The 144,179-nt window shown below is 36.2% G+C and overlaps 1 protein-coding gene across 1 annotated transcript; it reads left to right on the forward strand.

Moving 5' to 3' along the window:
* The first annotated feature begins 1,831 nt into the window (after positions 1–1,831).
* Positions 1,832–68,141, forward strand: MMRN1 (multimerin 1). The gene is made up of 8 exons (XM_090267944.1): positions 1,832–2,479; positions 22,012–22,131; positions 25,198–25,304; positions 34,754–34,864; positions 36,132–36,305; positions 43,003–44,985; positions 65,613–65,759; positions 66,889–68,141. The coding sequence occupies exons 1-8, from the start codon at positions 1,899–1,901 to the stop codon at positions 67,308–67,310; spliced, it is 3,645 nt and encodes a 1,214-aa protein (XP_090124070.1). The 5' UTR covers positions 1,832–1,898; the 3' UTR covers positions 67,311–68,141.
* Positions 68,142–144,179: the final 76,038 nt, after the last annotated feature.

Here is a 144,179-nt window from a genome sequence, read left to right on the forward strand (position 1 = left end):
TATTCATCTACTTTTACTAAACCTAAGGAAATGGTTATTTCCTAAGAAAAATTTGACTTGGGTTTCTCCAAATTGCTATTCTGCCCTAAGCTAAAGGTAGTTGCCTATGTCTTTTCCGGATAAAGAAGCTGTAATGTCTTTTTCTCAGTATTAAAAACCATATTTGTGTGTTGAAAGTTGGGCAGTTTCTTTGCTCTTTTTTGTAACTAATTGCTGCTTCGATTGTCTTTGATGGATGTTTTTGCTCTTTTACTAATGTGAGGTTTGTGGCATAGTTCTGTGGGATATCCGAGAAGTAGATGCTTTGTACTCCATATCAAATTTGATTGGAGTTGCTGATGATTAATGTGCCTTAGTTTTAATAACCCTATATAATATACTCTCTAATATGTTAACAACGTATTCATAGAAATGAATGATGTGGATTAAGAAGAAAAAAAGGACTAAGACCAAGAAGTTAGTAATTCATAGAAAAATAAGTTCTTGTTGCAAATCCTATTGTCCTGTATCCAGGATAAGGAACAAAAGTACAATACATGTCTGCAATAATACATAACCAAACAGGTTCTAGGTTTTCACATTTTCTAATTTTCAAAACAAATGTTACATGACTGAATATTTAGCAAGTGCCTAACACCTGGAGCAGAGTTTGACAGGAAGATTAATTAAATATGGGTTTAGTTTGTAGATAACATATAATAGAACATAAGCAAATTGAAAGCCAAGACTATTCTTGCTTGTTTTCCTTTATAATCTTAGTACCTAAGAGAGGACCTTAATGAAGCCAACTTAAGTTTTGGAATTTTTTATGGAATAGTGAGTTTAACTGAAGTCTGAGAATCAGAAATTTGCTAGAATAGTGAAATCATAAATCCCATAAAACATATCTATTAGAAAAACAGTCATAGAAAAGCATGTGATCTGTTTAGTTCTTCATTACCTATAGTTAGTATACTTTTGTACTGCAGTGAAAGTACAGAAGCACTATATAAAACCCCATTTTAATGTATTTTCATGTGACTTCACATTTTCTTCATACATTCCTTAGTGGTAAAAATATTAATTACCCCCCCAACCACCAGAAGATAAGAATTAGAAAACAGAGGAAGTAAAGTTCTGATTATTCATTCCATTAATTAGTTCTGATAAAATTTCTGAGAGTAAATTTAAAGTGAATTCCCTGTATACCCATATAATTCAATTATTTATTCTTTTCCTTTCTATTACTTATGATCAAGATTAACTTCAAGTAACACTATAACTGAAGTGTATTTATACAAATAGGGTTTAATTTTTTTCCCTGTAATTCAGCCTGTGACGTGTGCAGGAATGGAGGCACTGCAAATGAGTTTTTGCTTAGGTGTGTATACGGGTATAAACACTTGAATAAAATGTGGCTCTTTGGATGAGTCACAGTGGAAAAGAAGTGTCACTAATTATTTTCTCAATTTCCTTGTGTGGCAGAACAAAATGTTAAGCTCTTTCACTCAGTTCATCAAAAAAAATTCCATACTCCCCATCATCAACATGAAGCTCCTCTTCAAAGTCAGCAGCATATGAAACATGAGTGTACCTAGGGAAGCAAAGTCACTTCATGTTTTTCTCATGGATTTTCCTGATAACAATTGCTTATGTTTTCCCATTCACCCTTAGTCTCATCAGAGACCCTTCAGCGCTTCCACAAATCCATCCTACCAGAGGTCACAGATCACAGCAAACCAAGAGAAACAGGAAATCAGACTTCCTGAGTCCACTGCAAAACACAGAAACCTGTTTCCTCTACACATATATTGGCAGAGCTCTGTCGTAGCAGATCCAGTGTAGGAGCAGCGGTTGAAAAGACTAGAAGGACTTAAATCCCCAATTTCACATGAGCTTTCTTGCTTCAAACTATTGAGATGAAGGGAGCAAGGCTATTTGTTCTGCTTTCTAGCATATGGAGTGGGGGCTTTGGGCTTTATGACACTACACAGACTTGGACTGCATCCGAGGATGAAAATACCCAGAAGAATATGAACTCTGCTTCGGCTCCGTTAAATAAAATACCAAGTCTGCAAATGCTTCCAACCCCTCAGATCATGTCAGCTGAGAGGGCCACTGATGCAAGAACCTCCGAAGAGAGCCTTCTACAATCAGCACCCTTTCCCTCAGAGAAAAGTGCACTTCCAGAGGGTGAGGGAAACCCAGCCCTCACGTCCACAGAGAAGACGGAAAGGGTGCTGAAGTTACAAACCCTTGCCCTCCCGACCAAATCTAGCAACAAGCACAGTCCTGGAGCAGAGTCAGTGGTCCTTTCCAACTCCACGCTGAAATTTCTTCAGAGCTTTGCCAGGAAGTTGAATCAACAAGTGGTTTCAACAAACTCAGTTGGCAGCTTGGGAAATCGATCCCCGCGGGAAACCTATCTCAGCGGAGGTGACACCAGTGAAAGCCAGAGAACCAACTATCAAAAATCAAGCTTTGAAACAACTAGAGGAAAGTAAGAAACATTCTTTTCTTCTTTTTCTCCCTAACTGTAAGATCTGTAAGATTCCAAGCTAATAGTTAAACTACCTTACTCCCAGAAAGTGATTTTTATGTTCAAGGTGAAATTAAACCATATTTCAGTTAAGATAAAGTTACCTTATCTAATGGGGAAAAGTTGAACAAAGAAAATGCAGCAATTCTAATTGTTTTATTTTTTATTATTTTATTGATTATGCTATTACAGGTTGTCCCAATTTTTCCCCCTTTACTCCTCTTCACCCAGGGGCCCCCACCTCAGGCACTCACCACACCATTGTTCATGTTCATGAGTTATATGTATAAGTTCTTTGGCTGCTCCATTTCCTATACTGCACTTTACAGCCCCATGGCTATTCTGTACCTACCTATTTGTATTTCTTAATCCCCTCACCTCTTCATGCATTCCCTACATCCCCCTCTTATCTGGCAACTATCAAAATGCTTTCCATGTTCAAGATTCTGTCTCTCTTCTTCTTGTTTGTTTAGTTTGTTTTTTTAGATTTAATTGTTGACAGGTATATATCTATTGCCATTTTATTGTTCATAGTTTTGATCTTCTTTTCTTAAATAAGTCCCTTTAATGTTTCATATAATAATGATTAGGTGGTGAAGAACTCCCTCAGTTTTTTTCTCATCTGGGAAGCTCTTTATCTTCCTTCGATTCTAAAAGATATCTTTGCTAGGTAGAGCAATCTTAGCTGTAAGTCCCTGCTTTTGATGACTGAAATTTCTTGCCAGTCCCTGCCAAGTTTCTTTTGAGAGATTAGCTGACAGTCTTATCAGAACTCCCCTGTAGGTGAATAACTTCTTTTCTCTTACTGCTTTTAAGATTCGCTCTTTATCTTTATCCTTCGGCATTTTAATTATGATGTGTCTTGGCGTGGTCCTCTTTGCATCCATCTTGTTTGGGACTCTGTGCTTCCTGGATTTGCATGTCTATTTCTTTCAGCAAATTAGGGAAGTTTTCTTTCATTATTTTTTCAAATAGATTTCTGATTTCTTGCTCTTTCTCTTCTCCTTCTGGCACCCCTATGTTGTGACTGTTGGAAGGCTTAAAGTTGTCCCAGTGGCTCCTTACACTAACCTTGTTTTTTTCTTTTTTTTCTTTTGGATTCTCTTTTTTTCTTCTTGTTCTGATTGGTTGTTGTTGCTGTTGTTGTTTGCTTTTTTTTTGTTTGTTTGTTTCCTTATGTTCCAAGTCATTGATTTGATCCTTGGCTTCATGCACTCTATTGTTGTTTCCCCTGTAAACTGTTCTTTATTTCAATTAGTATATCCTTCTTTTCTGAATGAATCTTTTTTATGCTGTTGAGATCCTCACTAAATTCCTTGAGCATCCTATTAATGAGTGTTTTCACACCTCTACATCTAATAGATAGCTTATCTCCATTTTTTTTTTAGTTCTTTTTCTGGTGTTTTGATCTCTTCTTTCATTTGGGCCATGTTTCTTTGTCTCCTCATTTTGGCAGCCTCCCTGTGTTTGTTTCTATGTATTAAGTAGAGCTTCTGTGACTCCCTGTCTTGGTAGCATGAACTAAGGTAGTATGATAGGTGTCCTGTAGGGTCCAGTGACACAGCCTCCCCTATCACCCAAGCTGGGTACTTGAGGTGTGCCCTTCTGTGGACTGAGTACACCCTCCTTTTGTAGTTGAACCTTGCTTGCTGTTGGCAGATCAATGGGAGGGATTTACCCAGGCCATTCAGTTATAAGGATTGGCTGTGACCGCTGCTAACCTCCACTTTCCATGGAGCATCAGCTGTGCAGGAGCTGAGTGGTGATGCTCTGACATGGTCTGTAGTTGTCTACTGGGTGTGCAGGCTCTGGGATTTCTGGGTGGTACAGGCCAAGGTCAGCTCCCATCAGTTTTTTGCCTGTGGCCACCCTGCCTGAGCTATAGAGCAATCTGAGATGGCTGCTATTTGTGCTCAGCTTAGAGATTCCCTGGTGAAGCCAAGCTGTGAATCTAGACTGGCTTCTGCTAGTGCTGTGTCTGGGGGCACATAGCAAGAGATATTGGTGCCGGGGTCTCACTGAGGACAGCTGTTTCTAGTTTGGCAGGATTTAGGAAGTTGTGAAGCATGAGCCAGGCCAGCCTTTCACATGGAAAAGCTACTGTTAACAGCTGTAAGTTGGGTGGGATGGAGCCTTAGGGCATCTCTAGGGCAGGGCAAACAGTGTTCACCAGGTTGATGGTGTCTCAGATATGGCACTTGCCTGCCGGCTCTGTGGCTCTGTCCACCTTTCTGACTGGGAAAAAGCTGTCTCCCAGCTCTCCCTTTGATGCCAGACACTCCCTGTTTGCCACTGGTGCCTTTCAAGCTACTATCTTATGCTGGAGCTCAGAGGGAGTGAGTCTGAGTAGGTGAGTCTGTGTGTGGATTCTTTAAGAGGAACTGCTTGGGACTCCAAAAGTTTCTTCCACCAACTCAATCCCTGCCGGTTTTTGCAGCCAGGATGTTTTGGGGACTTAATTTCCTGACACTTGGTACCCTGGGCTTGGGGCTTGGTGTGGGGCTGGGACTCCTCGCTCCTGAGATATTCCTCCTGAATTTTTATCTAGCACACGTGTATGTGGGACCAGTCTCTTTTGTATCTGTACCCCTCCTATCAGTCTGGGTGGATGTGGTTTTTTAAAAAATTCCATACTTGTCAGACTTCCATTCAATTCGATTTCTGCTGGTTCTGAATGATGGTTATTCTATAATTTAGTTACAATTTTGATGTGGCTATGCAAGGAGGCAAGCTGTGTTTACCTATGCTGCCATCTTGACTGAAAGTCAGCAACTCTATTTTAATTGAAGTTGTCAAAGTCACTTGTAGAGGTGTTTTTAGTTGGAGTAGTTACTAACAAAGAATGTAATAGCACAGCGACTGTTAGTGTAGTTAATTTAACTCAAGGGTATATTGATTTGCTCAGAACTATACCCACAACATGAAAGAAAAAAATGTCAATATAGTTGGAATGTGAACAGATCTAAAAATTGAAACAACTTGGTGTTGTGCAAAGTTTATTATCAAAACAAGCCAAGTAGTCCTGGGTTGGAATCCTGCCTCCAGTAATATCTAGATTCATAGTTTTGAACAAGTCAGTTGATCTTTCTGAACCACAGTTTCTTCATATGGAACATATAGATATGGTATAAGGAGTACAAGTAAAAAATATAACTTTGTAGGCTTATCATGTAAGATTCAAATTAATGAAATATGCTTAGATGAATGCTTCTCACAGAAGAGATGTTCAACAAATCCTGTTTTTCTAACACTGTTATATTGAGTTATGCCATCATCATGAATGTGATGAATAGATAATCCAATTTTTCAAGTTGATTTTGATTTAAAATTAGAGAAAATTCTATTTGAATTATTGAAGTAAGTTTACAAAACAAAGCTTAAAAGAGCATCATCAAAGACTTTCAAAAAGACAAGAAAAAAAACTAAAAAATGCAGCTCAATATTTTACTCTTAATATTCAAAGTTATCTGTATATTTGGAATACTGTAAGTTTAACGTTATGAAACTAAACTTTCAAATACCTTTTACCTATAATAAAATAACTTTAAGATATCAATTAATGCTTTAGGAGTTTGAGTTAAACTTCTTACCAACTATAACATATAATTCAAGCTAATAATAGTAGCTTATATCCGCTATGTGAAAGATATTGTGTTCAAGCTGTTGTTGGTCTAATGATGAAGAGACACTAGGGAAAAGTACAAACCAATCAATTCATATTTATATATTCATTCACTGTATTTCAAAGGTTACAGAAATTTTAAAAATACTTAAGTAAATCTGATTTTAATTAAAAACATATACTTGGTGGAATTTGGAACAATTTCAATTTACTGTAAAACAAATGCTACAAATTACAAAATGTTCAATTTGGGATGAGTAGCTTTTGTGTATAATAGACATTTTAACAGATATAAATTGAACTTTCTCATGCTTAAGGACAACAGAATGTGACCTATTAAATAATAACAAATGTCACTTATTGAGAGCCTTTTCTAAGTCACTTACATAATTATTTTTATTAACCATATTTTGTTAAACTCTGTAATTTTATTGTTTAAACAAATTATATAAAACTCTTAGGCACTCAGGAAATTATTGGAAACTGGCTTATAGACACACAATAAGTGTTTAACAAACTAAATGTAAAATGTATGGATCAATATGTGAATATAAAGAAGAATCCTTCCAAAAGAAATACTTTTATTTCTCTATGATAAAACCTGGTTTATTTGATTTAACTCATTTGAGATAATTTGAGATTTTAAAAAATAACATATTTTTCCCTACTGCCCTTGAAATTATATAGTGATTCTAAATAAATACTTGTGTCTATAGGGGTTTTTTTTTCTTGCATATTTTTGTCTCATCTTGTATTCACTCTCATATTAGTAACTCCTGGCTACACCACAAATGTGGTTTCCTGTCTAGTGGAGTAGGTGTTTGTTGGTGACCAAGCACTTTGAAATAAGCAGAATTAAAAAAAAAAGAAATTAGGATGAATGCATTTATGTATTGAAGAAGTATTTGCTGAGGACCTAATCTATCCCTAGCACTGGGCTTGTGCTAAAGGTAAAACAATTAACAAAACCTCCCACTGTTCTGCCCCCATCAAATCTACAGACCAGTGGGAAGGGCATGAGGAGGTGAAACAGTGCATCACAAGGGTTGATGTTGAATGAAGCTTATGAGAGTATATAAGAAAGTTTACTAGGTAAAGTGAGGTATTGGTACACATCATCTGCTGACCTAACTTCTCCCACCACCCCAACCCCTGTACACATATGCTTGTATTTGAATCTTCACCATCTCAGTGAATGACTAGTTTCATAACTAGAAACCTTGGATATATTCTTGACATTTTTCTTTCCCTTCAGATCATGAAGAATTATTCTTGGTGCTCCCTCCAATATATTCCAGATTCCTCAGCAGTTCTCTACCTTTACTGCACCATTCTATTCCTAGCCACCATTATTTACCACTAGTCTCCTAACTTGTCCACATGTGTCTGTTCTTGCCTTCTGTGATTCATGCTCCACCCAACTAAGAGACCTTTTATTTATTTTATTGAATAGATTTGACATATAACAATGGTTAAATTTAAAGTGTTTAAATATTTAAATCATTTTATCAATGCATTTCATTGATGTAAGACATCTATTTTTTTAATCCTCACCTGAGGATATTTGAGAAAGAGAGAGAGAGGGGGACATCAATGTAAGAAAGAAACATTGATCAGTTGCCTCCAGTACATGCCTGGACTGGGGATAGAACCCATAACCTAGGTATATGCCCTGACTGAGAATTGAACCTGCAAACTTTTGGTGTATAGGAAGAAGCTCCACCCAACTGAGCCACCTGACCAGGTCCAGACTTATCTCTTGTGACATGTTATATTACATACTAATAAGAAAGGAAAATATGACATCATTACCTCTTTGAATTTTTAGATTTACTTGTACTTAAGGATTTTCTTACTATATATATCACTTTTTTGCATATTAAAAATGAAAATGTAAATGAAACTGACCAAAATTGACTGAAAAATACCATTGATTTCAAGATATATTCTTGATTTCAGAGGTGTGTGTCTTAAAATCTGTGGAATTTTTTATTTTGCTCACGTACTCAAAATCACTCAGTAGCTTCTATTAGATTTAGACTTAAAGGTTGAATTGTCACCATGGCCCCGCAGGTCTTGCTTGACCTGAGCCTGCCTGTCTTTGTGATCTCATCCTCCATACCATCCACGCTCACTCTGCTTCACTTTCTCCGGTCACACTAGCCTTCTTTCTGGTTACTAAACAGGTCAAGTTAACAAGCATCTCAAAGAAACGTTCCTTCGCTCTTGCCAGAATGCTCTTCCTTCAGTATTTAGAATAAGGGACTTCATTTCCTCATGAAACTGTGACTTTGTAGTCCCCTCCTCAGAGCCCTCCTCTGACTACTCAATGTAAAGTTGCCACCCTTATCTTATTTTTCTTCATAGCACTATTTGGAATTAGTAGGTCTATTTATGTAAGTAGTTGTGTATTTTATGTCTTTCAACAGCATAGCATACATTTCAAGAAATTAGGAACCTTCTCTTTCCTTATTTGCTATTCTATTCACTGCTTACAACATTGCCAGGCACATAGAAAGAACTCAACAAAATATGGATTGTGGATGGATTAGGAGTTTAGATGAGAGATCAGCTAGATACAAATCTGGTAATTATAGATATATGCATACTACTGAGGAGGTTTTATTTTATTTCTTTCTTTTCCTTTTTAATAAAAGGGAGAAGAGATATAGGGCAAAAAACCAGTGCTAGCCCAGAGAGTTTTCCGATTTTTTATTTTATATACAGAATGGTCATAAATATGGTAAAAAATTAATGAAAAGGGCCAGGAGGAAAATAAAGGTTGAATATGAAACAACATAAATATTTTATTTGCTCAATTTAGTAATTTGGTTTCTTTTAGAATTTCATTTGTTCATTCTTTTTCTATAAGCTACATATTTTGCTGTGTGTACAAATAGGTGGCTTAAGTTAAATGAATTACAACTTCTAATATAATATTTAAAATTATAAGTTCTATAAGTCTTTATTAGACTATATGTAAATAGAAAATTTAAATACCACACTTTTAAAATTAATGTTTGAAAAGTATAAAAATAAATTAATTCCGCTGTCCATCATAATATGCAGTTTTCTGCTTATTTCTGTAAATTATGAGTAGATTTTAGATATAAAAAATCTTATCAATAAAATTTATCTGTTGTCTTAGTCCATTCAGACTGCTATGACAAAATAACACAGATTGGGTGGCTTGTGAACGACAGACATTTATTTCTCACAGCTCTGGAACCTGGAAATCTGAGATCAGGTTGCCAGCATTGATGGGTGAGGGCCTGTTCCAGGTCCCAAGCTTTTCACTGTATCCTCATATGGTGGAAGAGGCAAGGGATTTCTCTAGGACCTCTTTTGTAAGGACATTAATCCCATCAAGAGGGAGTACTCTCATGACTTAATCATGTCCCAAGCCCCCACTTTTTAAAAAGATTTTATTTATTTATTATTAGAGAGAGGGGAAGGAAGGGAGAAAGAGAGGAAAAGAAATATATAGATCCGTTGCTTCTCACATGCCCCCAGCTGGGGACAGGGCCCACAACCCAGGCATGTGCCCTGACTGGGAATCAAACCAGTGACCTTCCAGTTTGCAAGGTCATGCTCAATCCACTGAGCCACCCCAGCGAGGACACCAAGCCCCCACTTTTAAATACTGTCATATTGGGCATTTAAATTTGAACATATGAAATGGGTAGGGGCAGAGATCTATACCAGGTGCAATTTGCAAAGTTATTGTCAGGCCTATTAGCATCCAAAGTAAATTATTCTCACATGTTCTAAAATTCTGAAGAGAACCATACTGTTATATTAAAGAGTATTTTTTAAATCTCCTTGGAAAATAAATGCATCTACTGTATTACTGCCAGTGTAAACTAATACTAAATAGAATATATTATGTATCTTAGTTTTTTCATTGTTTCCTTTTATTTTATTCCTTTGATATTTCTGCTAAATAAATTACTACTGAATATATAAGTATATATTGTATTTTACATGCTAGAATTTAACAAGTTTTTAGTCCATGTGATAAAATGAGAATTTTTTTTTATTTCTACACCTTCTGTTTTTTTTAATATGAAAATGTTATTTAAAATGTATTCTTTAGGGGGAAATGCTGAAAGAGTCAATTTTCAGGAACAACTGGATTATGTACAGAATTAAGCATCACAGCCTTCTGTTAGCCTGCCTTTCCCGAGGTGTTGCGTCTGCACACTGGGAAAGCCTGACACCTGCTGGAGTGAACAGCTCACATTTGTCCCTGAATATGTTGAAGTCACAGTGTGGGGAAAAGAAACAAACAAAAAAAGAAAGAAAGAGAAGAAAAATAGGTAAAATAAAACAAATTTGTGAGAAAGGTTGTATTGAAGTAACTTGTAAAATTTTTACTTATAAAAATATATTTTTATACATATCTAATTTAATGTACTTCTTGAAATGTACTATTATTGGCTTTACTTGGAAAGTAGATTGGATCCAAAAAGCAAACTTCATGTACACCCTGGGATAGGGATACATTCAGCTTATTCTCCTAAAATTTTACACTGAGAATATGGGACATACGCAATCATTTGTGATTCTGAGGCACTGTACAGTCATCTATCATAAAAAACACGATCATATTCATCATACTGTGCCTACTGTGAAATACAAATTAATGATGGCTGACAAAAAACTTTAATTGCAAAAGTTGGTATACAAGAAGAAGTTTCTTCTTAAAACTTTCATTTACCAGCAAATTAAAGTATCAAAATTTTCCATGATCTGAGCTTTGCATATGGCCTTTCAAAATGTTTCAAATATTTATTTACATGATTCCTTTATAAAACTAATTTGTTTAAAATATTTAGCTATGTGTTTTAGTATAAATATGATGCAGAATTTTGAAAAAATATGAACTGTATGAAAGTACTTAACACTAAAATAAAATAAATTACAAACATGACTTTTTTGTTTGAAAATGGTCAATTTTATTAAGGAGATTAGTATCTATGAAACTTATCTTTTAGGCTACTAGCCAAAAATAAATATAAAAAATCTAATACTTTATCAATGTGTGGTCTACATATCAATATATATTTTTACTGAATCTAAATACTTATTTCTGATATTTATTATCTCATATTGTGTATATTTTCTTTGGACTACTTTCTCATTTATGACTGGTGAGTTATATGTAAATTTTAGTCTCTCAAATTTATATTTTGATAAAGGTCTTCCCTTTTTAGTTTAATTGAAATTTTTATAAAATAAAGATTTTATAACATTAGGGAAGTATTTATGTTCATAGTTTCTTAAGACTATAGAGATATTTTGAATACATTTTTCTGAGAGCTAAACTTCATTATATGAATTGAATATAAATGGTTAAGATTATCTTCTCTGATGATTTTCTGGAAATTGTTATTGATCTGATATATATATACACAGTTATAGTTAAGATGAATTTATCAGGTTATGAAGAAGTCAGAGTGAAACCATGTCTCTACATGCCTCTGAGGCAAACAATTGGGGATATAAAAACATCTATTCTCTTCATTAATGATCCTACTGAACTCTCTGAATTTTTAATTATTATCACCCTCCCATGCTTTACCTAACACTGGACCATGCCCCTCTGACTTGAAAAAGTGTAAGATCTTAAGTAACCATTTCTTTACCTCAATACCTAAAGATAACTGCAGATTACAAATCTAACAATCTATAATACATTAATGAATTAATAAATGTCTCAGGGTAAGGACTACATTTCCCATGGAATTTAATTTAAAGAGAAAAATAATTAATCCTTCATGGAATAATTCATTTATGTTGTCACTGATTTATCTTATGAGGAACACTTTTTTCTTAGTTATAAGGCTATAAATACATGGAAATACATCAAACAACAACAAAGTAAACCTACCTGACCATTATTAACAGGAAAATTATGAAATTTCAGTGTAGTACATGATTTTATGCTAAACCCCTGTACACAGCAGTTAAGTTTCCACCAAATTCAATGATGATAAGTGAGAGAAACATACTCTGACTATATCAAAGGTAGTCGTGTTTTTAATACGTTTTTACTACTTTTGTAAATCCAACTTCCAAGAGAAAATTACATACCATTGGCTAGTTTATGGTGGAATTTTGCTTGTTTACCGAGATTTCTAGTGAATATCCCCAGAGCCTGTTACTTTTATGCTGTTGCGTCAAATCAAGCCACAGGTTATCAGTATAAAAGTTTAAATATTCATCCTTTTACTGACAGGATGACAAGCAATTTATTAATCTGAGTTCTAAGGACTAGTATAAATGAACAATTAAATTCGTAGATGATCGTCTTTTATGCCTTAAGGAAAATATTTGTTGTGGCCATTATTTAAATTTTTTGTTTGTTTGTTTCTTTGGTCCACTCTATTCAGGATAAGAATGGATATGATTGAACCATGATCAGGGTACACTGCAAGTGGCAAATGACCAATTTATGAAATTTTCTTTTTAAATTTCATCTTTGTACTACCTCCCTGGAAGATGGGGTTTCTAAAACATGTCAATCAAAGTACAATTATGTATTAATAATGCCTACGTGACTTCAAGTTGTATAAGTCAGATTAAAATCCCTTTTCTACCTTGTTTTGTACGTTCTGCAAGCTCGTGTTTGTAAATATCCAAAGATGTCTGCTTTTCCCGAGAGGAGCAATTTTTAACCAAAGTGCTGTGAGAATTCTTAAACATGCAGTACCTGACTATTTAGTCAGAGGCACTGATCTCTTTTTCCTTTAGACTGTCAATAGGAAAATGACAACAACCAACACAACAATAGCTGTTTGGTGTGAATGAATCAAAATTATTCCTATTATTTTTTGTCAGATAATCAAAAGATATATTTTTTGCTGTGCTGCAGAACTTCGGTTAGTTTATGTGTGCCATGAGATGAAAAAGGTTGAAAATCACTGCCTTGAAAAAACCTTTTACCTATTAACTTGGAAAACCAAAGAATCAATACAAGCTTTTTTCAGTACATGTGGCTGCACAAAAGCAACGGTGTTATTACCAGTACAGAGAATCCCCCATGAGGTCTGCTGTTTGGAGGGTTGCAACCAACCCCATGGGAATCTAACCACTTCAAAGTAAACTGCTCTCCATCCACCATGATCAGATTGGAAAACTACAGAGGATTTCTAGATTAAGCACAGTTCTTGTCTGGATCATTACATTTGTCTTTATACTGTCTGTAATCATTTTACCATGCTTAATTCTCTATTTTTAAACTTATATCTTTGGATAATTTGATTTTAAATTGTATTTACATGTTTAACCTCCCTTAATGAGTTTATTTCACCCCAGCATAAATCTAATTACAAGTCACACCAGGGGCTCTTTGGCTGTGGATAGTTCTTCCACTTTACCCTGGATCAAAGGCTGCTGGGCCACCAGCAATCTGATGATAGGCTTTTTGCCTACTCAACTATTTTAGTCTTGAGATTGTTTTACTACTTAGGATCTTAAAAGATCTCTGCAGATGACCATTATTTATTCTCACAAACAATATCTGTGTGTATGTAATTTATGTATGTATGTATGTATATATCTTTTTTTCAAAACCCAGCATATGTAAGGATAGAGGCCATGTCATTTTCCTGTCTCGTATTTCAACCCCCACAGTCATTCAGCCAATGTTCATGTGAGACAGTGTACATTTTAGCTATGCTTCTGTTGAAGTCAGTCATTCGCTGTAATTAGTATAATCAGTGGATTAGCATGAATAATCTAATTAATTTTAAAAAACATTTATTTAGGTAGTCCTCTTAATTTCAGATCTTTGTTATTTTTATCTCCTGCTTTTGCCAGTTATTTCATTATTTTTGCAAGTACCACCATGCTTTAACAAAATGTGCCAGAGTGTCTTTTCATGTCTTTATGGAGCTGAATTCTTAAACTTTTCATTAAGAAGAACCTTATACAATAACATAATGGTGCTCAATTCATCTTCCTTAGAAGGATGAATGACTGATTCAGCTTTATCTGTAGAAGAACATTGGGTTCTTAGTAGCCTAAATATCCCCAAGCAGATGATTGCTAGCTTTAGTGGCTCTACTCTGGTGTGTTCCCTCTTTGGTGTTTAACATTGAAGTTGATTTTTGCATTATTTTAATTATTATTATTTTTACTTTTAAGCAGAATAGATTTCTGAGGCTATCTTGCCTCCAACACCCCGGATTGGTAGGAAACTCCATGTCCCACAGAGGTTTCATGACCTCTGCAGAACAAACTTATCCAGGACACTGTATTTTTTCTGGAGGGATGGGAGGTGGCTAATCTTTCTAGGCGAGAAGAGCACAGAACTTCCATCTCCCGTGCCTTTTATTAAGGAGGGGATTCCGGAGATGCAAGGTCAAGCCTTATGAATCATCAATTAGCTTTCAGACGCTTGTGTTACAGTTAACATTTACTGATTACAGATATCAATGTAGAGAACACAGTGACCAGTCTGTGTCAGGGTCTATTAAACATCTTGATGCCACACTGGCATTAGGTGCAAGGCTTTATATATTTTTAGCTACACATTGTTTATAGTTGACTAAGTGATAAGAAAAGTGGAGCAAGCTCTAAAGCATAATATGCATTTTAAACCCAATTCTCATGGAAACCCTCTGAGCCCTCTGAGTGACCTTTGGTCCTGTCTGCCTCACAGCCTTTCAGTTTTCCACTGAGACTTAGAGGCCTTCCCAGGGTGAGGGGAGTGGGGGGCCTGCCTCATGGCTTAGGCTACAATTGCTGAAACTACAAGGAGCGGTTCCCCACAGATTTCTTACATTCTACTGATTTAGAGTCACACATCCATACTGATGTGAACTTGTAGTGGTTTGATTTCATAATCATATAACATTTCCTTTAGTACTATGTTTTGCAATTCATCTCTGCTCCCTGAGGTGGGGGGTAAACCAAGTCACAGATGAGAGGAAAAAATATAAATTAAATGTAACAAGTTATATATTCACAATGCAAAAAAATCATAGACCTAGAAAAGGAGGAGAAAAAAACTGAGATATATCCAATCATTCATTCAACCTATAGTTACTGAGGACTTTCTCTAGTTCAGTATAGGATATTTCGTGATAAAATAACTGATACTGTAACCAGGAAAGCCCTGGCTGGTTTAGCTCAGTGGATTGAGCGTCGGCCTGCGAGCTAAGTGTCGCTGGTTCGATCTTCCAGTCAGGGTACATCAGAGAAGGAAAACTCTGACTCCAAAAAACCTCCGCTGCCTTGCGGCATACCTCTTCAGGGGAAAGGCTAAGGGAGTAAACCCTGACAGAAAATCCGGAGCCGGAGTCCCTAAGGCGGTTTGACGTTGTAGTCAACACCGGCAACTCCTGCGGCGCACCTGAACCCAAGCTGTATCGACTCCGTCTTTCCCTTGGACCCTTCAGCTGCGAAGAGAGGGGGGGTCTGCTGCATGGGCAACAGCAGACCCTCCATATCACCCTGCCCAGGCTCTGTAGCTTCAGCGTCATCGCAAGATGTCGATTCAACACGGGAGGAGACAGATACCATGTCACTCCCGAGTCGGACTGCACAGCCATTCTCGGCGGTGCAGATAGACTCTTGAGAAGCTACACCATCGTCTCTCGAGACGGACGGCTGCCGACAACTGTAACCAGGAATGCAGCTGCTTCTTCTTTTCCTAATAATGTCTATATATTCTACTATCTACCTTGAATTAGAGGAGTAATTATGTCACGTATTACAAGCAGAACATAAAAATTTTCCATACTTCTGTAGCCACTAGTTTTCTCTCATTTGTTTTGATAATTTACTATCTTATATGATTTACATTTAATACTTTTTATGCAATTGCAAATAATGTGTCCTGTGTTGGCACTTATTTAAATAATAGTTAACATTTAATTCTCTCTTCATTCCCTGAAACTCTATCTGTAGCATTAATGTATATTTTCAATGTAAACTTTCTTTTTTAAAAAAAAATTTTATTTATTTTTAATTTTTAAAATTATTACTTCACTTTATTTTTTAAAGGTGTTTTTTTTTTAAAGATTTTTATTTATTTACTTTTTTTAGAGAGAGGGGAAGGGAGAGAGAAAGAGAGGGAAAGAAAAATCAATGTGCAAGAGATACATCAAATGGGTGCCTCTTGCACACCCCCAACTGGGGACCTTGCCCACAACCCAGGCATGGTGCCCCGACTGGGAATTGAACCAGCCGCCTCCTGGTTCGCAGGCTGGTGCTCAATCCACTGAGCCACACCAGCCAGGGCTCAACTTAAACTTTCTTAAGAGGAGGAATAGCTGCAAATATCTTTATCATTTTGGATGGTTTCCACCAAAATGTTATGTAAAAATAGGTACTCTAATAAAGGCTATTTTTGTCTGATCATGACACTATTGTGGCAAATGACATTGATGCTGTTAAAAATTCTCAAGTTCTTTGGAATGAAGTCAAATCATATTCCTGTACTATTTTATATGTTGAAGAGAATGAACATACATAAATAAATGTAAACAAACTATTTTGGAAATTGGTTTGAGAAACTTATGGATACAATATGGTTTAATTGATGAAAAATTGGGACCTGAACAGCAAATCATCTGACTTTCTATAAGATAAGGTTTGTTATTCTTAATTATATTTTAAACTATGTTATATTTGATACATATAAAGTAGAAGCATTATTAAATATAATTTTACCACTTACATATATACCACTAGTCAATATATCGTTAACTTTTATTATTTAGCTTTATATAAAAAAGCGTCATATTTTGTTTCTTTTGTGATTTGCTTATGTCATACAAGTTTGTTATAAATTTGGTTTATTGGGTAATATTACAGTTTATTCTTTTATGCTGATGAATAATATCCATTGCATAAGCATTACAGAATATATTTCTCCATTCTATGATAAATGAACAATTGAGTTACTTTCAGTTTTGTTAATGATGATTAATGCTTTCTGCTATAAATATTCCAGTACATGATTCCAGGTACACAAGTGTAAGTATGTATCTAGAAGTGTAACCACTAGTTAGAGAGTATTGGCAAATTTTTTTTTCAAAGATGTTGTACTATTTGATATTGCCACCAATAAATTCCAATTCTCTTTGTCTTCTGACCAAGTAGATTGTCAAATTCTCAATGTTTATTTAGTTGAGGTATAATATATTATTCTATTGGGATCTTAATTTTCATTCCTTTGACACTAACAAAATTGACCTTATCTTTATATGTTTGTATGGCCATTGATATTTACTTGTGTAAGATGCTTGTTCAAATAGCTTGTCCATTTTTCCATTCTATTTTTTATTGTCTTTATCTTAGTTACTGATAGGAATTTGGTATATATTTTCATGTGTGCCAAATATCTTCTCCAGATCTGTGGCCTCTCTTTTCAAATTACTCCTGGTGGCTTCACATAAACAAAAATCCATCAACTTTACATATTCAAGTATTTAATTTACTACCTAAAAAGGCAATTTTTTTTTGTATATTGGCCCTTATATTTTATAACCTTGCTAAATCCTTTATTACCTCCCATAGTTTTCTTTGTAGATTATGATTTTCCTCATAAAGCTATGTTTTCTGCAATTAAATATAATTTTGCATCTTAATTCCAAGTCTGCATGACTTTATTTCTTTTCGTGGATATTTATTTTTTATTGAATTTATTGGGGTGACATTGGTTAATAAAATTATTTCAGTTTCAGGTATACAATTCTACAGGTACATCATCTGTATATCGTATTGTGTGTTCATCGTCTCAAGTCAAGTCTCCTTTTATCACCACTTATCCCCCCTTTACCCTCATTTACCTCCCCTCACACCCCCTTCCCTCTAGCAATCACCATACTGTTGCCATGATTTCTCCTTAGAGCTTTACAGTTTTAGCTCTTATGTGTAAGTCTTTTGTCTATTTTTGAGTTAATTTTTATATCTGGTGTGAGATAGGGGTCCAACTTCATTTGTTTGCATGAGGCTGTTCAGTTGTCATGCCATTACTTGTTGATAAAAATTATTTCTCCATTGAATTACTCGGCATCTTTGTCAAAAGACAATTAACCATAAATGTGAAGGTTTGTTACAGGACCCTAAATTATATTTCATTGATTTGTATTTTTATCTTCATGCAAGTCAAATATAGTCTTAATTACTGTAGCTTTGCAGTAAGATTTGTTATTACACAGTGTAAATATTGAGTCCTCTTTTTTTTCTATACTGCTTTGACTATTTTGAATTCTTTGCATTTCCATATAAATTTTTAGAACAGCATTAAAGTTTTGCAAAGAAAAAAAAAGGCATTTGGGATTTTGATCTGGATAATGATGAAACTGTATATTAGTTTGGGGAGTATTGCCATCTTACAATGTTTTCCTATTGATGAACACTTTCCACTTATTTAGATTGCCTTTAAATTCTTTCAAAGATATTTTATAATTTTTTCACTTCTTGGGGTGAGTGGTGAGGAATGTTTAGGAAGAACTCTCCTCTTGGGCTGGTCAGAATTCTCCACTACTTAGTGATATCTGAGATCTCAGTTCAGCTCATGCAGCTCCCCAAAACTTGTTCTCTGTGAGACAGGCAGGCATGGTTCAAAAGACTTTGACCGCTGTGTGGAGCCTGGCCCTGGATCTCAACCGGCTGATTTTTGTCTTTCTTGCTTGCTATGAATCCCACCCTCTGAGGGGTTTTAAAAATAGAATATAAATGCACAGCGGCTTTTAAGGAAAAGGGAACCTGCTCTGTTTTTCTCTGAATAGCCCCAAAGTCTTGTCAGTAGAATGTGAAAAACAGAACAATTAAGTAAGAGGAAATGTTTTTGAACTTGTGTAAAATACCTGGGTGTTTCAAGCCTCTATTGATCTGCATTTCCCTTTGTTATTACTCCCAATCATTTAGTGAAGGGCTGCATGTTTTTCTTATGCATTTCCCCATGTAGAAAGTAGATAAAAACCCTGACTAATAAAGAAATGGGGGCGATTTTCCTCAGAAAAAAACCTCTCCCTTCCTTCCTCAGATGATGAGTGTCTGAGTAGTTTCTTCATCCATTCCGAGGGACCCAGAGTCTCTCACATTGTTCTCTGCAGGCCTTCCAAAGACTGCTCTTTACCAGGACAGCAGAGTATTCAGGCCAAGATGAAGGGAACCCCAATGTTGACTTTGAAAATGACCTGCCCCCTGTCTCACTTAACTTTTCCCATATTATAACCACCTCAGCAGCCCCAAATTCAGGTCTCTGTTTTCTTCAACCAGTATTCTCTGTCTTTTGGGGTCCACCCGAAGATGCAGTATTGTTCCCTGGCAGAAAATTAGATGGAATTTCTGGAATTTATGGTTTTAGTTTATTCTATACAGAATTATAGAATAAGCTTATTAAATTTGTTATCAGACTAAGGCCGATTAAAAGTGCAATGACTTAGCCTAATAGTCTCTAGTTTCAACCTTAATTACTGTAGCTGTCATAATAGGTAGGAGTTTCTTCTTTTTTTCTGCTGCATAGTATTCCATTGTGTAAATGTACTGCAGTTTTTTAATCCATTCATCTACTGATGGGCACTTGGCTGTTTCTAGCACTTGGCTAGTGTAAGCAGTGCTGCTAAGAACATAGAGGTGCATAGGTTCTTTTGAATTGGTGTTTTGGAGTTTTTAGGGTATTCTCAGTAGTAAAATCACTGGAATGAAAGGCGGTTCCATTTTTTATTTTTTGAGAAAATTCCATTCTGTTTTCCACAGTGGCTGTATCAGTCTGTATTCCCACTAACTACATAGTGTTCCCTTTTTCTCCACATCCTTGCCAGTAGTTGACATTTGTTGATTTATTAATGATAACCTTCTGACAGGTGTGAGGTAGTATCTCATTGTAGTTTTCATTTGCATCTCTCTGATGGCTAGTGATGTTGAGCATTTTTCATATGCCTATGGGCCCTCTGTATGTCCTGCTTGGAGAAGTGTTTGTTCATGTCCTTTGCCCATTTTTTAATTGGATTGTTTGTCTTCCTGGTGTTGAGTCATATGAGTTCTTTATATTAAACTCTCATTCTATATATCACTGACAAATATATTCTGCCATATAGTTGGTTCCCTTTTCATTTTGATGATATTTTCTTTATCCATGAAGAAGCTTTTAAATTTGATGTATTCCCATTTGTTTATTCTTTTCTTTATTTCCCTTGCCCTAGGAGATTTATCGACAAAAATATTGCTACATAGGATATCTGAATTTTTACTGCCTCTATTTTCTGCTAGGACTTTTATGGTATCACAACTTATATTTATGTCTTTTATCCATTCTGATAAAAGTTTATTCTGGGATATGGTTTAAGATGGTCATTCGGTTTCATTTTTTGGTATGTACCAGTTCAATTCTCCCAACATCATTTATGGAAGAGGCTATTTGTACTCAATTTTATGCTCCTGCTCTTTTTGTCAAACAATTGACCATAGAGACCTGGCTTTATTTCTGGGCTCTCTATTCTGTCCCATTAATCTAACTAAGCCAATTGGTAAAAGACAAATATTATATGACCTCACTTATAAGAAGAATCTAATGAATAAAATAAACTAAAGAGTAAAATAGAACCAGAGACATGGAAACATGGAACAGACTGACAGCTGCCAGAGGGGAGGAAAGAATGGTAGAAAGAAGGGGAACGAAGTAGACTAAGAACATGTATAAATGACCCATGGACATGGATAATGGTGGGGATGGACTGTAGGAGCAAAGGGATGGGCTGAGTGGAGGACAGCAAAGGGAGAAAATTGAGACAACTGTAATATAGTAAACAATTATAAAAAACAAAAAAAAATGACATTAAAAATTAAAAATAAAAGTGCATTGAATCTATGGATTTAATTTAGGAGAATTCATATCTTTACATTGAATCTTTCCATGAATGAACGTAAGGCATTAGGGTTTTTTTTCAGGCTTTTCAATAAACCTTAAATTTTTCATCTATTAAATCTTACAATTTTTTTTTGGATTTAGTAAGAATATTGTTATTTTTACTATTGTAAAGAGATTTTTATTTCTTGTTGGTACATGGAATTGTAACTGATCTTAAAGATGTGGCTAAACTTTATTAGTTATAAAAGTTTTTATATTGATCTTACCTATATTGCAGAAGTCTTATTAATTATAATCATTTGTATCTAGACTATTTCATATTTTCTTTATTCATAGTTATATGATCTGCTGCTAAAAAGTTATTTTTTCCTCTTTTTGATCCCTAAACCATTTATTTCTTTACTTCTATCTTACTACATACAACATATTATTATATAAAAGTAATGAACTTAGACCTGAATCATCAATCTCAGTCCTAATGTTGATATTTGTCATAAGAACAATCTTGAATTTTGACTTAGCTTACTACTAAACCACACAGGTTCTGGTTTTATTTCTGAGTTATTCTTTTTTAAAAAAATCCTCATCCAAATATTTTCACAAATTGATTTTAGAGGAGGAAAGGAAAGTGAGAGAGAGACAGACAGACACAGAGAGAGAAACATTGATCAGTTGCCTCCCATACACACACAACCAGGGGTGGAATCCACAACCTAGGTATGTGCCCTGACTGGGAATTGAAACTGCAACCTTTTGGTGTATGGGACAATGCTCCAACCAATAGAGCCAGCCAGCCAGACCTGATTTACTTTTTATTTACTTTGATCTTGCAGTGTTCCTTTACTTTTTATGAGTACAGCAATGCAGTAACAAATGTGTTTCCTCTCTTCCCTAGATATTTTTAAAGCTAGATATCAATATTTCAAGGTATCTGATTTATAGTACTAGCAGTAATAGATGTAGTTCTATGAAAATAATTTTGATAAAAAGAATTCTTTGATGATTTTTTTTTCCTAACAAATATTATGTCTTCCTTAGGAATTGGTGTGCTTATGTACACACCAGACTATCTCCCACAGTGATACTGGACAACCAAGTTACGTATGTTCCAAATGAGAGAGGGCCTTGTGGCTGGAACAGTGGATTCTGTCCCCGGAGGTATATAATGGTTTTAGAAAATAGTAATTTCTTATATGATATTCATTTATGGCCTGAAATATATAAAGTTAATCACTCCAACTTACATATTATAGTAGGGTCATCACATTAAACTAGATGTATGATCTTGAATAAGTGAAATATAGATACTATATAAAAACACATGGGTGTTTTTAGAATATGTGAAATAATGCAGTGATATATTTATGCTAGTACCTGGTACTTCGTAAGTCTTCAATAAATGTTAACTCTCATGCTTGTTTCTATTTTTACTACTATTGCTTTTATTCAATAACCTTACCAACAGGCATATTTTTTATTTCTTTATGAAATTCATATACAGTTTTAAAGGTTTATTCATGATTTCCCTTTCATTCTATGTTAGAGAGAAGACCACAGCTTGGCAAGCCACCAATTGCAATTATGCCTAGTAAAGCAGCTGAGTGGGGCTTTTCTTCTTGTGTCTATTTTAATGACCCATGTCATTTAGTTTTCATTTAAATTTTTCAAAAGGAATCTATGTAATTATTCTAAAATATGGGGCTGAGTAACTGATAAATTCTCTGAATTCATACAGTCATAGTAGCTCAGCTGGGCATATTTCAGAAGAACCTGCAATAAAAACTAAAATTGTTATTCAGGTTATGATAGCCAATGTTATGCAAATTGTCATACAGATAACCCAGGCAATGAATCTGACACATCAGCAATCTGGAACAGTGTGCAGTAAGAATACATAAAATCAAGGTGTTTCTTAGTCCCTGGAGGAATAGCTACTACGGTTCATGGTCCAGAGAGCTAAGCACATCTTAGGGATTTGAGGGAGCTGCGCTCCAGTTCTGCTTTCAGCACTTACTCCCTTTGTGACAATTTCCTTGTCGACATGAGCTACAAAGAGTGCCTTGTTTATTCTTTAGTAATGAAAATATTACCACAGAAACCTGTATTGTACTGCTCTTTAGAGTTAAAGGTGAGCTTTTTTTATCCCTTTAAACAAACCAGAAACATGTATCTTTCATCTCTTATCTTTTTGTATCGTTGAAGGAGTCTCTCCATTTGTTCACTATTTCAGTATGTATACAGTGTTTGTCACTTCCTCGTTCATTATGTCTGAGCAACATCCAGCAGAAATTCAGTCTGCCAAAGCAGGACAGTGACTCTAACAATAATGTAACTAACTGCTTCAGTTCACGCTTATAAACTCCAAAGAGCCCTTTTCCCAATTGCCTTGCTTTGGATTTAGCTTTACTACCAGACTGAAGATGATTATTTTACCAGACAAAGTTATTTACTGAATATAACTTACTGAAGTAAGTAGAAATAAATAATTAGCCTACTTTTAGAGATAAAATGAATCTTAGAGCTCATTTTAAAATGAGGAATAACTTTACATATTTTGAATTACCCATCAAGTTACAGCAGAAACTAAAATCCAAGTCTTCTAAAGCAAAGCCAAGTCTGTTGTAAAGCATTTCCTCCACACAATCACGTTTTATTCACGACAGTGACTACAGTGTCTCTACATAGTTATATATGACAAACTAGATTGTACAGGGCAGGCTAACCCACACACTATGGATTAAAACCCCAGCTTGATTACTTTTAGATATGGAACTTTGAGCAAATTATTTCAGGTGTCTTCTTCAGATTCCTCATTAGCAAACCAGGATATTAATAATACTTTCTTTATAGAACTCATGAGCATTAATAAAATAATGTATGCCAGTTTCATATTCATTTGATAAATATTAGCTAAATATTGAAGTTATAAGGGTAAAAATAGTATTTGCATTTACATTCCTAGAGCCTGCAATTAAGTATCAATTCACTATTAACAAGGGGAGACCCTCCAAAATGGAATTTATTTATTAAAAATTGTGTATTTATTCTTACATATTTAAACTTGAGTTACCTTCCATATACTCTCCATTTGATGCAATACACCTATCGATACTTTTCTTCACTGCCCAAAACAGTTTTTGAACTCATCGATTTTGATACCTTTTAGTGCTTTTGCCGTTTTTTATTTCACTTTTTATACAACATTGGCAAAAGGTTTCCCTTTGAGGACTTCTTTTCATCCGGGAAACAATGGGAAAAAAGTCGCTTGGGGTGAGATCGGGTGAATAGGGAGGGTGAGGTATAAGGGTCATGCCATTTTTGGTCAAAAACTGCTGGACACTAAGTGTGGTGTGGGTAGGAACACTCCTAAATCACCCATCATGAGATGGGCAAACACATTGAAAGAGTCTTAAAAACAAATTTACTGAAACCAAATGCTGCCTCTCTCAACAATGCCAGCTGGCACACTGATACAGATGGGTTCCCAGAACACTCATGTAGCTGAGAAAGCCTATACTACAAGTGGCCTGCCCTCCAGAGGATAATTCCATTTTTTGTGTGTGTCCCCACTCACATATTGGTTTTTGAAATATTATAGTTTCTTGACTTCACTCTCATGGTTTCTTCTCAGAAGTATTTCCTCATGTTAAATCTCTCTCCTTCTCTCTCAGAGAGAAATACTATATGAAAGAAATAATATAGAGTATGATTTAAAAACTTGATAAGTGAGGAAATTCAGGTTGAAAATCATAGAGGTTATCATTATTTCAATTAGATCACCAATATCCAATTTGTTATAAGTTGTTGATATTGATCAGGAGTAAAAAAGATGCTTTTAACTATAACAATATAAGAAGTAATGAGAATTGAAATAAACTATTTCATGAACTATTTAAAAATTGAAATTAAAATAACTTTTAACAATGGTTTAATGAAAAGCGTTACCAAGGGAAAAGTTATAGTATCTTTAGAAATGTAATGGTAGGTATACATTAAAAATAACAAATAGCATGACCTTTAGTATATTTTGTAATATGTTTAAAGAAGCCTAAGTTTGAAAATAATATTGATAAATATAATAATAATAACAACAGATAACACCAACTGAATGCTTATTATTGAATATATTTCAGAAACCATCCCAAACACTTTGTATTCATTATTCCAACTGGTAATTTAATGGGAGACAAATAATTCATTTTCTCTAATTGCTCTCCTTTCTAGATCTCAGATGATATCAAATCCTGTCTACAGGATGCAACATAAAATTGTTACCTCATTGGAATGGAAGTGCTGTCCTGGATTCAGTGGAGCAAAATGTCAACTAAAAGGTATAGTCTAATATTAATTTTGTAATAACAATTAGAAGCATAAAACTTCAGAAGAATATGCAGCTGATTCTAGTAAAGCTGCATTTTCCCTTTTGAACCAGTTAATTAATATCTAACCAACGTATTAGGACTGTTACCTTTTCAGAGTTTCCTAACTTAGTAGCTATTATTAGTACCCTGAAATCTCATAAGCTGTTCTTTAAAATTCTCCCCTCATTTTTATGTTAGTTTCACATGATTAACAAATGGAGATCTGATTAAATATCTTACTTTTTGGTTAACTATATGCTATAGAAGCATGCCTTATTAAAATACCAGAAATCCTAATTTTTAAGTAAGTTATCATTACACATGACCCTATGTAAAAACAAAACAACAAACAAAAAAATACCTATCCTCTATTTTTCTTCCAGTTCAATTATTTGAAATGTTATTGTGTTTATAAATGAAATTCAGTTTTAAAGAATACATACAAATATGGCATGAATTATTCTGTTTTTTTAAAAAATCTTAATGAAGTCATTTTTTAACTGAGATTTTTAAGGATTTTCTGGTGGCAAGGCTGATCAAACACACGGTAGCCTGCTGTGGCCTAATATCCATGTGACTTATTTTGCTTATGGCTTTAAACAATTTCCCTTTGAAAAATAAGATATGGCATCAGCATACATATTTTAAATGAATGAATATTACAACAAAGACCATTAACAGTGGTGGGGAATTCAATCAGCAGTGTAGGAGACTGATTAAAAATTCATGTAATTGTGGAGAAACTATTATGATTCATATTTTTAAAAAAGAAACTTGTGATACAAAAACAATAGGAACTCTGCAGTTTAGTTAGGGATATTACATATAGTTCTTCTAGCCCAATTCAACACGAATCTGAAGGTGAATTTTGAATTTCATTGCAATGCTATCTGTTCTGGGCGTAGCCTGATTTTCAGGGATGTTAAAAAAAATTAACACATTTTTAGAGTGTAGCATGAATATGTACTTCATTTATAATACAGTTAAGTAAACATTTAAACAAAATATTATCTATACCAAAAATATTTGGAAACAATATAATTTAGCATATTCTTAAAAATTCCAAGTTGCTACTATGTTTATAGGACTTCGGACTTCCGTGAGGCGCACAGACCGACTCACAGTGGTAAAACATATTTGTTTATAATCAGCATTTGGCAGACGGCTAGAAGTTCTGGGCAATGCTTAGAATTATATTTCTAAAGTCTAAAATTAGTTTTTGTATTTCTCTTCTTATATGAAGAAGGATTTCTTAGGAATATTAATTCCATTATTATTTCTTAGAGATTCAAGTGCTTGTTCACAACATGCATTTCTAGGAATTTAGAGTGTCATTACACATCCTAGTGTAGACAGAGGCTGAATGCAGATATGTGGTAGGAAGCAAAGTCTGTATGACAAAGAATGTCATAGGCTCCAGCTGATAAGGACTACTGTTGCTTCAGGTTTTGTTTTTTTATACCTACTACAGCTGACCCTTGAACAATGCAGAGGTTCGGGAACAATGCAGAGGTTCGGGGAGCTGACACCTTGCACAGACAAAAATCCATGTATAAGTTTTGACTCCCCCAAAACTTAACTAGAGTCATTCCTCTGTATTCACATGGGATTAGTCCCAGGACTCCAAGAGAGATACCCAAATCCACAGATGCTTAAGTCCCTTATGTAAAATGGAGTAAAACAATGCATGCAATGGATCCTCTGCATCTGCAGATTCCAAACCACCAACTGAAAATACTGTTTTCCACCTGAGTTCATTGCATACAGAGGGATAGAGAGGGCTGGCTGTATATTTATTGATAAAAAATCCACTTATGAGTGGAACTATACCATTCAAGCCCATGTTGTGCTGGGGTCAACTAACTGATTATTAGTTACTATGGTAGAATATATGTACCTAGGGGGAAAAAAAAGAATTTCATCATTATAAATGTACACAAAAGAAACAAGACTAGTTGATAGTTCTGAATATCTGCTATGTACTGTCACTTCCCTTTTCTCAAAGTTTTATGTGAAATATTTAAATTGAATTCAAATAGTTTAGTTTTGAGTATTTAATGACACCTTGTGTTCTAGGTGGCAGCAACCTGTGGGTATTTTTAATACTAAATTTGTAAATTGTTACCTTGAACCCCCATTAATAAGTGTCCCAGACCGTGACCTTTTGTCACAACACTGTAATTAGAATTATTCATACTTCAGATTCAGGTATCTTGTGATTAATCTGCTGTGGAAAGCTCTTTTTTTCTATTGAACTCTATAATAGAAATGATTTTCTGATGGCAAATATGCCTATTGTGTGATATTGTCATACAATTAATTTTAATATCACTGCAATTCCAAAAGAACCTGCTGTTGCTCCCTAAAATATTCTGACCATCCTGCTCTTCAGTTTTATTGCAGCACAGGCCGTTAAATCTTTAATTAGTGCAATTGATGCAGTGACAGTATCAAGAATTACTGCCTACTTTTGTCCCTTCAACCATTCTTCATGATCTCATCTCTCCCACGTTGTTTTTCTTTTCTTCCTTCCTTCCTTTTTTTTTTTTTTTTGCACCTTTCCCCCTTCTGATTCCTACCCAATTACATATCAAGTTCCCCCTCCCCTTTCTATCACACTTTATATATGTGCCAACAGTCTTTTATTCTTGTATGGGAGAAAAAAAATTGTCAGGTTTCCTTTGACAACACTCTTCAGGCTGTCTCAAATGACAAGCGGCCCTATATATAGCAAAGATAATCGGTGTGGCTGATCTAGTCTTTAAATCTCTTCAGAGCCCTCAAGGGTTTGGAATAACCTAGTTGTGTAACTACCATGATAATTAATTCAGTGCTAGTCCTTTGCATCAGGAGATTATTTTATTCATAGAAAATTGTAAAGGACTACGTAAATTCCACAAATCTCTGCCTTCCCAACAAATCTGCTCTTCACGAACAAACTAAATTTTACAAAATAAAAATAATGATTTCCTTTAAATTTATATTGCAGCGGGAAGATCTTTTTCTTTAATTATATAAAAAGGGATTAATAGGCCGGGCATAAATTGGAGCTGCTAGCAATGATACTCTTTTACTTCTCCACTTGGTACGCTCTGCCTTTTTCTATCTCCCTCTGCCTATGTATGCACATCCCCAACCTGTTAAGAAGGAATGTGGTGATTCAAAATCCATGGGACAACTCTTCCTGTGTTTTATTCTACAATATGCTGTTTATAATATTACTGAACCTCTACATATGCTCTTTTTGCTGCAACTCAGAAAGTCAAAATTCTGGTAATAAGTTCTAGATTAGCTTATTAAAAATATTAGTCATACTTTCAAGAAGAAACAATTTTAAAAAAGTCTAAGTGAATAGAATTTTGTTAAAAGGAGGAGCATCTAACAGCAATGTAATAGTATTGATATATTTCACATTTTTTATATTTTTTGAAGATCAGATAGTTTGTCTTCAAAAAGGAATCTAATTTTGTGATATGATTGGTATCTGAGGGTTTTTTTGAAATGTTAGTAAATAACACACTTTTTAAACCAATTTTTATAAAATTTGCAATAATGTGTTTTCCCAGTATATGTCTCTAAATTGTTCTGAAGTAGAAGAAAATTGTGGCTTTCTCTAATGATATGAAAAACAGAAATTTAATCTCAAATAATGCTAGATTAGAGAGGAGAAAGAAAGACTTCTTTGCAAATCTGTTAAAAAAAGTAATCCAGTTAGCCTTAGTCAGATTCTCTTTATAGGAAAAGGTAAAAAACAATATATATATATATATATATATATATATATGTTTATATATATATATGAGAGATAGTGAATGCTGAAAAATGTAATCATGCATTTATTGGAATAAACTGATCTCTACCATATGTTATAAATGTATGAAACTATTTCATTTCACAAATACTGTGAAATAATTAAATAAATTATGTAAGAGCTTTTGTAATTAACATTTTTAAAATGGGGCTCTCCAATGAGTTTATTTTAAAATATTACTTACATTAATATGAAATGAATGTTATAATATTCAAAATAGAAAAAGCCCTATATTTCTTATATTTTTGCCTACCTGATTCTTCTAATGTTCTTTTAAAAAAAATTACCTCTTATAAACGTATTGCTCAATAAAATCACAACATTTCATAAGAAAAAAACACCATGTACCTTATGTCTTTGTTACTTCAAATTGCCTTATTCTTTTTAATTACTAAATCTCAATAAATATATATGTACTGAATTCTACATGCAAGCATTCACTTAATATTGCAAGATCAGCTGGAAACCTCTCCTCAAGTTACACAGAAAGGTTCCTGGATCTAAGGGAGAGAGGGCAAGCTTCCTCATTACTGAACTGCCATTAATTGCTTCCTCAATATGTCTCAAAGGTCTGGAAGAAAAAAAAAAAAGCATTCACAAATAACACCTGTCTAAGAAAAAAATGAAAGAAAGGAAAAGAAAGAAAGGAAGGAAGGAAGAAAGAAAGAAAGAAGGAAGGGAGGGAAGGAAAGAAAGAAGAAAAGAAAGAAAAGAAACAAAAGATAATTCACCTAATATGTAAACTGCTGCTCTTAACGTTTGCCAACTTTGCTTTCTTCTCTAAGTTTTTGATCCACCAAGGTTAGAGTTTATAGTGCAAGGGAAAAAAAGAGTAATTGTACTGGGAGAATATAAAAAAAAATCCAACTCTTTAAATATATTGAATTTTAAAAAATCTGAAGTTCATAAATAAATGCCTTTTTGTCTCAGCTTCTATTTCTTAGAAAGGACCAAGAAAAAGAGCAGAAATCTATGCCCTACAGGACAAAGCAAAGGTCTGTGGTTAAGTGCACAGTAAGATAGATTGCCCGGAAAACTTAGGGTCTGCGGCAGTCCTTGTGGTAGAGAATACACCTGGGAAGGCCGAAAGACGCTAAATGAAAAAACAGAAGAGCATCTATCAACCAGGAACTTTGCCACAGGAGAGTACTGACTCCACTGTCAGAGATCCTATCCGCACTTTTCCACCAGATAAATCCCGTGCAGTAAATTGCGATAAATGCAAGCATTGATCTCAGGTCAACAAACAGAGCTAAAAAAAGATAACATAAACTATTGAAGTTGTTAAATAAGCATTTCAAGTTTTTAACAGCCTTGGCAGGGACCCCATCCAATGATTTCCAGAGAAAAGACGTTCATATGACAATTGGATCCCAAAGATCTTTGTGCGATGTTTACTAGTATTTTTTTTAACTTAGCAGTACACGTTCCTTGCCTGTTTTCTCCTAAAACAATTAATTTAAAAATAACTATAGCTAAGAGCAAATTGAAAATTTAATGCACAAATTAAATTGCATTAGATTTTGTCATTCAATATTTGAAGTATTTTTCCATAATGTTTTCTTTTAAATTAGTCTTTTCAAAACTTCACATTTGGAGAAAATTTTTATTTCATATATATTATGTTTCCACATAATGAGGAGTGAATCACCAAAAATTAGTATTCAAATCTAAAGACTTTTACTCAATATTTGTATGTATTATTCTGTATCCCTTTCAATTTTTTTCTTTCTAAAGAAAATCACCTGTCACTGATTTAATTTTTTCTAATCTTTTTAGTTTTTATTTCTAATCTGCTGATTTTCTCCAGTATGTCACTTTCTTTTCCCTTGTTTGTAAAGCAATAGCATTTTTCCAGATCACATGAATGAAATTTATTTTAAATTCTTTTGATCTTGAGATCAATAGAAAATTAGGGTTCAACTCTTCATTTACCTCCTTTCTGTTCTTGATGCTTGACCTTGTGCCAAGGTTTGTTTTCACTTCTTGCACAGGTCAGATCTTGCCTCAATTGGGTGGCACAGAGACCCAAAAGGATAAACTGCTCCCACTCAGATAGACCGTAGAAGACTTAGAATTTAGAATACCCCACACACTCTTGGGTGAGAGAGAGTGTGTGTGTGTGTGTGTGTGTGTGTGTGTGTGTGATTCCCTGCTGTGCCAGTCTTTCTCAAATGGAGAGGGGAACTAAGGTTAATGATCTCCACATTCAACGTATAACATGCAATACTTTTTAAAGAGTGAGATAAAGAGACCTATTTTCATTAGAATATAATAATTCAATATAAAATAATGCCTTCCTGTTTATAATAAAGCTTTAACAAAGTCTATGAAGCTCTAGAAATAAACTATGTGAAATGCTTGCGATTTTTTATTGAGGTCATTCTACTCACTCAGGGTCATGAGTACCTAAACCAACCTGTCTCTCCATTATGACATTGGAGTAGGAAGGCTCAGGGGCCATATTCAAACATTTAACAACTAATTCAGTTGTTATTTTGTATGTTAAAAGTTGTTCCATGCTAACTAGTTTTAATAACTTATTTTAAATTATCAAACAATATTATAGAAAACTGTGCACTGAAAACAATTAGTATATAATAACAAGTAAACTAACATAAGCACCGAACAATCTGATGATTCTGGTAAAATGTTGAATGTTTCATAAAGTCTGTGTAGTGCATGTAATGGGCCCAGAAAACTCTTAGTCCTGAAAATACTTCAGATAGTTTTACAATAGGAATTCCAGTAATCATGTATTCTACAAGACATATCCTTTATTATGCATCCACAATTAACTTGGAGTAAGTTAATTTTGTATTTATAACTAATTTATCAGTTATCACAATTTATTGTTATATATTTGCCAACAGGAATGGCTTCATTTTAATATTTTAATAATTGGTAAGCCACATTAGTGCATACTGACTAAATATAATCTTGGAGTTGAAGTATGTAGAACATTGCTAGATTGAAGTGAGGAGTAATAACCTAGGTTTTTAATGGAAGGGGCCTTTTATTTCTGAAACATTCAAAATTACCAGTGGGCTCTATAATTGATTGCTGGGAAGGTGGCTCAGACACTCTTCACATGCTTCCAGGCTTGGCAGTACCTGTTCAGGGATCTTGTGTCATACAACAGAGAGAATGGAATTACCTATGAGGGAGGGAATCATGGACTGTGAAAATCACCTGCCACCTCACCCTCCTTCACCTGCTCCTTATAAAGGCTCATTTCACTATGGAGTGGTAGGAGACTCAGGTTTTCATTCATTGGAGTTAAAATAAATCATATCTTTAACATATGCTCTTGTTATCAACAACTGTGTGTGGCTGTTTAAAAATTTATAAAGATCAATTTCTGAATCGCAATTTTAATATAAAAAAGATCTGGTATTTTAAGCAATGAATTTACTTATTAGTATAGAAAATTTGTTCTAAATCAATACTTCTTAAGCAGGGTCATACTTCAAAATCACGTGTAAAATTTTAAAATACATATATATGTATTTTATGCATATATTTATTTATCTATATTCTGATTCATACTGAGTAAGAAACTTCAAGTAGGGAAATGGAAAGAACATTGATACATTTAGTGTTTCAAAGTTTATAGGTTCTTCTGATTTCCATCCATGATGAAAAACCACTATTCTAAAGAAATGTTTTAAAAAATCCATAATATGGTGAAAGTTAATAAAAGAAAATGAAATCTCCCCAGTAACCTTGTGTGTATGTGCCATAAAACAATATAGTCTTTTTACTATACTACTTATGTATTGCTTCCTAACAAAGTATCTACTCTCTATCAAGTGATGGTATGCCTTCTAATGCACCAACTCCTTTGTATTCCCAAGATCTAGCTCAAAAAGGTAAGAACAGGAAAAGACCATTTGTGCACCCTGTTAAACCCACCTGTTCCTTTTGCTGTAAATACTTACAAATCTGTGTCATGAACTCTCCTTCATTGCTGAGAGAAACAGGGAAGGTAGGGAGGTGGGAAGTTGCTAAGAGAGATTAATCTTTACACCCTGATCTAGTGGTTCTCACTCTTTAGTGTACATTGGGATCACCTGGAGAGCTTGCTAAACCACAGATTGCTGCCCCACTTCAGTTTCTTAAATGAAGAGGAGGTGTGGGGGTGGAGCCTAGGAGTTACATATCTAAAAGTTCCCAGTGATGCTGATATGGCTGATTCAAGGACCCTGGTTTAGAACCATTGATCTAAGTAGTATCTGGGTAGGCATATTTTAGCTGCTAGAAAAATGCTTTATTACATTATCTAAGAAGGAATCTTGGTTTTAAAAATGTATGCATTTATATAGTAGATATATTTGTAAGAATCAACTTGAATTTAGACTATAAGAACTTTATTGCTAGGACTTAGCAGAAAATTTACACTTTCCACCACAGACCGCAGCCGCCCAAATAAGTACACTTTTCCCAAGCTATAAGTTGTCATATTCAACCAAATAAATCAACAGTTAGGTGGGACTATCTATAATACAGCAGGGAGGTGGGGAGGCGGGAAGAAGCAAAATCAAAATAAAAACCTTGGACCTGAATGAAAATCCATTAATTTTGCTCAATGCTTTGAAGAAAAGCAGCTCAAACTTCAGTCTAACAATAGAGACTACCTCAAATTACGTAGTGTCAAATATACTTTCAATGGAGTAGAGATGCTTTAGTATTATTGTCACAGCCGCATATGCCTTAGAGAGCATAATTAACATGTGCCAAAGTGTAGTTTCATTGGTGCGTAGCTTCACATGGGAAGAATTACAGACACCACACGTTTGTTTTCTCGTGTCTGATATGCAGATTTCAATGAATAAATTTGTTCATTAGGAGTCTACAAATTACAGACATACATTACTTAATATGTTGAATATTTTAATGTCTTCTTTTACTTGTTCTCCCCATGAAAAATTATATTGTCATTTAAAATATTACTTGATTCATGGGAAATAGGAAGCGATTTTTTAATCGAAAGATTTGTTTTATAAGACTTTATTTTTTTGAAATTTCACTGATTTTATAGGTTGGTCCCCTTGAGACATGTCCTGTAATATAATAGTTTATGTTTACTTGTACTTCCTATGTTTTGAGCCCATGTATTTCTTAACAATCTGGGAAAAAGCCATTTAAGTAGCACTATTACTTAAACAGATATTCTTTCAGTATGGAATCTGTAGCTGTCCCTTATTTCCAAATAGACATCAGTTGGAAATTGCATTGTTAAACAAGTAGCCTTTGTGGCAGACTACTTATAAAACTGCTATGGCTTTTAACACAGATGATTTTAAAGTCCCCTCAATTATGCAGGCAGTTTATGCCTGTCACTTTACAGTTACCCCAAACTGCCAACCACTTTCCTCTGAAAGGGGACCTGAATATTTTTTCAGAACACAATGAGAGGTCTGCACTTCCAAGATCAGTGCGGTCGCACGTTGCCCTATGGGTGCTGGCGGAGCTGCTTCCTCTGCAATCATCCCGGCATGCTTCAGTAGACGAGAAAATGAATGTCAGCCACATTATTTCTTAGGACTGGAAAGTAGGAGGCAGTCCCACTATTTAACTCTCTCTCCTCTCTTTCGCTTCTGCCTAGCCCGGGAACAGCAGCACTTGATACACACCAACCAGGCTGAGAGTCACGCAGCAGTTGGCGGAGGGACGGCCGAGCAGCAACGACAACAGCAGCAAGACTGCGGTGACCCAGGTCACAGATTGTAATTACTAACATCCCTAACTCAGTTATTGTCAACACTATTTACGACAACTAACAAACAAGAAATCATTTGACTGTCAAATGTTTGTTGATGACACATTAACATACTTCTGAGCGCTTTGCTATTGGTGCTACATGTTGGGAGAATCTATGGCTGAGCTGCAGGTTCCCAGCCTGAAGAGAACTTGTGTAATTAATTATTGAAGCTCTGTGTGCAGCCAAAGAAGACTGAAAATGCTGCCATACTAGGAAATCACAGGTGTCCAAAGTAAAATCAAACTTTTGTCCTCCAAAGAGTGCAGTCATGAGGAATCTTGACATGGAAGGGATGCCTTGATTCCTTTAAGGCAGCGAAGAAGGCTTCTTTCCATTGGTTGATAGAGATCTCTAAGGGGAAATGATCACTGACTAGAGAGAAGTATTGGGACTAAGGACCAACAAGAGTCTTTTCTTGATCCAAAATTGCCCTGTTACATATGTTCTCATCTTTCTAATCACAAATACCATTTCTTTTAGCTTAACTTTATGTCTTAGAAACATAGTTTGGTTACTGATAAAAACATCTGTTCACTGTATGTTACATAGTCATATAAAATCAAGCAATCGAACTAAGAAATGTGATTTAAGGGAATCTCTTCAAGAATGCAGGTGAATATGGCTTTGAAACTGTATTTGAATTTTTTTAAGGAATTGAAATAAGCATCTTCATAAAACACAAAATCATCCTTTAATTATTGAAGTGCATTTCAAAAGACATGAAAGTATTATTGCTGTATAAAGTTATTTAAACTAATATCTATCTCCTATTAAAGAATACCTCAAAAAAGAATAAAATTCTCAGAATATAAATACATCTTCATACATGTAAGTATAGAGCTACACATATTTAATGCAATATCATCGGTTTTGAAAGCACAAGATGAGGCCTTAGCTCTGTCACCTTAAGCAAGTTATTTTTATTTTCTGATCCTGAATTTCTTCATCTATTGAGATTGTAACAAAAACTCTTGGAGATGAAAAAAAAGACTGAAAATTCTGGGCATAGTTAAAAGATTTTAGAACTCTAAGCTATATAAAACTTTTTACAAATTTCTACCCTTAAATAGTATAAAATTCTGGTTGCCATTTGCTAAATGCATATAGCCTATACTTACAAATATATAGTGCAAACATTATTTACCTTTAAACCTATCATAATATTTGAAAGGTTTAAAATAATGTATTTTTTAATGTTTCCAATTTTCTCTTCTATATACAGCAGGGACACAAAAAATGACTGATCAGATGAACCACCATGCAATGAAATTGACCCTTTTGCAGAAGAAGATTGACAATATTTCTTTGGCTGTGACTGATGTAAGGAACACATACTCCTCCCTAGAAGAGAAAATCAATGAAAATAAAGGCAGGGGATTTCAATCTTTCCTAAAAGGTAAAAGTAAAACCAAATAAGTTATTCATTCAGTTAAGACAAAAGGCAAAGAACTCATTTATCTTTTCTTATATCACTGTGGTTTCTTTGCTTTAGATTGTGTGATATATTAATCTGATATAAATATTTTTAATAAGATTTTAAAATGACATAGTTTCTCAAATAATTTGAAATATCTAAATATTTTTCACTAGTCAAAACTTTAATTAAATATTTAATCTTATTTATTAACGTTACTTACCTAGTTATAGCCTGACTTGTACTTCTTTATATTTAAAAGAAACTTAACTATGAGCCATATTTGATTTATTTTTATTATTCTTTCCAGTTCAGGATAAAGATGAGATTAAGGAATGATTAACAAGGTAGCTAGATTCATGGTTGGCTCAATAATATTGGTGAAGGTATTTAGGCTAAATCTAAAGTGCATTATTATCCCAGAAATTACAATATCTAGCTCTGGAGTATAATCAAGAAAACATATTCTAAAACATTTCAGATCAAAGAAATAATAATTTCTTTATAAATGTGAATCAACTTTGCCTGAATTTTGTGTTTTTATATTTTCAGCGCCTATTATTATTGATTATGTTGTTACAGTAGTCCCAATTTTTCCCCCTTTGCTCCCCTCTGCCCAGTACCCCCCCTTCCCTCCAGAAATCCCACCCCCTCTTAGTTCACATCCGTGGGTTGTGCATATAAGTTCTTTGGCTTCACCCTTTCCTATCTTATTCTTAACTTATCCCTGTCTATTTTGTACCAACCAATTATGCTTCTTAGTCCCTGCACCATTTCCCCATTTCTACCCTCCCAGCAGATAACCCTCCAAATGATCTCCATACCTATGATTCTGTTCCTATTCTGGTTTGCTTAGTTGGATTTTGTTTTTATTTTTTAGATTAAGTTGTTGACAGTTGTGAGTTTGCTTTCATTTTAGTGTTCATAGTTTTGATCTTCTTTTTCTTTAGTAAGTCCCTTTGACATTTCATATAATAATGGCTTGGTGATGATGAGCTTCTTTAACTTCACCTTGTCTGGGAAGCGCTTCATCTGCCCTTCCATTCCAAATGATAGCTTTGCTGGATAGAGTAATCCTGGTTGCCTTTCATCACATTGAATACTTCTTGCCATTCCCTTCCTGCCTGCAAAGTGTCCTCTGAGAAATCAGCTAATAATCCTATAGGCAACCCCCTGCAGGCAACTCTCCGCCTCTCTCTTGCTGCCCCCAGGACTCTGTCTTTATCTTTCACCTTTGGCATCTCAGTCATGGTGTGTACTGGTGTAGTCCCCTCTGGGTCCAGCTCACCTGGGACCCTCCGTGCTTCCTGGACCTGTATGTTCATCTCCTTCGCAAAATTTGCAAAGTTTTCCTCATTTTTTTCAATTCTTGCTTCCTCATTCTGCACTGGTTGACTGTTTTCTTCTTCCTTCTGTTCCAAATCATTGATTTAAAACCCGGTTTCCTTCCCTTCACCATTGATTTTGTGTGGATTTTCCTTCATTTCACTTAGCATAGCCTTCACTTCTTCCCTTATGTGTTTGCCGTACTCAAGCATATCTGTCAAGCCTGTGAGCATCTTTATCACCAGTGTTTTGAATTCTTTATCTCTTAGGTTGTCTATCTCCTCATCTGTTAGTTTGGCTATGTCCTTGTCGCTTAGTTCTCCCACTGGAACCTTGATCTGTTCCCCCTTTTGGACCATACTTGTCTGTCTCCTCATTCTGACAGGCTCCTGTGTTTGTTTGCCTCTGTGTCTCAGGTAGAGCTGTCACTCCTGTTACATTGTAAGGGGCAGAGCCTTAGGGATTCGTCAGTACAGGGATGACCTGTTTCACCACATTGTGGTGCTGTATGTGGGGGAGGGGTCTGAGAGGGAACAATGCTGCCTGCCCAGCACTCGCCTCCTTTCCAGGCACCTCTCGCACTTCTGCACCGGACTGGCACCACTCTAGTCACTGTCCTGGCCATAGTTCCCACAGTGGCTGGGTCTGCAGACATTCTACGACTGTGTGGGCCCTTTAAACAAGCAGACTCTGCTGGCCTGCACAGTCAGAAGCAATGAGACTTGATTTCCCCGGTGCTGGGAACGTGAGCTGCAAGATCTGGTGAGGAGCTGGGAACACTCCCCAGGTGTCCCTCCTGACTTTTTAAAATGTGTGACTGCGCTTTCCTCCAGTAGGCCGCTGCTGCTGCAGCTGCCGCCACCACACCACATTCTCTCTGCCTTGGTTCCACCCCTCCTACCTGTCTGGATGAGTATTTCTTCTTTATATCTTTGTTTGCTGGACTTCCATGTAGTTTGATTTTCTGGAACTTCTGGTTGTTTCTAGTTTTGAGGTAGTTGTATTTCTTCTTAGTTGTGGAGGGTGATGCAGCATGTCTGTCTACACCTCCATCTTGGCCGGAAGTCCCTATTTTTTTTTTCTTACCATTTATCCCCCTTACACTCTTTGCCACTGTCCCCCACCCTCTCTGCCTGCAGTCACCACATTAATGTCCCTTTCCATGAGTCCTTTTCATTTTCATAATCACCTCCTCCATAAGAGCTGTCAGCCTGATCGCTATCTATGATTCTCCTTGGGCAAGGGAAATTATAAACAGATGGGATTACATCAAACTAAAATGTTTTTTGCACAGCAAAGGAAACCATCAATGAAAAGACAACCCCCTAAATGAATTTTGTGCTTTTAAAACAGCAGGCTGTGTTCCTTTCTGGAGGTCTATGGGATAATCTATATCCTGCTAATTCAAATGGTCAGAATTCATTTTCTTGCAGTAGTAGGACTAAAGCCTGTTCCCAGCTTTGAGAGGTCACTGCATTTCTTGGCACATGGACTTCTTTCTCCATCTTCAAAAGCCTGCAACAGCTGTTGAGTCCTTCTGACACCTCTCAGACCCCCTCTTTGGCTTTCCCCTTCCTCTTTTAAGGACTCACATAATTACATTGGGCTCAGTTCACAGGTATAATCCAGACTAATCTCCTCATTTCAAGGTTCTTAACCTTAATCACATCTCATAAGGCCCTTTTGCCATGTATTGTAAGATAGCATCTTCACCAGTTCAGGGAATTAGGGTGTGGACCTCTTGGTCAGGGCAGCATAATTCTGCCTTCCACAGAGATTTTTGATAGTGAGCTAATTGCTCTGGTAGTGTTCAGCACATGGGACAACAGGTCTGACTTAACAAACCCAGTGTAAGGAGACCAGGGAAGGCTTTTATGAAGAGAAACCATCTCAACTAATAAGTGATGGAGCAGGAAAAGTTAATTGGCCCAAGTGGTTTCATGTGAAGCATAGGTGTTCTATGAAAATATCTTGGTTATTAGGAACTTCTCAGTTCACTGGGTTTATTGTTTGTTTTCAAGTTTCAGGATTATTGGTCTCTTTCACTTTGTTCTATAAATAAAGAATACTGACTGTACAACTCCATTTCTATCACTCACAAATTGTTTTTTTCTATTGTTTACCTGTGGTTTATAGGTAAAAAGACATTTTAAAAGGTGGCCTTTTCTATTTCCGTATCATCTACCAGCATAGAGTAACCATGATTGTTTTTAATCATGTAAATAATTGATGCTAATAAGCCACTGAAAGAAAGAGCCTGTCCTAAGTTTCTGGTATGTCCCCTAGAACCAAAACTTATTGACGACAAACATAAGAGAGAAATACGTTTTCCCTGAAGTGATAGCATGAGCAGGAAGTCAAAAAGACACAGTATATAATTGACTATAACCACCATAATGAAATTTCTTTAGCAAAATTTGGTTATCATAACCTGAGAGAATTAAACCTGTCACCTGCTTCTTATAAACCTACTAACAAAAATTCTGGCAGCGACACAGAAAAAAATATAAAACAACAAAATTCCTTCCTCATTAGGAGGCATTAATTGTATACTGAGCAAAATCAATTATGAGAATCAAAGGGCTTATCGTCAATGAATGTTGGCTTAGGCAACCAAAGCAAACTCACTCTTCCAGGCACTATGCTTGCCTAGCAAAACCACAACCTCTTCTCTTGCTTAGTCTAATGCTGAGATGAGAAACACTGCTTTATCTGCTAATAGCCATAAAAAGTGCTCAAAATCAAATGCCCCAATTCCTTAAGAGGTTTTTGAATGTTATGAATAGGCCATAATTCATGACCACAGAAGTGGCATGTCAACGTGTCTAGTATCAAATATATCTATTAAGTCACCAAACACAATATCATTTTTAGAAAGTAGAAGAAACACATGTATCATATGAAACAGAAGCAAATGAAATTAAAATGATGTGCTCATTCAAATAGTAACATAAATCACTTTTATGTATTTTTGCAAAATCAGGTTTTTGCACAGATGTTCCTTTGATTACAAATTATAGAAATGTTACCTGAAAAGTTTCTAACCCTAAAACAAGTTTTTAAGTAAATAATCTTATTTATTTTCAGACACTTCTGTAATTTTACCCTTTACTCGATATATTTTTCCATTAAATAACAGCTAAAGTACTTCCTAATTTTCATTTTCATTGTTTACTTTTTTCTTAATTACTTTGATCAAGAATCTGTACTGATCTTTACCTATTTACAATGTTTTACCTACTGTCATTCTTTTTTTGACTTTCAGATCACATTGTTTTTCACCACTGAAATTAAATACTATTATTATTGTCCATTATTCATTAATTATGTTTAAGTGTTATTTTGCTTTTTACAATCTTGAAAATAATTTTAAAGCCAAAATTATAAGATTGTAATTTTCATGAAAGTCTGATTTCTAACCTTAAGTATTTTATTGTATTTCATCAAGCTCTTGTCATAAGAATTAAAAACAGTTTTAATGAAGAGTAAATAATTAAATAATCCTGTAGAAAATGCAATCACTCAGTAAAGCTAACATATTTTATTTTTAATGTCAGAAAAACAGTTTTCAAAATCATTTTATGTGTGGCATATAGAGCGTACTCAAGATTTGTTTTATAGATGGGTGACTGGTTAAATGCCAAGTAAAATTTGGAGAATAAAAGTACTTTAAAGTCTTTCTAATGTAATTATATTATTAAGTACAAAAGCTAGGACTATTTCAGTAGAAGTTATCTTAATTGTGGCTGTGTAACCTTTTCTAATTAATTTAGTCTTTCCTTAGTACTTTGCTGCTATATGTCATTGATTACTGTTCCATACTTCATATGTTTTATTTTTTATTGTATACAAATTGATATTTACTTTTTGGTTTTTTAGATTTATTTCAGTTTTCACTAGGTTTATACATGTATGATAATTTTATTTTTAATGCTGAAAACTCTAGACTCTTAAAGATCAATGGGTGTAGGATTTCCAGCATTGATCTTTAGGATCTAGGATTTCCAGGAAAATACTTATCTATATAAACAACATTTACAGCTGTGTACAATTTACAGCTATATCTTAGTACCAGATTAAATAATATCAAGATGCTCAAGTGATACATCATTCTATTTGGTATAATTGCTCTTCCATAATAACTTTTCTGTCTTTCATAAATTTTAAATAGTTTTAGAAACTTGCTAACAAAATATATACATGTAGAGACTGTATATTTTAGTCCTATAATCATTTTTCTTGAATAAACTTCATAGTAGCCATAATCATTTCGTAATACTCCATTGTTCAGACCTCGTTGTTTAAAATTCTTTGTATTGTGTTGCTGGTATTTTACATTATAGTCATTGCTTACATTTTAGAATAGACATATCTTCCATTTTTATGTGCTTCATATGTATTATAAACATGCCCCAAGGCCATGTTTTATTCTCACTTTCTGTTTTTTAACAGTTTTTTTGTTTCACTTGGTTTTGTTTTGATTTTTTACATTTTTAGATATTCATTTTCTATTCTAAATACTTCTGAATAGTGCAGGATCCTTTTTATTTTCCTTTTTTTTAAATGCTACTTTTAGAACTGTCCACATGGTTTATGATTTGTCCATGCATTCTAATATGAAGATACTGCTGTGTGTTTCATTTGTGGGAAGTGGCTTCTATCTTTTGGTTAAGAATTAATGTCATATTATGATAATTATAGTCTATCTTGAATTTCTGTTTTTATTTGATTTATTGATCTCTAAACCTCTTATTATTATTATTACTATTATTATCATAAACTACTGTTGAATATTGTAACTGTTTCTTCATATTATTCTTTATTTGGGAATATATAAAATTATTTTTCTGCAGTCAATTTATTGTTTTTTTATAACCTCAAAACATAGGCTCTGAAATTTAATTACTAGAAACCAAACAACATAATCATGGCCTAACATCAGGTATTATTTACTGAGGCAGAAAACCCAAAGTCATTAATTTTCATACAAGGCTAAAACTAGACCTAGAATCATTGCATACAAGAGCCTGTTAACTCAAGACAGTAGTAGTTCCCTCATGTCATTTGTCCAGAGAAATTTAGTTTTATGGTTCTGGTATATTCTACACTTCAATTGATTTCCCCCTTCAGGCTTTATCAATTAAGAAAGTGATCACCTTCTGTAAATTGCAGAAATTTTTTAAAATTTCACAAGTGTAGTCAAGAAGTATTTTTAGTACTACCTTATTAATGTTTGACCTCAAACTTTTAAAAATCTTTTTAGAGATAGCTAAAGTTTACATAGTTAAAATCATGTGTCATTTATTGTTTTTTTGTTTGTTTGTTTGTTTGTTTTTATTACTTCTTTTTCTAGGTCTAAAATCTGACAGCATTAATGATCTGGTAAAGGACATAGTTAGACAACAACTTAAAATTTTCCAAAATGACATGCAAGAGACTGTTGCACAGCTCTTCAAGAGTATATCAAGACTATCAAAGGACCTTGAAGACACCAAACACATAATTCAACAAGTAAATAAATCAGTGGTCTCAATAACAGTCCAGCAAAAGTCTGTTTTAATGCAGGAGAATAAGCCCACTTTGACTGATATACTAGATCTTAAAAATCACATTGAGAATATAAAGCAAGAAATGTCTTTTACATGTGAGAAGTCTATCAAAGAATTAGAAGCAAAGCAAACTCATTTAGAAGGTGCCCTAGAAAAGGAACACTCAAGGAACATTCTGTATTGTGAATCCCTCCATAAGACTCTTTCGAAAATGAAGGAAATACATGAAGAGTTAACAGAACAAGTATCACATCAGAAGAGTGTTCCAGCTGCTGAGTCAGTTAATGAAAATGTCACTGAGTACATGTCTACTCTACATAAAAATATAAAGAAGCAAGGTTTGATGATGATGCAAATGTTTGATGATTTACACATCCAAGACAGCAAGATTAACAATCTCACCATCACTTTGGAAACAGAGAAAGAATATTTTAAGGGTGAATGTGAAGACATGTTATCCAAGTGCAGAAATGATTTTAAATTTCAAATTAAGGACACAGAAGAGAATTTACAAGTTTTAAACCAAACATTGGCTGAGGTTATCTTTCCCATGGACAATAAAATTGATAAAATGAGTGAGCAACTAAATGATTTGACTCACGATATGGAGATCCTTCAACCCTTGCTTGAGCGGGGAGCATCATTTAGAGAGACAATGACATATGAACAACCAAAAGAAGCAATAGCTATAAGGAAAAAAGTGGAAAATCTGACTAGTGCTGTCAACAGTCTAAATTTTCTTATCAAAGAACTTACCAAAAGATACAACCTACTTAGAAATGAAGTACAGAGTCGTAGTGATGCCTCAGACAGACGTATCAATGAATATGCCTTAGAATTGGAAGATGGCCTAAATAACACAATGACTATTATAAACAATGCCATTGATTTCATTCAAGATAACTACATGTTAAAAGAGGCTTTAAGTATGATAAAGTGCAATCCCAAGGTTAATGATAAATATACCCAAAATATGGAAACTATTTTGACATTTATTCCTCAATTCCAACGTTTGAATGATTCTATTCAGATTTTAGTCAATAATGATCAGAGATACAACTTTGTTTTGCAAGTTGCTAAGGCCCTTGCAGATATTCCTAAAGAGGAAAAATTAAGTCAGTTCAGCTTACAAAAGATTTATCAAACGGTCAATGAAACCACTTCTCAAGTGAAACAATACAAGGAAAATATGAGTCATTTGGAGGAAAAAATGCTCTCAGCCACAAAGATTTCCAAAAATTTTGAAACTCGGTTGCAAGAGATTGAGTCTAAAGTGACCAAGATGCTCACACCATATTATGTTTCACTAAAAGAAGGCAGGGTGACCACAAATGAGAGAGACCAGGCTCTTCAACTGCAGGTGTTAACTTCTAGATTTAAGGCACTGGAAACAAAATCCATTCATCTTTCAATTAACCTCTCTTTCCTCAACAAAACTCTCTATGAAGCTTTAACGATGTGCCATAATGCTGCTACACGTATAACAGAACTGAATGCTACCGTGCCTAAGTGGATCAATGGTTCGCTACCAGATATTCAGCTTCTTCAGAAAGGTCTGACAGAATTTGTAGAATCAGTAATCGAAATAAAAACTCAAACTGCTTTATTTAATTTAACTTGGTATATAAATCAATCATTGTCTAGTAGTCTTGCAAATGTTTTCAAGTCTCAGAAGCAAATAAAATCATTTCTGAAGAAACCCAATGCATTTAAGAAACCAACAGTGAATGTTACCACTGTCCTTATTGGCCGAACCCAAAGAAACACAGACAACATTCTATCTCCTGGTAAGTTACCATTGAAAAATAAGTTTAATCTCTCTTTCTATTTAAATGGTATTTAGTATATCTGTATGGTTTAGCAAGACCATAGATATAAAAGGCACTTACTTGAACTTGGTTAAATAGTTAAGTAATTCAAAGATCACTGAAGTATTATTTGAATTTGATCCTATCCTATATAAATTAGTCATTAATATAAAACAAATGTTTATAATATATATATATTTGTCTACATGTTTCTTAACTTTTTTTCTGGTAAGACCCTTATAATATGGTCAAAATCGCCTCTGTAGAACATTATTCTCTGCATATATAATTAAAGAAAGCTATTATACAATGAGCTTCTTGATGAGTAAGACCAGAATATGTATTACTCATTTTGGCATTACCCAGCAAAATGTCTGTTGAATGACTGACAAATTGAATGTATAAGTAAGCCGGATTTTATTTTGGTAGATTACAGAAGCCCATGAATACCCAGCTAATTATCATAGTTTATTCAGGCTATCATGAGAAAATACCACAGACTGGGTGACTCATGAACAATAGAAATTTATTTCTCACAGTTTTGGAAGCTATGAAGTCCAAGATGAGGTCCCAGTCTGGTCACATTCTGGTGAGGGCTCCCTTTTTTGTTCATAGCTGGTGACTTCTCATTGTGTCCTTCAATAGGGAAAGGGGTGAGGGATCTCTGTGGGATCTCTTTTCTAAAGGGCATTAATCCCATTCATGAGGGTTCCACGCTCATGCACTAAGCACCTCCCAAAGGCCCTGGCTCTGAATGTCATCAGCTTTGGGGGTTAGGATTTCAAAATATTAATTTGAGGAGGGACACTCAGATCATAACACTAAGACATTTAGATACAATTTTGTAAAAAGTGGTCTTTGAAAATTTGGAACATAGGGTTGAATGAGGTAAGAAACTACCAGTATTGTATTGCTGACTGCAAAAAATGAACTTAAACATACCCGTTAGGACATTATTGGCAAAAGCAGTAAGAGACAGATCAAAGGAAGAGGTAGTTTAAACAGTTGTGAGAAATTTTGTGAGAATAAAATCACCAGAAATAGAGGAATAGTGGAAAAATTAGTTATCTGGGGCTCAACCAGTCATGATTCTGGTCCTACCTGTTTCAGTGAGTTTCTGTGTAGCCTCAGTTAAGTTCGTTTCTCTGAAGAAACCATTTCTTCCTTTTCATGTAATGGGAATACAGTAGATATTTTACTGAGCATATTGCTAGAAATATGTTGTAGACTACATCATTGTATACCCTGGCTGGTTTAGCTCAGTGGATTGAGCGTCGGCCTGTGAGCTAAGTGTCGCTGGTTCGATCTTCCAGTCAGGGTACATCAGAGAAGGAAAACTCTGACTCCAAAAAACCTCCGCTGCCTTGCGGCATACCTCTTCTGGGGAAAGGCTAAGGGAGTAAACCCCGACAGAAAATCCGGAGCCGGAGTCCCTAAGGCGGTTTGACGTTGTAGTCAACACCGGCAACTCCTGCGGCGCACCTGAAGCCAAGCTGTATCGACTCCGTCTTTCCCTTGGACCCTTCAGCTGCGAAGAGAGGGGGGGTCTGCTGCATGGGCAACAGCAGACCCTCCATATCACCCTGCCCAGGCTCTGTAGCTTCAGCTCCACTGGAGAGGACACTCCAGCGTCATCGCAAGATGTCAATTCAACACGGGAGGAGACAGATACCGTGTCACTCCCGAGTCGGACTGCACAGCCATTCTCGGCGGTACAGATAGACACTTAAGAAGCTACACCATCGTCTCTCGAGACGGACGGCTGCCGACGACGACGACGACATCATTGTAAAAAAAAAGTGAGCTGTTCATAGTCTGAATGCTTGGCACTTAGGGAAGGAGAGACCTAGAATAGTCTAAGGTTTTGAATTTGGAAAGTGAGAGAGTAGCAGTACCTTTAACAGATGTTTGTAAACACTGAGGAAGGGGCATACATTTTGGAAGAAGGCAAATTCAGTGCAATGCATATAAACTACTTAATAGTCTCTGTGTGAAGGAAGTATTTATGAATATGTTTGGTATATGAGTAATATTAAATAATCTTTCCACAATCAAAAGAATAGTTACTGATTCCTACTGAAGGAAGTGCCAGTGTTCCTCTCATACATATCTACTGTTAAATTATATACCCATTTGGGTGGATTTTGTATTTTATTGCTTTTTATCTACAAAAGAGTGATCATGATCCTAATATAACTCATGTTTAATCCCTTAAAGTTATGATAATATTTAAAATCACAAAATAGACAGAGGTAAATTGTCTCTTGACTATTTAAATTATTGCATTTATTTATGGCTACCTTTAAATTAACCTGACCCAGGAGAACTAACCTTGCCCTGTGGAAGTATAGTACAAGTTATTTAGATATATGTTTCTAAGAGAAAGGTAGAACTTAATATTTACATATTCTTATAATAATAATAAGTTTAGAAATAATAATGAGTTGGTTTTTTTCCATACTATGTTAATCCTTGGTCAATGGATTTACAAATGAGCTTCATTTAAGATCTACAGGATGTGTAGTCATATGCCAGGGAAACGGCATCACTTTTTTTTCTTAAATCAAAAAATATCTGGGTCTATGCAGTAAGTATAAAATTTTGAACATTAATTCAAAAGTAATTGAGTTAAAAGTCTTAATAGAACATAAGAACTTACAGACTTTTATAGTATAAAGTATGCATGTTAGGAGCTTATAATTATTGGGCATAATGAGCTAATAATTAACTCAGTTCTGATTCTTTTTTGCAATGATGCCTTGATAAAATTGCTTCCTATTTCTTTATTTATTGTAAGTAGAATTTTTATAGGCTAAAGATTAAACATTAACAGTGTGTTATCTTTATCTCAGTGAAGATAATAACCATGCCAGGACAATAAAAATATATTGACCTACTTTCATGTATGGCATAGATACTCACTTTATGTAGGACCAGTAACATAATTTTAGGTGGGTGCATAGGTACACATGCTAATTAAGCCACCTGCTACTATAGGCCATAAACCTGATGGCATTCACTGGACAGCTAAACAGGTCAACTCTATGCACAGTGATGAAACTAGTGGACTCAGGCTAAGTTCTCCTATAAGCATAAATCAATTGCAATATCAACTACTTCCTTTGATGCTATTTTATACCAGAGGTGGAACACACTGACACACTGGCTAAATTTGGCTGTATTTCCTTTAACTTTTGCTATTGCATTGTAAATACCATATAGCCACATTGCTCCCATACATAACTAACAACACAAGATAATTTATCATCATCCTACAAATCTCACAATAATATTCGGATTGTTGCTACTATCATTTGTAGAATAAGTGCAATTTGTAGGAAAAAAAATCATATTAACATGTTTTTTTCATTTAATCTATTTACTTTGAAGCCTAACGCTAGTAATATTATAATAACATAATACTGAATACTATTTAGCACTTTACTCTATCCCAGGCACTGTATAAATTATACTCCATACATTATTTTATTTAATAATACCTATGAGCTATTATTATTCTTATTTCGAAAATGCGTAAACTAACCCTCAAATAGGTGAACTAGAGTATCCTGCCAATGGTCATACAACTAGTAAGAGATTAAGCCTGACTCTTATTGGATTCAGGGCTCAGACCTCAACTACTTGTACTCAGAGTGTGTGGAGTATATTCACCTGCCTTTCTCTTCCTTTTGCTTCTGTTTCATGCTTCTCTATTCAAGAGTATGACCATATCTGAATATTCCCTGTAGCCAGAGTTGATATTCCCAGGGAGTTTCCTTTCTTGAGGATATAAATACTGCCCTTTGTTTCTACACTGATCAGAAGGAGGTAAAGCTGCTACTTTTCTATGATATGGCCAGTAGGCAGTTGTCATTGAAAGTCACCATCAATTATTTACAAGATCTCCTTCTGACTGATGCAGAAGGGCAAAATTTAGAGTATTCATCCCTATCACTTTGGTTTGAGTCATTATTGCACTCAGTAATACTAGTTATGGTTCTTCCTAGGCCAATGCTGATAAGCTGTTCTGGTTGATACACTAAATATTTTATTTTTTTCTAAACAGTATTCCAATAGACACCAAAAGGGTATTAATTCATCTTTGAAAATTTGTTTGTATAGCAATTGGCAGACTTGTCCTTGCAGAGAGAGTTTGGCTGCTTGCCTACCATGACGAGCTGAATCTTGGTATACATAATATAATGTCAGTCATTGCTGAGATGTACGTCTCCTGCTTGTGACCTTTGACTTTTAATTTTAATTACTTCCCCAAATATACCAAATGTATGTGGGGTGCTCCTTAATAAGCCTCTTTTGTTCATAATTATCACCTCACTCCTCCTAAGAAAGATTTACATTATGTAAAAGATTTGATAATGTACCAAATAGAACTTTTTAACTTATAATTATAGCAGATTAAAAGAGAAAAATAAGAACCTAGTGAATATTTAACTGTTTTATATGATTTTGAAACCATTTCTAATTTTTGTGACTACATAAAGGAAGTCGGGATGACTAAAGACCACTGAATCTGGAATCAGGAAACCAAATTCAAATTCTGCTTGGCAACATACTTATTTGTAATAAGCAATTTTTCTAAACCTTACTTTCCTCATTTATAAAATAAGAATAACACACCCACCTTACAAGTTTATTTTAAGGATCAAGGAAATAACCTGCATGCAGTTTAAAAGTTCCTCGTTAATATATGATGCAATTTTCTTAGCTGTATTAAATGTTTATATTTTATTTTTATAATATTATCTATTACTTATTATTTCATATATAATTCTTTCCACACATCAACATAATTTACAAATTCATGGTATTCCATAGTTCCCTATATTTACTTTTATAAATCATTGTTTTAAATTCAACATACTGTTTATAAATGAGCTTATACTTATCATATAATGATAAATCAAAAAGAACAGGATACAAAATGTAGAGGTTTAACTGTAAAAATGTATGTGCATTGACAAACATTGAAAATATCTGCAAAAAATTTAAGTGATTTTTTCTGTTATTTTTTAATATTTAAATGCTTTTCTATACTATAAAAATCAATGTTTTCAAATACTATAGCTCAAGATAACTAATAAATGGATTCTGTACAAAATGGCGTAACATAAGCTAGTTAAATTTTGAAGGATATATGCTTGAATTGAGAATTTATGATGTGTTTTATAAGGTCTCTAAAACCACACACAATTTTGGTGACCTGATAGAAGCACTCATGGGACTCAGCATATAGTTATGCACACAGCTAAGGTTTCCTACAGTGAAGAGATGCATGATAGGATCAGCAAGGTAGAGTCTTAAAGATATTCTTTGTGTCAGAATTAATTAGCAGGCCTGTCTGCTGGGGATAACCTCCCCAGCCTGTGTCAACAAAGCATATCAATGTTGAAGCAAATATTAAATGAACTACTGTTTGTTCAATGCTCCCTGGGAGAAAAACAGACTCTCCTAGTGTTCCATAGGATTCCCCTTCATGGGGAAGATGACAGCTGAAGGAAGAATGCCGACAAATTGACTGCCCTTTTCTGCACCTTGCCTTGCGATGAGGTGGCCATGATATCTAAGGTGAACAGTCAGAAACCCAAGCATTTGATGCTCATATCTGAACCAAAATTTATACCATGTGGTCTGATAGAAGGAAATGGGACAGAGCACTAGGTTCCATTTACATCATTACTGTATGTGCTTGGGTTCTTTCTCTAACAAGACTCACAGGAGCTATTTCTCAACTAGTTTATTGTTATTATTTTTGACAACAAAGACTTGAAACAAAATCTAATTATGAACTAGTCTGTAATTAAATACAATGTATAGGCATCTTTGAACTGGTCATTAACAACATTAGAAATTCAAACTTGCACATTATATTATTTTGTGCTATGTTAATTATGAAATATGAAAAGGCAAATGCAAGGATTATTGTCACATTGGGAATTTGTTGCACAGTCATCTAACTGAGCATGATACTTGCATCTTGACAAAAAGTACTGTAGCATAAAAATAAATTGTACATCTAAAAATAAATAATACATCTATTTTTTTATGCTACAATTTTTTTTAAGGAACGAAACAGTAACAGAAGCTTAGATACATAAAACAGACTGACATCTGCTGGAAAGGATGTGGGATTTGGGGGTGGGGAACAGGATGAGAGATGGTGAAGGGCTTAACCAGAGAACATCTGCACACAACCCATGGGCACGGACAACAATGTGGGGACTGGCTTGGGTGGGGAGAGGGCGGGGCTGGGTGGAGGTGAGGGAAGGGGGAAAAAGCGGGAACAACTGTAACAGCGTAGCTGTGTCATATACTAACTTCATATGAAGTTTGAAAAACATTAACTTTTTAATTGCCACTTTTTCTATATACAGCTTATTAGTGGTTTTGAAAAGAAATAAGTATATTGCTATAAATTTAATTTGAATTATTCAAATCTACTTCGAATGTTATTGTAGGAGAGAATATCACATGGTACTTTTTTGATGTCGCTGTTGTTTGATCTAAACTCACATCTCTTCAACTTCAAAAATAAATTACCAATAAAATTATTACATTTGGAGAACTAAAGAAAGCAGTGAAAGTTATTGCATGTCATGTGTTAGAATGATATGGGAACCAAATTACACATCTAAATTTTCCAAAAAAAGGAAATCATTTTTTATGATGAATCAACACTCCTTTAAGAATGCTGTATATTCTAGGTTTTATAATCTTAAATAATTGTTAAATTTTGAAATTAAGATTTAAGAGGCATCAACATAAGGATGGTGTTTTGAAACTCTGGGTATAGTTAAAATAAGCCAGGGGGTAATGCATGCTGCAGAGAGACCAGGAGGAGAGTCAGGCAAACAGCAACCTTTAAAGGGTAGCTGGGGAGAAAGAAGTCAGGAGAGAATATTGAGAAAGAGACAAAGACATAGTGGGATAAGCATGTTTTATGTGGACATTAGCATGTAAGTGTCTTCTAAGATGACCAGAGAAAACGATAAGTTATGAAAAATACTTAGTAACCCAACTAACTGTCTGAAAAATAATGAGACATCAACACTATTTGTCAAACATAATCTAAACTTGGTACCTTTATTACTTGGTACTTTTATTGTAAATTAAAAATTCATAAAACCATGTGAAATAGTAAGCTAAGAATTTTACTTGAAAAAAATCTGCCTGAAGATGTTTTAAAAACATTTTCTTTGATTAAAGACACAGTAAAATTACAAGATCATTTTTATTACACAATCTTATAGCAGCTCAAAATATAATGCTTAAACTCATTTAAGCAGTTTTATCTTAGAATCAAGATAAACTATCTTTAATGTTATTACTCTTTTCTTGGAAAATCATAACAATTTGTAACTTTTCAATCTAACAAGTATTAATTAAGTGCCAAATAGTATTAGTGTTCTAAATGCTTTGAGTATATCATAATGTTAAAAAAATCCCCACCTTCCTGGATAAAAATATAAATTATTCAGTATTTTAAAAGGTGTTAAATGCTACACACAAAAGAAAGATCAGAGAAAAGTCAGGGAAATCAGAGTACTGTGGTATATTCAGAGCAGACTGCACCATTATTAGATAAGATGATAGGATAGACGCCATTTGTTGGAAAACAAGTGAAATCTGCATGAAACGGGGGGGAAAAGGAATGGAAAGCAAGGTCCTGGCTCAAAAGCTTTGTAATTTTTAGAAAAAGTTGATAGTGGAAGATGTACCTGTAGAGCAATATAACGTTAGGTTGTTCCTATGTTTTATTTTTTTATTTTTATTTTTTGTCATGTGCTTATGAAGGCTATGTTATTGTAGAGCTATTTTGAATGTGAGAGAAGAGAAAGATGCCACAGGCTATACTAAGCACTAGATGAGTGTTACAAGAGTTCATTATTGGAAGAGTTTACTATCTTATTAATAACTGAGTGTTTGGGCAACTCCCATGGAAGTGGCACTCTTGGACTGGGTATTCATTCATTCAACCATTTACACCCTGTGTTGAGTGTAGTATGTTTAAATTCATTCTGCTCATAACAATTTAAGATTTTTTTCATGTAAGAGCATGGCATAATCATGTATGTGCATTATTCAGACTGACCAGTGAGAAAATCATGACCTCAACTCTATGACAGAGGAAGGAATGAAACGGAATATGGAAATACTAGTTAAATGTGAACATATACTTAGTAGAAAATAACAACTAATTGAAAATACGAACTCTTAGAATAGAGAATAACACTAAAGATTAAATAAAGCATCAGTGATTGAGAAGTTAGTCATTCTATTAGAAATAAGAGTGTCAAGGAGGAAACACAGATATACACAGGAAGAGAATCTTAGTCTATGATACATTAATTTAAAGATTTATTATCTCTGCAGAAATGCTTGAAAGTACATTAGTATTATGGAGCTGGAATCAGAAAAAAGTTGGAAATTATGTGTACAGATGTGACTACCTGTGAATACAGAAGTAAATTAGATAGCTAGAGAAAAAGAATAAAACTGAAGATATAAACATGGATATTTCTTATATGGGAAGAGAGCAGGAGCGAGAGAGAGAAATCATGATCAAAACAAGGAAAATGCGTATGTCCTAGAACTCAAACTCTTTTAGAAAAAGCGGGAAAAACCATAGAGATAGAGGGAGGACTTGTGTAAACAAAATAACAGAGGAAAAAACTGTAGACATAGAAACTAAAATGGAATAGAACATAAGAACCATCTCAGAGGCTACTGACAAATATGATTAGAAAGCCAGAATGCCGGGCTACAAAGTTGTACTTCTACTTCAGTGTGAGAAGACAGCAGGAGTTTATGGGGGCAGGATTTAAAATTTTTCTTTCTGGCTCCAAGAGTAATGTATATTCATTATGGAAGATATTGAATGTCCATAAAATGCAAAGAAGAAAATAGGCTGGCATATAGTAAACCCTCAAATAAAGGCAGTTTTATATTTTATCATATATATTATATAATTATAATAATAATTTATCATAAGCATTTACTATATGATTAATATTCTCATCCAAAATGTTTTTGCCATGTATTCTAGTAGTAGGTACAAGGCTTATGTTGCTTCATATATATTTTGCAGTTTCAAAACAATTTCTTTAGATGCTGCTATTATTATATCTATTTTACAGATGAGGATACTGTGTCAAGCAGGGTTAAATAACTTGTACAAAGTTGCAGAGTTCATCAGTTTTGGAGCTGATATTCAAATTCAAGAAGTCTGTTGCCTCTCATGTCCTAGATAATTACACTGTGTCTTCATCACCTGAAAGAATGTGCTGACATTTTTTATCCTGCATTTTACTTTTAACTTTTAGGGCATATTCAAAATTTCCTCTGTTTTAGGTAATGCTGCACTACTAGTGAAATCTTTGTGCATATCACTAGTTTTATTTCCTTAAGATAATATCCAAAAAGTAAAATGGTAGTTTAAAGCCCATATACATTTTAAACAAATTTTATAAGTATTGCCAACTTTCTCTTCATAGACTATCAATGTATACTATCCAGAACAATTTGTGAAAGTGTCTGAGTATTATGTGTATATACATAAATGCATGCACACTGAATTCTCCTGAAAAGTTTGCCTGAAACATCTAAAAACTTAATAATACAAGATTTTAACATGCAATGATGTTTACATTGTATAATGTCAGGGAAATATATTTCAAAGCTTTATGGACAGAGGTTGTTTAGCATTAGGAAAAGTGATTTTAAAACTACTACAATCATCTAACCATGATATAATGAAAATGTTAACTAAAAAAGTTAATGGGATGAAATGGAAATCAAGGAGCAGGGGCATTACTTTGGGGAGATTCTTTTTGATACATACATACCTACATACATACACTACAATAAAAAAAATGAAGAACCTGAAATATATCTTCAGTGATTTTGACATCTTAGGTAGAAAATTGAGGGACTTGAAGCAAACAGGTTTGTTTGTGGTATAATTTACATAGAGTTAAGGGTGCTGTGTTTTTTTTTTTACGTATATTTTATTGATTATGTTGTTACAGTAGTCCCAATTTTTCCTCTTTGCTCCCCTCTGCCCAGTATCCCCCTTCCCTCCAGCAATCCCACTCCCCTTAGTTCATGTCCATGGGTCGTGCATATAAGTTCTGTGGCTTCACCCTTTCCTATATTATTCTTAACTTTCCTTTGTCTATTTTCTACCAACCAATTATGCTTCTTAATCCCTGCACCATTTCCTCATTCCTCCCCCTCCCCCCCTCCCAGCTAAAAACCCTTCAAATGATCCCCATACCTACAATTCTGTTCTATTCTGGTTTGCTTAGTTGGATTTTGTTTTTATTTTTTAGATTTAGTTGTTGGTAGTTGTGAGTTTGCTGTCATTTTAATGTTCATAATTTTGATCTTCTTTTTCTTAAGTCCCTTTGACATTTCATATAATAATAGTTTGGTAATGATGAGCTCCTTTAGCTTTACCTCATCTGAGAAGCACTTCATCTGCCCTTCCATTCTAAATAATAGCTTTGCTGTATAGAGTACTCTTGGTTGTAAGTCTTTGCTTTTCATCACCTTGAATACTTCTTGCCAGTCGCTTCTTGCCTACAGAGTTTCTTTTTGAGAAATCAGCTGATAGTCTTATTGACACCCCTTTGTAGGTAACTCTCTGCTTTTCTCTTGCTGCTTTTAATATTCTCTCTTTATCTTTCCCCTTTGGCATTTTAATTATGATGTGTCTCGGTGTGGTCCTCTTTGGGTCTAGCTTGTTTGGGACTCTCTGTGCTTCCTGGACTAGTATGTCTATTTCCTTAGCCAAATTCGGGAGTTTTCCTTGATTATTTTCTCACATAAGCTTTCAATTTCTTGCTCTTCCTCTTCTCCTTCTGGCACCCCTATGGTTTGATGTTGGCACGTTTAAAGTTGTCCTAGAGGTTCCTAAGCCTCTCCTCATCTGTTTCAATTCTTGTTTCCTCATTCTGTACTAGTTGACTGTTTTTTTCTTCCTTATGTTCCAACTTGTTGATTTGAACCCTGGTTTCCTTCCCTTCACCATTGGTTTTGTTTAGATTTACCTTCATTTCATTTAGCATAGCCTTCACTTCTTCCCTTAAGCATTTGCCATACTTAAGCGTATCTGTCAAGTCTGTGAGCATCTTTATCACCACTGTTTTAACTCTGCATCTATTAGGTTGGATATCTCCTCGTTTGTTAGGTTGGCTATCTCCTTGTTGCTTAGTTCTCCCACTGGAATCTTGATCTGTTTCCCCTTTTGGGCCATACTTTTCTGTCTCCTCATCTTGACAGGTTCCTGTGTTTGTTTGCCTCTGTGTCTTAGATAGAGCTGTCAATCCTGTTATGTTGTAAAGAGTGGAGCCTTAGGTATTCATCATATAGGCAACCTGTTCCACCGCTTTGTGGCACTGTTTGTGGGGGAGTCGTCCAAAAGGAAACAATGCTGCCCACTCAGTACTCGCCCCTTTTTCAGGCACTTCTCCCACTTTGTATGGGACTAGCGCCTCTCTAGCTCTTGCCATGGCCATAGTTCCCAGAGTGGGTGGGTCTGCAGACATTTTAGGACTGTGGGGGCCCTTTAAACAAGCAGACTCTGCTGAGAGACTGGCAGTTTTTTCCTCCATTCCAACCCCCACTGGTTTTCACAGTCAAAAGCAACAAGGCTTTATTTTCTCCAGTGCTGGGACCATAAGCTGCGTGGTCTGGTCTGGTGCTGGCAGTGCTCTCCAGGTGTCCTTCCCAACTTTTTAAAACCTGTGACTGGGCTTTCCACCAGCCTGCCACTGCCGCTGCTGCTGTTGCCACCACACCGTGTCCTCTCCACCCTGGCTCCACCCCTCCTACTTGTCTGGATGAGTATTTCTTCTTTACATTTTTGTTTGTTGGACTTCCATGCAGCTCAATTTTCTGGAACTTTTGGTTGTCTCTAGTTTTGAAGTAGTTGTATTCCTTCTTAGTTGTAGAGGGAGGTGCAGTGTGTCTGTCTAGGCCTCCATCTTGGCCGGAAGTCAATGGTGCTGTTTTTGATGTATAATCTTTGAATTTTGACAAATGCATCGTCATGTAATCACAACTACAATTAAGATAGGCAACCCCTCCCCCCATCCCCCACCCCTCACAACTTTCTTACGTATGTTTGTAGCTGACCTCTTCCTCCACTCCTAGTCATTGACAACCAGTGGTCTGTTTTCTTCCCTTACAGTTTTATCTTTTCCAGAATATTTTACAAATGAAACCATACACTTTGTATGTAGGCTTTTGAGTCTTGTTTCAACTTAGTATATATATATTTGAGATCTATTCATGTTCTTGCATGTATTCCTTTTTATTGCTGAGTAGTAGTTTGTATGGACATACTACTACAGTTTGTCTATTTAGCAGTTGAAGGGTATTTTGGTCATTTTCAGTTTGGGATGATAATGCATAAAACTGCTAAAAGCATTTACATACAGGTTTTTGTGTGAATGTAACTTTTCATTTTTCTTGAATAAATATGTAGGAGCTGTGTAGCTTCATTGCAAGATAAGTATAATTGACCCTTATAAGAAATTGTCAACATTTCACATTTACATTAGTAATATATGAGAATTTTAATTGCTTCACATCTTGTCAGCACTTGGCATTGTCATTATTGTTTATTTTACCACAATAGGTTTATAGTATCTTGTGATTTTATTTTCAATTTTTCTAATGACTAATTGTTGACTGTATTTTAATGCTGTATTTTAATGTATTTGTTAATGTTTTTAATTTTTCTTTTGACTGAAGGGTATGACTGAAGATAAAGGTCAAAACAGTTGATAATATCAAATACAAAAATATTGAATTTTCTAGGTCATAGCTTAAGATAAAAGAATAATAGTTTGATGACAAGGTAAAATTTTTGAGAAAGGGCTGATGCATTTGGTAAAGGTTGCTGATTGATTAAATGAATTTGAAAAGTTAGGGGGAAAATCCTAAAAAATATTATCAAGAACAACAGATGAATATAGTAAGAACAAAATTAAAAACAATTATTTGAAGAAAAACTTGTAAAGGCAGTTGAAAATAACATTTTCATCCACCTGTACACCCATGAAGAGAATATGAGTAACTAAATCAATGCATTTAAAATTTTAACATAACAAATAAATATTGGTATTTCTAGAAGTTGCTGGAAGGGTCCTATTAAGTATTTCTAGAGTACTAGGAGGGTAAGCCTTGACAGACACAATTTTGATAAATGAGGAAGCATAGTAGCACTGAAAATTAATGTATCCATACTGTGACAGTCAAACTATTTCAGGATGAATGGTAAGCACGTGTCGACCTTGTGTGGATATATTACCTAGAGCAGAATTATATAGGGGATCTACATAGTACTTTCATCTGTGCATGACAAAACTGTCCCAGAGGCAATGACAGATTCCCTCGCTAATCTTTTGAAAACTCTCCCATTTGCTGCAAGTAGGGATCAGTTATCTGCCCTCTGAAAAATTATTGTTTAAATAAAAAAATAAAAAATAACACCTTAATGCTAAAACAGAACTAAGCAATAAAATGCAAATTAAGTATTAATTCAAATAAATAATAAATAAAGGAAAATAATATGTTAAAATTATATAACATGTATAATATAAATAAAAAGAATGAAACAGAAGATAGCAATATAATATATCTCTTCATTTTATTTATTAAATATCTATTGAGAAAATTCTGAATGGGCACTGAGAAAGAATAGTGACTAGAGTGGTAAATTCAACACAGTCTCTACACATGGAGCTTACACTTAAGCGAGTAATTATAATACAATAAGAATGGCAAATGTTAGCAAAGGCAGAATGATTTGAAAATGTAGAGAGCTCTCCACTCATTTCAAATGTAACTTGAATGTTTATGAAATATGGAAGTAGAGTTAATATTAAAGTGTAATTTCAGCATATATCAGGGTCCAGAAGGGGCCAGAAAGCAAAATTCAGAACAAATTGAGACTCATGAAACATTCCAAGACAATGGCAAAGTAATTTTAGTCATGTTCAGAGCAGAGAAATGAATACTGAAAGATTAGTTATACTCCTTGCACAAGAAAGCAGAATGTTGAGTTGGCAGAACTGTTCAACTAATTGTACTAATATGCATTAAAGAAAATAAATGGATTGGAAAGAGTTTAAGAACTTTGAAGCCTAAAGTAGAAAAGTTGTGGAAAATGTGCTTGAACTAAATCCATGTCTCTAGAAAAACGTGCCAGTGACATCATGCCACCTGTACATAAGAAAGCACAGGAAAGATTAAACACACCAATTCATGCCTTATCTTAAAGTTCACACACTCCCGGTGACTGAGAAATTCTTATTTTATCATTATTCTGCTTTGGGTTTAGAGTTTTACAGAAGTCATAGATATATTGGAAGGACCCTGTTTCAGAAATTTTCTTCTAGATAATCGGATTATTTTGATTCTTTTATAAAATCAATAATATACAAAATCTGTGTAATTGTAGAATATTTGTAAAATTATAACATAAATCCTCAGTACTTTTAGTGTTTTGGTGTTTGAAGAAATATCATTAAATTTATAGATATATAATTAGATTGTTGCTTTGGGCCTAAAGTAGGCAGTAGAAATGGCTATAAAGACTCACCCTAAACTAAGATTCCACAAATTACTATTGGAATTGCTTGATGAGTAAAAAAAGAAAACTGTAATTTTTTGAGAAACTGTGAAGAAGTGATAAAGTATTGAATAAGAAGGATGAGGTCATCTGAGTCAATCTTTCATTACTTTGTTTATTCACCCTTAGAAAGACATTTTAGCACTTCTATATATCAGGCACTGTGCTACTTAGACTGACGCAAAGTTTAAGAAAAGACAGACCTTACTTCACAGAGCTCACACTCTAGTTGGAACTCAGAAAGACATGCGAGCAAATATAATACAGTGTGATAAATTTAATAAGTGCTTCCAAACATCAGATAATAATTAAGGGACTTATATGTAATTAAGACTTTTGACAAGGATAGGAAATATGTAAAAAAAAATGATTGTTTATTGAGATCTTATTTTTGTTGTTAATTCAAAAACAAATTGTCTTTTAAGCACAGAAATTTGTGAAAGTATCTGACAATTTTTAACTATTTTAGAAATCAAGTAAAAAATTCAAATCAGATAATTCATGAAAGTAGATTTTAGATAATTGTATAACAAATTACAAATAGTTTCAGTTGATAAATCAGTGCCAATTAAGCTTTAGTTGTGTGTTATAAAGCTATGTACCTGACATTCATAAAGTATTTGTATCAATGACTTGAATGAACACATAAAATATACCTTTGAAAAAGATAACAAAGCTGGGAGGGGTGGTTAAAACATTGCATATAGACTGCCAGTCAAGATGAAAGTAAACACACTTTGGCTCCTCATACAACTACAGAAAAAATTACAACTAGACCTCAAAACAAATAACACCCAGAACCATCAGAAAATTGAGTTGTATGGAAGTCTGACAACCAAGGATTTAAAGAAACCACATTCATCCAGATGGGTAGGAGGGGCAGAGACATGGAAATAGGCAGAAAGGCATGGAGACACCATGTGGAGCAGAGAGGGGGAAGAACAGGCAGCCCCACATTCACATTTGGTAGATAAAAATCAAGAGGGATAACTAAGGAGGGAGGGATCCCAGCCCAAGGTCAGAACACACAGCCCAGGATTCCAGCACCAGAAGGATAAGTCCCCATAAATTCTGGCTGTAAAAACCAGTGGGGGTGGGAGTGATGGAAGAAATGGCCAGATTTTCAGAAGACTCCGTTTAAAGGGCCCGCACAGAATTAGAACTTATGCAGAACCAGCCCGTCTGGGATTCAGCACCAGGGAAACATCTGGAAGGGCACCAATCACATAAAGGGAGTAAGCGAACTGACTAGAAACAGGGTGAGTGACTGACAAACCTCCAGAAGCTAGGCAGTGGCATTTTCCCCTCTCTGAGAGCCCCCCCAATACAGCGACAAAGCAGTGAAGTGGGTTGCCCTGCCCTGGCAATTACCTAAAGCTCTACCCCACACAACTTACAGGTGCTTTTTCTACAATAGGCCATGCTACTAAGACAGGGAGTCAAAGAAGCTCTACCTAATACACAGAAGCAACCACAAGGAGACTGCCAAATTGAAGAGACAAAGAAATATGGCTCAAATGAAAGAAAGGAACAAAACCCCAGAAAAAGGTCTAAATGAAATGGAGATAACCAACCTATCATATGCAGAGTTCAAGACATTGGTGATCAGGATACCAAAGGAACTCACTGATTATGACACCAGCATAAAGTAGCCCCAGGAAGATATGTAGGTTACATTAAGTGAAATAAAAAAAAAAATCTGCAGGGAATAAAACAGTGAAGTGGATGAAGCCAAGATTCAAATCAGTGATTTAGAACATAGGGAAGAAATAAGCATTCAACCATAACAGCAAGGAGAAAAAAGAATTCAAAGAAATGAGGATATTATAAGGAGTATCTTGGACATCTCCAAGTGAGCCAACATCCAAATCATAGGGATGCCAGAAAGAGAAGAAGACAAGCAAGAAATTAAAAACTTACTTAAAAAAATAATGAAAGAAAACTTCCCTAATTGGTGAAGGAAACAGTCATAGAAGTTCAGGAAGCACAGAGAGTCTGAAGCAAGATGGATGCAAAGAGACCTACAACAAGACACACCATAATTAAAATGCCAAAGGTTAAAGATAAAGAGAGACTCTTAAAAGCAGCAAGAGAAAAGAAGAGAGTTTTCTACAAAGGAGTCCCCATAAGGCTGTCAGCTGATTTCTGAAAAGAAACTTTTCAGGCTAGGAGGGACTGGAAAGAAGTATTCAAAGTGATAGAAAGCAAGGACCTACAACCTAGATCACCCTATCCAGCAAAGCTATCATTTAGAATTGAAGGGCAGATAAAGTGCTTCCTAGACATGGTAAAGATAATGGATGGAGTTCATCATCACCAAACCATTAGTGCATTAACTATTAAAGGGACTTATTTAAGAAAAAGAAGAAAATCAAAACTATGAACATTAAAATGGCAACAAATTCACAACTATCAACAACTGAATCTAAAAAAGAAACTAAGCAAATAGCCAGAACAGAAACAGAATCATAGACATGGAGATCATTTAGAGGGTTATCAGCTGGGAGGAGGAATGGGGAGAATGGGGGAAAAGGTACAGGGATTAAGAAGCATAATTAGTAGGTATAAAGTAGACAGGGGGATGTTAAGAATAGTATAGAAAATGGAGAAGTCAAAGAACTTATATGCATCACCCATGAACATGAACTAAGGAGGGGGATTGCTGTAGGGAATGGGGGCACCAGGTGTAAGTAAGACAAAGGTGGGAAAATTGGGACCACTCTAAAACACTATCAATACATTTTTTTAATCGCATATAGAATTTAAACAAAGACCAGAGATGATAAATCAAATGTAATAAGATAATTTCATTATCAGCAAAAATTGTAAATTCTTGTTAAAATGAGTTAAATAAGTATGGGGTTTTAAAGACCATCAATAACATCAGAATATAGAAGTCCTGTTATAACATAATGTGAGATGCAGGTGCAAAAACAGACAATGAACATTTAACGTTTATGTAATATTAACCAAAGTGTGAAGTCATTTATTTGTGACAATTGTTACCATAATCTGGTCTGATTAGACTCAATTCACATTGTGTCCAGTTCTGGAAACCACAGGCATAATTTTATGTACTGTAATGTTGATTATTTTTTTCAAGGACGTAGAGGCCAGAGATATCTAAAACATCAAGGAAGGCAAAGAAAGGAACATAAAACACACACAGAAGCAGCAGCTGCAGAGCAGTGGGTGAGATACCCCAGACAGATATTCTGTAGGCACAGTGACAGATGTCCTAGAGGACAAACCATGTTGTCTCAGCAAGTTTGAATTACTGCAGCATTAAGAAAGTACAGGCCCTTATTAGACTCAAGGGGACCCCTACTCCAGATGAATGACCCTACAAAGAAATTGAAATAAAGGGCAAAATGGTACCCTCTGAAATGACTCGAGGAAGGAGAAAAAAGCACGACCCTGTTTGTAGAGGTAATAGGATACAAGGAGGAGAAGAATGGAATGTGCATCCTGGACATTAAAGAGAAAGCAATGGCCCTGATTGTGTAGACTCACAGTAGAGCTAACAACAATGAATAAAAATAACATTTCTTAGAGTTCCCAATATTTCCTGCCTAGAACAGGTTTTATCCCCAATTCATGGGCAGGGCAGTGTCTACAGTGACAATGGTATTTCCCCATTTGGGAAAATAAGAATTACAGAGCAAATCAGGTTACATAAATAATTCAATATTTTCTCAACCCCGCCGCACAGTTGACTGATTCCTAGTGAAACACGTTAATTGAATACTATCCCATGAGTTGATCACTGTGCTGGATTCAGAGAATGTGAAAACAGATGAAGCCAGTGCTTTGACATAAAGAATTCATTACAGGTAATGGAGAATCGTTAGTTTTTAAAGCCAGCAAGTAATGGGCTAGGGTTTAGAACGATAGCTAACGACAAATGGTAAGTCTTAATAAAATCTATTTACATGGTTGAGAAATAATGTTAAAGAAATGTAAGGCATAAAACATTTGTTAAAATATATTACATATGTAATATTTTTATGTGTATCTTAGTTGGGAAAATAGTTTATGGCATATTGCAGATAATATACCAAAATAATTTAAATCACTTTCTAATTGCATAAGTTATACATTTTTTTTTACCAAAAATTCTAATAACAGAGGCATGCAGTCGTCACATTTTTATGTGAATTTGAGTTATTTAAATAAAAAATATAATGTATATAAAGTATAGTTGCACTTCTTGAGAAAAATGTCATACAAAACAAATAAGCCTAAATTTAAAAATCATGGAAATGTGTGGACTATAAACTGTTTACACTATTACCACAAGGTGGTGCCATAGTGATAACTGTGGCCAGTAAGGTAATTAGTCTTCCAACCTTTTCTCAGTATTTACGTAATTATTATGTTTATGTCCATATTCATAATTTGAGTTTCTAAATAAGTAAAATTATTCTATATCTAACATATGAACTGGAACTACTGTCTTCAATAAATCAAATGTGTTGGGGATGCACCTCATTCTTAAACTGCTAATATTCCTCAGTGAAAAGATACTGTACTTCATTTAACAAGTCCCACATCAATGGTCATTTTGATGTCTTACAATTTTTCATAAATGCAAATGATGTCATAAATAACATTCTTAAACAATTATCTTTGAACAATATGTAGGAAGTGCATCTGCAGTCTATATTTTACCAGAAATTTCTGGTTCACAGCAAATGAACCTTTTAAATTCTAATAAATATGGTCCAATTGTCCTAGTCAAGGGTTCTAACAATTAAAGCTTTAACCAACACTGTGGTTGAGAATGAGAATGCTCATTTTCTCTCATATCACCGTGATGGAATCTTTTCTTTTTCTTTTTCTTTATTTATTCTTAAAGATTTTATTTATTTTCAGAGAGAGAGGAAAAGAGGGGGAAAGAGAGGGAGAGAAACATTGGTATGCAAGAGAAATGTCAATCAGTTGCCTCTCGAATGCTTCCAACTGGGCCACAACCCAGGGATGTACCCTGACTAAGAGTTCAACTGGCAACCTTTTGGTTTGCAGGCTGGCGCTCAATCCACTGAGCCACACCAGCTAGAAATGTTTTCTGTCTTTTTAGATGTTGTCACCTGATATAAAAGTGTTGGTGGTGATGATTTATCTCATTCCTTCATTAGTAGTGAGGTTGAATAGCTTTTAATTTTTTTGTGAGCTTTTGCATTTTTGTTCAGTGAATGCCATCTCAAATCATTTGCCCGTTTTTCACTTTTTTTAGCAAGTTACATTTTTTGTGTGTTTGTTTTGGATTGGCCAGGACTTTATATATGTTATGGATATTAATCATTAGATTGTTGTATCTGTTATTTTGTTTTTTCTTAATCTGTCACTTATCTTTGAATTTTGATAATGGTGGCTTTTATTACAAATGAGTTTTAATTTTTTTAGTGGTCAAACTTCAGGATTTTACATGCTGTAGCTTCTGGATTTTGTTTTGCTTTGAAAAAATTTTTCAAAATTTTAAATCTCTATGAAGATATTTCTTTTATTTGACTGTAATGCAATCATATGAGGTTTTTTTACATTCAGTATTTTTGTGCATGTGGAATTTATGTTTTTAGGAATATCCAATTATCTGAGTATAATGTATCAAACAGACATTTTGCCTCTCCAATGATTGGAAATATTACCTTTATCATGTACCAGTTTCAAACATACATGATTCTGTGACCAGCTAACCAAAATATTAATATTTCCACACAAATAAATGCCATGGACCACAGAATTATTCCCACTTCCAAGAAGCAAGAGAGCTTGGAGAGTTAAAAGATTTTTAAGAAGTTTTGTGACTACACTGATGGCCGATCTGGACCTGGGAACCCATTTTTCTTATTTCTTATTATTTTGTTCTCATTCTGCTGCGAACCATGATTTGAAATCAATAGAAAATAAGTCGCCTTTGTCCTATTTTATCTTGACTCATTTTCAGTAACAACAGAAGTGTGTGGTAGGTCCCCATGCCAGAACGGAGGAACGTGTATAAATGGAAGGACCAGCTTCATCTGTGCTTGCCGACATCCTTTCACGGGTCGCAACTGCACTGTCAAGCTGGTGGAAGAAAATGCTTTAGCTCCAGGTAATAAAGTGCATACACCTTAGGGTTCAATGTCATATACAAAAAAACATTTTTGGAAATATCTATGAATGAATATTTAAGCCTGCTTAATCTAGGCTCACTTGAGGATTAATACCTGTCATTTCTGAAACTTATTGAATAATGCACGTAATTTACAAGTAGAAACATCATTTTGTCAGGCAAATTCATATCGATGTATGCTTGTTGAAATTTTCAATGTTGGTGTAACAGAGGCAGGTTGTTTTGCTCTGGGCATTCTAAAATATAAACTCTCCTTGAAAAAGTTGTTAAACAGTACACCTTTCATTCATATTAAAATATGGTCATTTAAATGAAGCTTTCGTAAGAGCTTACTAGCAAAGCATCTCCTCCATGAAGGTTAAGATAATAGTGCCTTTTGACTGGGTAAGGACTGTTAGAACGTGCTCGAATTAATTGAATAGAATAGGATGTCTTTTTCCCCCCATTTACCTTTGTAATTATTGGTTGCTATAAATTTACTTTGAGTGTACCATTTCTGATTTTTTTGTACCAGAAAATATATGCAATGTTTAAAATGTATTCTCTTTAATGAGAACAAAAAACATATTCAAATCGGGCTTTTAATATGCTGCATAGTGAAATCTAAAGTTTTTAGTCTATTTTAAATCTCAACCTTTGTTAGTACATTTGGCATTAATTACATAGAGAATTCATTCTGTCTACTTCTCTGTAGTGCGCATGACTTCATTTGGTTTTCTTTTAGCCTCTAGATACCATTTGACAAGGTGCTGGAAAAAATTGTTTCTGCATCATGTCAGCTTCAATTCCTTCAAAGGGCTTTGAATTCCTTTACCTCTGGAGATAACAAAGCAACAGGCAAATTAATCTTTGAGATTTTTTTGAGGGAGATCAAATGTTATTATTCTTTCCTGGTCTAAATGGAGAAACTGAGGCTCAGAGATGCTAAGCGATCTCAGCCAAGAGGACAGGCAGGCATTCAGACACAGTTGCCCTTGTTAAATATGATGAATGACTTCTTTCTTCTTCTAAACCTTTCTGTACCTGAGATAATATGATACGGATATGAGGAAAGGCAAAACAAAGTAAAAACATAAAAATTAACTTGTTCCATTTTTTCCTTCAACAGATTTTTCCAAAGGATCTTACAGATATGCACCAATGGTGGCATTTTTTGCATCTCATACATATGGAATGACTACACCTGGTCCTATTCTATTTAATAATTTAGATGTCAATTATGGATCTTCATATACTCCAAGTACTGGAAAATTCAGAATTCCATATCTTGGGGTATATGTTTTTAAGTATACTATTGAGTCATTTAGTGCTCATATCTCTGGATTTTTAGTGGTTGATGGAAGAGACAAGCTTGCATTTGAATCTGCAAATATTAACAGTGAAATACATTGTGATAGGGTTTTGACTGGGGATGCCTTATTGGAATTAAATTATGGGCAGGAAGTGTGGCTAAGACTTGTAAAAGGAACAATTCCAGCCAAATTTCCCCCAGCTACTACATTTAGTGGTTACTTGCTATATCGTACATAAATTAGTGTGAAAGACAGACTATCACCCCTACTGAGAAGCAGCCAGTGTTTTTATTTACCTTTGCATGTTCAGCTGCTCTATTTTTAGTTTTTCTACACAAAATGAAAATCTACTTTTTAAATCTAAGACTGTAAGTTTGTTTATTTCATAAAATTATTTGGATAGCTTTTGGATAATCTGAATATGAAAAAGTTCCTGCTCCCAAAGAGATTTAGTGGCCAGAAAACGAAGTGCATGTGTTAGCATAACTTTTTTTTTTCTCATGTTAAGTCATTTTAATGTAAAGTAATATAAAATGGTAATCACTCAATATTGTCAGTCACAGTAGCCTTTCCAATAAAACATTAACTTGTGTTATTCTTTGCATGTGTAAACAGTGTGAGAAATGCTCACAATAAAAACCGGGACACAGGACTTCAACAGCAAAGCAAGTCGTTTATTCACCAGTCTGCAGAGTCGGGCGCACCCTCAGCCAGGAGAATGTGCCTGCCAAGTAGACAGAGAAAGCTGGTTTTATAGTAAAGTGCCCCACCCTAAAGTGAAATTGATTAGCTTCCTCCACCCCTTTCCTTCTTCCCCGTTTCTCCATTACTGGTTACTCCGGAGTTCCAATCTAACATGATTATCTAAATGTCCCTATTGTGATTTGTAAATATGCTAATGCTATCAACTCCCTTCTCAGAGATCCTCTAATTACATTTGCCCTTGAAACCCTTTAATTACATTTGCCCTTTGTTACTAATGACTTTCTACTGGTTTGGGAGTCACTATGTCCTTGTTTCTTAAAATAGTAACATGTATTTCTGAAATTCACAAATTTAAATAAATTACTCAAAGACTAAGAAGTGTTCTTTAGATTTTGATGTTTATTATTTACTGTTAACCTGATCAATTTTATACATTAAAATTTTCATTTACAATCAAAATTTAAAAAGTTGAGTTGGACACTTGAAATGTGCGTAACTATTGTTTTTTTCTTGTAATTAAAGGATAATTAATAATTGATAAATATTTGACCATTTATACCCAAGTCTAAGGATATATAAGTGTATCTTCTACTTGCCTCCATTATACAGTAGCTACAGGAGAAAAGTAAAACCTTTCTCTTAGGCTGTCCTTCTGCAGCAGCACATTCAGACCTGCCTGGATTTTTATACAGGGTACAAAATACTCCCAAGTGATGCTACAATTTATGGGATGCTCACTATGCCCTAAATCTCTTCTAAGAAACTTAGATGTGATATATCAATTCCTCACAAAGACTTACAAGGTGGGTATTACTTTTAATATTTTTGTAGTTGAGGAAACTGAAACACAGAGAGATTAATATACGGACCAGTTTTCACAATTACCAAGGACGGAGGCAGAATTTGGAATAAGGCCATATATTTTCCAGCACACACATCCATCCTTTCCTTCTGTTACCTTCTACAGATATACCACAATTTATTTACTAATCCCTATCAAAGGTCATTGAGATTGTCTCCAATGTTTTATTATAACAATATTATTGTAGTGAACACCCTTTAAAAATATTTTCCTACATATTTGATAAAGTATTTATGAAGAATAGATTTCTATAGCTAATCGTAAAAATATTAAAAAATTTCAGTATACAAGCATTTTTTATGAATTAATTTGTTTAATGCTCAAAATAATCCTATGAATTATATATTAAAGCTATGAAATATATACTACATATTATCATCTGCTTTTCATACATGAGAAATTGGCACATACAGGGTAAGTAATTTTTCCCAATATTACAGCAAATTATGGACAATTTCTTGAACAAAGGATAAACATTTTTATTTTGATAAGTACTATTAAATTACACTAAAAGAATTTCTACCAATCCATAATTTCATTTTTTTCATGTAAAATAGTGCTCTTTATCCCCCCCACATTCTCATCAAAACTCACAGTTTTTAAATGTTGCCAGTCTTGAAAATGAAAATGGTATTTCCTTATAAACAGAAACTTGAAAACTTCTCAAATTTGCTGGAATGCTTATGTCCAAAGACTTGTACATAAATGTTCACAGAAGCTATTTGTGATAGCCAAAAATTAGGTACCACTGATACGTCCAGCAACAGATAAAGGGTTAAGCAAACTCAGGTTTATTCATAGTGTAGAGGACTACCAATCAATAAAGAGGAATGAACATCCTGTAACAGACAGGATACTCATATAGGAGAAGGTTCCAAACTGCAACCTGACAAACCTTAGCCATCCCTGCAGGTAAGTGTGCAGTGAACTTTTTTTTTTTTTAATTCATATATAATTGCCCTGGCTGGTGTGGCTCAGTGCACTGAGCAATGACCTGGGAACCAAAAAGCTGCCCTTTCAGTTTCCAGTCAGGGCACATTCCTGGGTTGCAGGTCAGGTCCTGAGTTGGGAATGTGCGAGAGGCAACGAGTCGATGTTTCTCTCCCTCTCTTTCTCCCTTACCCTCTCTCTAAAAATAAATAAGTTTAAAAAATAATAATAATAAATAAACAATTCATATGTAATTGACATAAAACTTTTTATTAGTTTTAGGTATACTACATGATGATTTGATATATGTACATATTGCAAAATGATTACCACAAATTTAGTTAACAGCCATCATCTTTTTCTTGTGATAAGAACACTTAAGATCTATTCTCTTAGCAATTTTCAAATACACGATACAGAATTATTATCTTTAGAATTACCCATTAGAATGTTTCATGCTGAGTCAAGATAGCCAGGTTTTAATACCCCAGCCTCACTCAGTAACTTACGCAGCCAGGGAAGCTGTTAGGTAGATGCTGACAATTGGAGGCTGGATGACTGACAATTACTATTCTATTATGTGAAAATGTGCTGCTTTCAAAATATTTGGCAAGTTTTGATGGTTTATTTAGTTCCTGCTTAAAATTACACACAATCTAAAATGATTTTCATCTTATTTCTCCAAGGAGTCATAGACTAAATAGAATTTTAATTTTAAAAATATACATTTCAACATGGATTCCAGTGATTTCAGTGTCCTGCTCATTCTTTAATAACAGCAGAACAGAAGGAATCAAATAACTTGACAATATTTGTAATTTCCATGCGTAATTTAGTTAATTGGGTTTGTAATTAGATAAAAACATTTAGCAAAAATGATGCCATAGTATTTGGAATTTTAATTATTAATATTATTTTTTACTTTTACAAATATTTGTAGAGATACACAAATGGAAAATTGACTCTTAATGCCCAAAAGGCATTGTAACAATTTTTAAAGTATATTTTATTGATTATGTTGTTATAGTAGTCCTAATTTCTATTCCATTTGCTCCCCTCTTCCCAGTACCCCCTTTCTCTCCAGCAATCCCACCCCTCTTAGTTCATGTCCATGGGTTGTGCTAAGTTCTTTGGCTTCACCCTTTACTGTATTTTATGCTTAACTTCCTCCTGCCTATTTTGTACCAACCAATTATGTTTCTCAGTCCCTGCACCATTTCCCCATTTCTTGCCCTTCACCCTCCCAGCTGATAGCCCTGCAAATGATCCCTACACCTATGATTCTGTTCCTGTTCTGGTTGTTTGCTTAGTCTGTTTTTGTTTTTATTTTTTAGATTCTGTTGTTGATAGTTGTGTTGTCAATTTAATGTTCATAGTGTTGATCTTCTTTTTTTAAAATAAGTTCCTTTAACATCCCATATAATAATGGCTTGGGGATGATGAAGTCCTTTAGCTTTACCTTGTCTGGGAAGCACATTATCTGCCCTTCCATGCTAAATGATAGCTTTGCTGGATAGAGTAGTCTTGGTTGTAGGTCCTTGCTTTTCATCACTTTGAATACTTCTTGCCAGTCCCTTCTTGCCTGCCAAGTTTCTCTGCTTCTCTCTTGCTGCTTTTAAGATTCTCTCTTTATCTTTAACCTTTGGCATTTTAATTATTGATGAGTCTTGGTGTGGTCCTCTTTGGGTCTAGCTTGTTTGGGTTTCTCTGTGCTTCCTGGACTAGTATGTTCATTTCCTTCACCAAATTTGGGAAGTTTCCTTCATTATTTTTTCAAATAAGCTTTCAATTTCTTGCTCTTCCTCTTCTCCTTCTGGCACCCCTATTATTTGGATGTCAGCACGTTTAAAGTTGTTCCAGAGGTTCCTGAGCACCCTCATCTTTTTCAATTTTTGTTTCCTCATTTTGTACTGGTTGACTGATTTTTTCTTCCTTATATTCCAAATCATTAATTTGAACCCTGCTGCCCTTCCCTTCACCATTGGTTTTGTGTGGATTTTCCTTCATTTCATTTAGCATAGCCTTCACTTTTTCCCTTATGCATTTGCCATACTTAAGCATATCTGCCAAGTCTGTGAACATCTTTATCACCAGTGTTTTGAACTCTGAATCTGTTAGGTTGGCTGTCTCCTCATTGCTTAGTTCTCCCACTGGAACCTTGATCCATTTCCTCTTCTGGGCCATACTTCTCTGTCTCCTCATCTTGACAGGTTCCTGTGTTTATTTGCCTCCATGTCTTAGGTAGAGCTGTCTTACCCATTACATTTAAGGGGCAGAGCCTTAGGTATTCATCAGTACAGGGCAACCCATTTCACCACATTTTGACACTGTGTGTTGGAGAGGGGTCTGAGAAGGAACATTTCCACTTGTTTAGCACTTGCCCATTTTCCAGGCACTTCTCCCACTTCTGTATGGAACTGTTGCCTCTCTAGCTATTGCCCTGGCTGTTGTTCCCAGAGTGGGTGAGTCTGTGGACATTCTATGACTGTAGAGTCCCTTTAAACAAGTGGACTCTATTGAGAGATCATCAGTTTCTCTGCCACAACCCCCACAGGTTTGCATAGTCAGAAGCATTAAGGCTCTGTTTTCCTTGGCACCAGAACTGTGAGCTTCGTGGTCTGGGCTCATGCTGGGAGTGCTCCCCAGGTGTCTCTCTCAACTTTTAAATATGTTTGACTGCACTTTCTGCCAGCCTGCCGCTGCCACCGCTGCTGTTGCCACCACTGTCTCTGCCACCACACCGCATCCTCTCCACCCCAGCTCCGCCTCTCCTACCTGTCTCGATTAGGTGCTCTTCTTTATATTTTTGTTTGTTGGAATTTTATACAGCTTGATTTTCTGGAAATTCTGGTTGCCTCTAGTTTTGAGGTAGTTGCATTCCTTCTTAGTTGTGGAGAGAGATGCAGTGTGTCTCTCTAGGCCTCCATCTTGGCCAGAAGTTGGCATTATAACAATTTTTAAGTTGCTGTGATATTTTTTGGCTATTAAAAAAAAAATCCACCCAACATTATGTAAGGTAATAAGCTTAGCAATATATTTCTAATTGTCATGAGCAAACTTACCCATGCATAAAAAACATAACATTCGGGTTTTCTTGATTTTTTCCTGTGGAGACAGCAAATTTTTATGAATATTATTTTGTAGATTGAATTCCAGAGCTCTTGTCTCTCACCAGACTTTCCTGCCTAGCAAAGTCATGAAGTACACTAAGGCCCTAATTACTGATGAATATCTCATACCCATTCACTCATCAGTTATTTAATAAATGCTCATTTTGTGACATGCAGGAGGAATCCCATATAAAATAATTTTAAAATATCAAGCAAAACATTACAGATGGAGCTGCATTTGGAATACATTATCCAGGGATATGAGGGTATTTATTACCACTAAAATCATGAGTAGCTCAGGAAGAATGGGAATGAATCTTTAATAACCAGCCCCTCTGTTTTCTGCACCTCTGACTAACCATTCATTACCTCCTTTGGATCACTCCAGGAATTGAATAAGTTCATATCAAAGTACTCCTTTGCACCAGTCAAAATTTTCATTTTAGAAGTATGGTTTAATATTATTTGGGGATTATGAAATTATTTAAATAATCCATATTGATTTTTGGTTGACTGACTATTTAATCCTCTTACAGAAAGTTTTTTGTTATCTGTTTTAGAATATAAATTTACTTAATCAAATTTCGAACTTGTAGTTCAGTTATATTATATATACAGTATATATATCATATACATTATATATTATACAAATATAGTATAGTATATATACATTTGATTATATACATATACAACAACTTTTTATTTATCTACCATAATATAAATATATATCTATTTAGTGTATATAAATTATATATATTGTGTGATACAAAAAACAAGGTTTTTTTAATGCACTTTTAATTTAAGTATGAAGAAAATGGATAGAGAACTTTAGTACCTTTTTAAAAATTTGTTATGGTTTATTATTGTCAACTTTTTTGCATTAGAAACTAGTCAAGTAATAGTTTCATCAAATTAAAGGCAATTTTTAATGTAACAGTTTATCTTATTAGTGAAAACTGTTTGCCTAGCCTCTATCATTGCAAGGCGCCTGTGAGGAACATTGAAGCAGAAATGATAGACTGCCCCTTCTTAGATTGTGCGTTTATCCTACCAAATGCCTTGCAACTGGGTGTCTTTCCAATAAGACAGTCTTACAGATTTAGAGACTTGTTTGTGGGTTTTGTTACATAAATTAACATGTGTTTTCTGTTTTCGAAGGGCATAAACCTATGATCTCATTACCTGAGTGATTGTCTGTACATATAGGCCTCACTTAATCATGTCTGCATCGCTGCCTCCTGAGACTCAATGGTTTGGCTGAACTAAGTGGCTGGGTTGGTGAAATATGGGATGGTCTGTGGGCTTCACTTTAAAGCTTATTTCTCTTTTCTATCTTAATGACAGAAAGGGCCCAAAGGTCTGAGAGGGAGGAAACCTAAAATATTTCCCTCAGCCCAAACTAAGTATATATAATGGGCAAAAGGGTTTGGGACAGGTGAGATGTGCCTGGCACACTTTCCTCCAAAGAAGCCCTTCTTTTCCCTAATGTGAGACTTTGAAAAATTAATACCTGCCTTTTGTCATCTAGTGGTTATGAATTGAATGATGCCTTTTAACTCTGTTGCCAAATCTGTTGCCCCCGGAATACAACAAGGATGCCAGCCTGTTAAACCAAGCACGCCATGACAACCAACTGACCTGGAGTGTGCAAGATCCTTCCCCATGTGGGAAGGCCACCCTCCCCTCCACACCCCCACTCTTATTAAGGACTTCTGGACCCAAGGGGGTAGGACGACGATCATGTCCAGCTTGAAGCAGCTGGAGGAGCTCGAGACCTTCGCCCATTGTTCTTTATAAGGCTATAAAGGGTCTTAAGTCTGAGAGGGAGGAATTGTTATTTTTTATTGTTAAAATAAATAACTAACTAATTAGTTTTTTTAAAAAAGAAGAATATATGAAAGGGTGAAGCCAGAGAACTTGTATGTACGACCCATGGGCATGAACTGGGAGCGGGGGGATTGCTGGGGAGGGGGGTGCTGGGCAGAGGGGAACAAAGGGGAAAAAAGTGAAACTATTGTAACAATATAATCAATAAAATATACTTAAAAAAAAAGATTGTGCGTTTAGTTTGGTCGATCTCCCCTGTTAAAGGTAGAGACGTGTGTGCCCCAGTGATTTCCAACCCAGGTTTCATCAATGAACTGAGGATTGTTACAAAGCACCTTCTGTTGAGAGCTTTTACCTCAGCTCAGTGAGAATCTTCAAGTTATACTGTGTTTGTGTTTAGAGAAAACAGTCACAAAGTCATGTTCATTTCTCTGGGCTGACATCCTAATTAAGCAATTTTAAACTCTGAAAAAGTCAAGTTTTGGAGTTTTTGTTACATTTGTTCATGGACTGCTTCATAAATAATCAAAGCCCCAGCTTTAGTCAAACATTTTACTGATACCAAATGTTGAATGTAGTAATATTTAGAATATCTTAAAATTTATTTTCATAGTTTTAAAAATATCAGCATAGAGCAGATCCTGGTTATAACATGATTTCCTATTAGTAGTTAAGTTCAAATAGATACTTATAGCAATCCCACTGAAGATCACACTGAAAATGCTACATGACACAACATGGAAGTCAGTGGTTTCTTTCAGGATATTTTCATTGTATTTGAATCTAAATCCAAAAATTTGAATTCAAACATCTGTTTAGAATTTTTATTTTATAGGTTCAAATAAATATTGTATCAATGCCACTCAAGTTAAGAGTGAAAATACTAAATGACACAGCTGAGTGGTGCATGTTTTTAAATTACTAACAGCTGAGGGGTGCATGTTTTTAAAATAGTACCCTACTCTGCTTATTTCAGGAACTAAAAAGAAATTGGTTCCCTAGACTCTTTTTACCTGAATATAGACAGTTTTAGATATTTTCCAATGTTTTTGTAGTTTACTTCCCTTCACTCACCTTGTTGTTATTGTCATTATCAACAAAACATTAATTGTGTAAAATATTAATATGTACAGAGAACCCCACATCTATTTCTTCATCTATACATTTGTGAATTAGGAATGACAGTGATTGGCCAGGAAACATGTAGGAAAAATTCATTTATTTGCATTACCTAGCCATTTTCAAAAATGGTTTGATATGGCTAGATGGATAATATAATATATAAGAAGAATGTTAAACTTTGACAAAGATAGTTGCTACATATACCCCAAATATATGCGAAGAACACGTGCTCCTTTTTATTCTAATTTTACAGATATAGTTAAATGCACAAACTTTCATGAGCTGTCACAAAATAATCTGCTGTTGACAATGAATATCTCACAGAGAGGCCACCTACAGCCTCAACCCCTTTTTTGATTCTCCACTGGACTTTATTTCTTATTGTAGCACTATAGATTTACTATTTAATGAATGTGTTTAGATATCTTTAATCCTACTGAGAAGGAAGATAAATATAGTATGGAAATTATTCCATAGATGAAACTTAAAAGACCCTCCAGGGACTGTATGTCTTTTTGATGTGACTTTAATTGCCCTTTCTGAATCCTGTCATTACATTTTGTGAATCAAGATTTTATTTCATCATCTCTAATTCTATTTTATTTAAATGGTCAGCACACTGACTAGTCATCAGTAGGTTTTAGCCTATCACAGAGCTCTATATTAACAGCATACAATGAATGGAAACAATAAACAAAGACCATCACTATCACTATGTTTCTGTATCATTTTGTCTTCTCTCTTCCCACAGGGTACATTCTAAGTAGAACATGTTTGAGGAAACAACATCATTATGAACAACACATTATATACCCTAAAGACATTCTTGAGTGTCACAAAATAAAGACATTCTTATATTTAAGAAAGACATTGTAAATATCACTGGAGCAATACTGATATCTGAAAACTAATTCTATAATCTATTTTAGACAATAGGAAGACTCAGATGCCTACGGAGCACCTTAGAATTCCACGAGGCCAGGTTCCAATTGCCCAAATAAAGTTCTTGGTACTGTTGCAAGTGGACCATCACTGAGATCAGGAAATGCCAAAAACATGCAAGAAATCTGAAAAGGACTGAATGTCTGAAGTTAATTAATTAAATTTAAAAGTGTTAAAAAATTACCTAGTAAAACTTATTTTACTCAACTTAATAGAGACATTTTAAAATTTATAAGCTCCAAACCCAAAAGTATTCCTGATTACTCATTTTTTAATATAGAAAGTTAAAAGGCAACATCTATATTTGGCTAATATTGTTATCTTTGTTAGAGGTTTTAGGCCTTTGATGAAGACATCATAATTTCTAAAAACATTCTCATTCTTGCTGCAACAAACAGCTGCTACATACCCTAGCTAAATGCTTAATACACTGATGTGGTTTTGCTAACAAGATAATCTTTACACCAAAATTATCTTGACAAGAGACCTTGTGAAAGACCTATTTGCAATAAGGCCAAATAGTTACTGCCTCAGGGAGAAAGCTCTTTTAACAGTAAATAATTATGCAGGATTTTATATGCCATTCTCTTTTTGGAGTGCACATACCACAAGTTACTAAATTTCCTATGTCACTACAATTTAAAAGTTATAACCATTTCCCCCCTACAATTGTAAAATCAAACAAACTTCAGGAAGAAAGCTCATGAATATTTTCTTTCCTCATTTCTTCTTGCAGCTATCTGGCAGGAAATGCATGGCAGAGACAAGATGAAGCAGAAGAAGGACAAAGAGCAAAATAGAAATAAGGTGGGAGGAGAAGAAGGTGAGTGGGAGAAGGAAGAGAGTGCTAACTAGAAGAGGAAGTCAATAAGGAGAAGAAGGAGAAAAACTTAAGTCAAAATAGTCAGTGTTGAGAGATAGAATATGGCCAGACACAGGATGAAATAGTGTGGAAGAGCAAAGATCATCTGAGATGTTAGATACTTATAGCATTTAATCAACTTTCCTCTAGCCTAGATGATGTAAAAGACTAGAAGGGTAAATCTATAGTAGGGAAATTGTTATTGTCTCTACTCGTTCCAGTTGCCATTTTGAAAACCATGAATTTGTCTTGAAAAAACTTTGGGACAGATATTGTGCTTTGAGGAATGTTATTCTCTGAGAAATGGAATATTACCCTCACAAATTAGGAGGGAAAGGGATAAGAATTTCTTCATAATTCCAAAAATTGTGGTTATGTGTTCTCATTTTATTTTCCCTCTTTTGTTTCATGAAACTTGACAATTAGTTTAACAAGAAAAAAAAATCTTACCATTCTCACAAATTTTCTTTTAGTGGAGTCCCAAGATTATTTTCTGGTTTAAAGTGATTATCAGCATGGTTGCTAAGCATACTTCTTGAAGTCCTATAAGGCAGCTTTGCACATTAAAACAAAAGGCATAAATGGATAATCAAATGGGCACATTTTTAATAAATTGAGCTTAAGCTTCAGTAATGGTATTGCCAAGTTTCTACACTGGCATTGCTGCTAAATAAATGTGGGAAGTTAACAAATGTATTTAATTTTTAATGTGTTTTCTGAGCTCTAGACATAAAGAAAATGCAATAATTTTTAATTTTTTTCTTAAAGTAGTGGATTTGAAATGTTCAAAAAATTTCTTAGAGCAGTGGATTTAAAATGAATTCACAGTACTCTTATTATAAAATATGTTCTGTATAAATATTGATCAGAAAATAATTTGCAATAATACATGCTTTTCTCTCAAAAAGCCCTTAAAAAGAAAAAAGGGAAAATGAATTTCCTCCTGTTTAGGAGGATCTTTCTTCTACCCTTCTAAATTCTTCTCACTGGAACTAATTTCAAATTAACATGAGATAAATTAACAGGAGAAAATGAGCAAATTTGTGATGTATGTACATCAAAGGGTTCTCCAAAAATATGGGACCTGAGGACAGAGGCAATTAAGACTTATATGCCCTCTTGAACTAAGGAGAAAGAAAGGGTAGAATTTGGATTTCAAAGGGCAGAAAGGTGATTTGCATGGAGATAGGAAAACAAATGTTTGGTAAAGGTTTGCTGGGCCTTCTTTAACTAGGAGACACAGAGAGGACTTGAATCAAAGGGCCTTGCTAGGTTCTTCCCTAGCACGCCTAGTTCATATTAAGCTATAGTTTCCTATTGTAATATCTCCTGTTCTGGAGTAGGCTTTCTATCTAACAATTTTTAGGCAGTTTGGGAAGGGTAGAGTAGGGGGAGGTTAAAGATTCTATCTGCATCTTTTTGTTTCTTAAAATAATCAGCTTAAAATAATCAATATCTTAAAATGTGTCTTTTGGGTGGCAAATACTCTTCTCTCAGACCTAAAGTAAAATTTCATTGATTTAAGTCTACATCTCTTTTGGAAAAGAATAAAATAACATCATATATATAAAACTGTGGGGTGGAGTTTGGGAGAAAAGGGTCTTATAAAATCTCAACACACATCAGAGGTAGGTAGAGGCATATTCTTCTGGTTTGTCCTTCCTATCATCCAAGATTAAAATGAAAAAATGTCAGTGAATAGCAAGGTATTCTGGAAGTTACACTATAAGGGCAATCCCACCCCCCTACCCCTACTTTACATCTTACTTTGACCTCCAGATTCACACTCCCTGTGTTTCTCCACAACTCCCCACATTTCCTCAAGAGCTTCTCAAAGTGCTGTCATTTACCCAACAACCAAGGTCATTCTATGTTCTATGAGAAGACAAATGGCATTTGTAGTACCTGCGAACTAGCCAAGACCTCACTGCTTCTCCCCAGAGTCCACTGGCAGGATCCTTCATTCGTTTCTCCCCCCACATTCACTCCTTTTCTGTGAAGGCAAGCCTCATTAACCAACAGCTTGATCTCTTAAGGAAACTCTGAATGTCAGCAGGAATATGTCTAGCTTTGCTAGTGAAAGGAGTAGCTTTAGTCTTTTAAGTTTCATATTTCTGCTTGTGTTTCTGTGTCTCCCTTCTCTTTCCCTACCTGGTCGTTCTGCTCCTCCTTGTTTTCCTTTTCCTTCTTCTTTTCCTCCTCTTATCCCTCCTTTCTTTTTCTTTTTGTTTCTGTCTGTATTTTTTTCTACTTACAATTTCTTCTTACTTCACTTTCAGTTTGTATCTTTTGCTGCTTTATTCTTCTTTCTCCTTCCCAGCTTCAATTCCTTACACACAGTCCCATGAACCATCATTTAAAAATGTACTGATTATAAAATCCTATGGTTCTTCTTCTTTATTTTTTACCTCATATTTTCTAAGATCAAATAATAATTGAAACACTTCCTAGGATGTACTATATTTTCAATGACATTTGTTTTCATCATTTTTGGTACTGAATCTCGACTAAATTGTGTTTTTTAATAAAAATATTATTGCTAATGTGCTGTTCCGTAGGATTCTAAAACTATCTGAATAAATTAAACTGCCTTCCGAGTAGTACGTTTCAAAGAAATAATTTAACAACATTACTTAAAAATTGCATCCAGTTTTAGCATAATGGCATTGTACTTATTTAGGTGAAATACTTGCCATGTCCAAAGAAACATCAAATGACAAAACAATAAATTTTAAATTGACTGCATCTATGAAAAACAATAGCTATCTTTATAATCAAGTGATATGAAAATAATGCACAACTAAATAAAATTATTTAAAATAATGAATTAAGAAACACTTGGAGTAAATTAGCCACTATATAAAGAAAACGTCCCAGTTAAAAAAAAATTATCCAAGGCATGAGAGCCTTTGAATGTACAGACCTCACATTATTGAGAATCAGTACATTTCAGCTGATGAAGATGGAGTATGATGAATGCTCGTTTGTCTCCAGTGAAATCACAAGCGCTGCCAGAACATCTGCTACAGCCTCCCTTCTTATGTTATTGCAAATTTGCAACCTACTGCAATTTAAACAACATGATTAAAACTATAGACATTTTGAATAAAGAAAAAGTTATAGACCTTTAGTCAAACCTATTTTGCAAGTGACTAAAATTTTAAATAAGAAAAGATTTCAAAACCTTGTATATTGTGTTTTATTATATGAAACACTGGCATTCAGTACCTACGTTCTGGCATAACTACTGCTGTGGGGGGCAAAAAAGAGAATTCTAGACTCAGTACTCAGTTATTTGTTATATTTATTAGTTTTTACACAAGGTCTTAACATTGGTTTTTGTTATTTGCAGTATTCACTAGGTCCAGCCAAATGACCAACATATAGTAGATATTTATTTAGTATTTGTTTACTAATTCTTTACCTGAACTGTGAGTAAAGGTTCATAGGACATACGTTTTAGGTGTGTACACTAATGCATATATCATATTGCCTGAGAAAGTAACAAATTACTTCAAATAGAATGGTGCCATAAATAATTTTATAATTTATACATGCAGGTATGTGGAATAGTAAAATTAATATTAAATGTTTATTAAAACTATCTCCCTCATATAACTGGGGCTTCCTGTAACCATCTGTCTATTCAGTGTAACAATTAAATTAAGTCTATAAAACTGGATTAACACCTAATAAAGAGCTAGAAGAATCACTTGCAAACTACAATTTGACTACTTGACTATTGCTAAAAGTTCTGACACCATTATTTATTTACCTTAAAGCAAGTTTTCTAACCAGAATTAATTACAAATTTAGGTTTAAAGATAACCAGGTTTTAACAGGCTTGTTAAGAAAGTCTGAAATGAATTGTCAGTTGGTCAAACCTAAGGTTCCACAGGTATTTTACAATGAGAGGCAGTCAGTTAAGGGTGGGGAATCTTTTTGTCCCACACCCCTCCATTCTTCAAATATTATTTCTGTTAAAGTGTTTTTGTAAAAGATGAATTGTTGACTAATATGTCACCCATAGATAAATAACATATTAGTGTAGATTTCCAGGAACTAACTTCAAAGGAAGCTAAATACAGCAACCTGACATTCTGGCTCCAGGAGAGTTGGTGACTTTCAACCATAAAAACCAGACTTCTGCTAAACCAATTTCAAGATCATAATCAGAATCTACTGTTCTGACTTAGACATAGAGAACTTTCAACCTCCAGCCCCTGACTTCTTTGTTATTTCCCTCTCCCTCCTAATAAAACCTTTGCCTTCACTGAGCTATTAGGAAGAGTTTTAGGATGTGAGTCCCCCATCTCCTCAGGCTGCCCGCACTTGATTAAACCATCTTCCCTTATATCAGCACCTGTCTCTCAAGTAGGGGCCTTCAAAGCAGCAGGCAAACAAACATGAGTTTGGTATCATTATGGACATGACCTGGCTGAGTTCAAATTCCAGGCACAAGTTAGTTGACATTTTCTTTCCTGTGCTTCATTTGATACATCTGTAAATAGATGTAAAAATTGTTCCTACTTAGTATCAGGATTCTTATTAGACTAAACATGACAATGCATATAAAACATTAAATGCAATGTTTAGCACTTAGCAAATATTCAATGATTGTCTAGCACTTTTATGTTAGAAAGAAGGTTGTGAAGGGTAAAGAGGAATGCACAGAAGAGAATATAATTAACAAGCTCTCAATAACTGCTTATTGTTGGATTCAAGTTTTAACAAAGAAAAAATAGGCAACAAAATGAACAGAATTAGTCGAGCAAGAAAGTTTATGAAAATGGATAGTAAAACCAAGGGTCTTTGACTTTGACTAAATTTGTTTTTGAATCCTAGCTCCAAAAATCATATTTTTCTCTCTATACACCTCATATATAGCCTTTTCCCTGGGTAATCAGGAACCCCCAAGGAAGCAGAAAACAATAGCCATTATATTGTTACCAGAAAGCCTTGTGCTGTTTCAGAATAGCCAGTGGGATCCTACCAATCACCACCCCTAGGCAAAACTCTGGAGACAGAATCTAGTACAAAGAAAAAGAAATTCTTTATTTAAAGTATATGAGGTCTGTCCAGAAAGTATCCAGCCATGTAATATGAAAAATAGAGATAATTTATTCAGGAAGATACAAGGAACGTTGTGCATAGAACAATGACACCTCAGTCCCCTTCAAAGCAGGCACTCTGGGACCTCACACAGTTTTCCCAATTGCCATCAACTGTTCCATTGTATTTTCCTGAATTTCATCAATGGTCTGAAATCTCTTCCCTTTCAAAGGTGATTTTAGTTTTGGGAAAAGCCAGAAGTTACAAGGCAGCAAATCTGAGCTGTAGGGGAACTGAGACACCTGAGTGATTTGATGTTTTGCCAAAAAACTCTGCATGAGACATGATGCATGAGCAGGCACATTGTTGTGATGAAGCTGCCAGTCACTAGTTGCCCATAGCTGCGGCCTTCAGCATCATCCAAATAGCTCCCATGGAGGAATGTTCAAGCTTAATGCAAAATTTGATGCAGATTCATTGCTCTACTTGCTCAGTCATTTTGAATGTTGCGGCCACACAGTACACATGTTCGCTCAATGGCATCTACTGCCCCCACTGACTAGTAGAGTGAAGTCATCATTGTTCATGCATGAGCATTCCAGTCCACTCTCCTTGGCTGCCAGGTCACATCAATGTCATGCAAACCATTCTCATTATATTAACAATGATTGGACTTTTTCTGGACAGACCTTATATACAGCTTGAAATAATGACAGCTATCTGCCTCAAAGCCAATTTCCTTTTAAAACACCTCAAAGAAAATCATCCTGCCACCCTCTGCCAGCTCAGTTCAAGGTTGCACCAGAAACCTCTTCTTCCATCCAAAGTACCATCCTTTTCATCCTTAGGAGTCTGTACATTCAAGTGTCCTACTAGTGGGCATTTGCCCTCTTCCTCCACTGCTGCCCCCTGGTCGTCTGCGGAGTCCTGTCTCAGACCTTAGTGCAATGTGTTCGAGGCTCTTCTTGGGCTGGAGTGGGTGGAGTGGGTGGAGTGGCAGCAATGGCAGGAACTGCCTTGCTGGTCTGCAGGAGGAGTGTACAGGGGTAGATGGGAGGCTGCCACCAAGGCTTCCAGGTGTCGGGCCACTGTCACGCAGGGGAGGGGTGCAGAGCCTGCCACTGACAGGCCCAAGCTGGAGGCAGGTGGATGGCCACCCAGATGGGGAGCTCCCACAGGAGGAAAGCCTGTGTGGTAGGCACCGGGGATGGCCTCCCACCTGGAGGAGAGTCGAAGGGCTTGCTGCCCAGCTATATCACTGCCTAGGACGCCCTCTTGCCCAAGCCTCCTCCTCTCCACACTTAGCAGCCTAGTGCCCACAACACTCCTGGTTAGGCAGGTCCCAGAGCACTAGGGGAGGGACACAGCCAATGCTCCTGGATGGTGTGGTTCCTCCAAGGCATGACGGTTAAGCAGCCTGAGCCCCAAGCTGTGGACCAACCAGTCCAAGTAGGGGAGAGCAAAAACACATGTTTTCTGCATGCTCCACTTTTAAAAATCACCCTCATAATCCCCAGCTGTGGAAGTAGATGAGAGGGTACATCCCTCCCATCCTGTCACTTCCCTAGCTCCAGGCATCAGTCCTTTGTGCTTCTTTTCTGCTGAGTCATTCATACATCACCCCCGCCCTGGGCAATGCATGCATGCACAGTCATTGCCACATCTCCCTATTTCCAGGAAGGTATCCTCTGCAGGGTCCCCCCTTATTACAAGTTGACCAGTGGTCACAAGGCCTGGACCTCTGGCAGGGTAAAGATAACATCTTGACCTAAGTTATGTTTCAGCTCCTGAACCATAATGTGAAACCACCTCCTGGCTACTTTCCCACTGAAACCAGACAGAAGGATGCCAGAGCAGACTTCGGAGCTGTCTTACCCCACCTTCAAACAATTGGCCCCCAACACAACTCTGAAACCCTAACCTGTGGTCCCTTGTGATATTGCTCAAAATAACCTGTAACCTACATGCCATGGAGAATCTATAGAGCACAAGCTGGCCTTCACTCCAAATTGGCCAATTTTTAAATAAAACTTTCTACACTGAAGACTCCTGTTCATGCATTTCTTTAAGGTAGTGCATGCAGACAGACAGACTCAAATATTGGAGTTCAGAAACAATAGAACAGTAGATATTATATTGCCTGAATAAACTTACACAGCATCATCTGACAGATTGAAAAACTGAGAGAAAAAAATAGATAAAAAGAGTTTTGAATGCTGATTGCATACTTCAAAATCGGTGTATCCCTACCCTGAGGTAGCACATTAGTGTTTGGGGAAAGACATAGGAAATGAGGGGATATACAGAAGAAAATGAATCAGAAAATTATTTGTTAAACTTCAGGTGCTACATTAATTATTTACTCTTCTTTATGTTATAATGACACAAAACTTGCTGGGATGTGAAAAAGGGTTAACTACAAAAGGATGTGAAAAAAATCATTGCCAAGATAAAAGAGAATTTCTCACATAAATCAACTTTTAAAATCTATTTTATCCTGATTATTGCCTTTTAAAAATCATTTTAACATAGTATTCATAGATGCTTCAAGTATTATATTAACCATACATGTCAAAATAATAGATCACATGAAAAAGGCAGAAGTTAAAGCTATAGAACTTTATAAGCTGTTCTAATGCATTAAAATTGCATGAAAATTAAGAAAATAATTTTATATTTCTAAAAAATGTTTGATCAGTAATGGTAAGATGCTTTCTTAAAACTTGATTTATCTATCTAAAGTAAGAATTTTAAAATGTTTGATTAAAAAATAATCTTCTTCAGCCCTAGCACACTGGAAAGGACACTAAAGAAAAAGCAGAGTAACTAAAAGGTTACGTAACCAGGCAGCATGAGGTCCAGACACTTGTCCTGTGTTCACACATAACACAGATTTGTATGGAAGGAAATAGGTTTTTATTAACAGGGTTCTCAGATATGGGGGCTGAAAGCATTCCTGCTCTGGATCCTTACATGGAACCTCACTTGCCACCAAAAAGATTGCACACCAAACCACTCACACAAGTTCTCCATTATTGCATAGGTGTCCTTTTGCAGCTTAAGCTGGCCACACAAGCAGGTCTCCATCCTCTCCAGGGTTTTCATCTGGGTTTTCAATCACTGCCACCTCACAGCAACTCTCTCTCTTTCTCTAGATCTGGGGTGCACAGCCAGATCACTCCAGATGGTTGTGCCAGGGAAGTTCCACCTGTGATGAGATGCATATGCAGGTCTCCAGTTGTGAGACTGGAAGCAGTTCAGGACCCATGCTCATGCTGCACCAGGCTGTAGCATCTCAGAGGCTGGAGCCAAGCAAGCCATGCATACTATTGTGGGACACTGCCTCTGAGCAGCTGGCTTCCAACCATGTGGGGACTAATCCCACAGGCAACGAGGGCAGGAACGGCTGTCTTTGGGCTCCTGTTGGAGGCATGCACGGGCTGTGGACAGTGCTGCCCATGCCCCAACCACAGTGGAGCCCTCTCAGAGGCTGCAGCAGATGGGGCGTGGGGGTTGTGTAGCCACTGTGGCCTTTCATGTGGAGGAGCAGCACAGAGTGATGCCCAACCACATTCGTTCCCTGAGCCTACCAGTTCCAGTCGCCTTCCCTCCCCTCTTGGTCCCTATTCATAGAGGCAATTCTTCTAATTCCCTAAAATCTGAGTAGTGCCCTTGTGCACAAAGTAGGCATTCTCAACTGTTTCTATCAACATGTGTATGTAAATATGACCAAAGGTGTAATATATATTAAATGTCTTAAAAACTTTCTGAAATCTGGAATGAGAGACCTTATAATGTATATTAAAAAGTGCTCCAGTCCTACTTATTCCACAGCTAATGGGGGACCAGTTTCTGGGTTAATGGGGTGGAGTATGAGGAGCTAACTAACCTAAGAAAAAGCTTTAAAACATTCCTCTCTATTTGCCCTTTCAGAGTTCTCTTGGGATGTTGGCTTGTAGCCAATATCTCTCCTGACAATGCCTATAAAGGTGACCTAAGGGATGGACCTCTTCTGGCCCTTTTGGATAACATCCGTGGAATATGAGGGGTCCCCAACTACTCCCACCTGCTGCTCAGCATAGCAACATTGCCCTGCTTTGCAGTTTCTACAAGGGCAATTCAGTTGTAAGTGAAGTTGCCAAAAGCCTGTAGCAAACTTACTATAGACCAATGAGTTAATCATGTTCTTCTCTCAGCCATGTTTTATTTTATGTCAAAATTGGGGACAGTGAAACCAAGGAAAGACTTGGGGTGGAGAAAGTAGCAAGAGAGAGCCTAGGTGAACTGTTGTGACTCCTTAGAAAAATTTTGGATAGAAAAGGAGTGAGCCAAGACAAGGCTGCCTTCATTTACCTGGGAGTTAGAAAAAGGGGATTCTGGAAACAGGATCAGGGGTAAGCCCAGGTCAAGCTTCCACTGCCTACTGCTCCCCTGGCTGCAAGTCTCCTAGAAACCCAAAAATTCAGAGGAAGATCAGGTTTATGCCCCAGAAGGGGTGGGAAGAGAGAGTAAGACATTCACCTGGCAAATACAACACTACCCCTCAGGGGAGAGATACTGCAGCTTACTGATTCAAACTTATTGTTCCTTGGTCCTGGTTTAGAGACAGAAAAGCCTAAGGGGTTTTGAGTAGTGGGTCAAAGTGTGCTGTTTTGTGAGAGGGGCTCCCAAAGGCCATTACGCCTTTGGTCATCCCCAGCTCTCTTACATGTCTCAGTTTCTCCCCCAAGTCATCTAAAACAGCCAGGGGCGGGAAAAGAGTGATGGGTGACTAACCCTTACTTTGCATATCCTGGATGAACCAAAGCTACAATACAGTGATGGGAATGGCCTGTGAGGCCCCTGCACATCTTAGGGATTGACCCCAGACACCTCTGCAAGGCCTCACTTATGTAGGGATGCCCAAGGACTCAGACCAGAGGAAGGATGTGCCTCTTCAGTCTTTGGAGTCGAGGTGAATCTGAGCACTCATTTCAGATCTTAATTTTGTTTTTGCCTCCAAACACAGACCTAGCATATCTGAACACCCTTCTCTACAGCACTGCTGCATCTCCTTTATCCCCAAAGGTGAAACAAGCAATAAAACATTGCTGGTGAGATTTCCTCTCACAGCATTCTGGATGGCTGAAGACCAAGGGCGGAATCCGAGTCGTTATCAAGTTACTGCACCAAAATATGTTACAGATGGGGAGAGAGAGACCTGAGTCAAGAAGCTCCTGCCTCTGCCTCAGTTCTCATCTTGCTCTCAAGAGAATAATTCAAATGAGAGACAAACATGTATAGTGGAAATGAGACAGCAAGTTTATTTATGAAACACAAGCACAAAGCTACAAGCAGGCACCTGGCTAGTATAAATGTCCCAGATATAGAGGAAAGAAAGTTGTAAGTTTCCTAGTAAGTTTATTCTGTGCACTTGAGCCTAGGCTATAAGTGGGTACCTACCTAATATAAGTATGCCAACTATTGGGGTTCAGAAGCTATATACCCCAGTCAGCTTCTAGGTTCCCCCACCTTCTTCCCCTTGGGAATAATGTCCACCTACAAAGGCTTTCTTTCTCAACTAATAAAGGCTCTTTGTCTTAGTTAGTGAAATTGTTACAGAGGTCCCTTTCCCTAGTATAGGCCCCCTCTTCTTCCTGTGCAAGTCCCACCTGTGACATTCAGAACACCCAGCAATCTTAGTCAAGTTGTTACAGAAGTCTCTTTTCTCAGCACAGTCTCAATGACTCCCTTACTCCTATGCTGTTCTGCTTGCAATGCTTGGGACACCTGGTAGTCTTAAACCAAGTTCAGGACATGTCTTCCTTTTGTTTCTAACCTCCTGTGTTAAGTTCTTTGTTAGGCTGTAATGGCAAGGGCCCTGTCTTAATTTCCCTTCTGACCACTCATTCTTAGCTGCTACCTAACACTTTGAACAGTGGAAGATACACTGGGAGAACTGTGTGAGGTCCCAAGTTGCCTACTTTGAAGGGGACTGAGGCATTATTGTCCTATGCACAATGTTTCTTGTATTTCTGTCTTCAAATAATGTCTCTATTTTTCATATTACATGGCTGGATACTTTGGTCTTTATCCTGGTCTTCTGGCATAGAGCTTTTAAAACTCTTACAAGCTCCTAAATGGTCAAGGTTTGAGAAGTGTCTTTTGTTGTTCATACAGCCCTTTCAAACTTGCCTGAATTTGTGTTAATTAGAGGACCGGTAGCTGTAGCCACTGCATAGCCCAGCATGGGGTCTAGTTGCCAGATGAACCAGCCATGTGATTAGAGGGTTGAAAAATCTCATCCTCACCTGCTGGAACTCTAGGGAAGGAAGAGGGTGGGTTGAGAATTAAGCCAATCACTAATGGGCAAAGATTAAATAATCATGCCTAGAAAATGGAACCTCCATAAAAACCTTTAATGAAGGAATTTGAAGAGCTTTCAGCTTACTTGTTAGATTTAGCAGTATGAATCTCAGTCCACAAATTCCAGTGTCAAATAATTTCCCTTTCTCCTGATAATGGGTCCTCCTCTTCCCCCAAGCAAAACCTAACTCCTGAATTTAACATCCTATACAGGACACACAGTAACTTGAGAAATGTAATTCAATCGTTCCACTCAACACTCTTCCATCATTTCTTTCTTTACGTGACTTCTTTTTCTCTTGAACAGTAGCTCCCCCAAGCAGAAGCCTTTCTAAATCACTGAGAATAAAAATGTCTTCACTTAATTTGGTTTAGTCATTTGATTTGTCATGGATTAAGAGATAATACAAAGAGTAGATTTATAAGAACAGGTGAACAGTTTTGAAATTGTTCCAAAATATCCATTTGCCTATCATAATAAGCTATCATGGCTCTTAAGCCACACAATAGATTCACAGTTAATTCTCTGAAAAAAATTAAAAAGGATGCATCAGTGCATAATTGCTTTTATATTAAGGAGACCTTAACTGCTTTATAACAAAAAAGGCACTATAAAGAATTTAAAAACATTTTTTATTGTTGACACTGTTACCAATGGATGAACCCGTACCATAGGCTTGCCCCTTCTTGGGGAGCAGAGACACCCGAGGCAAGGCAGACGCCTGAGGTGAGGCACGGAATCCGGGTGCTCAGCTTATGGCACTGCCCAGCCCAGAGGCAGCATGAACCCTGATAGACACTGCCAGCAGCAGGGTGCCGCCTCCCCCAGTGGGAGCATTGGTTGGGCCCAGATGCAACAGAAGTTGGCTTGGAGATGGCAGAGCTACCTTAGCACAGCCCCGGGCCCTGAGGAAGCAAAGCTGGGAAGCCATGGGATGCAGCGAAGCCAGGGGAGTCTCCCCCACCAGCCAGAGGGTGACAGGAGGTGATTCTTAGACTAAGCACAGTGAAAGATAGAAAAATGAATGGATAAGATCCCAAGCAAACCAAAGGCCCTTCCCCCTGCCCTTCCAGTACCTGATTTGGGGGTGGGGGTGGGGGGGCCGGCGGCACAGGAATGCGCCTTTGCCACAGAGGTCAGAATGATAGCAAGGGGAGTTTCTAGACTAAAGAGGCCTGTCAGTGTAGCTTGGGGAAAGAAGGGGCTGGATGAGAAGTAGACTTACCCAAAGTGTGCAAAAGTTTAGGGAGTTAATTGATCATTCTGAGAAAGCACCTAATCCATCTCACACTCAAAACAGATATAGTCCAGGGGTAAAAAGAAATGGGCTCTGCTCTTGCTTGTCACTCATTGCTCAGGACCTGCACTTGAAGGGTGCACTAACCTGTCCTCTACATGGGCCACGTGGCCTTCCTAGCTGCATGGCCCGGGGCCTCCAGGAGGCAGTCTCTCTCTCTCTCTGTCTCTACTCTCTCTGACCTGGGGAAGCATTCTCGCACTTTCTCATGCAGGAGCACGTGACCTTGTGGCCCTGGCAGCAGCATAACTCATGACACCCCAGCTCTGCACGCAGCCTCCAGGAGGGAGCTGGAAGCTGGACAGCAACCGGGAACAAGCTAAGCTCCCTGGGTGACAACTTAGTAGCCATCTGTGGGCTCCAAAGGATGGTACTTTAAAATGTAGCAGGAATCTGGGCACTGCCTTTTATTTGGATCTTGCTGAGGACAGCTGGGCTTTGTCCGGATTTTGCAGAGGAGAGGAGCTATGAGACAGGGCATCTCCCTTTCTCCCAGATTGTGCAGCATTGGAGTACAACCTCTTTCCTTTTGCATCAGCACCTGCCTCATGAGTTTAACTTTTGTGGTGGCAGGCAGACAGACCTCTTTTTTGTTTGTTTGGTAACCACACTATTACAGATGTCCCCCATTTCCCCACCTTTGCCCATCTGTACTCAGCCCCTGGCCCCCTTTCCCTGGCCTTTATTACACTATTATCTATGTCCATGGGCTATGCATATATATTCTTTAGATAATTTTAAGTTATTAGTTTTATAATTAAAACTTCTTAAAATATTGAAAAGCTGGAGGATAATAAGATGCTCACTATTTCATTGTATTTCGTAGTCTTTGACCTTCTAGAAATCCTGAATACCATTCGATATCAAAAGGGAACTCAGCTTTTTACGTATCCATGGGTTTTTCTTCTCTGGGAGGCACAAATTGGTAATTATATGCTGAACTTAGAGAATGTGCAAATCATCCAGTTACATTAACAAAAGAATTATAAAGAGAAGAGTATTTCATGGAGGGCAGTCTGGGGTTTATCCTGCCACTGGAAAACTTTATTGGATGGGGGGAGTGGCATTACATAGTAAGAAGCTAATTCAAAGGCATATCTATTACTCTTAATATTGAGGTAAAATATATTCCCCTGTTATTTTCACAAGTGAGTTTAGTTCTGTCCTGGAGAGTCATTTAGAAAATAATATCTATGGACTTGCTGCTGTTTGTCAATGCTTCCTTTAGAGTGCCACATCCAGAAAAAAATGCTGTGATCTAAGGGCCAATTCAAATGTCATATAGGAGGATGCTGAGAAGCTACCCCTAACAGGAATTGTTAGGGGTGTCAGGCTCTTGGCATTGAGCATGCCATGCCCACTCTTAACACTTTCAGTGCCCTGCAGGTGTCAGCAAGGATCACTTGAGATAGGCACCTTTTCCTAGAATTGTAGCAGCAGCAATCTAAGGTGAATCTAAAGCCATTTCACATTATTTAAGACATTCTATAATCCAAAGTGAACCACTGAAGTTAATCAATGGTAAAACTTAGTAAATATAATCCAACTCTATTAATTATGTAGTTACTCACATAAGAAATACAAAATATATTGTTATAGGTTGAATTGTGTCTCACCCAACAAATTCCTATGTTGAAATTCTAACCCCCAGTACCTAAGAATGTGACTGTATTCGGAGATTAATATTTGAAAGGTGATTACATTAAAATAAAGGCCTTTAGAGTGGGCTTTAATCCACTGACTGGTAACCTTATAGTAACACACAATCACAGAGGACACAGCAAGAGGATGGCCATCTGTAAGCCAAAAGGGAGGCCTTTGAAGAAATCAAATCTGCCAGCATCTTGACCTTAGACTTCTTACTTCCAGATAAAATAAATTCCTTCAGTTTAAGCCACTCAGCCTGTAAAATTTTCTTATGGCTGCTCTATATATAATTATTTATATGCATATGTGTATGTATTCATATATATGTATATATACATATATGTACCAATTATACACATTAATATACTAGTTAATATATAATAACAGTGTATTATATATTAATTTACATATTAATATAAATTGATAACATTATTTCTATATCCATATTATCTATATCTATAATTATTCCAACAGGGTGAATTCCCTTGGAGGAGATGATATTAAGGTCAAAATAACTTACTTATATCAGCAAGCAAAGTTTTATATTTGTATATATTGGAAAACACTAACTATGGATTTTTAAAAATAGCATGCAGAGATCATTCCTCATGCATAGTTTGTGGGGAATGTGTAATTCTATTTATTTTTACCAAGCAATTTGCCTTCTCTAGCCAAGAGCTTTATTAAAAGTGCTGACAACAAACTTACACAATTTCCTCCAATATGAACACCTAAATGAGAAGTTTCTATCTGTGTTTTGATCTTCCCACAGCGTGATGGCTGCCTCTTTCTGAGTAGTACACCATACCAGTCATTTGCTCATGTATGTTGATAACAGTGTGCTGTCAACTTCCACATTGTTAGGACCTTTCTATTGTATTTGACATGATTGATCATGGGCCCTCACATTCTTATACAGTATATGTTATTGCCTTAAATATGGCTTTTCTTTGCTCATGCAATGTATAATACCTTATTGTTAATATTGTGAAGCATTTTCCTATTCATTTTAAATATACCATTAAGACCCATAGAATATAATTCTTGAATAAAAGTGGCTCCATAATTGTTAACTCTAAGGTATATTTTAGTTGACATTGTTATGTTGATGTTATGTGGGTTTATTTTTCATCTCTCAAAAAAAAATTAGAAATTAAATACCTGAGTGTCATTTAGAAAGTGGAATTGTGAACGTCCATCCATCACCTGAATGGCGCCTTATAATTCTCACTTTCATATAAATTGTATTGATTTTAGAGCTCTAGGGATATTTTGATTCACATATTTAGTGACAGCAGGTAACTTCACTGGATTCTACTATATATAGTTCAGGTTAAAAAGCATTTTAGTAGTTTACTTTTTTAAATGCTTACAAAAGCGACATATTAAAAAAATATTTTATTTATTTATTTATAGAGAGAGGGTAAGGGAAAAAGAAAAAGAGGGAGAGAAACATCAATGTGTAAGAGAAACATTGATTGCTTGCCCCAACCAGGGACAGGCCTGCAACCCTGGCATGAGCCCTGACTGGGAATCAAACTGGTGGCCTTTCACTCTGCAAGCAAATGAGTTACACTGGTCAGTGCATAAAAGTGACATATTAAAATAACAATATATTAAAGCATTTTATATATAGTAACAATTTAAGACTCAGAATGAATTTACCAGGCAAACATTGTTATCCTTATTGTACAAAAAATGTTACTGAGAGAAAAACAAATGTTAGATTATTCACTAAACTGAACCAGATGACAGAGTGAGGGTGTGAACCATGTCTGATGCCAAAATCCACTCTCCTACATATTATGCTCCGCTAAAACATAACTCTCACTAAAATAATTGTGAATGAATTCCAACTGAGTTCCACACCTGAAGACTTATTATTTTAAGATTAATACTATTCAATAAACCAGGTGTTTCAAAATAGTTATGTAAATTCATACAGCTGGTTAATCATGTGTTTAAAATCAAGCATTAAAATGGTTGAAAAAGGCCCATTAGAATAAAAAATTAGATATTATGTTTGATATTCAAATTAGTAATTGGGTCATGTACAAAATAACATTAAGAAAGTAAGAAAAGGACTTCTGGCCAAGACAGAGACCTAGACAGACACCTTGCATCTCCATCCACAACTAGGAAGAAATACAACTACCTCAGAACTAGAGACAACCAGGAGTCTCAGAAAGCTGAGCTTCATGGAAGTCAAACAAACAAAGATATAAAGAAGAAATACTCATCCAGACAGGTAGGAGGGGTGGAGCTGGGGTGGAGAGGACGTGGTGCGGTGCCGGCAACTGCTGCTGCAGCAGCAGCAGCAGTGGCAGCGGCAGGCCAGCAGAAAGTACAGTCACACATGTTAAGGGGTCAGGAGGAACACCTGGGGATGCTCCTAGCACTGGACCAGACTGTGCAGCTTATGGTCCCAGCACCGGGGAAAATAGAGCCTCATTGCTTTTGACTGTGAAAGCCAGTGAGAGTTGGGGTGGAGGGGGAAACTACCAGTCTTTCAGCAGAGTCCACTTGTTTAAAGGGCCCCCAAAGGGCCAGAGCATCCACAGACCCACCCACTCTGGAAACAATGGCTGGGGTAACAGCTGGAGAGGGGCCAGTCCCATGCAAAGTGGGGGAAGTGCTTGGAAAAGGGGCGAGTGTTGAGCAAGCGGCATTGTTCCCTCTCAGACCCCACCCCCACAAACAGCGCCACAATGTGGTGAAACAGGTCACCCTATACTGATGAATACCTAAAGCTCTGCCCCTTACAACTTAACAGGAGCAACAGCTCTGCCTAAGACAGAGGCAAAGAAACACAGGAGCTTGTCAAGATGAGGAAACAGAAAAGTATGACCCAAAATGGGGAACGAATCAAGGTTCCAGTGGGAGAACTAAGCAATGAGGAGATAGCCAGCCTAACAAATGAGAAAGAAGATAACCAACCTAACAAATGCAGAGTTCAAAACACTGGTGACAAAGATGCTCATAGGCTTGACAGATATGCGTAAGTATGGCAAATACATAGGGAAGAAGTGAAGGTTATGCTAAATGAAACAAAGACAAATCCACACAAAACCAATGGTAAAGGGAAGGAAACCAGGGTTCAAATCAATGATTTGAAACATAAGGAAGAAAAATACAGCCAACCAGTGCAGAATGAGGAAGCAAGAATTGAAACAAATAAGGAGAGGCTTAGAAACCTCTGGGACAACTTTAAATGTACAACATCCGAACCATAGGGGTGTCAGAAGGAGAAGGGGAAGAGCGAGAAATTGAAAGATTATGTGAGAAAATAATCAAGGAAAACTCCCCAAATTTGGCGAAAGAAATAGACATACAATTCCAGGAAGCACAGAGAGTCCCCAAAAAGCTAGACCCAAAGAGGACCACACCAAGACACCTAATAATTAAAATGCCAAAGGTTAAAGATAAGGAGAAAATCTTAAAAGCAGCAAGAGAGAAGCAGAGAGTTACCTACAAAGGGGTGTCAATAAGACTATCAGCTGATTTCTCAAAAGTAACTTTGCAGGCAAGAAGGGACTGGCAAGAATTATTCAAGGTGATTAAAAGCAAGGACTTACAACCAAGATTACTCTATCCAGCAGAGCATTCATTTAGAATGGAAGGACAGATGAAATGCTTCCCAGACAAGGTAAAGCTAAAAGAGTTCATCATCACCAAGCTATTATTATATGAAATGTCAAAGGGACTTTTTAAAGAAAAAGATCAAAGTTATGAACATTAAAATGACAACAAACTCACAACTATCAACAACTGAATCTAAAAAATAAAAACAAAATCCAACTAAGCAAACCAGATTAGGAACAGAATCATAAACATGGGGATCATTGGGAGGGTTGTCATCTGGGAGGGGGAAGGGGGAGAAATGGGGAAATGGTGCAGGAATTAAGAAACATAATTGAGCCCTGGCTGCTGTGGCTCAGTGGATTGAGTGTCGGCCTGCGAGCCAAGCGTCGTTGGTTCAATTCCCAGTCAGGGCACATTACTAGGTTGCACGTCAGGTCCCCAGTTGGGAGCACAAGTGAGAAGCAACCACACAGTGATGTTTCTCTCCCTCCTTTCCCCTCTCTATAAAAATAAAATAAATAAACAAATAAATAAATAAATAATTTTTTTTTTAGAAAAAGCATAATTCTTTGGTACAAAATAGACAGGGTGAAGTTAAGAATAATATAGGAAAGGGTGAAGCCAAAGAACTTATATGCATGACCCGTGGGCATGAACTAAGGGGGTGGGATTGCTGCAGGGAAGGGGGTTACTGGGCAGAGGAGAATAAAGGGAAAAAATTGGGACCACTGTAACAACATAATCAGTAAAATATACTTAAAAAAAAAGAAAGTGAAAAGAGAACCTGTAGAATGAAGAGATAGTCTCATAGTTAAAACATATAAAGAACTACTAATCAATGAAGAAAATATAACTTAAAAGCGTCTTCTATAGAAACTTGATAAAAGGATATTCAAGTGGACAATGAACATTGTAAAATGTGCAAAACATTAGGAAATGAAAAATAGAAGCATAACAAAACAAATATGCATGACACTGATTTACTAGAAATAAAATGATTAAAAATAACAAGTATAAGTCAGGATGGAGAGGAATAAAATTAAGAATTCTGAGTATAAAATCAGGAAACAAGAATCTAATGTGATATTTGTCAAAGCTCATCTTTCAGGTAAAGTGTGGTGGGGCTGAACATGTTAATTTGGAAAAGCTTACTCAATAATTATTCACATATGAGCATTCCAAATAGCATTAGGCCTCACCCAATTATTTTTAAGATATACCAATATTACCCCTACCTGTAACAGCTTTGAATGACTGTGGAATAATCAACTTTCATTTGAATGTTCTTCTGTTATATTTTATGTTTTTTCACCAAATGGGACTGATGTGACACTTGGAAAGTTTGCAATAATGACAGACAACACTCTCTGTGGTATAACTTAATCATCTAAGACAGTGTTTTTAATTTCTTTCTCCCTTTGTCTAGGAAACATATGTGTGGAGTGGAAACACATAAAATGAAATGCAGTGTTCTGATCCAATTGTAAAAATGGTTTGGGAAGCATGAAAACACCAGTAACCTTCCCATCTCCTTCAACAAGGATGAACTTGGTCACACAATACTTAATTTATCTCTCCAGGTGATTGTAAAGAAATAATATTTAATTACAGTATTACCTCACTCATCGCAGGTATTACATTCTAGATGCCCCTGCGATAGGTGAAAATCCACGAAGTAGGAACCTTACATTTATTTTAGTATTTTTATATATATATATATATATATATATTAAGGCTTTATAAACCCTTCCCACACACTTATAAACGTTCCCACTCCCTTATTAACCTTTTCCACTCCTTTATTAATCTTTTCCATACTTTTATAGACACTACTTATGTTCTTAAACGTATTCTATATTCTTAAACCTACATAACTTTAACAACATACATATACAGTACTGCAAAATCCTGTGATATAGCAAAAAATCTGTGATAAATAATTAAATATAATATTTTTTTAAATCCCACAATATAGTGAGGCCATGATAAGTGAACCGCGATATAGAGAGGGACTATGGTATCTGAATTATCAACACACTGAAACACTTATCTACACCACTGTTTTCAGACATTTTTTCTTTAGAAGAAAAAATTTCAGATCCTTGAGGAAAATTGACTGCAAATTCCAATTGATAAACACTATTAAAGACACTAAACTCTTAACCTAATAAAACATTTTAAATTATGAATTAAAATTATAAATGAGGACTATCATGTGTATAACTTAAAAATAATTTTTAGGCTTTTCATTGAAAGAACTACACAATTTGTTATTACTTTTGAAATTTTGATTCTCAGTCTCTGTGATTCATAAGTCTTCAGTTTGCCTAGCAATATCAGTTTCAGAAAGCAGAAACAAGCATCATCTTGCTTCTAATTTTATGTGAGATTTTTGTAGCAAGGAGGTTGGTACCTGGCTTAAGCCTTGTCTGTTATTAGGTATGGGCCTGAGGAAGTCATTTCAACTCCACCTGTTTTTCCTTCATCTAAAATGAGAGTTATGTTACATGATCTTTGAGGACTTGTGCAGGCCAAATGATGCCCTTTTTCCCCAGACATAACTCCTGGAACCTGTGCAAGTTACCTAATATGGCAGATGTAATTAAGGTAAAGATCCTGAGATGGGGAGATTATCTTCGATTATCTGAAGAGCCCTACGTGCAATGACAATGTCTTTATAAGAGGAATACAGAGAGATATGTGATATAGAGGAGGAAAAGGCAAAGTGACCATGGATTGATGCAGCCACAAGCCAAGAAATGCCTGAGTCACAAGAAGCTAGAAGAGGCAAGAAACAGATTCTTCTCTGGAGCTTCTGGCGGGATCATGGCCCTCTGGCATTGTATTTTGACCCAGTGATACTGATTTCAGACTTCTGATCTCCAGAGAAAATTAATATGCTTTTTAAAGCCTTCAAGTTTGTGATAATTTATTACAACAGCCATAAGAAAAAAATACAGGACCCTTTCAGCTTTAAAATTGTATAATTGACAAAAACGAGCGAAGATGTGAAATTCAGCAGGCACTCAGAATAACTTGCTTTTATAAACTCAATTTCTAAAGTACAACTGGATGCCAATCGCTCTAGGTTTCCTGATGTCACTGACTCTAGTTGAAGATATTGGCTCTGAACTTTTTACTTTATGGAATGCTTTTTACCCAAAAAATAAAACCAATCATTTGTTACTAGTATGCAAATGACCTAATGTCTAACTAAGGATACTTACACCAAATTTCCCTATGACATGGGTTTTTCCTGACCTTTGTCATTTCCTACCTCACAGCTCATCCTGTGGTCTGCTCATTTCCCATTTACTGAAGGATCAGTTGGTTATTTGGATATACAAGTCACTCAACAAATATATATTTTTAGGAACTCATCCTTTCCATTTTCCATTGTTGTCTATAATTGCTTACCTCCTTCTCACTCCAATCTGTCTAATTCTGGCTGTTGCCTCTACTATTCTGATAGAAATATTTTTTCCAAGGTCACTAAGAACATTTCTGTTCTCTTCTTAACTATACCACTGAGCAGCATTGGACATAACAGATTCCTTTTCTCCATCATAAAACAATTTCCTCTTTTGACTCTCACATCACCATGCTCTCCTGTCAGTCTTCTGATCCTTTTTTACTTCTGAACTTTAATTTACAGAATTACTCAGAACTCACATGTAGTCCTCTTCTTTTCTATCTACACACTCAGCCTCGCTGTCCTACCCATTCCTTTGGCTTTATTTGCCTTCTGATTTCTGATGGCTCCCTACTTGATTTATCTGAAGTTCAGATTCACAAATTCAATTGCAAGACTCAAAGCTCCTCTTGAGAACCTAATGGCATCTGAAATTGAAATTGTGCAGAAAGGACTCTACTTTTCTACTTGCACACTCCCTTCCCCAAGTGCTATTTCTCCAGCATTCCCTACATTGGTAAAGGGTGAAACCATCTACCAAGTTGCTCAAACCAGAAATCTGAGGGCCATCTTAATATTTCCTTTCCTTCAGCTACCAGGTTGAATCCATTATCTAATTTGGTACATTATGGCTCAAATATATTCTATAATGTCTCTCCATTTCCATGCTTACTGCTTTCTTTAGCCTGGACTACCTCCTAGGTGGTCTTCTTGACCTCACTGTTGTTTGTGTTCAATTCATTCTTCACACTGCCACCAGGTTGATCTTTAGGTGAATTTACTTGCCTGCTTAAACATTCTAACTCATTCTAAATATTTCCTATAAAAACAACAACAACAAACTCATGCATTATATAACCTCTTTCTGTTTGTCCTAACTCATCTCAAACTTTCCATTACAGCCACTATGAATACTCAGGCCTTCCCTCAATTTGTCTAAAACATCAAGTTTTTCCTGCTTTAAGGTCTTTAATTGACATTTCTCTGTGAATAGCACATTCCTCCAACCCCACCCCAGCTATGTTCCCATGCATGACTTTTTATTCTTTTTTAACTTACATTTAATCTCTTTAGAGAAACACAGTGATCCTCCCTGACCACCTCCAGTTAGACTCTATCCGGGGCATCTTTCCTTTATAGCACTTTTCAGAACTTGTTTCATGATGTTTTCTATGTTTTTATTACTTGCCTGTTTTTCTTATTACCTGGAAATCCTATGAGGAATAAAACCTTGTAAGTCTTTGGTAATATTTTGTTTTCATTATGTTTTGCTTTTCCTTTTATTAAAGTTTTACATGTACTAATTTTTTAATTTAATCTTTATTGCATTTTTTCCAGTACCATTTAGTGCCTTTACACCTCCTCTCTCCCCAGCAGTCACCACACTGTTGTCCATGCCCATGAGTCCTTTTTCCTTTTTGCTCAATGCCTCCACCCCCTAACTGCTCCCCCACAACTAGCTGTCATCTGCTCTCAGAAAATTTTAAAAGACAAATAAATGCATAATAAGCTTGGTAACAATAAAATAGCAATCTCCTGGCCCCCTGTACCACATTTTTTTTTGCCATAGGCACTTTTAATCATTTTCAAATTGATTATTGTGGTACTTCATAGTTCTTAAGAACATGTTTATATTCTTACCTCCTGATATTTTAATTTTAGGAATCATTTAATCACTTGTTACTGTGGAGGATGAGTGTTTAACTTTCTTCATTTATGCCCCACAGACACATATCCATCCCACTATCAAGACTCCCAGTGATAGCTATATCACTTGTTTGATTAGATTAAAATTTTATTTTTAACATTATGGTGATTATGCAAATGCTAGTCACAGAAGAGTTTTCTCTGGAGTGAAAAATCATCTTTCTGTGCTTACTTAGTTTTCTCTATATTCATCATTAATTCAGCCACAAGCCCTTTGCCAATTGTATAAATCTTTTCCTAAATTATCAGTTTCATGAATCATTCTGTCAATTTCAGATCCCTTACCCCAATCTAGTTTCATTACTTTTTTGGCCAGAATCACAAATGTCATCCAGGGACTCTTTTTGCTCTCATAGTTGGGATTCCCTTCATGTCTTTCCAAACAATCTATTCCATGTTTTTCACTTTTTTTTCTAGTCATTTGTTTTAATGAATCACCTTCTCCAGCTTTCTTAGGAAGAGTACAAGGGACATAATTATTTTCTATTTTGTATGACTAAAATATCTTCTTTCTATACTTACCCTTGATTTCAAATTCTCAATTTAAAACAATTTTCTTTCAGCAAGCTTAGAAAATTATCTATGACCTTGTTAGCTTTCAATGTGACTATGGAGAGACTTAAAGTCATTTTAACCCTTCATCCTTTGTTAATATTCCACCTTTTTATGTTATCTTTTTTTCTCTGGATACTTATAAATATGTTTCTCTTTGTCTGTAGTCTTCTGAATGGTCATTATGTGTCTAGATATGGGTTTACATGCATTCTTTAATTTAGGCACTCCCGGAAAAAAATGGAATAATGAAAGTAAAAGCAGGTAGGTATATTTGTACTTGAGTTGGAAAAATTGAGGTAATTTCTGGTAGACTTATGTTTCTAATAAAGTAAGTTATTTTATTGAGGCCCACAAGAAGTTTTAGAATGTTTTTCAGGTCTATTGTGGAGAACAGAGAAGAGTTCTTACTAGGCAAGTTTATTTTTATCCCTAAATGAGAAAATGGGACTCTTTGGGCCTCAAGTTTAACTGAGGGCCCAAAATTTGAGAACTTGTTGCTAGTTTGAGATCATAACAGGTTATAAGTATTTTCACATTTCATAGGGATGTGCTAGATACCTATTCAAGGTATGTTAAGTTGATAATCAAAAAATCAGTTTTAAACATTTAGCCTAGTACCTCTCCCTATGTCACCCTTATTTGATTTCTAAAGGTTTGAAGATGAATGAACAGGAAAGAAGTAGTTTCTTTGAGAAAAGCTGGTCAAGGATTGCAGCATTTTATCCTCCCTTCCCCTTTTCTCCAAAAGGAATAGAGGATCAGGTTATGGACCTGTTACCATAAGTCTGTTGCTTGAGTAGTCAAGAGGACTATTCAGAGTATCACCCAGGGTTTTGCGGAGATCCTGAGTCAGTGCCGTTCACACCTTTAAAAGTGAGAAATTATGAATGGCTAGCTTCTCAGACTTCAGAGTAAGCAGAGGTGCCTCTATTGGAAAACAAAATAATACATCCAGATATGACCATTAAAAATTCCTTCATATAATTTCATTCATATGTGGAATCTAATGAACAAAATGAACTATCGATAAAGCAAAATAGAAACAGACCCATAGACAGAGAGCAGGCTGACAGCTGTCAAGGGAGGGTGGGTAGGAAGTGGAGGGATTGAGGATAAAAAGAGAGAGAGAGAGAGAAGAGAAAAAAACCCTCATGAATACAGATAACAGTGTGAGGATTGCCGGGGTCAGGGGTGGGGGAAGTTATAAAGGGGATAAATGGTGATGGAAGGACATTTGACTTGGGGTGGTGAACACACAGTGCAGTGGTGCAGATGATGTGTTGTGGAATTGTGCACCTGAAACCTGTATAATTTTGTTAACCATGTGTTACTCCAATAAATTCAATAAAAAATTTCTTTTGAGTTGGATCTTATTTCTTCTCAACCTGATCTCCACTCCACTTTTTTTTTCTTTCTCCCAACATGATTGTACATTCTGGCATCACACGATGCTTTAGGCTTCTTTTGCATTTTTCCTGTCGTGGCCTTGGAATTACAGCTTCTCCAAGGGGTTCTGGTTTCTTTAATGGAAGAATGTATTTAAAAACCAAGATCTGGATGCTAGTTGTCCTCTTTAATAATGACTTAGTCACTGCTTCTAGACACTCTCAGTATTTGGAGCTAGTATATGTATGTATGTACACTATATCAATGAAATACATGTATGTACACTATATGAATGAAATACATGTATGTATCCTGGGGAGACGTCTTCAGTGTTTCAGCTCAGCAGAGGAAACACAGTATTCAGTCTTCTATGGAAATTGTGCTCTCCTAGCCAGAGGGGAGCTGGCTTGTACAGACAAAAAGTCTCCACACCTCATCCTTGATTGGTCAGAGCTGTGCAGCTCTGATTGGCTGGGGAAAGCCTCAGTCCTGCTGATTGAAATAGGACTCCAAGAATTCCTTTATAAGGGCTAGCTCAGATGGCAGAAGCACAGTTAAGTGCAGAGGCTTCGCTGACAAATGCAGTTTGCCTAAGAGACTCCTATGCAGAAACAGCTGGTGTGCTCTGGTTTTTCTTTTTCTGTTTTTTAAAATTTGAGCCTAGTTAGCCACCAGGAGCCCTTCTTAGTCCTCATGGTTCACACCTTATACTGAGAATATTATCTCCATGGGTTACAAACTCTTTCTGGTCACTTCTGATCACTCTGTTCTTACCATTGTACACTCCACTGTGAGCTCATTGGCCTCTTTTTCTTGTCTTAAAAACCCCTGTTCAACTGCAAATTTAGTTATTTGCTCTACAGGTGCCTTCCCTGTGTTCTTGACTTTGCTAGCTCCCTCCTCCAAGAGGGGGAGGCCTTCCCTGACCATGAGAAAAAGTGGCACTCTCCACATTTTATCATATCACCATGGTGACATCATTTTTGCACTCAACAGTAACTGAAATTACCTGTTTATACAGGTTCATTTGTTTATACTCTGTCTCCTCAAGTGGAATGTCAGTGCCATGAGGGAAAGGATCCTTTCTTTTAGAGCTACATCACCAGCACATGAAATATCTCCTGGCACATGATACAGATTTAGAGAATGACTCATAGTGGCTGACAGCAATGAGAGTGTGTCCTGTCAAGACTGGACACCATGAATTTGTCATAGTAGCAATGTATGCAATTGTGAGAATTCAGTATCTCCTGTTTGGGAAAAAATAGGTGGAATTATGTTGATCTAGGGTTGTCATTTTGCCAAATGGATATCGTCGGCAGCCGTCCGTCTCGAGAGACGATGGTGTAGCTTCTTAAGAGTCTATCTGCACCGCTGAGAATGGCTGTGCAGTCCAACTCGGGAGTGACACGGTATCTGTCTCCTCCCGTGTTGAATCGACATCTTGCGATGACGCTGGAGTGTCCTCTCCAGTGAAGCTGAAGCTACAGAGCCTGGGCAGGGTAATATGGAGGGTCTGCTGTTGCCCATGCAGCAGACCCCCCCTCTCTTCGCAGCTGAAGGGTCCAAGGGAAAGACGGAGTCAATACAGCTTGGCTTCAGGTGCGCCGCAGGAGTTGCCGGTGTTGACTACAACGTCGAACCGCCTTAGGGACTCCGGCTCCGGATTTTCTGTCGGGGTTTACTCCCTTAGCCTTTCCCCTGAAGAGGTATGCCGCAAGGCAGCGGAGGTTTTTTGGAGTCAGAGTTTTCCTTCTCTGATGTGCCCTGACTGGAAGATCGAACCAGCGACACTTAGCTCGCAGGCCGACGCTCAATCCACTGAGCCAAACCAGCCAGGGGCATCCAAATGGATATACTAAAAAGATAATTGCATGAGGATATTATGAATATTGATAAGAAAGAAGCCAGGCAGGGGAGGAGAACGCATAGCATGGAGGATAATGTGGACATAAGCTTTCCAGAATTATTCATTAAAGCAGTGTTTTGCTGGTGGAGGGCAGAAGGACTTAGACCTCTCCAAAGTTATATATTCTGCATTAAATAATTTCATTTATGGCTTAAGCATAACATAGGTAGACAGCAAGTAATGTCATTTGTAATTTCATGGTCCCTACTAAGTTTTGAAAAGATTAACAGTCTCTGATACTTGCAGAAGTTAGATGTCTTAGGACTCCATAGGAGTAAACAATGGTTAGCTTCTGAATTTTTAATTAGTACATAGATATCTTGGTAGGACACCTTAATACATTTTCATGCAGTCACAAATAAACTAGATTTTTGTCTTCTTCCAGACCCTATGGAGATTTATTTTGTTAGAATGAATTCTTCCTGGTGGCTCCAATTAGATCGGTGAATGCAGTACTTGTCTTTTCCTGTTGTAATTAACTATATTTTATCTGGTAATTTTCCTACAATGAATTTTGAAGTCATGTCTTAGTTGAAGATATAGCTAGAAGATGATTTGTGAGGTTATTAGTGAAAAAAATAGAAAAAGGGACCAAGAATGGGTCCCTGACCTATCCTGATGTACATAAAACAAGTTAAAGAACCAAACTGTACAAAATATCTAAAACCTAACAGAAAGAATTGAATAGACATAAATTTTTTCTTCTTCTCAATTTCATGATCTTTTCAGGCCACTAAAGTACAATTTACTTCCCTTGAAGTAATTTACTAAATGTATTCTAAAGGAATCCCTGAGTCCATGTATCACTAAAAATGAGCAATCTGTTCCTTTCTAGTAGTAATAAGCCCAACAAATTATACAGAAATAGGAAAACAAGAAATGTCATTAAATACTATATTGAACTGGCTGAAGTAGTGGTTTTCAAACTGTGTTCTAAGATGAGAGGCCACTTGCAGAAACGCAGCTGCAAATAGATCATTTCCATATTTATCTGTTTTATATATTAGGTTTCTCCATGAGATTAAAATTAAAAGCAAGATTCTGCCCTAAGAGAAATTAGAAAACCATTGGTCTTCTTAGGATAGAAAATAATGGAACATCTTTAAAATATATAAGTTGTAAAACACATCTTTAAAATAGTATCATTTAAATATGATACAATATCATAAATATAATATTTTAAGTTCTTTGTAACTATCACTTAAGAAATTCCTTATATATCCAATTTAGTGATTTTAAAATGAAAGGGGAAAAAAAGAGAGGAAACAAGAAGTAGGATTGGGTACATTCACAGTGTTGTGTAACTCCCATCTGTATCCAATTCCAAAATATTTTCATCACTCCAAAAATAAACCCCTTACCTATTAAGCAGTCAGTCCTCATTCTCCTCTCCTCTCAGCTCTTGCAACCATCAATTTGTTTTCTGACTTAATGGATTTATTGATTCTGGATATTCCATATAAATGAAATCATTTAGTATGTGACTTTTTTTCTGACTTATTTCATTTAGCGTAATAATGTTTTCTAGGTTCATCCATGTTGTACCATGTGTCAGTACTTTATTCCTTTCTTTTATTAAAAATATTTTCTTATGTGTACATACCACATTGTGTTTATCTGTTGGTGGCTATATAAATAGTGCTACTTTGAACATTTATGTACAAGTATTTTCTTGAGTATTTGCTTTCTATTTTTCCAAGGTATACATCTAAAATGGAATTGCTGGGTCATATGGTAATTCTATTTTTAATTTTTTGAGGAACAGCCAAACTGCTACGCCATTTTACATTCTTCCCCCAGAAGTATGAAGGTTTCAATCTCTCCATATTCTCACCAGTACTTGATGTGTTCCATCTGGCTGTCTTTTAATCAAACATTTCTGTGATTAAATATAATTACTGGTTCTATAGGGGAGTCATTGTTCAAAAAACGATTTCCTTTTTTTATATAATTGCTTTGCTCTGTTTCCAAAATTGAATTCCTTACTCCTCTTCATTCAATGAAAATAAAAGAATAGTTTCTGGCTTTATTAAGGCATAAGTGTAGAATACTATGCTATATACTATGGGGATCTGCTTTCTTTAAATGAAACACCAGAATTCATTAAGAGCACGGGTAACATTTCTATTTGTTTTTATTATCACTTACCACTTTACTCCCATAATACCGCATGTTTTTTTTTTCTTTCTACTAAATGCTTTTGATGTAGAGTATCTAGGTCAGTGATAGTGAACATTAGGAGAGAATAGAGAAGAGAAACACAATGATGAGAATTAAAAACCATTTTGAAGAAAATCACAGTTTCAACAGTTATATCCATACTATATGCTGTTTCATATATGTACACAAAAGTATTTCATAGCCCCCAAATATGTAAGTCTTAAAATAATAAAAACCTGGGTATTTTGGCCCATCTTTTGATGTTTTATTATTATTTTATATGATTTCTCTGGTAATTTTTCTTTTTTGTTGATATAATTTTATTTTTCTGTGCCACGGCTGCTTTACACCTAGAATTGGTTTCTTAGGTGACCCTAATGTAGCCACATACTAAACTAATACATTTCTGTTCAAACAATGATTAGTCACATGCCACCTGCCAAGTGTTGTAACTGATCGCCAAGTAGACAATTTTGACAGGCTGTTCCCAGGAGATTCCTGTGCCGTGTTTTGTAACAGGCATCGCCTGGCAGGATCACAGTCTAGAAATGTAAACCCAAAAGCAAAGAATGAAAAAAAGAGAATAAAGGATGAAAGTGACTAAGTACAGGATAAAAACTTTAAAAATTAGAAGTAATTGCTGTAAGATTATAAAAACATGAGCACAGGAGAGAAAAATTGTAGTGTTTAACCTCAGAATTAGAGAGCAAAATTGAAAAGGCACGTAGCATGATGAACAATGTTAAGTTAAAGAGACAACAAACAGGAATTCAGAAAATCGCAAAGGAGAAAACACATAGTATTTGGCAATTTTTGCCAAGTACATTGGAAGAATTGAGGACATAAAGCCCAATGGAGCAGAAATAACCAAGTAAACACAAGTTTCACAAAAACAAAGCAGCAATTGCTAAAGGCTGTAGTTCATTGATAGAGCACATGCCTTCCCTGTGTGAAGTGTGGGGTTTATGTCTTATCATAAAAGCTTAATCAATATTTGTTGATTTTATAAGAAAGGAAGGCATACTACATAAGACATTTACACATATAATAATTTTTTAAAGTATTTTTTCTTCTAATCTATGGAAACATGTTATTATGTATTTATTGCTATTTCCTGAATATGTCCTTCCTTGAGATGTAATGAACCTTCACTGTCTGATGTACTTACCAGGAAGTAACACCAGGTAAACTGCATTAATACAACCAAAGGAAAATTTGATTCTTTGAAGACTCCTCTTAAGTGCTGTACACTGGACTTCAGAAGCCTGATGTGGGCACCCAAAGGTTTGCTACCACTTGACTGAATAGTGCGGCAGGTGGGAGGAACACAGACACACTCTATTTCCTCTTGGCACGCGGAACAGCTTGGCAAACCCACAAGCAAAGAAACCAGGGCCATTGCCTTGAATCCTGTTCAAGAGGAAGACAAAGGCAGCTTTGTGTTTGTTTTGCTCAGGGGAGTCTTGTGGGCATGGGATCTGTTACAGAAAACCTGCCTAGAAGGAAAGTATATTTGAAACCCAACTCTGGGCAATTGAAGATGTAAGCTTTTGTGATGCTACAACCTACAGGGAACAGCCCTGATTTTATAAGTAAACATCGGCTCTCTCTAAACTGTACAATAATTTCTTCTTTTGGTGAACACACTAAAACTGGCTTTGGGGTAGAAAATTATTCCAGTGTTACACTTGTTAATCTAATTTTTATGAGTTGCAAGATAAAGTCAACAGAGGCAAAGTCCACACAGAAAAAAAATGACTGAATAGTTCTTTGAAGAGAAGTTGGAAAATATTGGAGAGTTGTACTAAAGTAGGGTTGGTGGTTAATGCAGAAGAATCAGAAGAAATTTGCATAAGGAGCACCACATCACTATTAAAAACACTTCTTTGGGGGGGAGGGATTCTATTAAAATTTAAAAGAGTATATCCATCCTCTCATTCTAAAAATTTCACCGTTAATTCTTTCAAGTTTAAATATTAATTTATATATACATACTACAAGGGTTTACTTTTTATGAACCAGTTTAAGTAAAACTTGTCCTAAATGATATCACAATGAATTTGTCTAGCAGTTATAGAGATGTAGTGTGATTAGCTAGTCACACAAAGTAAATTTGATCCTAATATAGCTATTAATAGATACCTTCAAATAAGGTCTTATGGCATCTATAAATTTAAGATATAGGACAACTAACATAGATCAGATTCAGATTATCCTTAGGTAAAGATGCTGCTTGCCTGGACAGTGCACTGTACACTAGTTTTTTGCGTATGAATATATTTGACTCTTTAGCTCAGATATCTCTTTTAAGGTCAACAGAATGTTGATAATCATTGATGAAGCACTATGGAATGAACAAGTTATAATTAACTAGACGGAATAAGTGTTTATACTTGCATATTATTTGAATTAGTTTTCAATCACAATGAAGTTCTTGCTAATTGCCGATACCTTCTCCCTTAGACATTGAAGGCACCTTCAGTTGACTAACAGCTCTATAGGGATCCACTTGTTCATCTTCCGTTTCTTTACTTTTCTTTCTTTGTGGTTTACTCTTCTTTTTTTATGTATGTTTTATTGATTACATTGTTCCAATAGTTCCAATTTTTTCCCCTTTCTCTCCTCTGCCCAGCACCCCCCTCCCCCAACAATCCTCCCCAAGGCCATGCCCATGGGTCGTACATACAAGCTCTCCTGCCTCATCCTTTAATATATTCTTCTTCTTCTTTTTAAAAATTAATTAATTAATTAATTATTTTAACAATAAAAAATAACAATTCCTCCCTCTCAGACTTAAGACACTTTATAATCTTATAAAGGACAATGGATGAATGTCTCGAGCTCCTCTAACTGCTTCAAGCTGGACATGGTCGTCGTCCTACCTACCCTTGGGTCCAGAAATCCCTAATAAGAGTGGGGATGTGGAGGGGAGGGTGGCCTTCCCACATGGGGAAGGATCGTGCAGACTCCAGGTTGGCTGGCTGTCCCCAGACAACGGCATGTTTGATTTAACAGGCTGGCATCCTTGTTGTATTCTGGAGGCAACAGATTTGGCTACAGGGTTAAAGGACATCATTCATTCCATAACCACTAGATAACAAAAGACAGGTATTAATTTTTCAATGTCCCACATTAGGGAAAAGAAGGGCTCCTTTGGAGGAAGGTGTGCCAGGTACAGCTCACCTGTCCAAAACCCTTTTGCCCATTATACTTAGTTTGCGCTGAAGGAAATATTTTAGATTTTCCCCCTCTCAGGCCTCTGGGCTCTTTCTGACCAAGTCTTTAGGACAGAAAAGAGAAACCAGTTTTAAAGTGAAGCCCACAAACCACCTCATTCTTCATCAACCCAGCCACTTAGTTCAGCCAAACCATTGAGTCTCAGGAGGCAGCGATGCAGACAGGATTAAGTGAGGCCTATATGTACAGACAATCACTCAGGTAATGAGATCATAGGCTTATGCCCTTTGAAAACAGAAAACACATGTTAATTTATGTAACATAACCCACATACAAGTCTCTAAATCGGTAGGACTGTCTTATCAGAAACACATCCAGTTGCAAGGCATTTGACATTCTTCTTGCCTGTAAATTAAACATCTTTGATAATGCCACGGACATAGTTTAACTTTCAAATGAAAACAAATTTTAAATGAAAAGAAACTTTAAAGACGGTTAGCTGCACTACTTTATAGTTTACCACTGAACATTGTGATTTTCCTTGAATTGCGATCTTTCTCCCTAAGATTACCCTCCTTGTCATTAAAGGGACTGCATTAAGTCCATTTTTAATTTATCCTGTTCATTTGCATAAACACAACAAGAGCAGAAAATGATCATTTATGATCTTTAAGTCTGCTTTGCTGGAACTTATACAAGGAACATTTAAGGTGACCTTCAGTCTGCCCTTCAAGGCACAGAAGCAGAACAACATATCTGACATTCAGCCTTGCCTGTAAACACCTGTCTTTTCTAAGTCCTTCTGGTTTTCAATTGTGCCTTAAGGTCCCATCTAGCCGTCTTTCAGGAAAACAACCTTCATTCCTTCCCTGGAAAGATTGCCATGGACTGCGCATTCACCCAAGGTACCAGGACTTTTTATCTCATGGCCTTTTATTACCTTTGAAAGTCAATCCCACTTCCTCGGGGCTTTTTGGTAACAACCAAAGCCCAAGCATGTCTCCTATAGGCATGACATTCCAGTCAAAGTCTTAGTTAAAAAACAAACAAACAAACAAAAAAAAACCTCTATTAACAAGTGGTCTTATTAGTTTTATGCAAAGAAACTTAGGTCATTACTTACTTCTTTAGAATACTAAACTCTGGAGGGATCAGATAGGGAGAAAAATATACAGTGTGAAGGAAAATCCTTGTCATTTCTAATATTCACTGAATTCGCATTTCTATTCTTTATATTTTCATTTCCTCCCCCACTAAAACTTTTTGTTTGTTTGTTTTTCCATTACAGTTGTCCCACTTTTTTCCCCCTCTTGCTCCCCTGCATCCTGCCACCCCTTCTCCCACATTCAGTCCCCACCCAGTTGTCCATGTCCATGGGTCATTTATACATGTTCTTTGACTAGACCCTTCCCCTTCTTACCCTCTTCTCTCCCTCCCATCTCCCCCTTTGTTACTGTTAGTTTATTCCTTGTTTACATACCTCTGGTTCAATTTTGCTCATTTGTTTGTGTTGTTCATTAGTTTCCTGTAATAGGTGATAGCATAAGGTATTTTTCTTTTGTTGCCTGGCTTATTACGCTAAGCATAATTCTCTCTAGTTCCAATCATGTTGTTGCAAATGGTAAAAGTTCCTTCTTTCTTTCAGTACTTATTCATTGTCATTTTCCCCCTTTTTACTCATGTTCTTCTCTCTGTTTTTTCATCTTCTTAAAGCAGACCCTTTAGCATCTCTTGCAATACTGGTTTGGTGGAGATGTATTCTTTTAGCCTTCTTTTGTGTTGGAAACTCCTTATTTCACCTTCTATTTTGAATGAGAGCCTTGCTGGGTAGAGTATTCTTGGTTGTAGGCCTTTGTTTTTCATTGCTTGGAATATTTTTTGCCATTCCCTTCTGGCTTGTAGTGTTTCTGCTGAGAAATCTGATGATAGCCTTATTGGAGCTCCCTTGTATGTTATTAGTTGTTTCTCTCTTGCTGCTTTTAGGATTCTCTCCCTGTCTTTGAGTGTTGGCATTTTAATTATGATGTGTCTTGAAGTGGGCCTGTTGGGGTTCATCTTCATTGGGACCCTCTGTGCTTCCTGGACTTGCGTGACTCTTTCTCTCCTCATGTTAGGGAAGTTTTCTGTCATTAGTTTTTCAGAGGTTTTCTATCCCATGCTCTTCTTCTTCTTCTTCTTCTGGAATTTCTATGATATGGATATTATTACATTTCATGTTATCCTGCAGCTGTCTTAGAACCTCCTCAGTCTTGTTCAGTCTTTTTTCATTTCGTTGCACTGTCTGGGAGTTTTTGTCTAAGTTGTCCTCCAGCTCACTTATCTGATCTTCTGCTTCCTCTAGCCTGCTTTTAATTCCTTCTATTGTGCTCTTCAATTCAGAGATCATATTCTTCATTTCCTCCTGGCTCTTATTGATAGCTTCCATGTCCTTTTTCATGCTGGTGTAATTCTCAGTAAGTTCCTTGTAGTTTTTTTGGAGTTCCTGTAGTTTTTCTTGAGTTCTTTGTAGTTTCCGCTGAGTTCATTGAGCTTCTCCATAATCCATGTTTTGAATTCCATATCTGATAGTTTGCTCCCCTCTATTTCATTTAGCACTCTTTCTGGGGATTCTACCTTTCCTTTTGATGGGGAGTTGTTTCTCTGTCTCCCCATTTTTGTGACTCCTATTGTTTGTTGGTGCTTCTTAGAATGATCTGCACTTCCTGGATCTGCCCCTGGTGGTGTCAGGTCATGTACCAGTCAGGCCCTAGGCAGTCTGTTGGAGACTTCCAGGGATCTACTGCCTTAGTCTGTCTTCTTTAGTTGTTAATCTATTCAATCTGTGATTAGCCGTCAGGCTTAAGGACCGTGGGTGTGGCTGCTTAATTCCTGTAGGCAGGGCTTTTATTTTCCCTCAGGCTGACACCACTCGGAGGGGAATGGTCTGCCTGCAGTGTGGGGATGAGTCAGCACTGGGACCTGGCCGGCCACTTCCCAAGCTCTCCCCTCAAAGCCACCACACCAAACTCTCCCCAAGCGTCTCCAGTCCACTCGAGCCCAGGGTAAGTGGGGGCCAAAATATTTTTGTATGTGATCCGCTTAAGAGCTCTTTTTCTCCAGCTGTTTCTCTCCAACTAGCAAAAAACCTTGTGGTTTTTCACTTTTCTCAGCCGGATACTATTTTACTTTCCACTCTGTTGCTGTAGGCTGGGAAGCTCAGCTGGGGGTTAGACCCTGCCCTTCTCAGGGGGAATCCTCGGCTGCTGAGCTGTTTCTCAGTCCCTTCAGCTGCCACCCCTGGGAGCCCAGCCAGCCCTTCCACGTCTCCGCACTCCCCACCAGTCATGTTGTGATGTAGCAACCTTTTCTGTCTCTCTGTGGTTATAAGACTTCTCTCCAGCTAGTGTTCAGTTGGTTATTCCAGAGGATTTCTCCACAATTAAGTTGTAAATCCAGACTAGTTCTGGGAGGAGGTTAGTGTAGCTCCCATTTACTCCTCCGCCATCTTGTTTCTCTCCTGTTTCTTTATTTTAAGATCATATATATTCTACATAGGATTTTGCTGAAACATATCTGGCTTATCATTTCCTTTTATCATAATTGCTAAGAAAATTTTAAAACTTCTCAGCAATTGAGAAAACATGGACCTTTAGCCAGGCCAACCTGGGTTTGAATTATAGTTCTGTGGTCTTGGACAAGTGACATACCTCTCTAACCCTTGTGCTCCTCAGAGAAATTGGGACAATCTTCCCTTTATTGTCATGTGAGGATTTTAGACACCTTACCCATGGACTGGTGCAGAGTAGGTACTTGATAAATGGCAGATTTTGTTTGTTTGTTTTTTCTTCCTCCAATTATTTTGGGTTTAGTTACAAAATTGCAATGATTTTCTTCCTCAAATTTTATAATCTAATTTTATTGCTCTATTTTTAAAATAAATTTTTGACACAAGCACCCATGCAAGAATGGAATTCTGACAGTAAGGGTCTCTTAGATATGTGCATATAATTGACATGTCCTGTTATATATTTCTTCTACAAAATGTCCTCTACTGTAGCTCAACAAGGGTTTCATCAGTACTCATAACTTATGTGAGAAATAAAATTTTCTAGGATGAGCGGGGCTTGAATATACTATTAATAAAAATATCTTCTATAAATATACAGTGTGTTTTCACTCTATCAGAGGCAGATAAGGTCAAACACCTGATCCTTTGTTAATTCTGAATTATCAATATTTTGCTGTTTAAATATTTAAAGCTACTATATGTATTTTCACAACAGTATCCCATGTATCACCTAAAGTTTCATCTTTTTTTAAAATCTATTAAGATAAATTGAACCCCATTTTATACCCTTGTATAGTCTGCTAAGACTTATGAAAGACTTGTTTAACAATAATTGCTAACATTTAAGAAAATTAAAATGGTCAGTTCTGGTTCTAGGATTCTACCCACTCATGAATCTCAAGTTTATAATTTAATCGCCACTAAAATCACATCACTCATGCAGGACTCATGACTGAAAGTAAATGTAAAGACTTTGGTGGGAGTGGTGGAATTGAGGAAGATTTACAGTGAAGCAACGCCAACAACTTCTAACCAAACATTAGCAACAATATTTCTTAAAATCCTCATGGCTACCATGCAAATTGGGGTTTCTAAATGGCTCTTTATTTCACAGAGTGACCATACAAGCTGCCTCACTCACTGCTTCTCATTCCCATGCCATTTTCTCTGCTCTTTTTTTCCTGAGTACTTCAATTATTTTTTCATTTTTTAAAGTACATTTTATTGATTATGCTGCTACAACTGTCCCATTTTTTTTATCTTTGCTCCCCTCTGCCCAGCACCCCCCTTCCCTCCAGCAATCCCGATCCTCTTAGTTCATGACCATGGGTTGTGCAAAAAGTTCTTTGGCTTCACCCTTTCCTGTCCTATACTTAACATGCCTCTGTCTATTTTGTATCTACTAATTATGCTTCTTAATCCCTGCACCATTTCCCCATTTCTCCCCCTTCCCACTCCCAGTTGATAACCCTATGATTCTGTTACTATTCTGGTTGTTTGCTTAGTTGGATTTTGTTTTTATTTTTTAGATTCTGTTGTTGATAGTTGTGAGTTTGTTGTCATTTTAATGTTCATAGTTCTGATCTTCTTTTCTTTAATAAATTCCTTTAACACCTCATCTAATAATGTTTTGGTCATGATGAATTCATTTAGCTTTACCTTGCCCTTTCATTCTAAACAATAGCTTTGTTGGATAGAGTAATCTTGGTTGTAGGTCCATGCTTTTCATCACTTTGAATAATTCTTGCCATTCCTTTCTTGCCTGCCAAGTTTCTTTTGAGAAATCAGCTGATAGTCTTAGAGGTACCCCTTTGTAGGCAACTCTCTGCTTCTCTCTTGCTGCTTTTAAGATTTTCTCCTTATCTTTAACCTTTGGCATTTTAATTATGATGTGTCTTGGTGTGGTTCTCTTTGCACCCAATTTGTTTGGAACTCTCTGTGCTTCCTGGACTTGTATGCCCATGTTCTTTGCCAAATTAGGAAAATTTTCTTTCATTATTTTTAAAATAAGTTTTTAACTTCTTGTTCTTCCTCTTCTCGTTTTGGCACCCCTATGATTTGGATGTTGTATGTTTAAAGTTGTCCCAGAGGTTGCTAAGCCTCTCCTTACTTTTTTTCAATACTTGTTTCTTCATTCTGTACTGGTTGACTGTTTATTTCTTCCTTATGTTCCAAATCATTGATTTGAACCCTGGTTTCCTTTCCTTCACCATTGGTTTTGTGTGGATTTTCTTTCATTTCACTTTGTATAACCTTCATTTCTTCCCGTATGCATTTGCTGTACTCAATCATGTTTGTCAAACCTGTGAGCATTGTTATAATCAGTGCTTTGAACTCTGCAGCTAATAGGTTGGCAGTCTCCTTGTCACTTAGTGCTGCCTCTGGAACCTTGATCTGTTCTCTCTTGGGGCCATACTTCTCTGGGTCCTCAATTTGACAGCCTCCTATGCTTACCTCTGTGTTTTAGGTAGAGCTGTTATACCTGTTACATTATAAGGGGCAGAGCCTTAGGTATTTGTCAATATAGGACACCTGTTTCACCACATTATGGTGCTGTATGTGGGGGAGGGGTCTGAGAGGGAACAGTGCCGCTTGCTCAGCACTCACCCCTCTTCCAGGCACTTCTCCTGCTTCCTGTATGGGACTGGTGCTCCTCTAGCTGTTGCCCTAGTTGTGGTTCCCAGAGTGGGTGGATTTGTAGGTGTTCTAGGACCATGGCGGGCATTAAACAAATGGACTCTGCTGAGATGCCAGCAGTTCCTTCTGCCATCCCAGCCTCTACTTGTTTTCACTGTCAGGAGCAATGAGGCTTTATTTTCCCTGGCACTGGAATCATGAGCTATGCGGTCTGGTCTGGTGCTGAGATTGCTCTGCAGGTGTCCCTATCGACTTTTATAATGTGTGACTGTTCTTTATGCTGGCCTGCCACAGACACTGTCTTGCTGCTGACACTGCCACCACCACCATACTGTGTCCTTTCTGCCCCTCCTACCTGTCTAGATGAGTTTTATTTCTTTATATTTTGTTTGTTGAACTTCCATGCAATTTGATTTTCTGGTAGTTCTGGTTGTTTTTAGTTTTGAGGTAGTTGTATTCCTTCTTATGGCTGTGGAGGAAGGTGAAGCATGTCCACTTATGCCTCCATCTTGGCCAGAAGTCCCTGTTTTTTTAAAGGAGACCTTTCACGCCATATATAACAGTACAATATTATCTAAAGCCCTCAATCAGCAAAAGTAATTAAGTGCCCATAGAAAGTGTTGGTTTAACGTTCTTTGGTACAAGGCACAGTTGAACCAGTTTGTCTTTAGAGGGCACTCTGATGTGCCACCAAGATCCCCCTTCAGGAAACTTTGAGAGGCCATCACAACATGAGAGCTCCTTGAGGAACCAGCTGACAGAGCCAAAGTCAGCTGTAACTATGTTGTAGCTCAGCCTCTCCACCTGCTCAGTCTACCTTTTCACAGTTGTTAACCACAGCCCACTCTCTAATAAACTTTCTGAGTGATATTTTCATCTTAATGTCTCCTTCTTAGCCAACCCAATCTGCAACAGCCCCTTATTACTTAAGAACATGTAATAAGTAAGGTAAAGATATCTGATAGAAATGAAGAAAATATGACTGTGGAGAAACCCACAAAATAATTTAGGATAAAGAAGTGTAAATAGAAATAACTGAGTCTGAATACTTAGAATAAAAACTTGAATTGCAACATCTTGGAAGTATCAGTCTGGTAATGGGAGAAACAAGAAATTGATCAAAATACAACAGTAAGAAAGGAAATGATCCAAATAGAAAAGTCTTGTTACATTATAGGAATATTTCTCTCAGTAGTCAAATGGCATAGTAGGATTTAAATTATCTTTGTGCTCCCAGCAGTTTTGAAGTACACAATATTGTACTTCTATGACTTTTTGGCTCACTGATTAGAAGTCCAAAGATTCTAACTTCTTGCTGACTTCTAAATATAGTAACAGAGGATAAATAGTTTAACAACCTATTTGAAAAATGACTCCCAAAGGACATTAGCTGTGAAAACCATTCAAAGATATTGCCTTGGTTCTGGTCATGGTAGGTTCACATCTGGCATTTGGTCAATCACTAATTAAATATTAATTAGCATTATTTATGAAATTTCAATGCACCCTTACTCTTTTAATAGGGGAAGACATGAAGGAAGGATTCCTCTAAGGCTAGTTAGGTTCTTCAGCACTATCTGCAGGTTGCATATCCAGTTTAAATAAAAATTTTTAGACATTTCTCTTTTCCAAAAGTCTGAAATAGAAACAGTGAACTAAGTGCAAAGAAAGGATCTTTACTTCTAAGCATGGAATTTTCTTCCAAATAAAGAAATATTATCCAGTTAATTGTTATTAATATAAAGAATAATATAAAGAAAAATCTCGCTACACCATTTAGCATTTCCTAAGTCTGTATTTTCAGTTTTTAAATATATATAGAATAAATATAGAGAGATAATAAATTTCAAGATATTCCAATTCTAAGGAGTTTTATATAAAATATGGCTCTTAAATGTGTCAAGAATTTAAGAACCGTTCAATGACAATGCAAGGATTTGGAAATATTGTTAAATTTTGGAATAGAAACATGACTCAATAAAGTCATATAATTTTTTTCAATACACATTTAATGTCAAGCATTGTGTACAAAGGATTTCAGAAGTGAAGAGAACTTCCTGCCTACTCAGCAGTTCACCTTCTAGTGAGAACAACAATGAAAACAACTGTTAAATTAGAGTGAAAAAAGAACTCTAATAGACCTACACACAGAGTATCGAGAATAGGAAAGACCTATTGTATCCTGAGGATTGGGGCACAATCAGGAAACACTTCCCTGCAGCACCTAGAACAATATATTAGCTATGCATAGGTGTGAAGTATAATGAAGAAATAAGACCCAAAAAGAAAGAAGGAAGAACAAATTCAAAGCTGGAAGTTGTGAGAGAGTCTGGCATGAAAATGAAAGTATGTCTACATCATTGCACAAAAAGAGATGTGTGTGTGTGTGTGTGTGTGTAAGAGAGAGAGAGCAGATGAGGCTGAATATGCATTTAGTGAGAAATTAATGAAGGGTTTTGTATGTTCTTTTTAAAAATTTAGTTTTAACCTCCAACCCATGCAAACTCAATGAAATATATTTCTATAATTTTCCTCAGGGAAATAGAAGTGGCTAGAGCTCTAAGAGATTGATGAGGTTAATCTGTTCCATACCTATAGCCCTGGGGCAGTCTAGGGGATCATACCACTAATACTTTCCAGTGGCCCTAGTTACAAACAGAAACAACACAGAAGAGCAGACCTCCCTAGATAGTCTTTACCAGAGGTTCTCACAGGAAAATCAGCTGAATATCTGCTTTAGTTGGCAGGAAGGGGTCTTTGGGTATGATTATTTTCCCAAAGCTCTTTAGATGACTTGAATGGGCAGTAAAGGTTGCAGCTGCTTACTTTTCCTAAGTCATGGAAGGCAATAAGTCAAAATAAAATATTGTGAGGTTTATAAAAAATAAGAGGAAATTGAATTCTAATATTCAGGTATTTGAGATATACATAGCACCTCAGAATCTAAAGCCTAGTAGTTGTAAAATAGGGGTTGTAATAAGTGGATGCATTTTAAAAGGAGGTTTATGAGTTAAACTAGAATGATTAGATTAAGTCAGTGCTGAGGGCTATCATCATTCCAGAACACCATACACACAGTGTTCTTCTACATATATGTGCCTTTGCTATCTAGAATAATGTCTCCGAAACTATTCACATGGAAACATCCTGTGTTTTAAGGCTATTTTCCCATCATTACCTCTGTGTCCAGGAAAGAATGGATTGTTCTCTTCATTAGCCTTCTTCCCCTCAGCACAGTTTTATTACTTAGGTAAAGCGCTAACCACATGCATCTGCTGTCCTTGCTGGACTATGCACGACATGAGGAATAACTTACCTCACATTGCCCTGGGGTGCATAACATCAAGTGTTTGTTGCATAGCTTTAAGTATGGAAATAGGAGAAAGAAAGCTGTGGGTTATGTGTACAAAGATGTATAACTGGAAAAGTGGCTGAACAGAAAGCAAAGGGGATGAGAGTCATTTTCAGAAGTATTTTGCCTGACTTAGAGAATAGACAGAAAAAGAGTTTGAAGAAAGAGAAAATTATGCAATATTGACAGGGAGGGAAATCATTGCATATTTCTACCTGTGGTGAATTTGGACTATTGGTGGATTTGGACTGTTGCTGGATTAAGTGGGAAAGGATAAGGTATCAGTACTACCTGCCTTTGAATATAATTTATTTTGGAAATAAGCAAAACTGTACCCTAGGTTTGTCTGTAATATAATAGAGTTTAATAAACCTCTGGGTTATTCCAATAATTGCTAAAAAGTGGAAGACGTGTTAATTAGATGTATGATATTTAGAATATACAGAAACAATATGTAAGATATAATCAAACCTGAGTCTTCAGATTTCATTTTCTACAAAGTTACTATAAAAGTTCTTTAATTAGAAATTAAGTAAAACTGAATAAAGGACCAACTTCTTATTTTGTTCCTCTTCTCTGTTAAATTTATTTTAAAATAAAGTACAAAGTCACTGTTGAGATAAAATAAGAGTTTGATTTGATTCTGTCATTGATACACTGGTCAACCACAGAGCAGGCCTTTAACCTTCTTGATATTCTCATTCACTGTGTAAAAAAGGACTTTATTATGAAGTTAATAAGATCACATCTGCAGAGTATTTTAAGCTCTTTTATTTTCAGAATGATAAGCAAAAGGGAGGTTTTATTATCATTACCATTTCCTTCAAAGGAAGTTTGGCTTTCATAGTTCCATGGGGTAAAAAAGATAAGAACCTGGCTGTTGGTGTTCAAACAGCAAACAAACAAATAAATAAATCCACAGAGAGAAAAACATCACTTCATTGGTACGTCAGTGATGACAACCAGTTCAAGCAAGAATAAATAGGTAATAATCCTAAATAAACTATCAGGGCAAAACATACATATTCTCCCCCCCCCCCGATACACACATACACACACACACACACACACACACACACACACACACAGGCTCAATCTTTTAAATTCACCCCTCTGTAATTTACTTATCCTCTATATTAAATCAAAAGATAAGTAAAATCACTCTAAATGTATTCCTGACTGCTTTTCTTAATGCATGTATTAATGGAATTTCCCATGTTTAATGTTGCATAGTAATGAAAAATATAGCAAACCATTTTTGTTAGATTAGCCCCAAACACAGCTATTCGGTCCCGAGAAGTCACATCTATAATCTCCCATTTGAAATGGATGATAATATTGAGAGGAAAATCATAGCATTCTATGATTATTGGTATTTCTATTGTAGTGAAATAAAAGTATCATATTTTTAACATAATTTAACATTGCATTTTTAGCTCAGCTGAGAGCAAATGAGAAATCTGCCTTAGAATTTAATATTGCTCAATGAAATGTAATTCACAGTAAGTGACACATAGAAATAAATGGACAAACAGCAGAAAAAAAAATGTATCACCACTATACAGCCATTTGTCTTCTGATAGCACCAGTAAAGCTAAAGTCAGATACAATTAAATGTACTAAAGCTCTAACAGTGACTTTTGAACTGCTTGAATTAACAAAATCAATCCTCATAAATTAAGCTATCAGTGATCTATGATACAATTAAGTTCCATAATCAAAAAAAGCTACAGTGCATGCAGCGTCACTTGTGCTACTTCTAACACTGAATTTTAAGTACTGCTGGCTCACTCCTCCTGCAGGGTTGTGTAAAACTCCATCTGGCACACTACACACTAACGTTAGGATATACAGTTTCTTTTCCATTCTTCATTTTAGGCTGACATCTGGTGGTCTAGGAAAACGCCGAGTAATGCTTCTAAAAGTAAACCAGTTTGCAAATGTGGCCTTTTTTTTCAGTCTTCTCTTTGTCTTTCTGAAGTGCTTGAAATTGGAACCAAACGAGTTAATTACGTAGAAATTCACATAGAATAACAATTTAAACGTCAGAACAATAGGGGTGAAGAAGGTGACCTTCATGTGATGAATTATATACATGTAACTATATTGAGCTCTGTAGTGACTAGAAAGCATAAATAGAAAGCAGCATATATTGGCCAATTAGACCCACTCAGAAGGGGTATTATTTAAAGGCACCACACTGGGGATCATAATGGGAATGTGGTATGTGTGAGATTTCCTTTCTTTCTCCTTGTCAGGCTAGTTGGAGGAAGGGAAAGTGGAAGAATGAGGGGGATAGAGAGAGAGCTGCTGTGTATAGTCAGAAATCAATGTTTAAACAGGCATAAGGTAGTGTTCAGAAGCATTTATCTTTTATTTTTGATTTGGGAGGAAGGGGCACTTCCAGCACTTAGTGGTGGTCCAGATGGCAAAACACATTGGCCAGAAGCAGGAGCAATTCAACTCTCCCCATGCTTATGCTAAAAAACAAAACAAAACAAAAAATAAACCCTCCAATTTATTTACTGTGGTATATTCCACTAATTGCCAAATCATGGAGGAACAGTGTGATACACTGTCATGTCAACTGTATGACTTTCATACCATTTGTGAAATTTACCAGCATGGAAAAAGCAAAAGAAAAATTGTCCCTGATTTTTCTCACATTCAGCCCTTAGCTATATCATTTGTATAAAGGATCTTAATAAATAGGAATTTTTGTGCTCAGATCTTGGTTACTATTTTTCTGTGTGTGTTTTGCAGTGACTATAAACAGTAGAGGAAATACATGAAATGTTCAATTGAGTTTGTTCTATCTTCATATTCATGAAAGGTTCTAGATTGACAGATTTAGGGGCAAAGCTCTCTGTTTATGAAAAACAACCACAAAACAAAACAAAATGTAAAAACAATAAAAGACTTGAACCTTTTCCAAGAAAGACCATTATGAATCTTTGGTTTGGCCTCTGTTTCCACTTAACCTTGTGATTCTGAAAAGGTTACTGGAAGGAGTGCCAATGACATTGGTGCTTTGAAATATGACCAGGCCCTCTAGGAGGTAGCCTCCAACTAACTGCCAGTACCTACTCTCATAAAGGTCACTGAGAGTTGGACTAAAGGAAATTGCTTTTAAACTATAAAACTCACCTGAGTTGAAATGAGTAAGCAAAGATAAAATGTTTCCATTTGCTCTCAATAGTCCTTTCTCTCCTTTTAAGAGTGAATTTTAGTTCTAACCAGAAGCTGTTAAATAGGTCAAAAAAGGATGTTATTTTCTTTCGATAAACTCATAACTATGACATAAACTTTTAAAGAAGAAGAATAAAGAAATGTTCCATAAGAAAAATCTCTACAACAACAAACCACCAACAGGAAAGTCAATGTCATTCTAATGGATTTCACGTGACTCGTATTTATGAAGGATTTGTGAAGAGAAAAACAGACTGTGATTTTTTGAGTACTCAGAGAGGCTTTGTACTTCTCACAAATATCTTACATTGATTGCTAATGAATGAGATCTCAACGTGAGACATCGGTTGTTCTAACATTGGACTTTCTGGTCTCCATGCATGTAAATATTTCCTGGGGTATCACCTTATTGAATTATGTCTCATTTTTATCATCCTAATTTTCATTAGAAAATACTTTTTTCATACATATAAATTTCATTTTTTTTAATCTACTCTGGTCCAGGTAAAAAATGATGCCATGTTCAGAGTAAATAAAACTAGTGCTTTGAAAACTTAATATAGTATCAATATTTTTATCTTCTTCAAAGATTTTTTTTTCTATATTATGCAGAGTCCCAAAGAAATCTCTCATGCATGTTCTTGGGTAAATCTATTCTGAGACCTCTGTTGCCTAGTAACCCACATGAAATGTCCCATCAGTTCTACCAGCACCACTCCCCACCACCTCTGCTGTCACCTCCTTCGCCACCACTTCCTACTGCTGCTGACCTGTCTGGTGCCCGCAGACACCACGAGTGCCAGCACTGGACCTCACAACAAGAACACGTCTGCTCTTACCTACTGAAGATGGTGCGATTTTGGTGTTGGAGCGCAATGGCAAAAATCCTCTTCTGGTTTCAGATTTAGATTCTCTTTCTTTCCTCCTCCCTCTGTTCTTTTATGTTTTTTTTAATCAAGAAAACGGTTACTATTTACATAGTATAGAAATATAGTTACCATGGAAATTTATAATATGGTTACAAGCTTTGTAAAAAAAACGAAGCACTCGTAGAAGAAAGCAGGTTCTATGAAATGTTATGGACAAGAACCAAGAACGGATCTTTTTCTTCTCAGTGGAGTAGAGCTAGATCATTTGTAGATAAACAGGTTACTTAGTTGGTGCTATTTTTGTTGGTGATGCTCTAGTAATCCTTTTCTAGAATCTATTTCTTAGAACTACACAGACCCCTTTTTGGATTTCAATAAACATATAATAAAATAAATCAGGTAAAACTCAAATATTAAATAATACTCTGTTATGTTTATGTATTTGAATTATATTAGTGTCCTTATTTTTCAAAAACTCCATAAAGCATGATTTGGATGGTACTAGCTAGACTGTGGGAGGAGAAAGGAGAGAGGGAATCACTGAACCTAGTACGTGCTTTGTTTTTTCACATTGCCCCTTCAAGTTTTCATGGGATTGTGAGGACTAACATAACAATTTTTTTTCAATAGAACTGTTATTGAAATGGCTTCATTTCAATATAAGATATAGAAATATTGCTGATATTATAAGCAAATCACTTTATTGGAGATAAAAATGTAATAAAAAGAGAGCTAGTGAAGAGGAGTAGACTTTTAAAATGTAAATTTATTGTGAATAATACACTTTAAGTTTGATTTTATGCAAAATATGAGAATTATGTTTAAACATTAAAAGCACCTATAATTTATAGTCATTAATATTTGAATGTCGTTATTTTAAAGTAATAATATTGCTTCATTTTTAAATAAAATTTGACTCTGTAACAAATAAAATTCAGTCGGATATTATTTCATAAGTATTTGGGGTCCATTCTGAAGCTTTGAGCACTTTCTGAAACTCTAGCAGTTGAACCTATTTACTGTATGCTTCCTGGTTTAAGATACAGACACTGTGATTTGTGCAGGGCTACTGTGCCAACCTGTCTGACCCTCATACATGCAAGGTGTCTCATTTTAGCAAGCAGGTTCCATGTCCAGATGGTTAGCTTGAATAGACAGTGAGATGAGATGCCTCTCTTGTAAAGAAGCCAAGAATCCTCAGATGGTCCAATATTTTTGTTCAAAAAAATTAATAGCTGAATAAAAGCAGCTGTCATGGCTGCTGAAATTTCCTAGGTATGCAGGAGGTGATCGCTCTTCTTTGTTGAGAGGCTCGTTTTTTTTGTTATCGTGGTTTCATTTTTTTACCTGCATAGTCACAGCAAGGAGTAAAATGGTTGGCGTTTGTTTATATCCTTTGAGAGGCAGTGTTTTTCCTGCCCAGCTGTCTTAGCTCCAGAAGCCGTAATGCATGAGGTTATAGAAGCCAAGAGCAGTTTCCTCGATTCATTCCCGAAAGTGTTCCTTCTGTCCGCTTTCTTTCCTAGATGTCCACATGGTCTCATTATTGGAGCCAGAACACAGAAAAATGAGTCAGTGAAAGGTAGATTGAGGTTTCCCAAATGTAGCTATGGAATAGCAATGATTAAGCCTGCCTTAAACATTTAAATGGCACAATTTGAAAAACATATTTTTTCCCTTCTCACAAATATAACCTGAAGTTTCCTCCTTAGAATCATTTTTTGGTTAAAAGTATGACCTCTGCTAAAACAAAGTATGCACCCATCAGTGTGCTAGGTACTGAAGATAGAATTTGACTAAGGAATTGCCCAAGCATTACTATATAATGAGATAATGCTTCAGTAGAAATACACAAACAACTGATAAATGGAAAGGGGTAAATTTGACTAGGCAAGAGAAGGGAGTTTGTAAACTTAGACTTGAGAAATGGATGCGTTTAGCAAATGGAGAGAGCAGCAAGGTGTTTCAGAAAAAGAATGAAAAAGTACAATCTGTGAATGTAATGGGAAACAAGACAAGAAGGAAAGGCAAAGCCAGAGCCTGGAGGGGTATATATGATTACATAAATAATTGCATTGATATCTATAATTTTGAGAAATGGCTGATTGCTTTTAAGTAAGCGAATAGTGTGATCAGACTTTCAGCAACATGGAATATAAACTTGAATACTGAGGGCTGAAAAGGCAGTTAGGTCATTGATACAAAATACTGGTTGTGATAGAGAAATACCAATGGAATGGAAAAACACAAATGATAGGTTTTAGGGAGGAATATACATGTTTGAGGTAGGGATTTCCTTTTAAAGAACGTCAGCAATTGTAGTATGAGGGATATATACATTGGATCAGTTACTTGTCAAATCCCAGAAACTGAATAGGTACGTTCTCCTGGATAGGTAAGTTCAAGGAGCAAAACAGGGATCTAGGACTTGCTCAAAGAGGAGAAGGGACACCTGCAGGAATAGAACTGTAAGAGGGCATTCAAGTCTGAAGAGAGTTCTGCAGTGTGCAGAGAAGCCCAAGTGTGAAGAATACTTACACTCCAATCTTTCGATTGCATTGCTGTGCTAAGAATTCCTCTGATAATAGCGGCTGACATTTTTATTATTTAATATCTAATTATTAACTCTTTCAACTCATGATTCACCTTACTGTGGCACTTTTGCAACAATATGAGAAAATGAAAACAATTCTCGTCAAGGTCATTTTTACCTCAAAACTGAATATGCAGCATGTTTCTGGGGGAAATTCTAAAGACAGCATTGATGTTCTTAAGAAAAATTTTTAAGAGAATTTAATCAAAGAATAATTTTAATTATTATTTTCTCTCAAAATTACACAGATAAATTATTGATGAAGATAAAAAATGCACATAAAACATTAGGACTTGGAATTAATTTGATGTAAGAGATCAGTTCTCAGGGTTACATGTTTATTCTTCTCTCCTGCAGAGAACACTTCAGTGAAACATTTCAAAAAATTTCCACAAAGATATTTACCAAATAACGTTGCTTCAGATTTTGAGCTGAAAGTGAAAATACTTAAATATATTCATGGCTAATCAAATCAAGAGAGTGAAACTGGTAAATAATGTGATATTTTGTCTTATTCTAGCATCTCTAATTGGACTCAACAGATAATGCCCCATCATCTTTCTCATAATCAGGTGTACCTGTGGTGGCATTGGTAGGGAGAGAAAAGACAACTTTCAAATTAAGGCTGAGGTGATTGGTGCATTGTGGTGAAAGCTTTGTCCCTTGTAGGCAGTGAGGTCATCTCATCCCACAACATCCTACTATTTGAAGTTTTGTTTAGCTTAAAGTAAAAATATACTTTTCTTATTGTGATACTTGATTTCCATTTCAGCAATGCTATCACACTGTAACATGGCAACACTCCTGACAGCATTTGCACATAATGAGATGTAAGGTTTTTCATTCCCCAAACCACGCTTCTAGTTTGGACCTCATTAACTCTTGTCCTACTTCAGATAATAACCCCTTGACTGGTCTCTTTGCCTTTAATCTGTCCTGACTGAATCCATCTTTTTGCCCGATTAATCTTCCTTTAGCACCATTCTGCTCTTGCCCCTACCTTTCTCAAAAAGCCTCAATAACTCTTACCTATCCATTTAAAACAAAAAACAAAAAAAACCCAAACAACTTTAAATTCTTTAGATCAATTATTTATAGCATTGGGTTCCTGCAACAACAAAAAAAATATGTTAATCTGCAGAAAGTTATGGACTTTTTTCTAATAAAACTGTAATTATGTTTACATTTACTGTACACCAAATTTCTATAAAAAGTCCAGCTAATTCAACGACACTCTGAAACACCTCGGAGTAAGAACACTTGTCTCACATTCACTAAACAAATATTAGCGGGATTTTATTATATGTAAGTTACTGTTTTAGGTTGCTGAGGATAAAGTAATAAATAAAATAAATAAAAATTCCTGCCCTTACTGGTTTATAGCCTACTGTGGGGAGGTAGACAATAAAGAAGATAAATAAGTAAAATATATCATATGTGAGATAGTGATGGGTGCCAAGGAGAAAATAGAAATCAGAGAAGTAAGATATGAAGTACTAGGACAGTTGAGAAATTAAATTGATCAACCAAGGAAGCCCACACTGAGAAATGCTTTTTGAACAAATACCTGAAGAAAGTAATTAATGGTATGTAGGCATTGAAATTGGCAAGTGAAAAGGCCTTGAATTGATCGTGTTTGGCAAGTTGAAGAGTGAAGAAGGCCATAGTAGTGGAGAGAATGAGGAGGTGAATATTTACAAATGAAGTCAGAAAATAACATGCGACTTGCTATGTAGGGCCTTATAAGTCACAGTAAGTCCTGCAGCATTTATTTTCAGTGAGATGTCAGCCTACCAGGTATATTCAAATCTCTCCACAGTCTGGTTTTAAACAACTTTTTGTCTTAACTGTCACTATTCTTCAAGCCATATAGTAAATTTTATTTAATCCTCACAATGTAAAATTTAACGGCATATATATATATATATATATATATATATATATATATATATACACACACACACACACACACACACACATATACATAAAATTTCAAAAGAAATATATATATACAAAATATTTTTCTGATATTCATAATTAGTAATTAGATAATGAAAACTAAACTTTCAAAATTAGCACAGTATCAAAGTGATATTTGATCTTTGTGTATGACAAATAATACACAAGTTTAAGAAAATATTTATCACACAGTTACCAAGGTAGAAAGAAATCACATCAGATAACTTATGTTACAGTAGCTACTGGAAAAAAAGTTTTCTCATTCAAAATATTTGTTTTTAGCAATTTATCCAATGACCTAGTGTTCTAAGGCCATTAAAAGAGATTTCAGATTTCTTCAAGTATGTATTGATCATCTACTATGTTCCAGGCATCTTGCTAAGAACTGCAAATGTAATGATGCATCAATTAGACATATCATTTGCCTCATAATAAACAACTTGAAAACTTAGTGATCTAAACAACAAAACTTTATTTTTTTTCTCATGATTTTGTGGATCTGTTGTGCAGTTCTTCTGGTCTAAAACAGCATAGGTGATTTCTAGGGCCAGGTAATGTTTCAGATACGGTTACTTGGACCAGTAGGACATTATGAACATGTCCAGCCCCAGAAGTGTACTTGGCTTTGGGGCTGCATCTAAGATAGTTTATCTCAGCTCCATGTGGTCACTCATCCTCAGGAGGCTAGCCTGGACTTCTTTACAGGGGGCAGTCACAGTAATCCCACGAGCAGCAAAGAGGGCAAACTCCACAGGACAAGTGTTTTTCAAGCCTCTGCTTAAGTCATATATGCTATTGTATTGGCCAAAGCAAGTCATAGGCCAAGCTCAGAGTTAGTATGGGAGAAGTAATATAAGGATGCACCTATGAGAAAGCAGGGACAAATGGAGGTATATGAAGGTATAAGACTGCAGTAGTCTATTGTAAACAGGGTGTATTTTTGAAGTTGGCAATTATAATAGATTTTCTTGTGTACAGAATAGTAACAAGACAGTTAATATTGCAACGTACATTAGTGGCATTTTGAAGAAAAGCCAAAATGCAAATCAAACCTAATAAAACAACTTTTTTTAAAAAGAAAGTTATTCTTCAGAGAAACATGCTTCTAAAAATAGCTTCTATTTGTTAACTACAAGATGCTTGGGATACATTATCTAAGTTAATATTTACAAAAAAATTCTGCCAGGCAGCAATTATTGCTTCTTTTATATAGAAAATAGTTTGATGGTAACAAAGATTAAGTTACTTGTTTAAGTCACACAATTTACGGAAATTTTTTATAGATGCCTAACAAACCAATAAACAACAACAACAACAAAAAATTGTGCACATTTAATCATTCTTCACTGATGATTTATAGTGACCCATGATATTCATTTACCATACCATGCTCCAGTCATCTCTCCATTATAGGTCTCAGCTAAAAGAGACCTTTTAAAGAACTCAGCACTCTCCCAGTGAATACTATAAGACCAGCAAAGTTGAATGGTTTTCCTAAGATTCTTTAGCTGGTCAGATTTTTATATGCATTACTACTCATCTGGGGGACTGTCAAAGCCATAATTGTGATGGACATTCTTTGGTAGAGTGAGTCCACAGGTCCTGACTGCTTTATAAATATATTTTTTAGAAGGAAATTATGTTATGAAGATGAGTTCAAATGCACCTTTAATAATTTTATATTTTTAATATCTTCAGTATGAGAAAACTCAAACTCAAATGTGGAATTCCATCCTTTATAAATACAGCAATAATCTCCCACATTGCATTTTGTAACAATACCTTTTCTTTGAAGATTTTAAAATCTGGTATTTAAAACTTTTCTTGCAGTTGGAAATATTTTTGTAGCCAACAATCAAATGTATTCAAAATAAATTGCAGATTATTTTTCATAATCCAGACAGGTAAGAGGGGTGGAGCTGGAGCAGAGAGGACGTGGTGTGGTGATGGCAGCAGCAGCTACAACAGCAGGCCAGTGGAGAGTGCAGTTACACATTTTAAAAAGTCAGGAGAGATACCTGGGGAGTGTTCCTAGCACCGGACTAGACACCACAGCTCATGGTCCCAGCTCTGGGGAAAATAAAGGCTCATTGCTTTTGACTGTGCAAACCAGTGGGGGTGGGGGAGGAAGAAGAAACTGCCTGTCTCTCAGCAGAGACCATATGTTTAAAAGGCCCCCATGATCCTGGAACATCCACAGACCCACCCACTCTGGGAATGATGGCAGGGCAACAGCTAGAGAGATGCCAGTTTCATACAGAAGTGGGAGAAGTGCCTGGACAAGGAGCAAGTGCTGAGCAAGCAGCATTGTTCCCTCTCAGACCCCTCCCCCACAAACAGCGCCACCACGTGGTGCAATGGATCAACCTGTACTGACGAATACCTAAGGCTTTGCCCCTTACAATCTAACAGGAGTGGCAGGTCTACTTAAGACACAGAGGCAAACAAACACAACAGCTTGTCTAGATGAGGAGACAGAGAAGTATGGCCCAAAAGAGAGAACTAATCAAGGTTCCAGTGGGAGAATTAAGCAATGAGGAGATAGCCAACCTAACAGATGAAGAGTTCCAAACACTGGTGATAAAGATGCTCACAGACTTGACAGATATGCTTAAGTATGGCAAATACATAGGGAAGAAGTGAAGGCTATGCTAAATGAGACAAAGAAAAATTCACACAAAACCAGTGGTAAAGGGAAGGAAACCAGGGTTCAAATCAATGATTTGGAACACAAGGAAGGAAAAAGCAGTCAACCAGTACAGAATGAGGAAACAAGGATTCAAAAAAAATGAGGAGAGGCTTAGGAACCTCTGGGACAACTTTAAACACGCCAAGATCCAAACCATAGGAATGAAGAGGAAAAGGAAGAAATTGGAAACTTATGTGAGAAAATAATGAAGGAAAACTCCCCAAATTTGGGGAAGGAATAGACATACAAGTCCAGGAAGCATAGAGAGTCCCAAACAAGCTAAATCCAAAAGGACCACACCAAGACACATCATAATTAAAATGCCAAAGGTTAAAGATAAAGAGAGAATCTTAAAAGTAGCAGGAGAAAAGCAGAGAGTTGCCTACAAAGGGTTGCCTGTAAGATTACCAGCTGATTTCTCAAAAGAAACTTTGCAGGCAAGAAGTATTCAAGGCGATGAAAAGCAAGGACTTACAACCAAGATTAATCTATCCAGCAAAGCTATCATTTAGAATGGAAGGGCAGATGAAGTGCTTCATAGACAAGGTAAAGCTAAAGGGGTTCATCATCACCAAGCTATTATTCTATGAAATGTCAAATGGACTTATATAAGAAAAAGATCAAAATTATGAACACTAAAATGACAACAAATTCACAACTATCAACAACTGAATCTAAAATATAAAAACAAAATCCAACTAAGCAAACCAGAATAGGAACAGAATCTTAGGTATGGGGATCATTTGCAGGGTTATCAGCTGGGAAGGGGAAAGGGAGGGGGAGAAATGGGGATATGGTGCAGGGATTAAGAAGCATAATTGTTTGGTACAAAATAGACAGGGGGGAGTTAAGAATAATATAGGAAAGCGTGAAGCCAAAAACTTATATGCATTACCCATTGACATGAACTAAGGAGGGTAGGATTGCCGGAGGGAAGGTAGGTACTGGGCAGAGGGGAGCAAAGGGAAGAAAAAGTTGGTACTACTTTAACATAATCAATAAAATATACTTTAAAATGTGAGTAAAAATTATTCTTTGTTTTAAAAACAAATTTTTTTGTGTATATAGTTATTCATTATTTTTTCTTTTTTATCACATTTATTGGAGTAGGTTTCAAGTGTACATTTCTATGATACATGGATCTGTGTATTATGTTGTGTGTCCACTACCCAAAATCATATTATCATTCACATACAACCTTTAGTATATGCCTCCTGAGAACACAGCAATCATGGGGTTATTTTAACAATATAGCAAAATTTATTCAAACAAAAGAAAACTATTAATTTTTTATTGTTATTCTATTACAGTTGTCCCAATCCCTCCCCTCTGCGCTCTTCCACCCATCCCGCCCCTTGCTCCCACACTCATTCCCCACACCGTGGTCCATGCCCATGAGTTATCCATACATGTTCTTTGATTAGTCCTTTCCCTTTCTTTCCACTGTTACTCTCCTGAATTTTTATCTGCTCTTTTATTTGGGCCATGTTTCTTTGTCCTCTCATTTTGGTAGCCTTCCTGTGTTTGTTTCTATTTATTAGGTAGAGCTGCTATGATTCCCTGTATTGGTAGTGTGGCCAATGTAGTAAATGTCTTGTAGGGTCCAGTGGCACAGCCCCCCCTGTCACCCAAGCTGGGCATTTTAGGTGCACTCTCCATGTGTAGCACACCCTCCTCTTTTAGTTGACCCTTGATTACTTCAGCTGAAAAGACTGACTGTGACCACTGACCACAAACCTTGATTTATTTCAGGGCTCACTATTCTGTTCCATTGATCTGTGTGTCTGGTTCATGCCAGTAACATGCTGGGGTTATTTTTTTTGTGTGTATATTTTATTAATTATGTTGTTACAATAGTTCCAATTTTTCCCCCTTTGCTCCCCTCCACCCAGTACCCTTTTCCCCCAGCAATCCACCCCGCTTAGTTCATGTCCATGGGTCATGCATACTAGTTCTTTGGCTTCACCCTTTCCTATATATTTTTTTGTAACTAATTAATTTTTTATAACAATAAAAAATAACAATTCCTCCCTCTCAGACTTAAGACCCTTTATAATCTTATAAAGGACAATGGTCGAAGGTCTCTTGGTCCTCTAGCTGTTTCAAGCTGGACATGGTCGTCGTTCTACCTACCTTTGGTTCCATAAATCTTTAATAAGTGTGGGGGTGTGGAGGGGAGCGTGGTCTTCTCACATGGGGAAGGATCTTGCAGGCTCAAGGTCAATTGGCTGTCCCCGGACAATGGCATGCTTGATTTAACAGGCTGGAATCCTTGTTGTATTCTGAGGGCAACAGATTTGGCAACAGGGTTAAAAGGCATCATTCAATTCATAACCACTAGATGACAAAAGGCAGGGATTAATTTTTCAATGTCCCATATTAGGGGGAAAAAAAGACTCTTTGGAAGAAGGTGTGAAAGACGCGTCACACCTGTCCAAAACCCTTTTGCCCACTATACTTAGTTTGGGCTGAGGGGAATATTTTAGGTTTTCCACCCTCTCAGATTTCTGGGCCCTTTCTGTCCAAGCCTTTAGGATAGAAAAGAGAAACCAGTTTTAAAGTGAAGCTCACAGACCACCTTATGCTACACAAACCCAGCCTCTTAGTTCAGCCAAACTGTTGAGTCTCAGGAGGCAGCGATGCAGACAGGATTAAGTGAGGCCTATACATACGGAAAATTACTTAGGTAATGAGATCTTAGGCTTATGCCCTATGAAAACAGAACACACATGTTAATTTAAGCAACATAACCCACAAACTAGTCTCTATATCTGCAAGAATGTATTATTGGAAAGACATTCAGTTGCAAGGCATTTGACATTCTTCTTGCTTGTAAGTTAAGTATCTCTGATGATGTCACAGACCTAGTTTAACTTGCAAATGAAAATAAACTTTAGGGAGAAACAAGATGGCGGAGGAGTAAGTGGAAGCTACACTAACTTCCTCCCAGAACTAGTCTCAATTTACAACGTAATTTCGGGGAAATCATCTGGAATAACCAACCGAACACCAGCTGGAGAGAAGTCTTATAACAATGGAGAGACAAAAAAGGCCGCTACATCACAACGTGACCGGTAGGGAGTGTGGAGATGCGGAAGGGCTGGCTGGGCTCACACGGGTGGCAGCTGAAGGGACTGAGAAACAGCTCAGCAGCCAGGGATTCCCCTGAGAAGGGCAGGGTCTAAACCCCCAGCTGAACTTCCCAGCCTACAGCAACAGAGTGGAAAGTAAAATAGTATCCAGCTGAGAAAAGCGAAAAGCCACAGGGTTTCTTGCTAGCCAGAGAGAAACAGCTGGAGAAAAAGAGCTCTTAAGCGGATCACATACAAAAATATTTTGGCCCCCACTTATCCTGGGCTCAAGTGGAGGAAAGGCAGAGAGGACTGGAGATGCTTGGGGAGAGTTTGGTGTGGTGGCTTTGAGGGGAGAGCTGGGGAAGCGGCCGGCCGGGTCCCAGTGCTGACTCATCCCCACACTGCAAGCAGACCATTCCCGGCCAAGTGGCGTCAGCATGAGGGGAAGCAAAGGCCCTGCCTACAGGAATTAAGCTGCCACACCCACGGTCCTTAAGCCTGACGGCTAATCACAGATTGAATAGATTAACAACTAAAGGAGACAGACAAAGGCAGTAGATCCCTGGAAGTCTCCAACAGGCTGCCTAGGCCCAGACTGGTACAGGATCTGACAGAACCAGGGGCAGATCCAGGAAGTGCAGATCATTCTAAGAAGCACCAAAAAACAATAGAAGTCACAAAAATGGGGAGACAGAGAAACAACCCCCCATCGAAAGGAAAGGTAGAATCCCCAGAAAGAGTGCTAAATGAAATAGAGGGGAGCAAACTATCAGATATGGAATTGAAAGCATGGATTATGGAGAAGCTCAATGAGCTCAGCGGAAACTACAAAGAACTCCAGAAAAGCTACAGTGAACTCCAGAAGAACTATAAGGAACTTACTGAGAATTATACCAGCATCAAAAAGGACATGGAAGCTATCAATAAGAGCCAGGAGGAAATGAAGAATACGATCTCTGAATTGAAGAACACAGTAGAAGGAATTAAAAACAGGCTAGAGGAAGCAGAAGATCGGATCAGCGAGCTGGAGGACAATGTAGACAAAAACTCACAGACAGTGCAACAAAACGAAAAAAGGCTGAACAAGACTGAAGAGGCTCTAAGACAGTTGCCAGACAACATGAAACGTAATAATATCCATATCGTAGGAATTCCAGAAGGAGAAGAAGAAGAGCAAGGGATAGAAAACCTCTTTGAAAAACTAATGACAGAAAACTTCCCTAAAATGAAGAGAGAAAGAATCATGCAAGTCCAGGAAGCACAGAGGGTCCCAATGAAGATGAACCCCAACAGGCCCACTTCAAGACACATCATAATTAAAATGGCAACATTCAAAGACAAAGAGAGAATCCTAAAAGCAGCAAGAGAGAAACAACTAATAACATACAAGGGAGCTACAATAAGGCTATCATCAGATTTCTCAGCAGAAACACTACAAGCCAGAAGGGAATGGCAAAATATATTCCAAGTAATGAAAAACAAAGACCTACAACAAAGAATACTCTATCCAGCGAGGCTATCATTCAAAATGGAAGGTGAAATAAGGAGTTTCCAAGACAAAAGAAGGTTAAAAGAATACATCTCCACCAAACCAGTATTGCAAGAGATGCTAAAGGGTCTGCTTTAAGAAGATGAAGAAACAGAGAGAGACAGAGAGGAACACGAGTACAAAGGGGGAAAATGACAATGAATAATTACTGAAAGAAAGAAGGAACTTCTATCATTTGCAACAACATGATTGGAACTAGAGAGAATTATGCTTAGCGAAATAAGCCAGGCAACAAAAGAAAATTACCTTATGCTATCACCTGTTAAAGGAAACTAATGAACAACACAAACAAATGAGCAAAATTGAACCAGAGGTATGTAAACAAAGAATAAACTAACAGTAACAAAGGGGGAGATGGGAGGGAGAGAAGTGGTAAGAAGGGTAAGGGTCTAGTCAAAGAACATGTATAAATGACCCATGGACATGGACAACTGGGTGGGGACTGAATGTGGGAGAAGGGAGGGACAGGGTGCAGAGCAGCAAGAGGGGGAAAAAAGTGAAACAACTGTAATGGAAAAACAAACAAACAGAAAAATTTTAGTGGGGGGAAAAATAAAAATATAAAGAATAGAAATGCAAGTTCAGTGAATATTAGAAGGACAAGGTTTTTCCTTCATACTGTATATATTTTCTCCCTATCTGATCCCTCCAGAATTTGGCATTCTAAAGAAGTAAGTAATGACCTAAGTTTCTTTGCATAAAACTAATAAGACCAGTTGTTAATAACGATTATTTTGACTAAGACTTTGACTGGAATGTCATGCCTAAAGGAGACATGCTTGGGCTTTGGTTGTTATCAAAAAGCCCTGAGCAACTGGGACTGACTTTCAAAGGTAATAAAAGTCCACGAGATAAAAGGCCTGGTACCTTGGATGGATGAGCGGTCCATAACAATCTTTCCAGGGAAGGAACGAAGGTTGTTTTCCTGAAAGATGGCTAACAGGGACCTTAAGGCACAATGGAAAACCAGGAGGACCTGGAAAAGACAGGTGTTTACAGGCAAGGCTGAATGCCAGGTATGTGGCTCAGCTTCTGTGTCCTGAAGGGCAGACTGAAGGTCACCCTAAATGTTCCTTGCGTAAGTTCCAGCAAAGCGGAACTAAAGATCATAAGTGATCATTTGCTGCTCTTGTTGTGTTTATGCAAATGAACAGGATAAATTAAAAATGGACTTAATGCAGTCCCTTTAATGACAAGGAGGGCAATCTTAGGGAGAAAAATCAAGATTCAAGGAAGATCACAATGCCCAGTGGTAGACTATAAAGTAGTGCAGCTAACCGTCTTTAAAGTTTCTTTTCATTTAAAATTTGTTTTCAATTGAAAGTTAAACTATGTCTGTGGCATTATCAAAGATGTTTAATTTACAGGCAAGAAGAATGTCAAATGCCTTGCAACTGGATGTCTTTCCGATAAGACAGTCCTACAGATCTATAAACGTGTGTGGGTTATGTTACATAAATTAACATGTGTTTTCTGTTTTCAAAGGGCATAAACCTACGATCTCATTACCTGAGTGATTGTCTGTACGTATAGGCCTCACTTAATCCTGTCTGCATAGCTGCCTCCTGAGACTCAATGGTTTGGCTGGACTAAGTGGCTGGGTTGGTGAAGAACAGGGTGGTCTGTGGGCTTCACTTTAAAACTGGTTTCTCTTTTCTATCCTAATGGCTTGGACAGAAAGAGCCCAGAGGCCTGAAAGGGGGGAAACCTAAAATATTTCCCTCAGTCCAAACTAAATATAATGGGCAAAAAGGTTTTGGACAGGTGAGATATACCTGGCATACCTTCCTCCAAAGAAACCCTTCTTTTCCCTAATGTGGGACATTGAAAAATTAATACCTGTCTATTGTCATCTAGTGGTTACAGATTGAATGATGTCCTTTAACCCTGTTGCCCCCAGAATACAACAAGGATGCCAGCTTGTTAAACCAAGCATGCCGTTGTCCAGAGACAGCCAACCAACCTGGAGTCTGCACGATCCTTCCCCTTGTGGGAAGGCCACCCTCCCCTCCACACCCCCACTCTTATTAGGGATTTCTTGACCCAAGGGTAGGTAGGACGATGACCATGTCCAGCTTGAAGCAGCTAGAGGAGCTCTAGACCATCGTCCATTGTCCTTTATAAGATTGTAAAGGGTCTTAAGTCTGAGAAGGAGGGATTGTTATTTTTTATTGTTAAAATATTTAACTAATTAATTAATTATTTTTTTAAAAAAGAAGAAGAATATATGAAAGGGTGAGCCATGGGCATGGACTTGGGGAAGGGATTGTCGGAGAAGAGGGGTGCTGGGCGGAGGGAAGCAAAGGGGAAAAAATTGGAACTATTGTAACAATATAATCAATAAAATATACTTAAAAAAAAGAAAATAAACTTTAAATGAAAAGAAACTAAAGACGGTTAGCTGCACTACTTTATAGTCTACCACTGAGCATTGTGGTTTTCCTTGAATGGCAATTTTTCTCCTTAAGATTACCCTCCTTGTCATTAAAGAGACCACATTAAGTCCAGTTTTTATTTATCATGTTCATTTGCATAAACACAACAAGAGCAGCAAATGATCACATATGATCTTTACGTCTGCTTTTCTGTAGCTTACACAAGGAACCTTTAGGGTGACTTTCAGTCTGCCCTTCAGGGCAGAGGAGCTAAGCCACATACCTGCTATTCAACCTTGCCTGTAAACACCTGTTTTTTCAAGTCCTTCAGGTTTTCAATTGTGCTTCAAGGTCCCGTCTAGCCATCTTTCAGGAAAGCAACCTTCATTCCTTCCCTGGAAAGATTGTTATGGACCATACAACCAACCAAGGCACCAGGCTCTTTTTTCTCGTGGGCTTTTGTTATCTTCGAAAGTCAATCCCAGTTCCTCAGGGCTTTTTTGTAACAACCAGAGCCCAAGAATGTCTTCTTTAGGCATGACATTCCTGTCAAAGTCATGGTCAATGAAACTCCTATGAACAACTGGCCTTATTAGTTTTATGCAAAGAACCTTATGTCATTGCTTACTTCTTCAGAATGCCAAATTCTGGAGGTATCAGGTAGGGAGAAAAATATACAATGTGAAGGAAAATCCTTGTCCGTCTAATATTCACTAAAATTGCATTTCCATACTTAACATTTTCTTTTGTTCACTGTCCTACATGTGAGGTTTTTTATTGGGGCGGGGGGGGAGCGGTTTGCTGGCTCATTTATTAACTTATTTTGCTTTCATTTGTCCCCCCATTAAAATTTTTTGTTTGTTTGTTCTTCTATTATAATGTCGCACTTTTTTCCCTATTGCTTACCCATAAACTGCCCACCCCTTCTCCCACAGTCAGTCCCCACCCCATTGTCCATGTCCATGGGTCATTTTATACATGTCCTTTGACTATACCCTTCCCCTTCTTACCACCTTCTCCTCCTCCATTCTCCGCCCTTATCACTATTAGTCTACTCTTTGTTTACATACCTCTGGTTCAATTTTGCTCATTTGTTTATGTTAACATAGGTGATAGCATAAGGTATTTTTCTTTCATTGCCTGGCTTATCTCACTAAGCATAATTTTCTCCAGTTCCAGCCATGTTGTTGCAAATGTAGAAGTTCCTTCTCTCTTTCTGCTACATAGTACTCCATTGTGTAAATGTATCACACTTTTTTGATCCACTCATTTACAGATGGGCACTTAGGTTGTTTCCAACACTTGGCTATTGTAAATAGTGCTTCTATGAACATAGGAATTCATAGGTTCTTTTGAATTGGGGTTTTAGGATTCTTCAGGTATAATCCTATGGAATTGCTGGTTCAAAAGGCAGTTCCATTTTTAGTTTTTTGAGGAAATTCCAAACTGTTTTCCATAGTGGCTGCACCAGTCTGTATTCCCACCAGCAATGCACCAGGGTTCCTATTTCTCTGCATCCTCTCCAGCACAAATTGTTTGTTATTTGTTGATGATGGCCATTCTGACTGGTGTGAGGTGGTATCTCATTGTGGTTTTAATTTGCATCTCTCTGATGGCTAGTGATGTTGAGCGTTCTTTCATATGTCAGTGGACCCTCCATATGTCGTCTTTGGAGAAGTGTCTATTTAAATCCTTTGTCCATTTTTTAATTGGATTGTTTTTCTTCCTGGTATTGGGTCATGTGAGTTATTTATATATTTTGGAAATCAAATCCTCATCTGATGTATCATTGGAAAAAATGTTTTCCCAGAGTGTCTGTTCTCTTTCATTTGATGATGGTTTCTTTAGCCATGCAGAACGGTTTAAATTTGATGTAGTCCCATTTGTTTTCTTTTCCCTTTATTTCTCTTTCCCTAAGAGATATATCTACAAAAATATAGCTATGTGGGTTATCAAAATTTTACTGCCTATGTTTTCCTCTAAGACTTTTATAGTATCATGACTCATATTTAAGTCTTTTTATCCATTAAGTTTATTCTGGTGTGTGGTGTAAGTTGCAGGTCTAGTTTCATGTTTTTGCATGTCCCTGTCCAGTTCTCTCAACACCATTTGTTGAAGATGCTCTTTTAATTCCATTTTATGTTCCTTCCCCCTTTGTCAAATATTAGTTAACAACAGAGGTCTGGGTTTATTCCTGGGCTCTCTATTCTGTTCCATTGATCTATGTGTCTGTTCTTATGCCAGTACTGGCTGTTTAGATTACAGTGGCCTTGTAGTATGGTTTTACATCAGGTATTGTGATCCCTCCTATTTTGTTCTTCTTTCTCAAGATTGCTGAGGCTATTTGGGGTCTTTTTGGTTCCATATAAACTTTTGGAGTATTTGCTCCAAATCAGTGAAATATGCTATTGGTATTTTAATAAGGAATGCACTGACTCTATAGATTGCTTCGGGTAGTATGGATATTTTAATGGTGTTAATTTTTCCAATCCATGAACAGAGTATATGCTTCTATTTATTTCTATCTTCTTCAATTTCTTCCTTTAGTGTTCTTGGTTTTCTAAGTATAGCTCTTTCACCTCCTTGGTTTACTTTATTCCTAAGTAATTAATTTTCCTTTTTGCGGTAGTAAATGGGTTTTTTCCTAGTTTCTCTTTATGATAATTCATTGTTGGTGTACAAAAATGCCAATGATTTCTAAATATTGATTTTGTATCCCTCTATTTTTCCAAATTCACTTGTTAGGTCAAGTAGTTTTTTGATGGAGACTATAGATTTTCTGTGTACACTATCGTATTATCTGCAAACAATGACAGTTTTATTTCCTCCTTTCCAATTTGAATGCCTTTAATTTCCTTTTCTTATCTGATCATTGTGGCTCAAACTTCCAGTACTATATTGAATAAGAATGGTGAAAGCAGGCACCTTTGTCTGTCCCTAAATTTAAGGGGAAAATTTTAGTTTTTCCCCATTGAGTGTGATGTTGGCTGTAGGTTTTTCATATATATATGCCATTTATTATGTTGAGGTATGCTCCCTCTATTCTGTTTGCTGAGTGTTTATGTCCTAAATAGGTGCTGGACTTTATCAAATGCTTTTTTAGCATCTATTGATATGATTATATAATTTTGCCCTTCATTTTTTAATGTGGTGTACTATATTTATTCATTTTTGAATATTGTACCATCCTTAAATCTCTGGTATAAGTTCCACTTGATCATGGCATATGATCTTTTTAATGTATTGCCAAGTCTGGATTGCCAATATTTTGTTAAGAATTTTAGCCTCAGTATTCATCAGAGATTTTGGCTTGAATTTTTGTGTGTGTGTCTTTACCTGGTTTTTGAATTAGGATAATATTGGCCTTGTATAATACTGGTTTGGTAGTGTTTTCTTGAATTTTTTGGCTTAGTTAGAGAAGAATAGGAGTTAGTTCTTTGAGTGTTTGGTAAAATTTGCCTCTGAAGCCATCCGGTCCAGGATTTTGTGTGCTGAAAATATTTGATTACTGCTTCGATTTTGCTAGTTGTTATCAGTCTATTCAGTCTTTCTGCTTCTTTCTGATTCTGTTTTAGAAGATTGAATGTTTCTAGAAATTTATCTATTTCACCCAGGTTTTTCAATTTCTTGGCATATAGTTGCTCATAGAAATTTCTTATACTCCTTGTATTTCTGTGGTAATAGTTGTTACTTCCCCTCTTTCATTTCTGTTTTTATTTATTTGGGTCCTTTCTCTTTTTTCTTGATGAGTTTGGTTAAAGGTTTGTCAATTTTGTTTATTTTTTCAAAGAACCAGATCCTGGACTCACTGATTCTTTGAATTGTTTTTTTAGTCTCCATGCCATTTTATTCTGCTCTGAGAGTGATTATTTCTGTCCTTCTCCTCACTCTGGGCTTTGTTTGTTGTTGTTTTTCTAGTTCTTTTAGATGTAAGGTTACATTGTTTACTTGAAAGTTTTCTATCTTCTTTAGGTAGGCCTGTATTGCTATGAATTTTCTCTCAGAACTGCCATTGCTGTGTCCCACGGGTTTTGGGTTTTGTGTGTTCATTTTCATTTGTTTTCAGGTACTTTTTGATTTCTTCCTTGAGCTCATTGTTAACCCATTCATTATTTAATAGCATGTTATATAATCTCTGTGTATTTGAATGTTTTTGAGTTATTTCCTTGAGGTTGGTTTCTAGTTTCAAGCCATTATGATCTGAGAAGATTCTTGATATAATTTCAATTTTTCTGAATTTGTTGAGGCTTGTTTTGTGTCCTACCATGTGGTCTGTTTTTGAAAATGATCCATGTGCATTTAAAAAGAATGTATATTTTGCTTCTTTGGAGTAAAATGCTCTGTAAATATCAATTGAATCTATTTGCTTTAGGATATCATTCAATGCCACAAAATATTTGTTGATTTTTTTGTTTGGACAATCAAGCCATTGTTGACGGAGCGGTATTAAAATCCCCTGTGATGACTTTGTTGCTGTCTATATCCTCCTTAAAGTCCTCCATGGTTTTTCTTGTGTATTTAGGTGCTCTTATGTTCGTGCATGTATATTTACAAGGGTTATATCCTCTTATTGGACAACTCTCTTAAGTATTATGTAGTGACATTCTCTGCCTCTTTTTATGGCCTTTGTTTTGAAATCTATTTTGTCTGATATAAGTAATGATACCCCAGCTTTTTGTTCATGTCCGTTTGCTTGGAATATATTTTCCATCCCTTCACTTTCAGTCTGTGTGGATCTTCTGTTCTGAGGTGGGTCTCTTGTAGACAGCATATATATGGGTTGTGTTTTCTAATCCATTCAGCTATCCTATGTCTTCTACTTAGAACATTTAATTCATTTATACTTAAGCTTATTATTAATAGGTATTTATTCATTACCATTTTCCCCCTTCATGCATGTGTTCCTCTCTCTCTCTTTCTCTCTCTCTCCCCCACCCCCTCTCTTTTTCTTCATCTTTTTAAAGCAGTCGCTTTAGCATCTCTTGCAATGCTGGTTTGGTGGAGATGTACTCTTTTAGCCTTTTCTTTTTTTTTCTTTTTGTCTGGGAAGCTCCTTATTTCACCTTCCTTTTTAATGAGAGCCTTGCTGGGTAAAGTAATCTTGCTTACAGCTCCTTGCTTTTAATAACTTGAAATATTTTATGCCATTCCATTCTGCCTTGTAGATTTTCTGTTGAGAATTCAGCTAATAGCCTTATCAGAGCTCACTTGTATGTTACTGTTTCTTCCTTGCTAGCTTTAACATTTTTTCTTTGTCTTTAAATTTTGCCATTTTGTTTATGATTTTTCTTAGAGTGGACCCTTTGGGTTCATATTGATTAAGACATTCTGTGCTCCCTGAACTTGCATGACTTTTTCCCTCACTAAGGGAAGTTTTCTGTCATTATTGTTTCAAACAGGGTTTCTATCCCTTGTTCCTTTTCGACTTTTGGAATTCTTATGGTGTTAATACTATTACATTTCATTTTGCCCTGCAGCCCCTTTAAGTTCTTCTTTCCCTTTTTTAGTCTTTTTTCATTTTGTTGTTCTGGCTGTTTTTTCTACTTTGTCTTCCAACTCGCCGATTTGGTCCTCTGTTTCATCTTGTCTAACTCTAATTTCTTCTAGTATATTCTTCATTTCAGATAGTGTATTCTTCATTTCTTTCTGGTTCTTATTCATAATTGCTTTTTCATGCTGATGTAGTTCCCACTAAGTTCCTTGTAGGTCTCACTGTGTTCATTTAGCATCCTTATAACCATTACTTTGGACTCTTTGTCTGATAATTTGCTTGCCTCAATTTTATTTAACACTCTTTCTGGATATTCCTCTTTTCCTTTTGATTGGGGCATTATTTTTTGTCCCCCTATTTTAGTTGGCTCTTTTTGTCTGTTTCTGCTTATTAGATTGATCTGCTTTGACTTCTTGTCTTCATGGGATGGCTTTCTGTGGTAGGAGTCCTATGGGACTCAGTGGTACAGTCTCCTTGAACTCCTGAACTGGATACTCTAAGGATGCCCTTTATACAGTTTATGTGGGCTCTCTTGTTGTGATTTTTGGTACCTGTTGGCTCCTTCATTGGTGGGTTTTCCTCTCTGGCTGGCTGACTGAGAGTCACAACCCCCACCATATCTTGTATGCTATTTTATAGGAGTTTCCAGAACAAAACAAAACAACCCAGGAAACAAGACCCACAGCAGAGAAAATATCCCCTGACCACTACCGTGATATCAACAACAAAAGAACTAAGATTAATAAATGTGGAAAGAGAATTAAAACATTATACAAAAGAAAATAAAGAATACAAGGTGGTTAAAGGAAAGAAAAATGATTTTGAGAGGGTAGGGGTAGGAGAAATAATAATAGTAGGCAATAGAAACAAGGTGAAGAAAAGGATAAGATATAATTTACATTCTAAATAAAATAGAGAGGCAACAGGGCAAACTGGAATAAGAAAAGGGAGAAATATAATATGAGGTTTGGAGAAAAAATAGTGAAAAAATAGGAACCAAACTGAAGAAAAACCACCACAGCCATATTCACAACAAAGGAGCAAAAATTAATACAGGTCAAAAGAGAATAAGAATATTATAAGAAAGAAAAACAAAAGAGAAGAAAAATATTTTGAGATGTCTAAAGAAAAGAAAACTGATTTTGAGGGGATAGAGGGAGGAAAAACAATAACAGTTAGAAACCAGGCTAAGA

Source organism: Furipterus horrens, unplaced genomic scaffold (assembly GCF_987537825.1).
Source record: "Furipterus horrens unplaced genomic scaffold, mFurHor1.1.pri manual_scaffold_2, whole genome shotgun sequence".
Lineage (NCBI taxonomy): Eukaryota > Metazoa > Chordata > Mammalia > Chiroptera > Furipteridae > Furipterus > Furipterus horrens.

What these genes read in the sequence shown, in the direction of transcription:
- MMRN1 (XM_090267944.1), top strand. Translation starts at nt 1,899, where the DNA reads ATGAAGGGAGCAAGGCTATTTGTTCTGCTTTCTAGCATATGGAGTGGG. An exon ending in AGTGGATTCTGTCCCCGGAG is followed by an intron (nt 22,132 to 25,197) that starts GTATATAATGGT and finishes TCTCCTTTCTAG; the next exon opens with ATCTCAGATGATATCAAATC. An exon ending in AGCAAAATGTCAACTAAAAG is followed by an intron (nt 25,305 to 34,753) that starts GTATAGTCTAAT and finishes GCTTCTGCCTAG; the next exon opens with CCCGGGAACAGCAGCACTTG.